This window comes from Gossypium hirsutum, chromosome D10, assembly GCF_007990345.1.
Source record: "Gossypium hirsutum isolate 1008001.06 chromosome D10, Gossypium_hirsutum_v2.1, whole genome shotgun sequence".
NCBI lineage: Eukaryota > Viridiplantae > Streptophyta > Magnoliopsida > Malvales > Malvaceae > Gossypium > Gossypium hirsutum.
Genome location: NC_053446.1, coordinates 30,071,027 through 30,215,205, shown reverse-complemented (window position 1 = coordinate 30,215,205; position 144,179 = coordinate 30,071,027). Strand labels below are relative to the sequence as shown.

General features: G+C 33.9%; 3 protein-coding genes across 7 annotated transcripts in view; 2 read left to right on the top strand and 1 right to left on the bottom strand.

Moving 5' to 3' along the window:
- LOC107914844 (non-lysosomal glucosylceramidase) overlaps positions 1-373 on the top strand; it is an 11,347-nt gene extending 10,974 nt beyond the window's left edge. For all 5 annotated transcript variants that reach the window (XM_016843888.2, XM_016843889.2, XM_041102322.1 and 2 more), the window contains one exon: positions 1-373. This exon is cut by the window's left edge and continues 147 nt beyond it. In XM_016843888.2, coding sequence (XP_016699377.1) covers positions 1-115 — 115 coding nt within the window. In that variant the 3' untranslated portion in view covers positions 116-373.
- Positions 374-49,608: 49,235 nt separating this feature from the next.
- Positions 49,609-57,767, top strand: LOC107914842 (glutathione reductase, chloroplastic). The gene is made up of 17 exons (XM_016843887.2): positions 49,609-49,727; positions 49,890-50,081; positions 50,968-51,032; positions 51,125-51,194; positions 51,818-51,889; positions 51,991-52,194; positions 52,954-53,027; positions 53,116-53,199; positions 53,552-53,639; positions 53,738-53,819; positions 54,623-54,696; positions 55,288-55,395; positions 55,540-55,604; positions 55,793-55,906; positions 56,618-56,717; positions 57,321-57,374; positions 57,461-57,767. Exons 2-17 carry the CDS (start codon positions 49,941-49,943, stop codon positions 57,554-57,556), a joined length of 1,491 nt encoding a protein of 496 aa, XP_016699376.1. The 5' UTR covers positions 49,609-49,727; positions 49,890-49,940; the 3' UTR covers positions 57,557-57,767.
- A 24,986-nt stretch (positions 57,768-82,753) lies between these two features.
- On the bottom strand, positions 82,754-86,302 carry LOC107914841 (protein disulfide isomerase pTAC5, chloroplastic). Its single transcript, XM_016843885.2, has 6 exons — positions 85,041-86,302; positions 84,698-84,793; positions 84,424-84,540; positions 83,481-83,727; positions 83,242-83,279; positions 82,754-83,095 (listed from the first exon to the last, which is right to left on the bottom strand). The coding sequence occupies exons 1-6, from the start codon at positions 85,719-85,721 to the stop codon at positions 83,000-83,002; spliced, it is 1,275 nt and encodes a 424-aa protein (XP_016699374.2). The 5' UTR covers positions 85,722-86,302; the 3' UTR covers positions 82,754-82,999.
- Between the last annotated feature and the right edge of the window lie 57,877 nt (positions 86,303-144,179).

Below are 144,179 nucleotides of genomic sequence, written 5' to 3'. Positions count from 1 at the left end.
CAGAATTGTGATTTCGCCGGCAACATTTTCATTGTCTCTTCCCGAAACACGAGTTAGAAAAATCGCAAATAAAACAGCGTGCTTCGGGAATTCTTCATTGCAATGTACATGCTGATCATCCTACTCATGTATGTAAAAAGAAGGAAAATGTTAAAGTTGTTTTTTGCTTGCTTTTAACCCGTTTCAGTAAAATTTGAAGCTGTACTGGCAGGTGAAGGAGAAGCTGTTTTAACTGCTCAGGGATATAACATGCAAAAAATGAATATAGTCATTCTTAGAGCAGATATTTTATCCGAATTCAGGGAGGGTTGTGTCGGATATATGGGATATATGTAATTTTTCATTATACTAATAGATTATATTATTGTATTTATGTTAATTAGTCCTAGGTTTTTATTTTAAGGACAATTAGTCTAGTTTTAATTGAGGTGCCTTTTCGTCCAAAAAAAAAACGAAATTCAGGTGCCTTGGCACCGTGTTTGTTTTAAATAATTAATTTAACATTAAAATATTTAACATTAAAATATTTAATATAAAAAATATTTAATAACATAAAATATTTATAGAATTTTTTATAGAATTTTATGTATTTTTAAAATATTTATAAAATATTTTTATAATTTTTTAATTAAATTTTATAGATTCTTATGTATGTATTTTTATAACTTTTTTTTTATTATTTTATGTATCTTTTAAATTATTTTTAAAATTTTTAATTTTTCACGCTTAAGAATCAAAACTAAATTGACTGAAAGTGTGAAGTTGTTGCTTAAATTTGTTTAAACATTTAGAATTGTGATAAAATTGGTAGGACTTGTAAATATTGAAGAGTTAAATTTGTTAAGGTAAAGTACAAAAATAGTCATTAAATTATTGACTCCATTCTATTTTGGTCACTTAGTTATTAATTTTTTCGATTTAGTTATTGAATTTTTCAAAATTAAATATTTCTCACCTCCCGTTAGTTGTAGTTAGATTTTTTTTTACGAAAAATTGACGTGAAATTTTCATTTAAATTTTTCACGTGGTTAGGTAATTTTTTCTTTATATTCTTTCCTTTCGCTGTTTATGCTTTCATTTTTTTTTCTTTCACCAATTTCTTCTTTTCTCACCAAACAAGACGCTACAATTAGGATATTGGCAAACCTAGAATCCGACCAGAAAACCAATACTGAAATTTGTAAGTACTGTTGTCCTCCTTTGACAAGTGATCTATAAGTATTGTTGTTAACCTGTTACTTCTCACCTAAACTTTAATAGGCAAAAAACAAAAGAAAAGTAAAATGTAGCATATTGAGTGTGACATTTTGGCTATGGAATATACTTCTCAACTTATCTACAAGTTTATGTGCCTTGTGTTAAAAAAAATGGAATGACTAAGACGTACTTGAATAAGTCCCACTTCTTGAAGCATTGTCATAGGTTGGATTGTTTCCATATTTAGGTGAATAGCAATTTAGAACAAGATTTTTGGGTTGTGCTAATATTGTGGTTTGTATCTCGCCTATCAATGAAATCACTTCGGGAAATTTGTTTAAGGAATCGAATCGAATCATGCCTATCTAATCTATTGGATCAAGGAAGTTGAATCAAATTTGAAGACTTAATTGTCAACAATCCTTTTTTACCTTTTTTGTTATTATTCTATTGTATTCAACAAGTTTAGTTGTTTGATAGGGATTGATATAGATCTTCATTATGTTAGCAAGTCTCGAGAAACTTTATATAATTGAGAGACTTGTATAGGTTTATGTACTGATTATTGAGAAAAGTTAATATGTTCAAGTTAGGAACATTATTTGTGAGAGTGTATTTGATTGTAAAAATCTAAGTATTATGGTTTTACAAGCTAAGTTTACACGGGTGAATTTAACAGTGAAAGTATCAATCTTCAATGGTACAAAAGTGAGGAAATTGTCACTAAGGTGTGATAGATTTAGGTTCACTTCTTGTAAGTGTTGAAGATAGTGGATATTTCTCATTGAGCTAAGTTTTACAGATGTAGGGAAATCAAATTGCATAAACAATTTTTGTGTCCCCTATTTTTGTTCATTGTTTCATAGTGCTTGAAGAAATGTCAACTTCCCCAATCACTTCTTATAGCACTTAGCTTGTTTATTAGCTGTTGCATTTAGATTAACATTTGGTATTAGAGCTTTCTACTTAATATAGCTAGTGGAGATTCCCAGTGTTGCTAAATTCAAGATATGGAAGGTTTATCTACATCATGTCCCCCAATGCTAGAGATTGACCATTATGCAAACTGGAAAGCACGCATGAAGCCATGGATAAAATCCATTAATGAGCATGCCTGACGAATTGTTCTTATTAGATGGGAGCCACCCATGATGGATATTGAGAATGTGAGAGTGGCTAAGCTTGTGGTATAGAGAGCCAATAAGAAGAAAAGGTTACCAATTCCAACTCCAAAGCTTTATACGTCATCTTCTGTGGAGTAGACTTGTAGGAATTCAAAAGGATTGATAAAAATACTATTTCCAAATTTGCTTACTATATTTTGGAGATTCCTCATGAACGTGCCTCCACTGTTAAACAATCAAATATGCAGATGCTAACCCCTGATTTTAAAACCTGAGAAAGCTAAAATCAGAGACTATAGGAGAGTTTTATGCAAAGCTTTGTGATCTTTCAAACCAGGTGTTTCAACTTGGAGAAGAATACTCTAATTACAAACTAGCCAAGATGAAGATAAGATCTCTTCCTAAGAGATACTTTATCAAGGCTACAACTATTGAGGAGGCCAAGGATCTTGGAAGGTTGGCTACTGTTGAACTCATTTGTAACATCCCAGTTCTGGTGAATTCAAGGTTATGGCGCGTAGTTTCAAAATATTCTGTATGGCGAAGTAGTATTCGCCCTAGTACTTCTTTTTGCGTATAGGATGAGTGTTCTAAGCAATGTTTAAGTTAATGATGGTTATGTGTCAGATTGCTAAGTTAATTGGAAAATAATAATAGGAAAGTAAAAAGGTAGTTATGGTATGAGTCCACGCCAAAGGTATAATGTGCACTTGTATGTCTGAGGCACTATTCAAGTCATGATACAAGGTAATTTAGTTAGGAGTCAAATGAATTGAGTAATTGGGTATTTAAAACATTGGATTTTCATTTATTTCATTCTCTGATTCTGTAAACCAATATGAAAGACAAGCTCTGAATTCAGGTGACATGTGTTGAGCTCTTATAGGTGAAATTGGGCTATCTATATATGTGTATGGGCTTAGAGATAGAGGGTTCTTCTTCTTCTTCCTTCTTTTAAAATACTGCTATCTGATTCTTTCTGGAACCAAAATCATTTCTTTCTCCTTTAAGTTGGAAGCTGTAATTCTAGATCCCATTAGTAATTACTACAGGTCTAGGTAAGTAATATGCTTCTGCATGTTGAACTTAAAAAGAGTAGTCTATAAAGAATATACGAGTAGTAGAATGAAAGTATGAGACTCTTTTTGGGGGTTGTCAGTGTTTGAGATGTAAATAATTGTTTTTGAATGAATCTTTGACGATATTCCTATGTTCTATTAGCAGTGGTTGTTGCAATTTCATGATGGATGTAGAGTCTGGAGTTCAAGCTGTTGTATGTGGGTGTCAAGTGAGTTCTAAGTTGATTTGCATGTATACTATTCATATCGAGAAAATACCTATAGGAAATTGATTGAACGATGAATCCAAAACTATGAAAAGTATAGTATGTATATTGGTAGTGAATCTGATAATTCAAGTATGTGATGATTAGTGTATGAGTACTGAAACATTGAAGTATGGTTGTATATGTATGTCTGGAATGTATGCTATGAGATGTATGTTCTATTGGGAGTATGTTAATGAATTAAAATGTGGGGCTTAGATTGTGTTAGTGCATGAAGAATCTATAAAGTGGGTTTGTGTTTAGTCATCGTGGTGGTATCTAACGAAGACCGTTGAGACAGAAAGCATGAACTCTGATAAGAAACTCTGAAGTAAAAGTCCATGGTCATGACACCGTCTTAAAAGGGACTAATGGATGGTGATTACCCAATGTGGTTCTTTGTGTGTCCCAGGACTATGATGGGCAAACGTCACGTAATGTGAGTTTAGACAAATCCATATCGTAAACACGACAACTAAGAACTGCCTTTGTGGCGTACTCTGAAAGAATTACCTTTGTGGTGTACTCTGAAAGTACTACCTTTGTGGTGTACTCTGAAAGAACTACCTTTGTGGCATACTCTAAAAGAATTGCATTGGTGGCGTACTCTAAAAGAACTGCCTTTGTGGTGTACTCTGAAAGAATTTCCTTTGTGGTGTACTCTGAAAGAATTGCCTTTGTGGTGTACTCTGAACGAACTGCCTTTGTGGCAAAATCTTAAAGGAATGCTTTGTGGTGTGATCTAAAAAAGGTGCCTTCGTTGTGTATTTTGGGGGATTTCCCATATGGCGGGTTTTGTATGAAATGATTTGGCGTGTTTAGTATGGCATTTAAGTATGATTAATGGAATTAAGTATTTATCTATTGGGTTCCAAGTAAGTACGAAATAAGTTAAGTAATGACTGACGGTAAAGATCTGAAGAGATATGGAAAGGTTTAGGGAATTTCAAGGTAAAGATGTCCTGAAAAAATGTTCAAATCTAAATGTTTGATGAAGGTTTCCACCACCTTTGTTGTACTCGTTCATGAATTTTGATTGTACGATTGATTTTAGGTTAAGTTGTAAATGAAATGCCTTTCTGGCTGCATTGGTCATTGTAATGGAATTTGAGTGGAGATATAAATATTAATATTGGAAGATATGACTGAAGAACTGGAGTCATTGATGGGAAACAAAAATGGGTTCAAGGTAAAGTATGATAAGTAGTGTTTACAAAAAAAATAGAACGTAAGGGGTATTCACCAGAAGCAACTTAGATGTCAAAGAACAGTAAAATAGACATCATGAATCATCAGCTATACTGTGTAGGTATAAACTAAGATAAATGGTGTATTTCTCACTAAGTTCTTATGAACTTATCTGTTTGTATATTGGTTGCAGGTCAGCATGCTGAGAGACTATGCCAAGAGGGACGATGCCGAGACTACGCCAAGGAAGTGGCATATCAGTTCATTATGCATGCAGAACAAGCTTGGTGGTGTATTAAAAATTAGTTGTACTACATAAAAGTCTATACTTAGGATAAATGTAATAGGTTATGTTATTACATGATAAATTTTGTAATTAAATTACTTTAATTATCTTTGTATATGTCATTGTCATTGTCATTGTCATTGCTGGAGCAACTATGAATGCAAAACATTAAAATCATAGGATAAATCAAGTTAACATAAACATTTCAGTTCATAAGCATGATATAAAACCTTTATCGGGACTTATACGAGCCTCCATACACTTTAAAATTACCTTGAGAACGAACAAGAACTATTTTAAAAGGAATCCAAAATACAAGGTCGATGTTGCTACGTGAGGGGGTTCCTCGTCACGATGTGACATACTAACTCGGCCTCGTTGCGGCAACAGGGTTCCACGTGATATACTATTTTGGTACCTAATGCTAAGACATCACATATTTCCATCACTTTTGCTTAAATTAGCTATATTTACTTGTACCAAACATACCAAAACATTTTCAAATGACCACATTCATCCTCACTACCAATTTCAACATTCAATCATTCATCAACATATCTTTTTCACTTACCAAAATCACCAATCAAACATAAACTATCTACTAGCATGATTCATACTATTCCATATCTCAAATACAATTTCATATGTTTATATCCACTCCAACCATTACCAAATCATACCAACTTCATCTAAGCAGTAACAAAATATGTCATACTTCATGTACTAATATTTACATACTTGGAATGACGAAAATGTGCAAGTGTTCACAATCGCAACAAGTAATAAAGTGATAAGTAAATGTCGAGTTATCGTACCCACAGGGACTGTAAAAAAGAATATTTATGAAATTATTGTTAAAAAACTTTGGTGATGGAAAATATTTTGGTTTAAAGATGATTAAAAACTAAGGGTTAAAAACTAAGTAAAAAAGAAATTTAAAAATCAAAAGGTTCTAATGCACGATTTCAAATAAGGTTTAATCAAGATGATATAATTGTATTGAATTAATTACATTGACTTAGAATTATTAAACTTGTGTTTATACTGCTACGAACAAATTCACGGCAACTCAGTAATTTGCTAACTACTGCTCATACATACTTATTAAATTAATCAATCTCTTGAACATTTTTCAATGTCAATCCAAGCGATTAATCAATCTTCACAAGCATATAAAAGATCAAGTGAGGTAATAGAGTATTTCTACATTGAAACAGTTTAATCACAATAATCTTGCAAGTTATGCAAGGCATATGTATCGCCAAAAACAATGTTAAATTAACTTCAGCTACCTTGAAGAATAAACATGCACTGATTAAGTATTGTGTCGATTTATTACTATTTAATATAATTTAATAATTTAATAATTAATTAGTTATCTAACAATTAATATTGCAAGAATAACTTAGGCATGATTTTACTTAATCAAGCATCTTACCGAGGCCTATAACAGCACAAACACAATTTCAATAATTCAAGCAGACAAAATACAATCAACCCAACTCAGATTAAATTCAAGCTAGATTGATTAAAATAATCATTTCAATAGCATAAATATTCATAAACATGTTTGTTAAAACAACAACGAAATTTAAAGAGATAGGGAACAAGAAGAAAATCTGGTGTTTCTCCGTGGTTTGACTGAATTCTCCGTTCTTCGTTGTCCTCAGCTATCAAGGTGGCTTATGAAAACTTTAATTTCTACTCGAAAATGACTGATGAAGACCTCTTTCCCAAGAGAAGAAATCGGCACTTGAATAAAAGGGAAAATGAGAAGGAAAAGTTGAGAGAAAGTGAGAGAGAAGAAGAGAGAATGAGAGTGTGAAGGATGAGTTGAATGATCAGCAAGGGGTGGCTTTTATAGCTGATTGTGACTGCTAAAAATAGCAAATTCCATCAGCCAAAGAGACCCCCCTTGGCTAGCCACACACATGGCAAATTTGAGAGATTCAACTTTGCTAAAAATAGCCTGGGGCAAATCCATAAAGTCACATTTTTTGGAGGGGTTTGAATGCAAGGTTGAAAGTTCTTCAAGGGATTATTTGCAAGCTTATTTAGTCAGCTAAAATGCTGATTTGGGTTAGCATATGAACGGTTCTAGGCAGCCCAATTGGTGGCTGGTTCGGTTCACTAGATTCGGTTAAACCAATGCGGTTCAACTGGACCCTTTTTTTCATAATTAATTAATAATAATTTATTTATCCCAAATTAAATTGGGAATAAATTAAAATTAATTATATTATGAATTATCACACATTTTTGGACCATCTTAGGCTGGAAATAAATTTGCCTCGACGCTTCAAATTTTTTCTCGGTTTCATTCTTTGAGCATTGTCTGTCAAGCCAATTTTTGCCCTTTGTGCGAATCTGTCGAAAATAGTCAAAATTAATCAAAATTAACTATAAAATTAATTAAAATTCATCATGTTCATATTTTTAACATAATTTAATTATTTTATAATATTTAATTATTTTTCGACAATAATTTAACCGAAATAGCATGATTTTAAGTTAAAAAGGGCATGTAAAAACACATAAATTTTCATGTTTCCAATACACATGTCAACTTCTATAACACCCCTTACCTAGTCTGGTCACCGCACCTGACCTATGTAATGCAATATTAGCCACCTAAGTGAATCTCCATTAACACCCAACCTATCCTCCAGCACACCACAATATAAAGCATGTAATATGGTTAAGTTTTCAATCTGCAGTGGTATGTCATATAGGTATTTATCATCAAAACCTATTAATCCAGCTCACGTACAAATAAGGGTCCACATAATAACTTAAGGGTTCACATATATATGTAAGTAAAATATGCATAAATTTAAGACAGCCCTATCTCACGAACTCACTTCGCAGGCTTTAAGGTACGCAGCTGCGGACCTACTTTGCTAGAAAAAACTTAACATTTTTCCATAAAAGCATATAAGAATATACTGATAGGAACTAATAGCATGCAAACTTTAAGTTTTTTCAAAACAATGCACCTTGCGAAGTGCAGCAGTTCATCTATCTAACATAGGGGTTTGAACTCCTGCATAGTTCGCACATTCAAAGTCTTTTAAAGAATAAGTTTTTTAAACAGGGTCGGTCTTGCAAGCTACCCTTAAGAGATAAGGTTATGCGAACTCGATTCGCAAGGTTTCTGTAACTCAAAAACTTTATGAGTTCGTAGATAGCAGTTCCCCAATCGCTAGGGTTCACACTTTAGCAAAGTTCAACCCTTGTCACTTCGCAACAACCTTGGCAAACTCTATAGTTTTTCAGTTTTAAAACATTCATGCTATTGCCTTTCGCATACTCAAGGTTTAAAAATTAGTGCTTAGTTGTGAACTCATCAATTAAGAAAAAATCAATCAAACTTGGATTGAAATCTTATACTTGAAATACAGAGGTGCTTAATAAGAAATATTGGTTCACAGATAAAAAAATAAGGACAACATAAGGAAACATAATGAAAATAACTAGTCCTAAGACAAGCAGCGAAGTCATCAAAAAGATATCTCTAAGCCCGAATAGAAACCCACATTACCTTTAATCTAAGGTGGCTTGCTCTATTTTTCTAGAGTTTATGCTTCTTGGAATACTCGCCACATCGTAGCTCACCTTGCAATCTAGTTATTTGCAATATTTAATAAAGAGTGTGCGAGTTATTGCGAACTTAGTGAACAAACAGGAAAGAATATCCACATTGTAGTACAAAACATAAGTTAAATAGAAGCATAGCCATGGTTACTAAACTACGAATAGGGTTCGCCATACTTACAGTCAGATATCTTAATAAGAACTTAGGATTTTAGAAACACAATCTTATCCACTTGTTTGTTCTTGATGGATAAGCGGATCTCCTTATAACGTCTCAGAATAACTTAATGAGTTATTAACATGTCTCATAAGTGTAGCATAAGGTTAAAAATTCTCCAACACACCAACATGTCCCATTAAATGGAGCCTAGCTCGGCATTCCCTTATCTCCCCATCCTATCGCAGGGCCTTAATGCCCAAAACATAAAACATAAAGGTGTGTACTCACAATCCTATAACATGCCATTATATCTGACAGATTTAGAAGGTTATTTTGTCAAAATATTTACTTAACACAGAGCTTGCAAATCACAATGAGCTCACAAAACATGAAATCATATAGAGCTTGCCATATAGAGCTCACATATCACTTGTTCATAAAAACATGTATTTAAATGTATTCATTAAATAGAGTTACAGAAAATACTTTCTCTCAGAACTTAGGTCAAAACCCTAAGCTCTTGATTAACATTATAGTTCGCACACATATGTGGTGATCCCTAAATACTCACCAATTTGTTGAAACTTAGGCAAGCTTCGCTTTTCCCTTGTCTTTGCTTGTAGACGGTTCTGTTGGGTCGCAATAGACACACATAAGTTACAAAAAACACATTCAAAATATACATATAAATATAAGTGAACCTAGGTTCACACATACTGTGCTTAGAAAACCTACTCTCCTATGCTACGAACCTTTTTGAACATCAACAGAGAAACAAAATCTTACCTTGATTTCTAAGAGCTAATTCTCGGGTTCTATGAAATTTCTAAATGGCAATGGGCTATTTATAGGCACTTAGTGCTTTATTTTTCTTAAGATACTCTAGTTGTAATAGAAGTAGGAAATAGTTACATACACGAATGGTGTTGTAGTCTAAGTTGACTTCCTAACTCAAGTATAACTATTCTTTTCACAAGTGGCTAAAATTGGCGAACCCAGTTTGCCAACCTACTGGCGTCTCAGCTTACTAGGCCGAAACCAATATTTGCAATTCGATAGGCCCACTAGTGACCTCTACTCGTCTAATTTGTAACACCCATAACCTGATCCGGTCGGTGGACCCGAGTTACGGAATGCTACAGTCATAAGCAGAATAGAACACATTCAAATCATATTAATTATCTCAACTAAACATAGAATACTTCATAAATGCATAATTATTGCTCAAATTTAACAAAAATCATCCAAAATTAGTCAATTCATTATGATTAACACATACATCATTTCCCAGATCATGTATGGGCTTATGTATGCTCCAATGCCATCCAAAATTTAATTAGGATTAATTTGCAACATTTTTAAAATTTCAGTTCAATTATAAATAAAAACAATTCAGAACTCAATTTAATCATCATAAATCAATAATCAATCATTATTCATAGCATATATGTGAAAACGAAACTTAAATCAGGTCCACGAGACCTTAAAAATAGTTTGGAAACAAATAAGGACTAATCTGAAACAAAATAAAAAAACATGAACAATTTCAAAATAGGGGTCACACGGCCATGTGGCCAGGCCATGTGATAGAGCCCAAGCCATATGGATCAAGAACATGGTTGTGTGGCCAAACCGTGTATAGTTCAAAGTTAGGGGTACACAGTCGTGTCTCCAGGCCATTTAACAGTCTAATGCCATGTGGAAAAACCTGCACCTAAAAATCAATAAGGCACATGGCCATGTAAGAAGGCCATGTGTGGCACACGACCGTGTGGTGGACCGTGTCCTAGGCCATGTGCAACCAAAATGACTTCAAAAACAAGTAATTTTGAATATCATTTCTTCGGTATCAAACCCAACCATTTCCACCTATTCAAAACACATTCAAACATGTCAAAAACATACTAAAAACATTCAACCTAAGTGCCTAATCAATGTACCCTCATTGGTACTGCAATTCAAACATTTAGAATCCAAATCACATACATCATTTCCCATTACACAAAACACGTATCTATCAAGTATTTCATAACCTTAAACCGCAATCAAAACCAAACATGGAAAGGTATGAATCTTACCACTTATATACATATGGTTAAAACATGCTAAAAAGGCCAAATAAACACAACCACAACATCACATAACAAAGCATGGAACAACATGTCTAATAACAAGTGAATTTGAACTCTTAGTACATGCCACTTTGAACTCTCACTCTTTTGTATCCCTATACGGATCAAATCGAAACCTGAATTGATTAATTTTATTTGAAAAAAATGATAAAGTTCATAACGAACTTAAAATCATTGTGTATATCAAAATGACTGGTATTATTATTACTGATCAGTAAAATTCACATTCAAAAAAAGGGAAATTTTTTTGGTTTTATGGTAAAAAATTCTTTCATCTCAATTATTTTTCAAGAAAAAAGAGAAGAAAACAGGGGGTCTGTTGAATTTCAAAACCTAAATCAAAGTAATCACAATTTATACCAAATCGATGAACGGAAAGTGTGAGCTCCGACTTGAACTTCCAACTGACATAAACTGCTGATAATATAAAAGAAAAACAACACAACGAATGTAAGCAATCTCTTCTTTGTAAGTTTTAAGCAAATATTTTCTTAGTAAGTTCATATTAAACTTAAACTTTAACTTTAACTTACCATAAAAGTTGTAACTTAAACATTTTTCTATTAAAATTCATAAGCATGGTCTTGCATTCATTATTAACCTATACGTATCACAAATCTCACAAGGTTAGTGAGTTCACATATACGAAACTTATAACTTTATCATATCATAAAACATATACAAGTAAACACATTTAATATACCATTCATTCAACATTTATTTATTTAACAATTCACATTTCCATTTAAGTGTTCATTTCAAATATCCCATCTTACATATCTATCCATATAAACATTTCATATAACACTTCATATAATTGTTTTCACATAACTGATTCATATAATTATTTCATTTATCAATTTGTATATAACCAATTCTTATAATCATTTCACAAAACCATTTCAAATAGCCATTTCAAAGTGTTAACCTTAACACAACATGATTCAATAATTCATATTCAATAAACAACTATATACGAATATTCAGAATTTATATTTTTGTCCATTTTAATGAAACAATTTAATACATCACAATCTTTGTTTTTCTTATGGAACTTTGTAAAAGAAGTCGATACAAAATTCTGGGAAACAAATGATGCTCATTTGAGCTAATCGTATTAAAAAATGTATGTGTCAAGTTACCCGTCTGGGTTAAACCAATGACAACACAAAGAAATAGTCTGGCCAAGGCTATATATATACACGCAAGGTTACCAACTCAGGCTAAACCTTTAAAATGACAACAGATTACCAGTCCAAGCTAAATCTTCGTCACATGTATATCCGACTCAGCAACAAATGCTGGAGCTCGGTCCAAAACAAGAATCATTCAGAAATCTCATGTGTGAGACTTTTACTTAATCCATCGGAATTATCACAAAATTCAATTTAATACCAAGTAGTCTAATTTTCATTTTAACAATATATATAATTAACCACAGTTAATAAATATTTGTAACTAAAAAAAGAAGAACAAACTTACCTAGAGAAAAATGGTTGCAACAACAAGGCCGATGACTAATCCGTTAATTTAGCTTTTCCACGATTCAAGCCCAATTGTTACATTTCTTGATCTAAATAATAGTTTTCATTCAATTAATCCATTAAAACATCTCAAATAATTAAACTTAAGCTTATAATCCTTTTTAATGTAAATTTACAAAATTACCCCTAAAATTTACACTTTTTTGTAATTTAGTCCCTAAACTCAAAATTTACAAATTAACCACATTTAATCAAAACTCATGTTAGCCAAATTCTATATAGTCCTTATTCATCCCACATTTATCACAATTTCAAAATAATTTCAAGAAGTTTTACTATTTTAACAATTTAATCCTTTAGCAATAACATTACTAAAAATCACTTTACAAAACAGTCCTATTTAAAATCTAAGCTTAATAATCTACCATTACACTTTGAAAATACTTTAAACTCATCAATGGCATAATCAAAAATATTTAATATTTTTACAAAATAGCCCCTGTGTAACACCCTCAACCTAGCCTGGACGTTATGGCCGAATCTGGCGGTGTCACATTGTAGTGTTTTTTGAAAAAATGAGTTGTCGTCAAAAACCTCTTATCTTTACCACCTCTTTACACTCTCTTATGCTTAATTCCAAGACGTGTCGATTAATTTCAACGTGATTCGTATTCAAAAGTTATTCTCTTTCAAAACGTTATTAATTTTCAAAACGTCACTTATTGAGGAAGCTTTTCAAAACAGTTTGCATGTTTGTGCGAATTTTGTTAAAATGTTTGATCCGTTTTGAAAACTCGATTATACCAACTACTAGCAGTTGTAAATCAAAAAATAAAAACCCCAAATTAAAAATAAAAATCCAAAGAGGCCATTATTCTAGTAAAATACCCCAAAATAAAATCAAAATTATAATTAAATACTAAGTCGAACTAAATGGTCGTGTGACCACCGCTGAGTCCTCCGTCACACCGATTCGCCTATGTCTGGGGATTACCTGTACAGTCAAATCAGAAGGGTGAGTTTACGAAAACTCAATGTGTAATCCCATATAAAGCAAACAGTCAGAAGGAAATCGCAATCTGGGCCTAAGCCCATTTCAGTACAATTTCAGTTTCAATTAGGGCCTTAGCCCATTAGAATACAAAAGCAATCATGCACTTGGGCCTTGGCCCATTACAGTATCAATATTCAGTACAACAGCAAATATACAATATCAAATCCTACCAAGCCAACCTCTACACTCCAACTCCGTCCAACCCTACACTCCATGTGAGGATATAATCAACCCACCCATCCCTATACTCCAAAAAGTACTGAATGCGGCACTAAACAGTAGTTCGCAGCAGAGTTGCCAGTAACTTAGGCTCAAGGCCTTTTAGTACACTTCCTCCGAACATTATAATTCGCCAACCCAATGTAATGCAATATATAGATATAACATGCTGTAACATAATATCATGCATGTAAACAGAGCATACATTATCAAATCATTGGGACATCATCAGGCTTAATCATATCAGTCATACCGTCATTCCAGTCAATTAGGGGTCTAGGTAAACTTACCGTCCCTACAGTAGGTTCACAATTGACTTGGGTGACCCGTGCAACCTTATCAGTCAATAGTGAAAATAGGCCCAACTTGGTCTTGGCCTCGTGATCCATTTTAGTATAACTCATACTAGATAACTATTCATATGTTTTTCCACTTTTTACTTATATAATCCTTCACAGCTGTCTACTTCAGTCATTGTTACTAAATTACTTGTATCATAAGCTACAGAATTCCGAATTAAGATCCGCAAATTTTCCCTAAAACTAGACTCACATATATTCTTACCATAAAGTTTTTAGAATTTTTGGTTTAGTCAGTAAGTACAGTTTGTTCTTTAAAGTTTCCCCTACTCTACTATCTGGTAGTTTTGACCTTTTTGTACTAAAAATTAATTATCTTCTCGTACAGATTTTGGATGTTCTTCTTGTTTGCATATATTGAAAATAGACTCATTCAGAATTTTAAAAATATAAATTATAACCCATAATTATTTTTATAAAATTTTTAATAATTGTCGAAAGTCAGGACAGGGGATTCCAAAATCATTCTGACCCTATCTCACTAAAATTCCATTATCTCATAATATGAAATTCTTTTGCTTACTTCGTTTCTTCTATAAGAAACTAGACTAAAATATATTTAAGCACATATTTTTTTCACCCTCTAACTTGATTCCCACAATTTATGGTGATTTTTATAAAATTATCCTACTACTGCTATCCAAACAGGAAGCAATATCAGCTTTTCGCCGAATCCCTTATTTTTGTGTTTCGGGTACACACCTGGTATCAATTGATGCTACAACAATCCTCGAGCACTCCAGAACCTATAATTGACCAATTCCACTCAATTTATCACTTAATCGATCGAACTAAAAGTAAATCCGAAATGAGAAATGCATCCCTTAAGCGAAAAAAAGCTTACCCCCAGCACCTCAAATAGTTGGTTACGCAATAGCACGATGAGACCCTGAATCCACGCGAGATGCTGCTACCAAACGTCACAAACCCCTGAATCAAAGTTGGAAAAATCTTAAGTTAAAGAGAGCAAAAACTCTACTTACCAGAACGTGCTACAAAAATTGACTCAACAGAACGAAGGTGTGGTAGCCAACAAAAGAGACGGAAACAGAAAGAATAATGGGAAGAAAAAATTCGGGTTTGACGACAGAAAAAACAAAAGATGAAGAAGAAAAGGAGAAGAGATGACATCAAAGAGGTGGGAAGTTTTAGGAAAATCAAAATTTTACAAAAAGGAAACGATAATGTTCAGAAAATCTGATAACCCCAAAATCCACTCCCTTAAATTCTCTCAACCAAACTCACACTACTCAGATTTCCAATACAACTCAAACTCTCCAATTGATGAGCAAATAAAAATATATTTTTCCTTACACTCATGCAGGGATTCAAACTCCTGACCCTCTGCCAACCAACACTCCCCTTAACCACCAGACCAGCAGACCCATTCTGGTAAGCACTTACAGACTTTTAATTAAAAGCCTACTAGCCAGAAATAGGGGTTAAGTTAGAAAAATACTAGAATTTTCCAAAGTTGGGGCTTAAACTCAAGACCTCCTAGACTCACCTAGAGCATTTAACCACAAATGCCAATACACAATTGTGTCACATTTTCACAATAACAAAAATAAGAATTTTGGGGAGTTACACCCTGGGTTAGATAGATCAAGCTCCTAAGATTCCAAAAACATAAAAATTACAAGAAACAGACTAAAAACAACTTACCAATTAGCAAGGTTAAGCTTGTCATGAGCGAGAACCCTTTCCCCCTTTGGTTTTCGGTTTTAATGAAAAAGATGACAGAATTCACATTTTCTTTCTTTTTTCCATGTTTTATTAAACATTAAAAGTGTCATATATTATTTATAAAATAAAATAAGAATTTTGGGGAGTTACACCCTGGGTTAGATAGATCAAGCTCCTAAGATTCCAAAAACATAAAAATTATAAGAAACAGACTAAAAACAACTTACCAATTAGCAAGGTTAAGCTTGTCATGAGCGAGAACCCTTTCCCCCTTTGGTTTTCGGTTCTAATGAAAAAGATGACAGAATTCACATTTTCTTTCCTTTTTCCATGTTTTATTAAACATTAAGCGTGTCATATATTATTTATAAAATAAAATAAATCATATTTTAACTAATAAACATTCCACCACCATCCATTACCATTAAGAATGGTATAATTACCATTTAAATCTCTTGACATAATTTCTTTATTTATTTTAGTTAATAAAAATCAATAAACATCAACTTTTACGTCTTTTATGATTTAGTCCTTTTTCTTTACTTAACAAATTAAACTTTTAAATTTCTGAACCAAATTTCAGTACACCTATATAATCGCTTCGTAAATATTTAATAAAAATATTTACAAGCTCGATTTACAAAAACGAGGTCTCCATACCTCATTTTCCAAAACCACTTGACTTTAGAGACAAACCACATGAACTTAACTATTCATTCAAATAACAAAAATTATTACACTAGAATTTCATATAATATTATAATTGACTCGTAAATATTACTATGTAATGCTTACAGACTCACTAATTGGATTTGTGGTCCGAAAACCACAGTTTTCGATGCCACTAAAAAATGGTCTATTACAAAATCTTCTGACGGATACCTGTTCGTCAAACCTATTGGTGAATATATGCTTGCCTATCTCTTTGGCAAACTCTCACTCACCTGACACTTTGGCAAACTCCTGCTCACCAGTCTTCAAACTCCTAGGCCCTATCTTGGGATGTTAGAACTTCCAAATCAACATTTTCAAGCATGAAAAAAATACTAAAAGACTTCCCTATGTACATTCCATATAACTAAAAAAGGAAGTTCACCAAGAATGTTGAGTTCGGGATTCTGAATGGATGCTGAAACTAACGTTCAATAATCTAAAAAGCACCTAACCTGCGTATAGGAAGCAAAACCGTACGATGGTTAATATAATTAAATCAATAAAACATGGAATGAAACCAATTACATACAATCTATTTTGATTTCAAATACCAATTAATGTATGCACATCTAAATCAACTCTCATCCAATTTATCATTATATACTATACATATCTTAAGATATATGCCAATTTCATTAATTAAATTATATATAAATTTTATTAATTAATCAAACTAAATGATTATTTCATACCCACATTTTAGTGCCAATGATATTCACAAATCTAATCAATTTTGCAACACATGAACATAATGCACTTCATTTCCAAGTGGAATCAATTCAATAACAATTTTTTCATATAGGCCCTCAAGATCGTACGCCAAATCACATGATCGTTCACATGCTATCGATATTTCTATATTGTAACTCATTTTTATAGTACCAATTCATAATACCAATTTAAATTATATACCAATTATCAGCTTTATCAATTATACTCCTACTAAATCGGCTCAGACTCAAACAGATACATGAATCTAACCAATCACATCAATTTGACACCTAGTGCCTCATCCGACCATTTCGAAGTAAATAAATTGCACCCAGCACTCATCAGTGTAACCAAAGCAAAAATATGCCTAGCACTTATCGACTCATAGTCAAACTAACCCTTACTCGATCTATCCTATGGCATCCAACTATATTTGGCTCTACCCGAACAATTAATAGGGTACGATTACTCAAATTCCAAATATAGCTCAATTTATATGTAACACAACATACTTCATCCCAATACGAAGTCAATTTTACTTTCACATCAAGATACGATATTTTTAAATCAATTCAATTTTGTCCATCTCAAATAAATAATCAAATTGTAGCAATTCAACTCAATTTATCAATTTCAGCTCACCTCAAAATCTTACCATGCAAAACAAAATTTATATGCAACAATTGAAGTGGTTCGAATTATAGAAACACAAACTAGAAACACCAAGCTATTCTTCGATGACTTTAGCTTTTCATTTCCTTCTCGAGGAATCCGGGTCGATGTTAGCTACGAGTTAACATAAACATACCACATCATCAGTATAAAACCAAATTCACAATCAATTGTCATTTATACAAAATTTGCATCTTATTCAATGTAGTCCCTAAAATTGGGACAACATAATTTTCAATTTATAGCTCCATATTGAAATCCAATTTCACTATGGTCCATTAGGGACCTCTTGTTTCTTATTTATACAACCAGTTTTACATTTTATTCATTTTAGTCTCTAATGTACAAAATCATCAATTAACTTCTCAATTTTGTCCTTTTTCACCTCTAAGATTAAAATCTACCAATTCAACACCTAAAACTTTAAATTGTCAACTATAGTAACTTTCAAAACTTTAATTGTTTTACAAATTGATACATGGGCCAGCTAAATCAAGCTCCCATGATCGCAAAAACTACAAAAAAATTACAAGAAAAAGACTAAATTACACTAACCAAATTGTTGAATAAAAGCTTGACTATTTTGGCTATGGTCTTTTTCCTCTTCAAACCCTTTCAATTTTGGTAGGGAAGATGATATCTTCTCTCTCTTCCAACTGATTTTAGTATATATACATATATTAACCTTTTAATTAAACTTTAATTAAATATAATTACCTTTAATTAATCTAATTAAGCTTAATTTCATCTAATTAATAATCGTCCACTACTAATGTTTATTTATGGTATATTTTCCTTTTTGAACATTAGGTTAACTGAAATTTAGGTCCTTGATCCTTTTACCAATTAAAACTATAGTGATAACCTTTTTCAATTTAGTAATTGGGCTCTAATTAATCACTAATTCGAAAAAAATACTTATCCATAATTCAATTCACCTATATAATAACTCCGTAGATATTTATTAAAACTATTTATAGGATCAATTTACAAAAACAGGTTCCTGAAACCTCATTTTTTGATACCACTAAATTTGAGTCAATACAATTTCCCCCTTAAGAAATTTCGTCCTCGAAATTTACCTAGAAAGAGGTGGGATATTGGGATATTATTGTTTCCTCAGGTACCCAAGTCGCTTCTTCCACACTATGGCTACGCCACAAAACTTTCAAAAGTGGAATCCGTTTATTCCTTAGGTCTTTTACTTCTTGAGCCAAAATTTCAACTAGTTCATTCTCAAAGATAAGTCAAGTTGAATTTTGATTTCATCCATCGGGAAAATATGAGATGGATTCGAACGGTATCTCCTAAGAACCGATACATGTAATACGTTATGTATCTTCTATAATTTTGTCGATAATGCTAGCTGATATGCCACTGGTCTAATCCTTTCCATGGTTTCGAAAGGTTCGATGAATCTAAGGCTCAACTTCCCTTTACGACCAAACCATAGTACTTTCTTCTATGGAGAAACCTTCAGGAATACCTTATCACTCACCAAGAACTTGATATCTCTCTGTTTCACATCAACATATGATTTCTACCTATCAAATGTTGCTTTCAGTCTATCCTTGATTAGTTTAACCATATTTTCAGTTTCCTAAATTAATTTTGACCCGACAATTTTCTTTCACTCAATTCTAACCAACAGATAGGTGTTCTACACCAATGGCCATATAATGCCTCATACAGAGCCATTTGAATACTTGACCAGAAACTATTATTATACACAAATTTGGCTACTGGTAACATTCCTAGCCTAATTCAAAATTGATAACACAAGCTCTCAACATATCTTCCAAAATTTGAATAACCCGTTCTAATTAACCATCAAACTGAGGATGAAAAGTCATGCTGAAATTCAATCTTGTACCTAAAGATTAATGCAACTACTTCGAAAATCTTGAAGTAAAACAAGCATCTCAATCAAATATAATCAACATAGGCACATCGTGCAACCTAACTATCTCACGAATGTAAACTTTAGCTAACTTTGAAAATGACTAATGAGTTCTAACTACTAGAAAATGGGGAGACTTCGTCAATTGATCAACTATCACCCAAATGATATTTCTTTTGTTTAGAGATAACAGTAGGCCAATCACAAAATCCATCATAATTTGCTCCTATTTCCATTCAGGAATCGAGATAGGCTGAAGCAATCTAGTTGGAACATGATGCTCTGTTTTTACCTACTGACAAGTTAGGCATTTGGCAACATATTTTACAATCTTCCTTTTCATACTGGACCACTAATACATTTCCCACAAATCATGATACATTTTCACACCACCAGAATGCATAGAAAAGGGACTATTGTGACGTTCGCGAAGTATCAACTCTTTCAAATTAGCCACACTAGGGGCACAAATTCAATTACGAAATATAAGGCAATCGTTATCACCAATATTAAAATTCTCAACAATACCTTGTTGAACCCGATTCTTTTTCTCAAACAACTTAGTATCGATAAGTTGTGCCTCTTTCATCTGATCAAACAACATCGGTTTGATTCTCAAGTCGGACAGTAAGCTATCATCATTGCTAATGCTGAGCTAGGCAAACATTTCCCTCAATTCCACCACTGCCTTGTGGCTCAACACGTTAGCTACAACATTAGCTTTTCCTCGGTGATAATCAATGACACAGTCGTAGTATTTCAATAGCTCAATCTAGCAACTCTATAAAAAAAACTTAGCTCCTTTTGAGATAAGAGGTATTTAAGACTCTTATGATCAGTATAGATATGACACTTTTCACCATATAATTAGTGCCTCTAGATCTTTAGAGCAAAAACCACTACAGCAAGCTCTAAATTATGCATCACATAGTTGTGTGCATGCATTTTTAGTTGTCGGGACGCATACACAATCACCTTGTCATCCTGCATCAAAACAAAACCCAATCCGCTCAACGAGGCATCACTATAAACCATAAAATCTTTCCCGAATTCAAACAAAGTCAAGATTGGTGCTTCAATCAACATCATTTTCAGCTTCTAAAAAATTTCCTAACATTTCTCATTCTAAATAAACAACACGTTCTTTTGTAGTAACTTCGTCATAGGCATACTATCTTACAAAATTCATTCAAGAATTTTTTGTAATAACCAACCAAACCTAGGAAACTCTGGAACTCTGACACATGTTTCGGTGCTTTCCACTGAAGGATAGCTTCAATAATTTTTTGGTCCAATTGAATTCCTTCAGCCGAAACAACATGTCCTAGAAATACTACCTTAGGTAACCAGAACACGCACTTACTGAGCTTCCCGTAAAGTTACTTCCCTCACAATACTTGCAATACAGTTTTGAGATGCCTCTCGTGCTCGACTTCTGATCTCGAATATATTAGGATATCATCGATGAATACCACTATGAATTGATACAGATAAGGTTGGAATAAGCATGATAAATCGTGAAAGATCAATTATCTATCTAAGCAAGGTCCCACAGACATAAGGAAACCAAATTATGTAAACATATTGATATGTTCATCTTTGTTCTAACAATTGTTTTTATAAAATTTTGTGGTTTTTAATCAATTATTTTTTATAAAATTTTATGTTTTTTAATTAATTTCCAATAATTATTATAATTTTTAATCAAATTTAATGATTTTTTATATTTTTATAATTCTAGAATAAATCTAGACAAACGGCTATCTAGATTCAAATAAACATGAACAACAATTTATCCAAATTCATTGCGTACTTATTTAAAAAATAATTTTAAGATGATTTTTTTTGCTGATGTGGCAATGCCACGCCAACAACTGACGAAGACATGGCACTACTGCATAAGAATTCAACAATGACAAAACACTACCACGTCATCAATCACAATGACATGGCACTATCACTTCAACAAACAATGCTAACATGGCATATGTTAATGGCCACATCAGCATTGTCATTAAATATTAACAGTTAACGTTAGTCAAAGGGCCTATTTGGTCAGTTTTGTTAGTCTAAAGGCCTAATTCGATACAAAATTTTCGGAGGGGCTTAAATGATTTTTTTAACAATCTTATTATAGGTTTTGATCATATCTACTCTTTTTGACACAATACCTAGAACTATTCATAGCCCCTCCCCAACCCACAAATAGGAGGATAATGTGCTTCAGTCGCAGACATAGATTTTTCACCTTGAAATGTGTGCGGCCTTAAGCGATTCTTTCCTTTCAAATGCGCCTAAGTCAGCCTACTCTTAAAATTGAGAATTCTATAGAACTCTCTAAGGCACCAAGGCAAATGGAAGAAACTCAAAAGAACTCGAAAGAATAGAAAAACAACAAAAAAGAGAAAGCACAACAGTTTAAATGAATGCTCTCAAGATTTCTATTACTCAAGAAGGAAGTGATTTAAAATGAGGGGGAGAGGCCTCTATTTATAGTTAAGCCTTCCCAAATTCAATGATACAAATTAAAGTACATCAATAGCTAAGATTAAAAGCAATCTACAAAATCAAATCTCTAAGATTTACAAAATCATAACTTCTAAGATTGCATATCATCTAAGATTACATGTCTTTAAAGATTACGTTCCATATTTGACATGCTTTGTAGATATGCCTTCAATCTCTCCACGCAACGGGGCAGTCAAGTTGGGCCAAATTACATCCTTTGAAAATGATGGATCACTCAAGTGTGTCATGGTTGCGGGCTCCTATGCACAATCCGTGACATTCTCCCCCACCTGTTCTAGCGACACCCTCGTGTGCCCTCCAAATTGAACTGGTCTATTCTGTCTTGGAACTGCCATAAGGCCTCGGTAGGTTCCCAACTTATTTCACTATCAGGAAGTCCCCTCCATCGTACTAAGTACTCATGCTTCGTTCGATAGTGCTTCCATCAGATCACACGGCCTACCATAATGCTTTCAACTTCACAATCATCAGAGACCTTTAACCCCATTAGTGCTCATTCGAAATTCCTTGATTTGTATCTACTGATCCTCATGGAATGGCTTAAGCATGCTCATATGAAACACTAGGTGGACCTTGAGCTTTTTTCGGCTGCTCAAGCTTGAAGGCAACATTCCTACTTTCTTCAAAACTTGAAAAGGTCTCTTATATCATCAACAATCCCCTTGTACAAGCCATTGAGCCACAAAATCAAGTGTAGTTTAGCAAGGACTAACTCACCAACCTCAAATTCCACATCCATTCGATTCTGATCTACCCACTTATTGTTACACTTACTTGTCTTGTGTAGGCAAGCTCTTGATAAATCAATTTACTATTGTCACTCCTTTGGAAAAGGATAAGCTATTGGATTTGGTCCTACATAACGAGTCGCAACAGTGTTGGGTGTGAGTGGATGTTGACCTATCAGTATCTCAAACGAACTTTGATTTGTGGCCCCACTTCACAACAAATTGTAAGAAAATTAGACCACGTCCAACAACTTTGGCCAATCCTTTTGAGTAACTTTCACATAGTGCCAAAGGTATGTCTCAAACAATCAATTCACTCGTTCAAATTGCCCATCAGTTTGTAGATGCATGCTAGTGGAAAAATTCAAGTCTAAGCCTATTAGTCTCAACAACTCCGTCTAGAACCAACCTGTGAATCGACCATCTCGATCACTGATGATAGACAATGACACTCCCCAATATTTCACCATATTTCTAAGGAACAAACGAGTTGCCTCCTCAACAGGGCACTCTTTGGTTGGTGGAATAAAAGTTTCATACTTGGAAAACCTATCCACTACAACAAAAATACTCACAACCTCATCAAATTTAGGCAAACCCACAATAAATTTCATGGATACACTTTCCCATGGGTATTCTGGAATGGGCAAGGGTTGTAACAAACTAGTAAGAGTCTTCAGCTATACTTTACCTTGTTGGCACACCAAACAAGTTTTCACATAAGTCTTCGCATCATCACCCATGTGAGGCCAGTAAAAATGATCCTCCAAGAGAGCCAAACTTTGATGCATAGTTGGATAGCCAACCCATCTTGAATCATGACATTCCTTCATGACTTCATTGTGCAAGTTCTGATATTGAGGCACATAAAGACGATGCTCTCGAGTGTATAACAATTCTCCCTCAAGCCAAAATCGCCTTGTTTTTACATCCTTGGCAAGCTCGATCAAATTTCGGCTGTGAGATCATGGGACAATCCCTCTCGAATGCACTCCAATAGAGAGCTATCAGGCTAGCTGATTGCTGCAAACTCTATCTTTTGGCTAAGCGCATTAGCCACAGTGTTGGCACTCCCCAACTTGTATTTTATGCTAAAATCAAACTCTGTTTGGAAAACCTACCAATGAGCTTACTTGGGAGACAACTTTTTTGGGGTTAGGGAATAATTATTTGCAACATTATCAATGAATACCACAAACCTAGAACCAAGCAAATAGTGCCTCTATATGCACAAAAAAATGCACCAAAATGGTCATCTCTTTTTCTTGGACCATATATCTCCACTCCCTCTTATTAAGCTTTCGACTCTCAAAAGCAATCAAGTACCCGTCTTGCATCAGTACTCCCCCAATCGCATAGTGTTGGAAAATTGGGTTTGGAAAACGCAGTGAAAAATAAATCTAGGGAAACTAGAGTTTTTATTTTTTTCCCCCAAAATAAGATCTTGGTTGTGATATCTAAAGTAATAAACAATTAATCAAAATTGTACCTTTTAGATTCATCTAGGACGAGCGCTTCAACCGAGTAGCCTTCTCCGCTATACTCAAGCTCACATCTATCGAGTGTGGGCTCGCTTTAAATAAAAAAATCACAAAAATTTCCAATGGGGTAATTTCGCAATTTCTCTAAACTTTTGGGTCAAGTTGTAAATCGAAAAAATATCTCTAGAAATTTTCTGCAATAATCAATTAGAGAATTTTCTCTCTACAACTTTCTCTTGAATTCAAGTATGTGTTTAAAATAATAACCCAAAGCTCTCTTCATATAGGGAGAGTTTAGAGAGTTCAACTATGATTAAACTTAATCACTTTAATATTAAATCTTATTAAAATAATAGAATACTTGTCTACAAGATAAATATGAAATTAAATTTAGTAATATTAAAATAAAACACTATTAAGATAACTATTAAATTAAATTTAATATTAAACTAGTAAAATGATATTTTTTGGAATAGTTAATCTAAAATCAAATTCTCTGGTAGAGTCCTAGTAGGAGTGAAACTCTTCCACTGTTTAACCACAGAAGACCAACCGTCGCCAGCCACCGGCACGCCATCGTCTCAACCGTCGACATCACCGTGTCCGGTTATGCAATTGTGACACTCTTATGACACCTCGAGCCAGTTCGACTACTGCCTCTTCAGTCTAGCCACCGGTTGGACTGTCGGCTCGGTTTCACATACCGACCCAATTCGACCAGTTTTTGGGTTTGGGTCTTCATTTTGGGCTCTTGAGCCCAATTTTCGATGTTAGATCTAATTTTCAAGTTCAATTACCCATTGGACCAATTGTCTAACTTGAAAATTAATTTCTAAAAATATCATATTAATTTGATTAATTTAATTTTACTTGATCAAAATTAATTTTTTCAAAAATCACTTAGATTTTTCGAAATATTTTTTTAAGAAAATTCTTTAAACAAATTCTCTAATTGATCAATTCTCACGACCACCTAATCTAATTCCACATCGAATAAATCGACCAATTAAATTATTTCCAAAGCTGTAGAATTTTCTTCATATTCAAATGCAGTCCAATTGAACTTTTGTTGAGCTAGCGGAAGGACCACTCAGACATATACAATTAGGCTCTAGTAATTGCAAGTATGTCCAGAAGCATCGTTTCGATAATTTGCAATTACTTAATCATGGTATGGAGTCTGTCCACAAGAAGTACCATGATTGAAAACTCATTATTCTATACTCTTTACGAAAGTAATTCATCCAACTGCTTTGTCCAATGACCTCGTCATGTGTGTGTTACCATCATATGGTATCTTTGATTCCTTTGAGCTAAATCCTTTCACTCAAATCCTTTCACTAAATACAATCCTATTTTATCTCATTGTCACCATGGTGTCTTCTTAATGATTAATGTGATCACTGTCAACAAATGACTATGATAAATTGCTCATTTGAGAATAAGCTACCCGTGGCCACGTTCCATATTTATCAATCCACAAAATGCCAATGAAAGGATATTAATAACTCTTTAATTGAACTATAAATTTCACTATTGTTAGTAAAGCCATGCCATACACAAGTCATGTACCCAACATACCAGCTACAAGCTCGACCATCTTTAGAGCTTAAGCCTCCACTTATATCAAAGCACATGAGTTGCATACACATGGTCAGTGATTAACTCAAGATTTAGGTAAATCACACCATGAACATCACAAGTGAATTTATTCACAAAAAAAGTGAATCTTAATTTTTTTTTAGGTCGTGTGCGCATTTAGGCCTTGGTAACGAAGTCTTGGATGGTTTCATTCAATCTTGCTCGAACTTGCTTGGCATTTCACCTTGTTACTAGGCCTTGAGGAAATTTGAGCTCATCACGTTCATGAGCTTGATGTTGGCCTTGAGACTCGCATAATTTCCCTCTTCTTAAAAAATATTCGTCCTCGAATCTGAAACATCAAAGGGAGATAAATCAGTAATATTAAAAGTAGAACTTACATTGTACTAACCGAACAGATCTATTTGATAGGCGTTGTCATTGATCCAATTGAGTACTTGGAAAGACCCATCTCTATTATGGCCTTTGAATTAGACCGAGCTACTCGTATTATTCCCCCTTCCTCACGAAGATTCGTCCCCGAATCTTTAGCTACACAAAAAGAAAAAGGATTAGAATAAATAACAATAAAATGAAAAAAATACTTACCTAAGCTTTCTTGTGCGCAAAAACTATCTCTAGGATCAAAGACATTACTTTGATCATTCAAATAAACTTCGATCAAGTATGTCTCTTTTAAAAACAAGGTATCAACACTAAACAAAGAAGTGTTAGGTACATGAGTCTTTAAGTAAAAAATAACCTATAACTTTCTTTTAATATGCATGGTCATCTATCAGAATTTCCAACGATGAGTCAAGAATTTCACATAATTATAAAAATTAAGAAATTTAATATTATTATGTAAAAATTCTGTAACGCCCCAAAATTTTAATTTTGGGTATTGTGAATGTGTGACACAAAATATCTATCTGCTTTAGTTGTTATGTGTTCTGGGTGTGTTTGGGAGGTCCCAAGTTCAAGCCAGGACTTGGGCAAATTTTGGTATTTTTATAAATAAGCCCTATCTTTGGTCAGTAGGCTTTTAAGTAAAAGTTGGCAAATAATTAACAGAATTGGCATGCTGGTCTAATGGATAATTGGAGTGTTGGTGTGAAGGAGGTCTTGTGTTCGAATCTTAGCATGGGCATTATTTTTGCTCATGTGTCCAGGAGAGTTTGAAATGGACTAAAAATCTGAGTAGTGGATTTAATGGGGAGTTTGATGGAGAGAAATAAGGGATTGGGGTGGTTATCAAATATTCTGTTCATTTTTTTCCTTTTTTTACATTCCCAAAAATTCCTCCACCCTCTTGTCGTTTTTCTCTTCATTTGTTCCGAATTTTTGCTCTCTTTCACCCTTCATCTTCTTATTTTTCTTTTCCCACTCTGCCTCGTGTCACTCCACGTTTGTCTTTGATTGTTCGGTAAGTTTTAGATAAGTGATTTGTCTCTATTTGTTAACTTTCTTCCTAAGTGTTTTGTCTATGCCAATTAGGGAAGGATTCAAGGGCTCGTAATCACCAATCGGAGTCTTAGTTTGTGTGGGAATTATTGTTCATCGGTTGAAGGTAAGGTTTAGTCGCTTATGGGTTAAAACCTTGATACGAGTTCGATTTGGGATCATGTTATTTGAGATTAAATTAGTTTTATTTGTTCAATTGTAGGCTTTGGAGTGCTCGAGGACTGTTTTAGCATCAAACAAACTAGGTGTGCACCCAAAATGCAGAAAATGAGCTTCAGGGAAAAGCTAAAATTGCTTGCTGTTTGGACAGCAGCAGTAGGCTAACTTTGAAAAATCACCATAAATTGTGGAAATAGAATTAGTGGATGAAAAAAATGTGGAATTAAATCGTATTAAGTATATTTTCTCATAGAAGAAACAATGTAAGTAATGGAATTGTAAATCTTTAGATATAATAAGTTTTGTGAGACAAGGTCAGAATGAATTCGGGTTCCTCTATTCTGACTTTGGAAAATCATCAACAATTGGAGAAAAAAATTAGGGGTTAAAATTTACATGTTTAAATTATTAATGAGTATATTTTCAATAGAAACAAATGGTAACATCATCCAAATTTTTTACTAAGATATAATTTATTTTTAGCAAAGAAAGGTCGAAGCTGTCAGACAGCAGAACAGGGGTAAGATTGAAGATTTTACTGTACTTATTGATTGAACCAAAAATTCTGAAAATTTTATGGTAGAATATTTTAGTCTAGTTTCAAAAACATCAAGCGAACATTAATTTGGAATTCTATAGCTCAAGATATAAATAATTTAGTAATAGTGACTCAAGTAGACAACTTTGAAGGAACATATAAGTAAATAGTGAAAACATATATGAATATTTAGCTAGCACGGGTTACATTAAAAATGGACCACGCGGCCAAAGCCAATTTGGGCCGAGTGGGCCACACGGGCGCGTGGGCCCACATGGGCGTGTGAGCCCACATAGGCGTGTGAGCCCATTTTCACTGAATTGATTGCTAAGGTTGCACGGGTCGCCCAAGTCAACTGTGAACCTACTGTAGGGTCGGTAAGCACCACTTAGACCCCTAATTGTACGATCTAACTATTTGATTTATATATGTGTTGAGCATGATGATAGTATGCTTGTATACTGAACTGGTTATATATACTGATGTCCTGAGATAGCATGGCATGACTTGTATGTTGCATTGCATGGGGTTGGGTTAATTATATTTGGAGGAAGTGTATTGAAAGGCTCTTAAACCTAACATACTGGTAGCTTAGCTTCAAATTACTGTTTTGTGCCGCATTCGATACTACTTGGAGTGTAGGGATGGGTGGGTTAATTTGATCCCCATATGGAGTGTAGCATTGGACGGAAATGGTGTGTAGAGGGTGGTTGGGTAGGATTTTGTTACTGAATACTGCATGACTGCTACTGATACTGTGATGGGCTAAGGCCCTACTGCACATTTGATATTGAACTGAGATGGTTTAAGGTCCAAACTATTACTGATACTGAAAAAGGGCTTAGGCCCAGGACTGTTTTAACTATGCACTGTGATTTGCTAATGTTTATTTTCTGTGGGATTACACACTGAGTTTTCATAAACTCACCCCTTTTTGTTTAAATGTGCACAGGTAATCCCCAGATCTAGATGGATCGGTGCGGTAGAGGACTCAATGGTGACCACGATTTTGGACTTTCATGGTTTTTAACCCATATTTATGATAATTGGTTTTATTTCTATTTGATTTTTACTGACTAAGTTTTTGGGTTGTAATTGGACTTTCGGACTTTGGTTTTGGATTTTACTTATCTTTACCTTATGGATTACAACTACTAGTAGTAGGAAACCTCAGTTTTCAAAAGAAACAAATGATTTTCCTAAATGTACGATTGTTTGATCTGTTTTAAAAGCTTCCACAAACGAATAACATTTTGAAACTATCGATTAAATGAGCAACACAATTTTGGAACTAATAAGATATTAATATAAGGAATTCAATGGAAATGGTTTTAACGCGTTGACACAGTTTTCAAACACCCTATCACGTGCAATCGCTAGATTCAGCCATAATGTCTAGGCTGGGTTTGGGGTGTTACAAATTAATTGTTAAAGGTCCAAATAGAAATTTTTTTTGCAAGAGAAAATATGTAAAATTCTTTCAAAAACTTATTTAATGCAACAAAATTACTATTTTTAACCTTTACAAATTAAGATAAACTCATAAAATCAGTTAAACTGTCAAACCAATGTTTAATGAAATTTGACCAACTAGAAAGCTTGTTGTAAGGAAATATTTTACAAACAAAATTAGTAGCATACTTATCAAAAACATTCGAGGTATGCCTTCTTAAATTAATTTCTATTGTTTCCTTACCTTTCTTACCTTGTAGCACTTGTGAAGAATTATTAATGTTCAACTTACCTCTCTCCCACAAGTGAAATTGCCTATCATTGGTAGAGTAATATAATTGAGAATCTATCAATGGATCTTTGAAGTCCTACAATAAAGAAACACCACTAAACAAATTTGAGTTAGGGTAAGTTAAAACATAATCATCCCACACTTTTGTATGGGTATTTTCTTTCTTTTCGTATTCTTTTTTCCTCATGATAACTCTCTCATTTTACCTCATATGTATTTTCATTCACCAAATTTGGACCATCAAGTAGACTTTTATCACTCAAGATCTCTTTTCTCTCTGTCTTTTCACATGATTTTTCCTCACTTCCCATATCCCCCTCACAAGTATTATGAATATTTAATTCAGTACAATACATCTGAGTAGGAGAACATGACGTTTCTATCTCATCTAACACCATATATTTGAGGAAAAATTTCTCACTATCATCTTTTTTCCGGCTCACAAAGTTTGTCATCACATATCTCTTTTCCACTAAAGTAAGAGTCAACAAAAGGTACAAAGTCATATTTACTTTCTTCTCTTGTTGGATATTTAATTGGACATTGGAAACCCTTATGATCTTTTGAACTACACAAATAACGTTGCACTAAAGGTGATAGCTCAATCTTATTCTCCCTATTTGGATATTTAATTGGACATCAAAAACCCTCATGATCTTTGGAACTACACCAATAACATTTCACAATAGCTGAGAGATCAATCGTACTCCTATTTTAGTTTGATCATCTCTCCTTGTTTAATAGTTCTTATATTTTCCTTTGCAACTTCCAATCATAGTATCATGAATCATTATGAAAGCCTGAAAAGAACACAACACTCAAGAAAAGAAAAATTAAACAAACCTCACTGTTATGGGTTCAGAAATAAAAATCAAATTCTCAATGAGGTAAGAATTAATATTGTGAGACCTTTAGGAGTATTTATGACAATCAATCAGAATGTTAAAGAATCTAGCTACCAAATATCCTAACGGCACTAGGAGTCCAAAAGTGGCTAGACACCAACAGTTTGTGTTGCACAGAGGAAGGAACATGCAACGTGCTTTAACCTACTAACACAAGAAACAATAAAGTGTTAGAATGTGCATAGGAATAAAAAAATAAAAAAAAATGAAAACTTAAGGCTAAGAGCCAATAAAAATTGTTGAAACACGAAAACACGAAAAATTACAAAGCAACTTGACAAACATAGTTCGAGGTGTTCTAAGTTTCCAAAAATCACAAAATTTAAACTAGAGCCTTCTCCAATAATATAGATCTAATCTGGAAAGTTTCAGCAAAAAATTCAACCCACAGAATATTTTTATTTTTCTTTTCTTTTCATATTTTCTTTTTTTTTGTACTTTTTTATCACTTTTTTTCGTGGGAAATATTTTTTATACTGTAATACAGTGCCAAGAATCTGTATATAAACTTTTAGATCAATTGAAAATTTTTTACCCACTCAAATATTTTTTTTTCAAAAAAATATTTGTGTAAAAATTGCTTATAGGCTATTTTGCGATGGAAATCAGTTTAGAAATCAACCATGAACAACCAAAACCCCCAAATTTTATATCAAATGATAAAGGATGATGTGGGTAAATGTGGAAGCGGATCGTAAAGTTTGTCGAAGTCGCGGATTTATCCTAGATCTCAAGACGAACATAAACTGAAATAAGAAACAACGAAAACAGATTAATTGTCACAAAGGACAATCAAACAAAATTGAAACAAAATCAAGATGAACCGACCGGTAAAGAGTCCAAAACAGAACGAATTAGGGTTTCTTGGATGGAAAGAAACCATCCTTTAACCTCAAGAAAATGCCCCTGTAATAGCCCTTTTAAGTGAAATCTGAACAGTGGTTTCGAGACCACAAATTTGAAGTCAAAAAATTTATTTTTTTTATTTTTTTATTTCCTATAGCATGATAGTAGTACCTTATAAAAATTTTATTAAGAAATTTTACCGTTTACATGCTAAATTTGATAAAAAGAAATAAATCACGTAAAGTGCAAAAGTTGAGTTCTAGTAGCTAAAGGTATTAAATAGCTATAGAACTTTAAATTTTAAGTACTTATATGGTAATTAGACCATAAATGTTGATAGTGGATGAACATGGTTTGACATTATTGAAATTTTGATTAATTTTTAAGGTTATTTTGGTAATCAGTAAATAAAGTTAAAGTTAAATAATAAAAAAGATAAAGCTATCATCTTTAACCTATTAGCAACTGAAATTAAGAGAGCATGGAAGCTTGAAGTTTCGAAAAAAACTAATTACTTTGCATTGTAAGTGATTTTTGTCCCCTTTTTGATGATTTCTATGTTTTCGTGATCGTTGTAGCTTAATCTAGCTAGCCCGGGGACTAATTTGTGAAACTATTAAACTATTATGGTTTTTTCATTAATGAATATGCATAATTTTTTATGGGTTATGGAATAAAATGGATAGTTGTTGTTAGATAAACAACTTTAATTAAGTGATTTTTGATGAAATTGTCGAATAGGGATTAAATTGAAAAATAGAAATTTTACATGGTGAAATTGTGAAATAAATGAAATATAGGGCTTTCTAGGGACCTAATTGATAATCAGCTATAGTTGGTTATGATGGAATGGTATGAATTTCCATTTTTATGAGCTACGGACTAAATTACAAATAAATTAAAAGTATAGGGACAAAATAGTAATTTTTCAAAATATGATTTTGGGTTAAATTGAATAAATTAAATATTGAATTGAGTTAAATTTATCCATATAGATCAAGACAGACCTTGTACGGCTTTAGATCGGGGCAAAGAGAAAGTCTTAGATTAATTGCTTCCGTATTTACGTATACTCATCGAGGTAAGTTCGTGTAACTAAACTGTGTTTATATGTTTTTAATTGAATTATACATGTGTTGTAAAATGTCATACATATATATCGATTTCATATCCAATGATGTACGACAATTACCGAGCCCCGTTTGAACCTTAGGAATGCGTAGGACACAAATGTTATGTCATTAGGGTTTACATAATTCGGGTGCTAGTCCTGAACGTCCTACTGATGGCTGAGGTCTGTCATGTGTTGTAGATACTCTACAGCTCATGTGAGCAGCATCATGCAGCTACGTTTCGACCCACAGCTCGTGTGAGCAGGCCCATTATCACAGCTCGTGTGAGCATTCTAATTTACAGCTTATGTGAGCATACATGTACAAAATTTGATGGATTATAGTTATATGAGTTAGCCACTATATGTGAGTTATCTCGGGTATCCCACGGTATTCTAAATTATTCAACGGGCACTACTATATGTGAGAATTCGATACGAATTAATATAGGGACATATGTGAATTACATTAAATTAGTACTACATGGCATATTGAGAATTGAAATGGATGATACATGTATATGAGATATAATTATATGTTGTATTCATTCTTGATTACATAGCCTATGTTATATGATCAAATGGCTAACATGTTTGGTGTACATGTTTAGGCTTTGGCTAAGTGTAGTTGGATTATGCCATGTTATCTTACCTATTATGTATTGAAATGGTAAGTTATGTTTTATGTTATACGAACTTACTAAGCTTATTTGATTACTATGTGTCATTTCCCGTGTCTTTTAGTGTATCGAAAGCTCGTTCTTATTGGAAACTTGTCAGAACTATAACACACTGTCCATCGGCTCATTTGGTACTTTCAGTTGTTTTGATTTAGGTTATAATGGCATGTATTTGTATTTTGGCTAATGTTGGCCTATATGTTTGATTGTTGAAATAGCCATTTGGTTTGGCTTATGTTATGGTATTTTGGTGTTCACTTGAATTTAGTTTTGGCATATAAATATCAGCCTTAATATGGTTGATGTTTGGTTTGATATGTTTGCATTATGGAAGATGAAGCTATAGTTTGAATATGCTTATATATATGGCTTGTAACTTGTTAGAAATGTTGTGAATTGGCACTTGCTTTGAATGGCTTATATGGTTATTGATACTAGTGGTTGAAAGGTATAGTTAGTACAATTTAGTATGTTTGATAAGTGAATTCAATGGTTTGAATTAATGCAAACTTGGTTAGAAGTTAATGGATTATTTTGGCCAAATTGAGTACATGGATATACATGTTTTTAATGTTGTCATTTGAGGTGTCTTTGGGCATATTGGTTGTATGTTAATATACCATATGTATATAGCTAGATTATGCATGATTTTGGTGCCTTTTTATGGCTTGTATATATGTGAAATTTTGGGTGTAGAAACATGCCAAATGGGTGAGAAAAATGGCTTGTAAAATGGCCTATTTTCGTCCACACGGGCGTGTTTCTCAACCGTGTGTGACACACGACCAAGCGACACGGCTGTGTGTCCCCTATAGCTTTCAAAGGGTTGCAAGTCAGGCTATTACATGGCCTAGCACACGACCTGGCACACGGGTGTGTGGCTTGGTCATGTGACCGAAGTCAGTGAGCTACACAAGCACAGACACAAGCTTTGTAACAACCCGACTTTAGTGAAATCGAAATAGCAGTTTCGGGACCACAAATCTAACATAGAAATAATTAGTTTTTTAACATTTTAAGGTCTATATCATGTTAGTAGTGTCATATAAAAATTTCGTTAAGAAATTTTATTGTTTGCATGCTTAATTTGATAAAAAGGACTAAATTACATAAGGTGTAAAATTTGAGTTCTATAAGTAAAAAGTGTCAAATTGCTATGAATTTTGAATGTGGGCAGCTTTAAATGGTAATTAGACCACTAACATTATTAGTGGACAAATATGGACACTTATATCATGGTTTTAAAAGTTATTACTTAAGGTTAAATATGTAAATTAGTAAATAAATGAAATTAAACTAAAATGAAGGACAATGTATCATCTTTCTAACTCATCTTCTACTGAAAATAAAGAAGGACAAACTCCATTGTTGTGCTCTTGAAGGTTCGGCCATAGTATCCTTGCATGTAAGTGAATTTGTCTCGTTTTTAATGATTTCTATGTTTTCAGAATCGTTGTAGCTTAATCTAGCTAGGCTAAGGACTAATTTGTAAAATTTTTGAATGTCTAAGGTTTTACAATGAATCCATTTTAGTTTTTTGTGATGTTTAATGGAAGAAAATGAATCCTTATTGTTAGATAAATAACTTTTGTTAAGTGAATTTTGATAAATTTGTCAATTAGGGGTTAAATTGAAAAATGTGAAATATTCATGGTGTAATTTGTAAATTAATGAAATGTGTGGGCTGCTATAAGCTTTTTTGATACTCGGCTAGGCTTGGGTAGGGATGAAATTGCATGAATTTCATTTTACGAGCCTAAGGATTAATTTGTAAAGAAACTAAAAGTATAGGGGCAAATTTGTAATTTTGGTAAAATATGAATTTGAGTTAAATTGAATAGAATGATTACTGAATTGAGCTGAATTTATTCATTTAGATCAAGATAAACCACGTACAGCTTTAGATCGAGGCAAAGAAAAAACTTCGGATTAATCGACTTCATTTTCTACGTTTATCGTCGAGGTAAGTTCGTACGTTTAAGTTTCGTTTTTATTTTATGAATTGAATGCTATTATTGTATAATATTAAATTTTGTGTTGACGTAAAAATCCAACGACGTGACCTCTATCATCAGCAAATGAAAAAGGATAGCTTCAGTTATCGATTATGAAAAGGGATGTTGACGACCGTCAACAATGAAAAGGGATGGTGACGACCATCGAAATATGAAAAGGGATGGATTCGGCTGTCGATTTATGAAAAGGGATAGCTTCAGGTATCAAATTATGAAAAGGGATGGTGACGACCATTGAGCAATGAAAAGGGATGGTGACTACCATCAAATTATGAAAGGGATAGCTTCGGCTGTCAAACTATAAAAAGGGATAACTTCGGTTATCGAATTATGAAAAGGGATGGGTCAACCATCGTATTAGAACCTCGTGTGAGCTTCAGTAAAAGCTTTCAATGTAAATTACATTAGTTTGATGAAAGGTAAGTAATGTGTGCCTTGTGAAAGTTAAGAGTATGAATGTACATATATATGTTTTTGAATTAGTTATTCTCATTTTGGAATAGGTTTCATGCTTTGTGGTTGTATATTGTATTGGCAAAGTTAGACTGTATTTGTTATGAACTTATTAAGCATGACATGCTTACTTTGTGTTATTTTTCTCTGTTTTGTAGTTGTCGGAAGCTCATTTGGGTTGGAAAGTTGTCGGAGTTCTATCACACTATCTATCAGCCCTTTCAATACTTTTGGATGTTTAATTTTGGTTATAATGACATCTATAGGTATTTTGGCTAATGTGGCCATGTGTTTTGGTTGTTGGAATAGCCATTTGGTTTGGCTTGTGACTTAGCATTTTGATGTTGATATGAGCTTAGTTTATGGCATGTAAATATTAAACATATGTTAGTTGATGTTTGGCTTAATATGTTTGAATTGTGATAGATAAATATGCAAATTGTATAAGCCTTATAACTTGTTGTGGTTGGGTATCTTGTTATGAAAGGTATATAAATGTCTAATAATGATAGTAAATGAATGGCATATTTTGTACCAATTGATAGGCTTTGGTAAGTTAATTTAATTGTTTGAATTGATGCAAGTTAAATTGAAAGTTAGTTAGTCATTTTGGCCAATTTGAATACATGGTTAATCATGTCTATATATTGACATTTGAGGTGCCTCAGGGCATATTGGTTGTATGATGTTATACCATATGTATATGACTTGTTTATGCTTGATTTTGGGGCATTAATAAGACATGTGCATATGTGCATTTTGGTTATAGGTACATGCTAGTTTGGGTGAGAAAAATGGCTTGTAAAATAGCCTATTTTCATCCACACGGGTAGAGACACGGGCGTGTGTCTCAACCATGTGTGACACACGGCCAGATGACACGGCCATGTATTCCCTGTAACTTTGAAAGGGTTGCAAGTCAGGCTGTTACACGGCCTAGTACACGGCCTGGCACACGGGTGTGTGAGGTTATTTCGAATGGTACACGGCCTGGCAGACGGGTGTGTGGCTTGGCCGTGTGACCTAAGTCAGTGAGTTACACAGGCACGGACATAGCCTGGGACACGGCCATGTGTCCCTACTTCGAATGCCCATACTGCTTGAGACACAGGCGTGTCTCTTGGCCGTGTGACCCCTACAGTTTGAAAATTTGCATCTTTTTTTGAAAAATTTTCTGAGTATCGATTTAGTACCAATTTGTTTCTAACATGTTATTAGGGCCTTGAGGGCTCGTTTAAGGGACACTATATATTATTTGAATTGGTTTTAATGTGTTTATTGATAGGATTTGGAAAGTTTGAAATTTATGTCCGTTTGTTTTGAAAACTCCAGTAATGCTCTGTAACCCTATTTCGGCAACGGATACAGGTTAGGGGTATTACAAGTTTGGACACGGTCGTGTGTCTCTATTTCAAATGCCCACACGGCCTAAGACACAGGCATGTCTCTTGGTGATGTGAGTCACACGACCGTGTGATCCCTGCAGTTTTGAAAATTTTCACTATTTTTTGAAAAATTTTATGAGTTTACGATTTAGTCTCGATTTTTTTCTAATATGTTTTTATGGCCTCAAGGGCTCGTATAAGGGACAACATGTATGATTTGGATTGGTTTTAATATGATTATCAATATTATTTGAAATGTCTATAAATTGTATTCGTTTGAAGTAAATTTTCTGGTAGTGCTCTGTAACCCTATTCCGGTGACGGATACGGGTTAGGGATGTTACAGCCCCAACTAGATCTGGAAAAACAAAACACAAATATATTTGTTAGAAGTGATTTTAAAGACAAAAGCAAACTATTTTGTACAAGAATGTTTGAAACAACAAGAAAAGATTAAAACTCGTAATTTTTGATGTCTTTCTTGATTAAAGAAGATACGCGAACGTCTTTCTTGAATCAACTTTAACCTAGAACGAAAATCAATAAAATCAGCAAGCCAAAACAACAAGAACTAACTTAAATCAGCAATAAACGATAAATTAAGGATAAAAAAGAGAAGATGACATCCTAAGAATCCTTGGAAATATTAAGAATCCACAACTCCTTTCAATGGCTCTAATTCCCCCTTCTAGAAAGAGATCTTGGCAAAGGAAAAGCTTGAAGATGATTCCCACAACCTAAAAGATTGTTAAAACAACTTCTAAAATAAACTCAATACCAATTCTTGAAGAAAAACTCAAAAAGAATTATTATTAACTTAAAAAAACATAAATCAATTGTATATCTATAATGGTGAACATCCATGCTACTTATAGGCCCCCAAAATAAGTTTTCCTAACCCTAATGAAATAACTAACATGACAACTCATCAAAAAAAAAGTTCTAAGTGTGGACTTTTAATGGGAATTTAGCCAAATGACTTATATGGGCTCCTTGGGATTCTTACATGATGATCCACCTATTAAAATAAAATTGGACCTATAGTTTAAATATTTTACAATTTGGGCCACTTTGATAATTTGGCCTGATATTCAATTAAATTACTTTTCAAACTTCAGGATGGGCTTGTAGACATCTTAATGGGCCATTTTTTCAAGAACTTGGTCTTGTGATCCGTTTGCTCTCGAAATTGGCTCGTTCAAGCTTGTGCATGAAATACAATACGCCTTGGCTGCAAGATTTGATTTTTTTGGACCAAGATTTCCAAGATTTCCAAGATTTCCAAGATTTCAAATCTTGATTTTCTTGATTCTTGAAATTGTCCGAAACAGAAAAATTGGACCAAGATTCGGTTTCTTGATTTTTTTGAAAACAAGAAAGTGAATCTTGATTTTCTTTTTCGATCGTGTGCGCATCTAGGGCCTTGGTAACGAAGTCTTGGATGGTCCCATTCAATGTTGCTCGAATTTGCTTGGCCTTTAACCTCATTATTGGGCCTTGAGAAAATTTGAGCTTATTACGTTCATGAGCTTGATTTTGGGCCACGAGACTCACATCACTTTTTTAGACAATCCCTTATGTCTTATCATGCTTAGCTTTTGGACCCTCACCATTGTGTTTTGCTTTGTCTTTGTCTCCCCCACCATTGCTCTTTGGTTTTGATTTGAGATTGGAAGACTCATGATTATCAGACTTTCTTCCCCTAAACTCATAGAATACTTCTGCCTCAACCATGGCTACAATAAGTTCAGTGATACATTGGCGGCGCAACTCTAGTTTTGCCCATATTTTCAATCCATCTTCAAACTAATAGAACTCGTCTTTTTATTCAAGTATGAGATCTGAAGCATCAACTCACTGAACTCCCAAACATATTCTCAAACAGTGCCTTATTGCGTAAACCGGCGTAACTTGGCCTGAGCCTCTTTCTCAACATACTGTGGGTAAAATTACTTCTTCAACTCTATTTGGAACTCCTCTTACGTTCCAATAGTCGTTCCACCACATTTCTTATCCGTGAACCTATGAAGCCACCATAAAAGAGCAACATCAGTAAAATAAATCGAAGCAGTGTTTACCTTGGTGGCATCATCCTTGATGTCCATCACTCAAAAGTATTGCTCCAATTCTTATAGGAAGTTGTCCACTTCTCTTGCAGACCTAACCCTTTAAACTTCTCTTTGAGATTAACCACCCAATTTTCCAAGTTCGATAGTATTTCCCTCGATTGACTAACCTTCCTAGCCCTCCCATGAGTCTTCATTGGATCATTTTGATTAACAACTTCCTTCGACATCTTGAATGGTGCCTTCACAATTCTAGCTTTGATACCAACTATCGTGAACTTAGATTTTTGGCCTTGCAATCGGTGCAGTCTTAAGTGATTTTTTCATTTCAAATGCGCCTAAGTTAGCCTACTCTCAAAATTGAGAATTCTATAGAACTCTCTAAAGCACCAAAGCAAACGGAAGTAACTCGAAAGAACTCGAAAGAATAGAAAAGCCACAAAAAAGAGAAAGCACAAGAGTTTGAATGAATGCTCTCAAGAATTTTATTACTCAAGAATGAAGTGATTTACAATGAGGGGAAGAGGCCTCTATTTATAGTTGAGCCTCCCCAAATTCAACGATACAGGTTAAAGTACATATTAAAGTACATCAACGACTAAGATTAAAAACAATCTACAAAATCAAATCTCTAAGATTTACAGAATCATATCTTCTAAGATTACATATCATCCAAGATTACATATCTTCGAAGATTACATTCCATATTTGCCATGCTTTGTAGATGAGCCTTCAATCTCTCCAAGCAATTGGTCAATTCGGTTGGGCCAAATGACCTCCTTTGAACATGATGAATCACTCAAGTGTGTCATGGTTGTGGGCTCCCATGCACAACCTATAACAATTCAGTACACTCGAATCCACGTCTTCCTATATTGATAACAATGCCTAAGTCAGTCGAGCTAAGACTCAATTGACGACTTAATTAATTTTTTTTGAAAAAATTTAAGAACTTATAATACCATTAAGCCTAATAGTAATATGAATTTGAATAATTTTAACTTGTATTTAATCAATTAATGCATCTAATTTTTTGCGAAATTCCAACCAATATGAATGGCAATTTCATAGAATCAAATGGTAACTTCTAAACCATGGCACATAAATTATTTACCAATTTTGCTCTCAAACCTTGGCTATAGTGTGTATGTATATGAGATAGAGGAAGCCTTTACTTCTTTCCCAAAACTTGGGATTAGAATATTTGTCAAGAGTTTACTTGCTTAAACTTTATTTAGGAAACAAATATAACACGTGTAAGTTAATTGGTAATCCAAGAGTTAACGTTTAGATTGTCCAACTATAAAAGTTCCCTTAATTGTTTAGGTAGTTTGTAATATAATATAAAGATAAATATTAACTATATACATAAATTTTAATTTAATGTATAATTTGATATATAAAATTTAATTTAATGTAATTATATATAATTTGCATTGTGGTTTATATGTATATATAAAATTTTATTTTAATTTAATTGCACATATTTTAATAAATAAATACGTTTATTTTTATATTGGATTAATATAATTGTTGGTGTATGCAATATATTAACATAAAATGATGTTGATTCGATAGTGTTGTTAGTGATTTGTAAAAATTGAACCAAACCAAAATTTCATGTATAAAATCACACAAATCAAAATTCATATATAACATTACATATTAGATCAAGATTAATGTATAATTTTAATATTTGCCCCTATAATATATATATATGATATTAGTTTAAATAATGGAAAATCAAATGTCATCACATATGTGGAAATTATGTTGTGCACTAGAAAAATAAGGGCATACCAAAATTTCTAAATTATACTTAAGAGTTTGTTTGGACAACATAGAGTAATTAGATGAAAGTGTAATTATTAGGGTAATAAATAAACTATCTTGTAATTACGAAGAATTATAATTTCCTAAACGTGTTTTGTTAATAAAGTGTAATTACATTGTAATTTCATATATCATGTTTAGCGGTATAAATTGTAATTATACACTGACATATTTTATATTTAAAAAATATTGATTACTATAAAAAATTATCATATTGATAATTTTTTTAAATGAGTAACAAAAATTCAAATAAAATCATCACATGTAATATGTTAGTCTAAGAATGTAGTCAATACTATGATACTGATAAAAATAATAAGAAAAATAAACATCCTATGCAATTTTATCTAATTGCTCTAACGTTCCATATTTGTTGGGTTATTCCCTCTATAACTTTTTATATATATTCATTATCATCATTTGATGGTCAGGGGCGAAGCCAGAACAATTTTTTAGGAGGGCGAATGAAATTTTAATTTTTTATAGTCTATATCTTTATAATTTTTAAAGGATTAAATCGAATTTTTATAATTTTAGGGGGGCCAAAGTACAATTTTACCTTTACTAATTTAAATTTTTTTTAAAAATTAGAGGGCCTAAATGACAATTTTTTATTTTAAGGGGGTCAGGGCCCATGCCAGCCTCCCTAGAATCGCCTCTGTTGATGGTTCTTTACTAAGTTCATCATCTAAATCTAAATATGTATCATTAAGATTATCAAGATCTCCTTCTTCCATGTGTTTTCAAAGTACGGATCATCCTAATTCCAACTAGGAATGAAGTTATGAAATATGCAACCTACTAGTACAATCCAACTTTGTTTTTTTATACTATACTCAAATGATGTTGTTATGAGAAATACTTTCTTTATATGTTCATATAAAGAACTTATATAAACTTTGATTATAAAAACTTATATAAACTTAATTTAGAAAAACACTTATGCTAAGTTATAACTAACTTATATCAAACCAAAATATGTAATTCTGATTGTAAAATATAAACTTAATTTAAAGAAATACTTATGTTAAGTTATAACTTTCTTTATAGTACGTAAGTTAACTTAAAAATAATATATAAACTTTATAAAAAAATATTTTATAAAGTGTCCAATGATATTTACAACATTTCTTATAAATTTTTAGTCATCACTTTAGAAACTTATTTTTTATAAATAAGTTATAGCAAAAATAATAACATAAATTTTTTTATAAATAAGTACATAGTATGAACACGTAAATAAATTATATTTTTTACCATAATTTTTTTTGTAAATAAATATATCATAACATTTTTATAATACATAGATTTTTTTTATAATATTCTTTTTGGTCATAAATTTAGAAATTTTCTAAGATTTAAATAATATAAGTATTTGTTATAACTTTATAAAATAAACATAAACTATTTTTTATAATATGATCTTTTATGATTTATAGTATAATTTTAATTTTTGTCATAACCATCCCAAAACACTCATACAAGTTAATACTTATAATATAATTTTTATCACTTAAACTTGTATAAAAAAATAATTTTTTAAAGCTAAAATCATGTATGAATGTTTAAAAAATCATGGGTAATTGAATTTAGTTGTAATTAATCACATAATTACTCTAATTCTCACCCTTTTCCCTAAGAATTGGAAAGTCTAATTGAATGTTCTAATTACACCAAATTTAGCGAACCTACCAATTATAATGGTAATCCAAACATGTCACTTTTGTGTAATTACAAATAATTACACTCAAATCCAATTATTAGGTAATTTTATAAACACTACCTAAATAATTTTTAACGCTATACCAATCAAAGGCAAATTTAATTGGAAAATTTCTTTTAAGTCTCTTTAGATTTTAAATTTTTTTATTTTGATATTATAATTAATATTTAAGAAAAATGACAAATTTGTATTTAGCCCCAAAAGTTTTTTAAAGTTTTTTTTTTAAAATTTGATTCCTTTTATAAATTTTTATAATAAATTTAATAATATTTTTAGTTTAATTTGATAAATGAAAACAAATTAGTATCTAAATATTAATTTGAGAAATATAAAATTTAATAATTAAAATATCTAAATATAAAAAATAAATATTAATTAAGTAAAATAGCTTAAATAATTGTATCATGTAATGCATATTAAGTATTTAACTAATTTTATTTTTTAAATTTTAATAATTAAAATTATCTCGAATTTAGAAATACATTATCAAAAGCTAAACCTACTTTAAACATATATATTTTATAAAACCATCCCTACTCCAGATCAGCAAATATTAAAGATCGTCTTTGAGTCAGATTGCGCCAGCATGGTAATAGAAACGGACGGGACATCACCATCTTTGGGCAGTGCGCGGACAAAGTTAGAATGATGTTGGGAAGCTTACTTCGGTTGAAGCTAAGTGGGCCACTAGGTGCTGCAACAAAACAGTTGATTTTATTTGTAATTTTGTTCTTGATAACAAATGTTCTTGGGATTTTGATGAGAATTATCCTAAGGAAATTCATAGCGATTAATTGAGATTTCGACCTGTTTAGGTCTTCTGATAAAAAAAAAAGCCTCTGGCTACCAAAATTTGTAGACTTAGACTCCCTTTGGATGCAAAATCAGATATGGTGAGATGGAATGTTGAGGGAATATTCTTTTTCATTGTAAACATTTGATGTTTGGATAAACAATGGTGAGGTGCAGTTGAAAATTTCAACTTCACTGCAGCCTCATTTTGGACCAGAGCTAAAAGCTCCAGTCTATACACAGTAGGCAGTCAACTTTTTTAGCAGACAAAAATACCTATATTTTTATTTATTATTTTACCATTTTATCCTTGAAAGTTAAAGCAATTTCTTTCCCAACCTTATTTGTTTTCAGATTTGGGAACTTCACAGACGTTTTGTTTTTCATTGAGGTTAGGTTCCCTCATTTCTATGCCAGAAATTTACTTCTCCTGACTTCCTCACCAAGAACAGAGATAAATCCTTTGAATCTAAGGTAAACCATCTAAATATTCTCCCAAGATTCAAACTTTTTCTATCTTTGCTTCTATCGTTCATTGATTTTAACTCAATGCTTCCACCAGTTGTTTGAATTATTGTTTTCTATTTAATGATTATCATGCCTAGATCTGATTTAAAAGTTTTATTTTTTTATCCCAACTGAAGAGCTGGAATTGTTCAGTTATCTATTGTATTGATTGGGTTCTTGTGATTTGCTGTGTTCTACTTGATTTTATTTCATCGTTTTTAATTTGAAAGCTAGGATCTTTGGGTGAATAAAGACTTGAATTTGAGCATTGAGCTTAGTTTTTAGATATGAAACAATATTGGGTTGCTTTGCTTTTCGTGAATGAATAGCTATGGGTGGTCTTGACTGTGAAGCAATTGGCTGCTCTCTACTTGAATACATTGTTTAAGCTTGAAAGTTAGGATTTTGGTGTAGGTGTTAATCGCTTTTTTCTTTTTAACTATTTAGTTATTTATTTTAAATAAAAGCAACAAAATTGGTTTGCTTAGGAATTTAGGAATTTTGCTACTGAAATTGAGCAGGAGTTTAGGAATTTTGGAAGAAAATAGTGTGAAACAAAATAGGTTTGATACTTGCGAAGCTCTCAATAACTCTAAACAAAAACTGATGTTTCGTCTAATTCATGTAAAAACATGGTGTCATTTACTAAGCTTGTTTCCACAACTGGAAACCATGTATTATAATTTCACCCGTGAAGCTTACATGTAAAATAAAAGATTCATGGTCTTTCTTGTCAAAATGATGAAAATGGGAATTGGCTCCATTGAATTTAACAAAACTATCAAACTTGTATATTGTTAGGGTTGCATTTCCTAAAAGCAATGGAATTTGTTGTTGACATGAATTCGGCAAAATTTCCAAAATTTAGGTTAAGAAGCTGGAATTACAGAGATGTGAGTAGAATTGGAGAGATGACATGTATTAATTGGGTCCATTTCTGAGAAAGGTGTATATCTTGGACATAATGTAGCATCAACAGATTCTCAAGTGAACTCCTCAGCTTTCATCTTAAATAAACAATTTTTGTATAAATCTTCAATTTATTAATGAGAAAATAGTTAAAGAAAAATGGGACTATACACACTAAAAATTGTATTCTTATGTGTCATTGTTTCTTTACTGTTAACTTTTTATTTGTGTCGATGCTTGCTGTTTGTTGCCAAGTGTTATTTTCCTGATTTGGATGAGTTTTCTGCTAGTTATCGATATAGTACTCTTCAATCTTTGCATGTACTCCCCAATTTAAAACTAGAGCTAAGCAGCTTATTGCTTATTTATCCTAATGTTTCTCCCTTTTTGATTTCGTTTCAAGCAGTACAACGATGGTTGTTCCTTGAATTTGTTAGTGATTCTTGTCTCTTCTTTATTTATCCTAATGTTTCCCCCTTTTTTTTAATGTTTGCAGCGACAAGAGCAACTATCTAAATCCATCCAAAAGCAAGAGGTAGTTTAATGTCTCTAAAAATGTCTTTATTCATTTAGTGTTCATCTTATGGCTTTCATCCATTCATGATGTATTATTCTTATTTTTTATGAAACTATATTATTATATCTAATTATATATTTATGGTTTTATGTCAGTTGACATTTAAAATCAAAATAATAATAATAGATGGTAAAGACAAAAAATTTTGTGGAGGGAGATAGTACCTTAGCAACAAAAGCTGTTTGGGATGATGAGCTAACGTTGATATTTTGTAAACTTAGCATGAATGAAGTCAATGTTGGTAATAGACCGACAACTCATCTAAACTCAAAAGGATAGGAAAATATGATTGCTCTTTTTCAAGCAAAAACACAAAAAAAATTATGGAAAACCTCAATTGAAAAATAAGTGGGATACATTAAAAAAGGAATGGAGGTTATGGAGGGAGTTGCTTAAGGAATCTAGGGGTATTGGATGGTGTCCATCTAAAAAGACGGTCGATGCTACCGAAGAATGGTGGGCTGAAAAAATACAGGTTAGTATTAACTTTATCACTATTTTAATGCATAAAGTTTATTAAAATTAATAATTTACAATTATAAAAATCTTAGTATAACATTTAACATTTAACATGTTATGTAGGAAAATCCTGATTTTGAAGGATTTAAGAAGAAAGGAATTGATCCACAATTGAATGAGTTAATGTGGCAAATGTTTGGTGGCATTGTAGCGACTGGAGAGAATGCATGGGCACCTTCATCTGGTGTTCTTCCAAGTGGGGTTCCTATAGGAGATGATACACCTAATGAGGGATTTGGTGATTCAGATGAACATAGTAATGAGAATGAATGTATTCCTCCTAATGAGGTACCATCAAACCCTTCTCATGAAACTCCTAATCGAAGAAAGCAAACACTTAGGGTTATACACGGTAAAGGAAAAAAATCAAGTTCAAGTAGGAAATCATCAATAAATACATTAACTACTCATATTGAGAAATTGTGTGAGAGTATGGCTAGTCCAAGGAAGTCAGTGAATGAAATTATTTTTCCTCACTCTCAATATACTATTTCAAATGTAATGGATGCTTTGTGTGCTTTGGGAGATGAAATTCCAAAAAAAGATGAACTGTACTATTTTGCCATCAAAATGTTCCAAATACCGGTGAAACGAGAAGTGTTTTTGAACTTAGATCCAGATGATAGGGTTTGGTGGCTTCGACGTGAGTATGCTGAACAAAATTCAATGGCATCATTTTCTTCCTTGGTAGTAACATCCTCATTTCCCTTCCAACTATACCATCAACCACCTCCACCATAAGCTCCTTAGAATTATTATTGTAATATAACTATACTACTTTTTTATATGTAAAACTAATGTATGATATTTTTTATGTTTGGCATTTTTATGCTACGCTTTTAATCAAGTTTCTGTGTTGTATACAATGTCACGAAATATTAATTTATTTTCATTTGATTACTTTTTCAGGTTATGGATGAATTTAACAATATGTATAATAGTTTTGATATGAATTATGATATCCCTAAATTAAGTGAATAAGCTTAACGAAGAATAGCTACAATTGTTACCCAAGTTGAGCACAACAATTATCATAAAGAGGAAGAATATGTGTTAAGCAGTGTATTGGTACACCATGAAACTTATTTTACTATGAAACCGCATATGGATTCAAATTATACAGGTCAAATGTGGGTGGACGAAGTATTAAATGGGCATGATGATCATTGCATGAATAGTTAGGATGCCAAAAAATATATTTCATAGCTTGTTGCATGGGAAAGTATCGGCGATGGAGAAGTTAGCATTATCATTGTACATTCTTAGAAATAGAGAATCAAATTCAAATGCAACAGAGCGATTTCAACGATCTGGGGAAACTGTTAGTTGAATTTTTACTGATATGTTACATATATTTGCTCGAATGGGAATAGACACGATTAAACCCACTAAAGGTCAATTCGAGGAAATACCGAACCATATTCGACATGATACAAGATATTGGCATCATTTTAAGGTAAAATTTACACAATTTTTATATTTTTAAAATATAAATTATTTCTAACTTTATCTTATTATTTATTTTAAAGGATTGTATTGGGACCATAGATGGAACACACATAAATTATCATTGTATATTCTTGGAAATAGAGAATCAAATTCAAATGCAACAAAGCGATTTCAACGATCTGGGGAAACTGTTAGTCAAATTTTTACTGATATGTTGCATATATTTGCTCGAATGGGAATAGACACGATTAAACCCACTGAAGGTCAACTCGAGGAAGTACCGAACCATATTCGACATGATACTAGATATTGGCATCACTTTAAGGTAAAATTTACACAATTTTTATATTTTTAAAATATAAATTATTTCTAACTTTTATCTCATTATTTATTTTAAAGGATTGTATTGGTGCCATAGATGAAACACATATAAAAGCATGCATTTCGCCTTCTTGTCAATTATCTTATATCGGATGGAAAGGTGAACCAACTCAAAATATTATGGCAGTTTGTGACTTCAACATGTGCTTTATTTTTTGCATTTCCTGGTTGAGAAGGAACAGCACATGATAGTAGAATTTTTTTGCAAGCACTTAGAAAACAAGAGTTAAAGTTTCCACACCCTCCACCAGGTTGAACTTTATTTTTTTTAATTAATTTTTACATAAAAAATATTAAAATTTTTAATTTATTTTTAAACTTGATATTATGTTTTACTTTTTTGTAGGAAAATATTGTCTTGTGGATTCAGGATATCTACAAATGTCAGGTTTTCTAGGTCCATATAGGGGGGAACGATATCATTTACCTTATTTTCGTTGAGGTAATTATCAAGTATCTGGAAAAAAAGAAATTTTTAATCATGCCCATTCTTCGTTACGCTCTGTGATTGAACGAACATTTGGAGTGTGGAAAAAAAAATGGCCAATATTAAGAGATATTCCAAGTTATTCATTCAACAAGCAAGTTTTAATAGTTATTGCAACAATAGTTTTGCATAATTACATTCGAAGACATGCTTAGTCAAATGATGAGGATTTTCGAGAATTTGAGAATATACCCGACATGCCAGTCTCTTTAAGCCAGTTTAACAGAGGTGAATCGAGTTCTTCTAACAGAGAAAGTGACTTTGAAATCGCGATGTTAAGAGAAACCATTGCAACTAGTTTAATGAATCCATATTTGTAAAAACATTTTGTATCATAACCTAATTTCTAGTAAAAATGAAACTTGTTATGTCTTATGTTACTATATTTTTTATTAAAAATCATCCGTTTAGATTCTTCAAAATTTGATCCAAGTATAATATTACTATTTGTGAAATATATTTAACATTGTTATAAAAAATATTTAACTATAAAAAATTAAAAATAATTATCATTTTATCTAATAAATAATTTAAATTAATTATATAATTCATTAAAATATTGGAAGATACATTTTAATATTTTATTAAATTAATTTATAAATTTACATATTTTAATAATTTTAAAAAAGTAAAATAATTTAAAAAAACTTCTATTATATATTAATTCTAACCGATGTTCTTAATAGTCATTTTTTTTTCTCACCTTACTGCTACAGTTATGTTTGAATCCAAAGACACACTCCACTATTGTTTCTAATCTCACAACTACAGTATTCAATCTCACTGTTACAGTAAGTAATCTCACCACCACCGCTATTTTTAACCTCACCGGAAGTAAACATATTGCACCAAATGCAGTAGCTGACTGTGCTACGTGTCAACTATCTGTCATTGGAAACATTAGTGCTTACGTATTAATAAAGGCCTGTCTTGACTTTGACTATCAAAAAGAATTTTATTTTTTTTAAAAAGGCTGCTATTCTTCACTATAGAGCCTTGCAAACGCCCAAATCAAATCCCAAATTCGTTGCTTTCCATTTATCGAGGAAAACTCAGTTCAGGTAAATTACCTTTTTTATTTCGAAACTCAACGCTTCAATCTTATTATATCTTGTGATTTTCTTGGAAGCCAAACCGAACGCTTCAATCTTATTATATCTTGTGATTTTCTTGGAAGCCAAACTGAGGCTGGCGCTTATTGATTTTTGTTGTTGTTGTTCCAGTCGTGGATTCAGTTTTTCTGTTTTTAACATAGTTAGTTGAAGCAAGCAATCATGGCAAGGAAGATGTTGGTTGATGGAGACTTAAACCAAACGAATAACGAGGGAGCTGAATATGATTTTGACTTGTTTGTCATCGGTGCTGGAAGCGGTGGTGTTCGCGCTGCCAGGTTCTCCGCTAACTATGGAGCAAAGGTGTGTGTTCCGATTTCCATGATCTCTTCATTTAAGCTAATAAATTAAACGAAATTGCACTTTGTTAATGTTTGGTTGGAGAAACATAGATTTTCTTTATATTTTAAGTGTGATCATCGATTTTGAATGGGATGGTTTGATTGTGTTCGGTTAATGAAGGTGAAGAGTATCACTTTTTAATGAGATTATATTCCTTAATTTAGCAACGGTGAAGAGACAATTTTTTTTAAGTGAGATTTTATTTCGGATTAGTGTTCTTACTGGATGCTAGCATTTGAAGGGAAACATGTAAATGAACTGCAAAAAAACAACGACCTCAGCCTGTGTTTAATTGCTTCTTGCCTAACAATTGAAATTGGGGGACAAAAACAATTAGGGTCTCATTCGTATATGTTATTTATTTTTATGGTGGGGTAGTGGGCTGGTGGCTTAATCAGATGTTTGAATTCTCTCTCTCTCTCTCTCTCTCTCTCTCTCTCTTATATATATTTATATAATTGTTTTTGCTAGCGACATAGGTTGTTTAATCTAAATGGTTTTTCTGTTATAGAAAATGAGAAATAGATTTTTTTTTGAGGAAAATTCAGTGCTATATACTGCTATATTAAGATACTCTTCTGGTTAACTCGTTGATTATTGTTCTGTTCTTTTTCTTCCTTCATTTAATTTTGATCGCTAAACTTATTGCACATTTCCTGTTTCTGCTGTGATGGAGTTGTTAGTCATTTCAGCTTTTCGCTCTTCTGCACCTTTGTTGTCTTGAAATTTATTTTGACTTTTTTATTACTACTTTCTATATTTTTCTTCTCAAATATTCATTTTTGTAGTTTAAAAATTCCATTTTTATTTATCTATCTATTATTTAAATCAATTTTCATGTTTGAAGGTTGGGATTTGTGAGCTCCCATTTCATCCAATCAGCTCAGAAGTCATTGGAGGGGTTGGTGGAACGTAAGTTACTTTTATAACTTGAAAATAGTTTTAATGCATTTCTTTATGCCGCTATGTTCGCTTATAATGCTGTCTCACTTTCTGATTCACAGGTGTGTTATTCGTGGCTGTGTTCCCAAAAAGATTTTGGTCTATGGAGCCACGTTTGGAGGTGAAATTGAGGTGAGACAGTAATCCTTATCAGAATCACATTCTATGGCAAATCTATGATTGAATGATTTTGTTATATGAAAGATCTCTTTGTGACTATCTTGGTACATCAAGAGATTTGCCTGTTAATTATACAAGATTCAAGAATGTAATACAATAATCTGTTCAGTAACTTCTTATATAATGGTTGGAACATATAAAGATTTTTGGATTCAGCTCTATTTTGAAGCATATAAGTTGACCCTTAGGCTAGAATTCTTTCAGGCTATGACCTCTCCAATTAGGAATAATATAACACTGTTGCACCAGCCATTGTGAAAATTCCATTCTTCATCTTGGTATTGCTCTACATTTATTTTTATTTTTTTAGAAAAAAGATGTGAGTGACAGTATATCAATCAGTTCTCGTGATGAAGTGTTTGTATTCATCATGAAAACCTTGTTACATTGTTGTTAATATTTCTGATTTAGATGTTTGGTAGGCCTGTTTTCCCCCTTTTGATGTTACATTTTTTTAAAGATGTTTTTTATGTTTTATTTTGACATGAAGCAATCTAAGGTTGCTAGTAAGCCAATTGGTTTCAGGGCTTGGTAAATGCATTCTCTCTCTCTCTCTCTCTCTCTTTTCAATTTAGGATGCTCGAAATTATGGATGGGAGGTGAATGAGAAACTTGATTTCAATTGGAAAAAGCTTCTACAGAAAAAGGTGCTTTGTAATATCTTTCTGTTCCAAATTTTCTTTACTTTTGTATTCTTTTTTTTCTTTAAATTTAATTTAATATTTTTGTTTACCCTTTGAACTTGTAGACTGATGAAATAAACAGGCTAAATGGAATTTACAAACGGTTATTGTCTAATGCTAGCGTTAAATTGTTGGAAGGGGAGGGAAAGATTGTAGGCCCGAATAAAGTTGAGGTGACACAACCAGATGGCACTAAATTGTCCTATTCAGCGAAGCATATACTGATTGCAACTGGCAGCAGGGCACATCGTCCTCCCATTCCTGGGCAGGTACATACACTGATTATCTTTTAGAATGACCAAAAAGTTGATTCAACACAATGAATTGAGTACTCTATATAACTATGATGATATATTATGATGAAATTAGCATTTTATTTGTTGCATCGAGTATTTGTACAAGCAAACCTTTTATAACTGCCCTACATGTGATACATGATTGAAAATTTATTTAATTGATCTAACTTTTTAGCTATATCTTTAGCTGGACCGCAGTTAATTGGTGTGCGCTGGTCATAATATATGCTACAGAAGCAACATTTGAACTTATGGGTGTAAAATGGTAGCTTAACAGATTTTGTTGATTTAGAATACTGGCATGTGGAGTGTGAAGGACTTTTTTTTCCTTTTATTTAATCAAAACCACCAATTTTATTTGCATATGCTGCTGGGCTGGATTCACAAGCCTGCAGATTTGGTTCAGTATACAAGCCGTGACATGCTCCTTGTGAGCAAGAATGAAGATTGTTTTCTTGTCATTATTTATGAGCTTAGTTTCTTGTTTTTCACAATCTTTCTATAGTTACTCAGTTGTACATAGTTTTCCACCAAACTATGGGTTAACCTCTTAGTTTCTAGTGGATGCTTCCTGCCCTTAATTGTTTAGTCTTGTTACTAGTGCAAGAAATATGACCAAATTTATTTTATAGAAAAATACAGTGGCTACTAGATTTTGTATGTTTTTGAGTGAGATATCACTGTTAACATTCTCCTTTTTGTTTCTTATTATCCCTCTTTTTGATGTTTTAGGAGTTGGCCATAACTTCTGATGAAGCGTTGAGTTTGGATGACTTACCTAAGCGTGCTGTTGTATTTGGAGGAGGGTATAGCATATCTTGTGATTCACTTGTTTGTACTTTTTATCTTCTTAGTTTGCTAATGCCTATAGATGATATGTACTCTTGTGCCCAGGTACATTGCTGTTGAGTTTGCATCAATATGGCGAGGCTTGGGTGCTACTGTGGATCTCTTTTACCGAAAGGAACTTCCTTTGAGGTTATTATTTAGTCTGGTTTTATACATTATTGCTGGATTTTTCTGGTATTGCATAAGAATTCCTATATGATCTAAGTTAATTTATGATATCTGAAATTTTCTGCTTCATACTTTGTATGTATCTCTGATGTTTGTTCTGGTGTTTAATTTGGAAATTTACATTATCCCAATCTGTTATTGGTATTTGGTTATTTTTCAAGTATTTAAAGATACTCATGAGAAGATTATCAGGCTGTTATCAAATAGGATGACATAGACTTTAGTGGTTGCTATCAAATAGGCTGTTATCAAAGAGGTCTGTGACCTAAACTAGGAGTCTAGGGATGACTAAATTTATGTGTCTATGCTACAGAGGATTTGATGATGAAATGAGGGCAGTGGTTGCAAGAAATCTGGAAGGAAGGGGAATAAAGTTGCACCCACAGACAAATTTGATGGAGGTACTCAATTGCCATTTTTTATTCAATTTGCATTTCTTTTATTATCCATCAATATCTTTTCTTTCTAATAATGTAGGTTCTAACATATGTGAATTCAGTTGGTTAAAACAGATAATGGCATAAAAGTTATTACAGATCATGGTGGTGAGTTGATAGCAGATGTTGTACTATTTGCCACAGGTGATTACAATTCCTTTCTAGATTCCAAGCAAATGGTCTCTCATTTCCATATTCTTGTCATTCTGTTTGTTCTGTATTGTTTCTCTCACCATATTTTATGGATCTCACTATTGACTTTAGGCTTGCATTTTATATTTCGTGGCTGAATGGCAATAGCCATTACACCGCTTAGTGCTTTGATATCCATGGTGCCTTTTGGTTGTTTCTAACCATTTGTGGGTTACCATCAGTTCTAATTCTATCAATACTTACCATCATTTAAAGAATAGTGTCAGCTTACTTGCTTTATTTATGCAATTTGTTACAAAATTGCCATTTAGTTCTCTGTCGTGTTTATATTCTCCATGATAATGTTTTGTGGTCATTTAACAGTTCTTTAATCTGGATGAGAAAACCTGCATACAATAACGATTTTTAAAAAAAATTCTGTTAGAGGCTACAAAATATAGATCTTGTCGTGTTTGTTATAATTATTACTCCTTGTAGGATTAGAAAAGTAACCATTACCACCTTGAACCTTATTATGCTGCTCTATTTATTTTATAATGGTTAGCCAAGTTTTGAATGACTTACTGTTGCACTCTTATTTGGAGGTCTTGGTTAACATTATTGAATGTTTTTTGATATCTGCATATGGTCTGCATTTGAAGTTCTGAACTTTGATTTACTTTAACAGCTTGATCTTACAGCCTGCTATGTCATTGAAAAGATACTCTTTTTCTTTAGAGCTATAATTTTTTTCATAAGTTTGATTGTGTGGTGATGTTTTCCTTCTCTCTCTCTCTCTTTTTAAATTATTACAGGCAGGTTACCAAATACAAAAAGGTTGAATTTGGAAGCTGTAGGTGTTGAAATTGATAAAACAGGAGCTGTGAAGGTTATTTTTATTTTTCCTATCATCTTTTATCCTTGTTTCTTATCATCAAACATTACTATTTTTATTTTTTATTTTATGAAATAAGTTGGCATCTGCTCACTGGACTGTCTACTGAAATGTCAACTTGCATGGCTGTGATTTCATTATGATTGATCTGAATAAACATGTGTTCTGATGTTTTGTTAATTTTTTATTTCCTGATTCTTTGGATAAATGATTGACTATTGCCAGATAGGATTTTCAATCTTATTCCCTATAAATGTTTGAGTAGTAGACCTGCCTGTGGAAAGAACTATGGTCTGGCTTACATCGTGTAAAGCTAAAATGGCCTTCTTTGAGTGGCATAGCCTATGGTGCATTTCTTTTTGTTTGTGCACTTCATTAGTTTTGTCCGTATGGCATGTCTTTGATGTAAATGAAGATGCCTTTCTATTCCCGAACATTTATCTTGAATCGTTTGTTGGATATTTAGTTGATTTAATTATGTTAACAGCTTTCTGTATTTTCTCCCACATTATATGAAATCCATTTTATGCATAACCTACTTGAATTTATGTTACAGCTCTGAGGTCTACCATCTTCATCTTGCAGGTGGATGAGTACTCGCGCACTAATATTCCCAGTATATGGGCTGTTGGTGATGTTACAAATCGAATGAACTTGACTCCAGTGGCCTTAATGGAGGGAACTTGTTTTGCCGTACATTTTCTATCTGAAGCCTTTTATTTTTCCTGTAGCAAACATGGTTTCTTTGTTTTTTGCTTCACTTAACACATATGGTTACATGTTAAGCTTAATTCTTTTCTTTCCTTTCCTTTTCTGGGGTTGGGGGAATGCTTGCAGACAACTGTTTTTGGTGGCGAATCTAGCAAACCAGACTACAGAAATATACCTTGTGCTGTGTTTAGGTAATATGATTTCCCTCTTACGACATGCTTTGAGGACTGTACAATTATTGTTGTTGAGTGCATCCTTTATTTTAGACAAATGCATATATTTTATCTTTGGATGTACATATACGCTCAATTCTAGTTCATTGTTATATGTTCCTTTTTGTTTCAGCAAAATAATTGCTTTTCCATTCACTTTTTTGCAGCATACCACCACTTTCAATTGTTGGTCTCAGTGAAGAGGAGGCAATTGAGCAAGTAAATGGTGATGTTCTGGTTTTCACATCAACCTTCAACCCAATGAAGAATACTGTATCCGGGTATCATACTGATTTGAGATGCTCATAGAAAATTAAAATAAACTTGTGCAGCTGTTTTTGTTCCTGTCACTTCTGCCTGGCTGCCCCTTCCTTTTTTCTGAAAGAGTTCATCCGTCACTTAGTTATATCACATGTCTTCATTTGCATCTTTCACGTTTGGACCTAGGTTATGCAGACTTGAGATTTGGTTTTAGACTTAGTGGCATCATGTCTTTTAGCAGTTTCTTATATATATAATTATTCAAGGATTAAGGCATCTGCCTGCAAAAATTTAAGGTGTCCAATATGGATTGTTTAGGGTAAATTGAAGATACTATGGAATGTGGTTGTGGACTATATAAATTAGCCAGCTAGCGTTTTGGGCATGAAGAAGATGATGGGAAGCGTTAATATTTAATATAATGTCAGTTAAACATCTAATATGGTCCGATATTCTAGATGTTATTATTTTATTATTGATTTGGGATGTGCTTGGGGTTATCCCATTCTGGCTTCTTCGGTAAGTGGCTTCCTGATCAGCTAATATAATTTTCAAAATTGTCTATTATCTCTAATATAATGTCAACTAAGCATCTAATATGATTCAAAATTCTAGATGTCAGAATTTCCATTTCCTTGTTCATTTGATCAGCAACCTCATACATAATTCTTGTACCTCTGAGTAATATTTTGCTTTCTTTGCAAATTATAATTTCTTGTTTTTGCTTCTAGACGGCAAGAAAAGACGATAATGAAGTTAGTTGTTGACGCGGAAACTGATAAAGTACTCGGGGCATCTATGTGTGGGCCAGATGCTCCTGAAATTATGCAGGTACTTTATTTGTTAGTTATTTTGATGTGCATGCTTGTGTTTGGTTAAATATCCTTGGGTTGGTAATTTAAATACAGATTATTATAAACAATATGAATGTAGTTGGTAATGTGGTCTGGTTTTGCAAGTGTATAGTGCAAATTCTCAAGAAATTTCATTGGATTTGAGCTACTGCAATTTCCTTTAAGAAGAAAATTTTCTTATCCATGAGTGATTTTGCTTCTTTTTCTTGATGGATAATTGAATCACTAAAGAGTATTGAAAGTCCTGATGACAACGGATTTCTTGTTCACTGCGGGCTTCTTAGGGACCTTGCACCTTGTATTAGAATTTAGATGCAATGTCCTAGGGTAACAGTTAATGCTCCATTCAGTTGTGTCAAAATATTATAAAAAATGGTAATGCGTGGATGTGGCCAATGTCCTTATCCATAGTTTTCCTTTGCATAAGCTGCATCTACGAATTAGATGAACTGTGGTCCATGTTGTAGGCCTTTATGTCTGGCAATAAGATGCATTAAGGAATAAGGTGAACTAAACTGCATGTTTTATATATCTTGATAATAATGTCTCTGATGTTGCTAATTTTGGCTTTCCATTTTAGGGCATTGCTGTTGCTCTAAAGTGTGGAGCGACTAAGGCACAATTTGACAGCACCGTAAGTTGAAGTTATCACTAGATGATTACTCTAATTTGCCAGTATCTCGTCTTACGGATCAACTCTCTTTCAACTCTGCCCTACAGGTCGGCATACATCCTTCCGCTGCTGAGGAGTTTGTAACAATGCACTCTGTTTCACGGCGGGTGACTGCACGGGGAAAAGCGAAGACAAATCTGTAGTGGATGTACAGCAAGGTAACTTTAGTGCTGGTAAACTGCAGTCGAATGCAACATTCACATGGTCGTATACATATTTCACAGGAAATGGTATTAGATGATCGTTGAATGCAACATCAACCATAAAGGACCTTCTACCGTATTTTGTCATATAATGTCATAATGTGACTTGCCTTTTACATGATTTTATATATTTATTTTGTATTTTATTAAATAGTAATTTTATTTATGTAATTGATATAGAATGATATTATTAATATAATTAAAAGGGTAAACTCCGCAAATTGTCACCAACTATAAAAAAAATTCATTTTAAACATTCAAAATAAAAAAATTTGCGATTTAAAATCTCACATTACATCATTTCAAAATTTACAAATAGTCTCAATTTGATCCTAATTTTAAAAAATTTAAAGAAATATATAAAAATAGAAAAATAATTTTAAAAAATGTAAGTAAATTTAAAAAATATATATGAAAATAAAAAATATTGTTGATAGTAAATAATAAGACCGTTTTACTAGAAAAGGCCTATCTCCTATTTTATTTACGAAAATGGGCTACTTTATTTATTATTTATCGGAATGGGTTAAAAATATAAAAACATGTCCACTTAGGAGCGTTTTAAGGGGAAATTTTAAAAAATGCATTCTTGAGGGAGTGTTTCTGTTATGTCAGCAAAAAACGCGCTGATGTGGACGCGCTTTGTTGACATGGCAAAAGCGCTCCATCAAGGACGCATTTTAGTTTGTGTTTTTTTAGGGTTAGGGCTTTTTGCATGTTTAGTGTCTAGGGTTTATGAATTTAAGGTTTTAGTGGTTTAAAGTTAGATTTTTGTTAAAATAATTTAGGAATTTATTTGTTTAGGGTTTAGAGATTTTATAAATAAATCAGGATTTAGAGATTTTAAACAATAAATCAAGGTTTAGGATTTTAGAAAAATTAATCAAATTAGGTTTAAGGTTTTTAAGAAAATTAATTAAATTAGGGTTTAGGTTTTTTTAAAAATAATTTTGTGTTTAGGTTTTAAGGTTTTTGTAAAAGGGTTTAAGGTTGAGTCTTGAAAAATTATATTTACAAGATGGTTTTGTTTTTTTTTTTACAGTAGTTTGAAAAAATAATAATGAGATGGTTTTGAAAAAATAGTGACAAAAACACTTCAAGCAGGATGCATTCTCAGCAAAAGCACTAAAAAAAAGCTCTCATGTGGATGTTCTTTTTTTATAATAGTTTCTGGAAAAATTAATTTTGAGAAGACAGTTTTGAAAAAATAATGTAAAAAACGCTTCAAGCAGGATGCACTGTCAGCAAAATTACTGAAAAAAGCTCCTACGTGGACGCTCTTTTTCTACAGTAGTTCTTGAAAAATAATTATGAGAAGATGGTTCTGAAAAGTTAATATAAAAAACGCTTCAAGCAGGATGCACCATTAGCAAAATTACTGAAAAAAGTTTCTACGTGGACGCTCTTTTTCTACAATAGTTCTTACTTACCCTTAAGTTATAAATGAGCTAAATTTCATTCTCATGTTGCATAAGTTACAGCAAGAAAAATTAGCAAGAAAAATTAGAGAAGTTTAGAAGAATAGAAATTGAAAATGAGTTAACGTATTAGTGCTGTTATTTACTATAATGGTGAGGTCTGTGACACCGAGAAATACATTTTTTTATCGGGGAACACAGCACTACTAGTTTTTAACCAGAACATAGATTTGACAGAATTTCGTAAAAGAATTAGGCGCAAAATCTTCGAAACAATGTCAATGAGAGTTTCATCTATTAAGTATCGATCTTGTGATTCGATTGATCCCGTAACATATGACATTTTATATCAAATGTGGTCGTAGCTTGGAAGCGATGGTGCAGACTTTTCTCGCTAGTGGATCACCCTATCTTGAGTTATATGTACAATTTTCATCGCCAAATGAAGCATTTACGACTTCAACATCTACTGCTGTTCGAAAGGAATACACAATCCCTGTCCGACGCTCCGTCAGTGGGAGGCAGAACACGAAAGCGTCCATGTTTGGTAGTAGTATGGAATATATAATCCCTGCGCGATACTCGGTTAGTGGATGGGACATACACCTCGGTGGGTCGATGTTCGATGCTGGAAATATGTATTGGAGAATGACATCAACTTCTAATGGTTAAAAATTCACATTTGATTGGGGACGTTACGAAACGTCCACAAAAAGGGATGATGTACTCCCTACGATGTCCACCGACGAGAGGACCTCATACATTGTAGATGATGGTAGGTTGGATGATGAGTCCAATATGGATCCACCTCGAGAGTCTGGCCCCGATGGTGCAGAAGTTGCATTATTTTTTGAACTGACGCCTGTTCCAACCAAACCTGAAGACGGTGAAGAGGGTTCAGATGAAGAATAAGAAGATCCGCGATTCACAGCGTACTCGTCTCCAGCCCACATGTATGATGTCGATCTATTGGCAGATGATGCGTTGGAGTTTCCAGATCTACCACATAGAAGGCATGACCATACAAGTTCGTAGTTGTATTCAGGTGAATTGGAAGTTGGTAAGGAGTTTTCTAGTAAGGATAGTTTTTTCGGTGTATTGAAACAATATAGCATCATGAACAGGATTAACTACCACGTGGTTAAATAGTTTTTTCGGTGTATTGAAACAATATAGCATCATGAACGGGATTAACTACCACGTGGTTAAATCCAAATCTAAGAAGTTCAAGGCCAAATGTGTAGTGTAAGACGGTACATGTTCATGAAAAATCACGGCTTCGGTTAGGAAAAAAATAGGGTTGTGAGAGATAAAAAAGTACAAAGGTCCACATACGTGTGTTGTCGGTACAGTATCACTGGGTGTTTAGGGTTTTTGAATAATACTGTTATTACTTAATATTGCATTATTTAACGTACTTCGTTGACAGTTGTTTCACAAAATCATCCCAAGATGGATTCAGATCTGATAGTTAGCTTAATATTACCGATGGTGAAGGCGGATCCCACTACTTCTGTGTCGGTCTTAATTGTCAATATTCGTAGCCAATTCAGGTACACGCCTTCTTACTACAAGACCTGGATAGCTAAGCAGAAGGCGTTGGAAAATATGTATAATGGGTGAGACGCTTCATATAATGAGGTGTGCCACTGGTGTAAGGTGCTAGAAAGGTACATCCTAAGTAGCATAAAGAACCTTGAAACAGGCCCTGCGTACTACAACGACCGCTTGCTCTATGGATGCCAAGTGTTCAAGCGTCTGTTCTAGAGCTTTAAGCAATGCCGAGACGCATTTGTGTACTACAAGTCATTGGTACAAATTGACGGTACTTTTATATTTGGTAAATATACCCATCGACTATTGCTAGCTGTGGCTTAGGATGGTGGTGGGAGAATCCTTCCATTTGCGTTTACAATAACATCGAGGGAGTCAAGTGATGACTAGGATTTCTTTCTTTCTAGGTTGAGGAGGAATGTTTGCTCCCAACCTGATATCTGCGTTATATCAGATCAGGGCACTAGAATACTAGCTGCAATTGAGCGAAAGGAAAGCCTATGAGATTGCACAGACCATTGGTATTGTCTAAGACACGTTGCGTCCAACTACTACGAGAAATATTGGTCTACCACTGAACGACGACAAATGACCAACATGGGTATTTAATCTCCACTAATATAATTTCGTTTGTATATTCAATTTATTTTGAATGGAAGAGTGGTATGTAATTATCGCTATCAACTTATATTGACAAGGTACGAGATCAATAAGGACCGTTTTCATAAGAAGTTGGTAATTTTGTGGCCACTTAACGATTAAGGCGTAGACTACCTCTGTAACATACCTTTCGAGCAGTGGATACAAGCATACGACGGTGGCTTACGATATGGTCATATAACTTCAAACTTGGTTGAATGCATAAATTCTATTCTAAAATAAACACATCATTTGCTTATAACCTTTTTTGTGCATGAGACATTTTCGTTTGGCGGCACTATTTCATAAGCAAGCAACAAGTTATAAAGGTCAAATGTAGGGAGGTCATGTATGGTGCCGGAAGGTATTGCAAGAAAGTAACAAGGCGAATGCGCGAGCCAACACTATGCACACAGTGTGTCACGATTGTGACAACCTATGGTTTTGTGTGACGGAGTTTGACAGACCGAATCAAGGTATTACTGGCGGGAAATATCGTGTACACCTGAGAAATAGGACTTGCGACTGTGGGAGGTTTGACGCACTTCGTTATCCATGCGCTCATGTAATTGCAGCTTGTCAGAATCTTCGTTTAGATCCCATAGCTATGTCGACGAAGTGTACAAAATAGAATACATGTACAACGTGTGGAGACACATATTCCCACCAGTCCCAAATGAATGTAAGTGGTCGTCTGTATCACTTACTCCATTGAAGTTGTTACCAGATAGAGAATTGTGTTGCAAACCAAAAGGTCGACCTCGATCGAGTAGAATACATAATAATATGGATATCCGGGAAAGAAAAAACCAATAGAAGTTGTGCAGATGGTGTAGAAACCCAGGTCATACAATTCGAACATGTCCAAATCAAAATAGTTCATAATTGCTTAAATGAAACAATGTTGCATTATTTCTATTGTCTTATTCAAAAGAACTTTTATTTTATTAAATTGGACAAAATATAAAAATAATTTACTATTAAAATATTCAAAACAACTTTTATTTTATTAAATGAAACAATATAAAAACAGTTTGTACAAATATATTAAAAAAATTAATTCATGTGCTAGTCGGAATCAGTGCCATATAGGGGTGGTTGACGGTTACGTGTTGAATTCCTTCTTGGTTCAGCTTCCAGCAGGGGTAGGGGTGTGCATAATTCGGGTAAAACCTAAAAAATTTGATTACTTGACCGAATTCGGTTAATCGGTCGGTCAACCGAATTTTTTCGATCGAGGGTCGGTTAATTTTTTTATGATTTTTCGGTTAACGGTTAATTCGGTTCGAAACCGGTCGGTTAACCGAATTTTTTCGGTTAACAGAAAAAATTAATAAATAAAATTATCCAACCCAACCCAATTACCAACCCAACCCAATAAAACTAAAACTAAAGTCTACCCAATTACCAACCCAATAAAAATAAAACTAAAGTCTAACTCTTAAGTATCTACCCAATTACACATTTTTTTTAGGTTTAATGCAAATGGAGATTTTTTGGAGAGAAGAAATGGATATAAATAGAGAATATTAAAGACTTACATTTCAGCTATGTGTTAATTTCAAAAATTATGTAATGTTTTTAATTATGTAGTGATTCAAAGGCTTATGTAATATTTTTAATTATGTAGTGATTCAATTCGAGTAATTCAGGTAATTTGGTTAATTCAGTTAATTCGGTTAATTTTTAACCAAAAATAAAAACCATACAATTTTCGATTAATTCGGTTAACCGACCTAATTAACCGAAAAAATTTTGGTTCGGTTAATTTTTAAAAAAAATTTCGGTCCGATTAACAGTTAAAAATTTTGAAAGGTTGGTTAAGTCGGTTATAGCTATTTCGGGTCGGTTAACCGAATGCACACCTCTAAGTAGGGGTTGTGGTTGTTCCGACGAGGGTTATGGTTGTTCTGGTTGTGGGTGTTGGGAAGATAACCCACCTTGATATAACACAGAATGCGGAGGTGTTTGCATCACCCACAACGGAGGTGTTTGAATCCCATAAGGCTATGGGGATTAGAAATGAGATGAGCTCTCCGACGGTGCCTCGTGCTATCCCTCTTGCGATAATAGCATATATATTATCAGTTGAGTCAGAGTCATCGGGAAAGGAGATGCACCGGCCATGCATTTTAACATGGCATAGGATTGGGAAAAGAAAACATATAAGGGTTAGGATACATATAAAGGCTAGGATATACACTTGGCATAATCTGAAGGGGCTGTAGCGTGGGCATCGTCGCTTGAGGCATTGGGCCCGGTGATTGTGTGGGCGCTATTGATGGGCCCACCCTATCATCCCTTCTTCTTAAATTTAAAGGGTCCCATCGTTCCCTTTCGACACGGATTTGTCGACGTCTCTACTCTTCCGAGAGCAAATATGACTTACCATGAATCCTAAACCATAGTATGTAATCTAGCGCGCACCTAATTCTGGAGCGATGATCGATTCGCGAGTAGGTATATGATCATACCGATTTTCCCTAATTTTGATATATTTCGAGAAGAATAGCGGCCAATGCATATTCAGTCGCTATAAGTCAATTTTGTGCTCTTCATCAAGCACCTCAAATGTCACGCGAATCGGTTGTTGGAATCTAAATTGTTGCAACACTTTATCCGTCTAGTGCATCTCGACAGTAGCGTAGTTGATCAATGGTGCCTTAACATGCTAGATGTTCAGATTTTGAAAGAATTCATCCAGAATTAATTACCGGATTCTTGTATGGTGTCTATTGAAACTATATGAACGTGATAAAAATATTAGTTATATACATAATACTAAATACTACATACGAAACGACTATGTTATGTATATATATTTCATTTAATACTTACATGCGCTTCCTGTTAGAGTATGCCCAAAGATCAATCATGAGATGGTTGTAATAACATACTTGATTTATCATGTTTATTAATATAAGACGTTACCATTATTATTTCAGTTTCTTTTCTGTGTGTATAAATAAACTGTTTTATAATAATGTCCTAAGAATAATATGATTATTCTTAAAAGATCCTTAGTCATGTATTATTGTTGGATAGGACAACGATAATGCATTAAGACTAACATGTAGTTACTGTGGGCTAGCCGAGAAGTAAGATGGGCCAACCAGTGTGGACTGATAGCTTGAGAAACGACTTACACCTTTAGGTTTCCTTTTGGTTCTCCCATTGGCTTGGGTTACGCCACCTTAGTTTATGGGCTATAACTATTGCATTTGTTTATTTCTTAATTCATGTATGATATGCTATGGATGTCTAAAGCATGCCAGATTTTAAACATGTTAAAATTTGATAATGATAAACCACATTAATTGATGAGATCAATTAAATGACTAAATGGACTACAGTAAACCATTATTGGTGAGATGGAACGATCTTAATAAAATCCCTCTATTAAAATATTAAGCAATATAGCCTTCCAATTTTGCCCTCGTTAAGGCCTCGATCAATACTATGTAGGTTTTGCTAAAGTGAAGTACTAGTATTTATCTTGGTTAAACGCGAAGAATAAACAAATGATATTTGCTGGTTAAAATTGGTTAATGACATAACTAGGTTATTCTAATAGGATTAGAAACCTAAAGGTAAGTTATTTGGATAAATCATAAGATGATTAGAACAAGAGTTAGAGTTGTTCACCAAACTTTAGGAGTTACATATGATGTAATTAGCAAGTGTTGCTTACCTAGATAACCATAACCTTGAGAGTAAAGCCAAAGCTGACTTAAGAGGAGGTGAAATATGGATCCTTAACCCACTTGAAACACTTTTAAATGAAGTCTTTCCGAAACTAATCTATGAGGGTATTAGTTTTGTAATAAAATAGTGGGAACATCATTTAATTAAGTCCTTTTAATGATTGATATAAATTTGATAAATTTTCACACGTATAATTTTATTGTTGTAGATATATTATGACTGCAAACACTAATACACTCTCATTGCGATCGGTCTTTGAGAATGACAAGTTGAATGGTTTAAATTTTCTTGACTGGTTTCGTAACTTGAGGATTGTCCTCAAACAAGAACGAAAATTATATGTCATTGAACAACTAGTTCCTAACGAACCACCCGCTAATACCTCGAGGGCTGATAGAGATGCTTACAAGAAGCATCTCGATGACATGGTAGACGTTGGATGTCTTATGCTTGCCACTATAAATCCTGAGCTTCAGAAGCAACATGAGGACATGGTTGCTTTATGAAATGATTGAGCATCTGAAAGAACTTTATCAAGGGCAAGCACGGCAAGAGAGATTCGATATCTCTAAAGCCCTATTCCAATGTAAGCTGGCTGAAGGAAGCCCAGTAGGACCTCATGTCCTTAAGATGATTGGCTATATTGAAAGCCTGTCTAAGATTGGGTTTCCATTGAGCAAAGAGTTGGCCACTGATGTTATTCTGCAATCGTTGCCGGATAACTACAACCAGTTTGTCCCCAATTTCAATATGAATGAAATTGATAAGACTCTGCCACAGTTGCTCAGTATGTTACGAACTGCTGAAGGCAACATGAAAAAGGTTGGACCCAAGCCTATACTAATGGCCCGTAATAATAAGGGTAAGGGAAAGGCCAAAGTTCATACAAAGCCCAAGGGAAAAGGTAGGCCCAAGCCTGGAAAAGTAAAGGCTGCATTGAAACCTAAAAGAGGGGTCGCTAAGGAAGGAAACTATTTTCATTGTGGTGTGACTGGACATTGGAAGCGGAACTTCCCTATCTATCTTGAGGAAGTCAAGAAGGCCAAAATAAGCGGAACGTCTGCTTTAGGTATTTATGTTATTGATATTAATTTATCAACTACTACTTCATGGGTATTAGATATTGGTTGTGGTTCTTACATTTGTACTTCTATACAAGGATTGCAAAGGAGTAGGACTTTGGCTAGAGGAGATGTGGACCTACGAGTTGGAAATGGAGCAAAAGTTGCTACATTAGCTGTGGGAACATATAATTTATCTTTGCCTAGTGGACTTGGTTTATGTTTAGAGGATTGTTATTATGTGCCCAGTTTGACTAAAAACATTATTTCAGTTTCTTGTTTAGACAAAATTGGTTTTGAGATAATTATTAAGAATAATTGTTATTTCTTTTATCTCAATAATGTTTTCTATGGTTCGGCACAATTGATTAATGACCTCTATATTTTAGATCAAATGAATCTCATCTACAACATAAATACTAAAAGATCAAAAATAAATGACTCAAATCAAACTTTTCTATGGCATTGTCGTTTGGGCCACATAAGTGACGAACGCGTATCCAAGCTCCATAAAGATGGTCTCTTGGATTTATTTGTTTTTGAACAATTTGAAGTATGTGAATCTTGCTTATTGTGAAAAATGACTAAGTCTCCTTTTACTGGTAAAAGTGAACGAGCTAGTGATTTATTGGGCCTAATACATTCTGATGTATGTGGGCCAATAAATATACAAGCTAGAGGTGGATTTCACTACTTCATCACTTTTACTGATGATTTCAGTAGATATGGGTATGTCTATCTCATGCGCCATAAGTCTGAATCCCTTGAAAAGTTCAAGGAATTCAAAAATGAAGTACAAAATCAACTAGGAAAAACTATCAAGACACTGCGATCTGATCGAGGTGGGGAGTATATGAGCTTAGAGTTTGATGATCTTTTTAAGCAATGTGAGATTGTCTCACAACTTACTCCTCCTAGTACTCCTCAAGGGAATGAAGTTTCTGAAAGAAGAAATCAAACTTTGTTAGACATGGTTCGATCCATGATGAGTCATGCTGATCTGCCGACTTCCTTTTGGGGACATGCACTTGAGACAGTTGCTTTCACACTAAATCGTGTTCCATCTAAATCGGTTCAAAAGACACCGTATGAGATGTGGACTGGGAAACGTCCTAGTATGTATTTTATGAAAATTTGGGGTTGCGAAGCTTATGTTAAACGTCAGACGTCTACTAAGCTTAAACCCAAATCTGAAAAATGTGTTTTTGTGGGGGTATCCAAAAGAAACCAAAGGATATTATTTCTTTAATCCCACTGAGAACAAAATACTTGTTGCTCGGACTGGTGTCTTCCTAGAGAGAGAATTTATTTCTAGAAAAGGAAGTAGGAAAAAGATTGAACTTGATAAAGTTTGAGAATCGCAAAATACCACTAAACCAGAGATAGAACCACAGCAAGTTCCACAAGGGATTGAGGAACAAGTAATTGCTATAGAAACACAACCACCGCGTAGATCTTTAAGAGAACGCCAAGCACCTGAGAGATATGGATTTCTCGTTACAACGCATGGTGACGTTCAACTGATAGATCAAGATGAGCCTAGGACTTATCAAAAAGCGGTGACGAGCCTAGACTTTGAGAAATGGCTTGAAGCCATGAGATCTGAGATGCATTCCATGTATGAAAACCAAGTATGGACTTTGATTGACCCACCCGAAGAGGTTAAGCCCATAGGGTGCAAGTGGGTTTTCAAAAAGAAAACCGACATGGATGGTAATGTACAAACATACAAGGGGCAATTAGTCGCTAAAGGTTTTTGCCAGGTTCATGGTGTTGACTATGATGAAACCTTTGCTCCTGTAGCTATGTTTAAATCCATCAGGATCTTGCTCGCTATAGCTGCATTTCATGACTATGAAATCTGGCAGATGGACGTCAAAACAGCTTTCCTTAATGGGAAACTTGAAGAGGATGTGTACATGACACAACCTGAAGGTTTTGTCAATCTAAAGGACGCTGGAAAGGTATGTAAGCTACAAAGATCCATTTATGGATTAAAGCAAGCTTCTCGAAGTTGGAATCTTTGTTTTAATGATGCAATCAAAGAGTTTGGTTTTATCAAAAATGAAGATGAGCCATGTGTTTACAAGAAAGTTAGTGAGAGCACGATAACATTCTTGGTACTGTATGTGGGTGACATACTTATCATAGGAAATAACATACCTACCTTGCAGTCTATTAAGACTTGGTTAGGAAGTTATTTTTCTATGAAGGACTTGGGCGAAGCCACTTACATCTTAGGAGTAAAGATCTATAGAGATAGATCAAGACGACTACTAGGTCTAAGCCAAAGTACATACATAGACAAAATACTGAAAAGGTTCAGTATGAAAGAATCTAAGAGAGGATTATTACCTATGAGACATGGTATTTCATTCTCGAAGGAAATGTGTCCTTCAACTCCACAAGAAAGAGAACGCATGAGTAAAATTCCATATGCTTCCGCTATTGGATCTATCATGTATGCCATGTTATGTACCCGTCCAGATGTCTCATATGCCTTAAGCATGACGAGCAGATACCAAGTAGATCCCGGTGAAGGTCACTAGACCACAGTCAAGAATATTCTTAAGTACTTGAGAAGAACTAAGGATACTTTCCTAATATATGGAGGTGAGGAAGAGTTAAGTGTAAAAGGTTACACTGATGCCAGCTTCCAAACTGATAAGGACGATTCTCGATCACAATCAGGTTTTGTATTTTGCCTTAATGGTGGTGCTGTGAGCTGGAAGAGTTTAAAGTAAAGTACAGTATTCGATCCTACAACAGAGGCCGAGTATATTGCAGCCAGTGAGGCAGCAAAAGAAGCGGTTTGGATCAAAAATTTCATTATTGAACTAGGGGTTGTGCCTAGCATATCAGATGCTATATAACTCCGATGTGATAACAATGGAGCCATTGCACAAGCTAAAGAACCTAGATCTCACCAGCGATCCAAACATATACTTAGGCGCTACCATCTTATTCGAGAGATTATCGATCGAGGGGATGTAGAGATATGCAGAGTACCTACAGATGATAACATTGCTGATCCCTTGACCAAGCCTCTGACACAGCAGAAGCATGATCGTCACACTAAGTCACTTGATATTAGATATATAAGTGATTGGTCTTAGTGCTAGTGGGAGATTGTTAGAGTATGCCCAAAGATCAATCATGAGATGGTTGTAATAACATACTTGATTTATCATGTTTATTAATATAAGACGTTACCATTATTATTTCAGTTTCTTTTCTGTGTGTATAAATAAATTGTTTTATAATAATGTCCTAAGAATAATATGATAATTCTTAAAAGATCCTTAGTCAAGTATTATTGTTGGATAAGACAACGATAATGCATTAAGACAAACATGTAGTTGATTGATGATAAAGAGTTGTCATTAATATGAAATGTTAGAATCGATGCATGAATATGTGTGTTAGAGAACAACATATTGGACTGACCCATTATGAGTATGTTTCTTGGATTATTATGTAATTGTCACGATATTACTCATAGTGATTAATATGTATATGATCCTCAGACTTGAGATTATCATAATCCCAACATCGTGAGTAGTATATTTTGATACAGTCAAACGTACACCGTAACTGGTTGTTCTATAAAGGCTGATGTTGGATATACCACAATCGATGTAAAGGGATATGGTTGGTCGATATAGAATAAGTCCCTCCTACATAATGGGAGTAATATCTTAGGCCACTTGATTAAGTGAGAGTAGAAATGTATGGTCATGCTCAAATAAGTTGATATGAGATGTCATACTTATTTGTATATCGTAGTCTGCTTAAGAAATCAAGGAACATGGAATGGACTATGCAAGTGTGACTATTCCATGACTTGTGTCCAATCCAGAGATAAAGGACTTAAGGATTATTGCATAAAAGGTTAATCATAAAAAGGTTATGTTGAATTATGATCTCTTGTGACTTAGGTAGCAATGATGCATTGCTAGATGTCACTCATTGTTTGTAACATTGGAATCGTTCTAGTATTACTGCTAATGTTACAGGAACCTACAGGGTCACACCCTATAGTTGAAATGAACGGAATAAACCATAGTTGGTATTGTTTTTGGGGGTCGCTTGAATTAAATTAATTATAGAATTAATTTAATTCGGTAATTAAATTTCCAACACATTATGTACAAGGTTGTTGTACGCACAATGAGGACATGAATTTGATTAGCATATGAATTCAAATAAATATATGGTTTACCGAAATTATATTATAATTAATGTAATTATAATTTTCTGTTTAAAATATTATTATATTTATTTAATTCCTAAAAACCCTAAAATAAAAAGATATATAAAAATCTCGTTTTTTTTTTGTTTTGTGTCTAGCAGCCGTCAAAGAAAAATCACTCTCAAAACTATTTTGGGGATTTCTGATTTCTTCCGTTCGTAGTCAACTGGGTGGATTACGTAGAGGTCGAGGTCTCGATAGATTGTAGCTTGGTTCGACCGTAGATCTGACTACACGTTGTTGAGACGTTGCTGTCTACTTAGAATAAACATTCGGTTAATTTCGTAACCTTTATCACCCCGATTCGTTCCTTACACATGGATCCTTGGTTAGGATCGCCGGATTTTTATTTTTCGCTGCGCCATAGGGGTGCCGGTGATCCAACACTTCCGACTGTTGGTCTATTAAAAGTTGTATATCTTCAAGAGCGGTAGGTATTCCAACATAACTCGCCGAATTGTTCCACCTAATTAAATAAATTTTTAGTATAAAATTATATTTTAAATCTATATAATAATTGTAAAATCTAATATAAAATTTACCTTGTTATGAGTGGGAATGTATATGGGTGGTTCACTCGAGAACATAAAAATGAAAAGCGAAACTGAGCCCATGATTTCAGTAGTGATAGACAATCTCTGATTTTGGCTTTATTTGGTTTCGTCGCCCCGCACATCTCCTGGTACAATGTTGCTAACATGACAGACCCCAACTAAGTTCGTCAGCTGCTCTAAAATCAATGAGTTTCAATAGCCACCTAAGATATACGAGGTTTCATGACAAGTCTGACATCAGATAACCTCCAATGATCTCAAAGATGTATGCTCGAGCATATCGTATTCTTTCTACTTCAGTCGAATCATCCCTCAACTCCGAGAATGTGTCTCTTAACCAGCCCATCTCGATTCGACCTCCGTAGATATTATCCAGAATCACACCCAAAAGATCGTAGCATATGACTCCCCAATCAACAGATTAAACAGACCCAGTGAGTACAAACCCATCGATCGACAATCTCAATTGTAACTGCACGTCTTCCAAAGTGATGGTACACTCCCCGCATAGAAGATGGAATGTGTGCGTCTTGGGTCTCCACCTCTCTATGAATGCGCTAATGAGTTTCGGGTCCAACTTGCACCTCGGCCTATATTGGCCACGTGCCAAAAACTCGCTTCCCTCAAGTAATTTCCTATCAACGGTGATGGAGGACTAGGCATATTACGAATATAAAATTGTAACACCCGATCTACTGACTGTTATAAAAAATTATACAATAAAAATTAATTAAAATTACATAAATGAAAAAAATTAAATAATATTCAAAAATTGAAATTAACCTTACAATTTTCATTTGTTCGATAGAAATAAATTTATGATCGAGACAAATTAATTCTCTAGCCATTGCTAACACGATCAAATATCTTAAAAATTATAAAAAAAAGTACTAATTTAGAGAAAAAAATAAAGGAAATAGTTAATTAAAGAGAGCTTTGAGAAATTTAGGGAGAAATTTGAGAGTTTTTTTAAGAATTTTGAAAGAAATGTTTGTGTGAAAAAATAGTGGGGGGTTTATAGTTTTTTTTTTGATCGTTGGATCCCCAACGGTCAAAATTTTAAATGATCATTGGGGGTCAAAAACATGGGCTAAAAAACGTATCCTTGAGGTAGCGCTTTTGCCATGTTAGCAAAGCGCGTCCACGTCAGCACATTTTTTGCTGACATGGCAAAAGCGCCCCCTCAAGGACGCGCTTTTCTAAAATTTTCTCTTAAAACGCTCTTACGTGAAAGTATTTTTATATTTTTGGCCCATTTTGATAAATAATAAATAAATTGGCCCATTTCTATAAATAAAGTAGGAAATGAGCCTTTCTTAGTAAAATAGTCAAATAATAGTACATAAATTTTTTTAAAAAATATAAAAAGAAATAAATATATATTTTTTAAAATATGATAATAAATTTGGACTTTATATTAATACTTATATGAATATAAAAAAAATAAAAATTCCTCCACTTCCGTTCCTCTCTAGGGGTGTGCATAATTCGGGTAAAATCGAAAAAATTCGGTTAACCGATCGAATTCAGTTAATCGGTCGGTTAACCGAATTTTTTCGATCGAAGGTCGGTTAATTTTTTTTTATGATTTTTCGGTTAACGGTTAATTCAGTTCGAAACCGGTCGGTTAACTGAATTTTTTCAGTTAACCGAAAAAATTAATAAATAAAATTATCCAACCCAACCCAATTACCCAACCCAATAAAACTAAAACTAAAGTCTACCCAATTATCCAACCCAATAAAACTAAAACTAAAGTCTACCCAATTACCAACCCAATAAAAATAAAACTAAAGTCAACTCTTAAGTATCTACCCAATTACATATTTTTTTTTTAGGTTTAATGCAAATGGAGATTTTTTGGAGAGAAGAAATAGATATAAATGGAGAATATTAAAGACTTACATTTCAGCTATGTGTTAATTTCAAGAATTATGTAATGTTTTTAATTATGTAGTGATTCAAAGACTTATGTAATATTTTTAATTATGTAGTGATTCAATTCGAGTAATTCGGGTAATTCGGTTAATTTGGTTAATTCAGTTAATTCGGTTAATTTTTAACCAAAAATAAAAACCATATAATTTTCGGTTAATTCGGTTAACCGACCTAATTAACTGAAAAAATTTCGGTTCGATTAATTTCTTTTAAAAAAATTTCGGTTCGATTAACGGTTAAAAAATTTAAAAAGTCGGTTAATTTGGTTATAACTATTTCGGGTCGGTTAACCGAATGCACACCCTTATTCCTCTCTCTCTTCCACAGAGCCTACTCTCCCCTCCCCTCATCCCACCACCGTATCGGGTCAGTGGATCGAATTTTCATTAAATGTGAAGGAGATGAAGTGATGATGGAAGAGTTTCAGCCGCAGATGATTCAAGACTCACCGCCCAAAGATGTGAAGAAATTTATTTATTGGCACCTGATGAGCCAAGAGGTACTTAGATCGAGGAGTTAAGTAACTCTGTATAGACGTTTTAGAGGTGTAAGGTTATTTGACTTCCAATTTTTTCCCCTTTAGGTGCTGAAGCAAAGAATATTTCACATCCAAATTCTGTTTTGTCTTCTAGCAATTCAACTGAAAGAGACGGGTATAAGGCACATTTCTCGGTGTTGTCATTGACTATGAGAACTGATGAAATTTTGACACAAATAATTACCATCATTGAGGGCTATGAGCGTCTACATGTACTTGCTTATTTGACAACGGTACTTGACCAGCTGTTCTCATATTTCCTTGTAGGTTGATCTTCGCATCCGAAGATGAAGAAAATAAAGACATAAAATTGTTTACACGACGGATGGTGGTGAAGGTCACAGGCCAATTTATCAATAAAAGTTTTTTTTTTAAAATTTATCGAAATAGACCCCGTATTTTATTATTTATCGGAATAGATTATTTTTCGGCAAATCACGTCCACGTCAGTGCGATGTCAGGGGACGTGCCAGGAAATCGTGGCCACATCAACGCACTTTGCTGACATGGCAACAAATCGCGTCCACTAGGGGGTGATTTGTTGCCACATCAGCAAAGCGTGCTGACGTGGCCGCGATTTTGTAAAAAATTATAAAAAATTAAACTTTTGTTGGTAAATTGGTCAGTACAAATAACAAAAACAATAGCAAAAATAACAACAAAAACAGTAGAAAAATAATAGCACCAAAATACTAGGAACAACAAGATAATTTTTATTAAAAAATAATTAATTTATTTGGGTCGGGCCCTAGCCAAAAACTTTACCCGAGGCTCGATCCATTTAGAAAACGGGCCTCATTTTTTATTCAAACACATTTTTCGAATTTATATTTTTATTCAATTCCTACTATTTTTTGAGCGGACCTTCAACCCAAGCTAGACAACCCGAGCCATGATCGGGTCAATAATCGGAAATTTGTTCAATTTGTACTTTCTTGTTGATCTTTTTACCTATTGTTTGAATGCTTTTCTTTTTTTTTCTTTTCCTTAAAAAGAATTCCTTTTTGCTATTAACCATCACCAATAGAAAATTTTTATCATCCGTTTTTAATCATTAATGTCATTATAATTAAAATTTATTTCATTATTTTTATTAATTGCTAATTTTGTAATTCTTATTTTTAAATCACTATGAATAATTATGAAAGAACTTTTTGACCCTTTAAAATTTTGAATCTATTTTTTTTTTAAATTTCTCTCAATTTATTTTTTTTAACTTTATCGTCAATATGCTTTAGTTTTCCTTTCCACCTTCTTTCGAAATATCTTATTTAATTATTTGCAATGCTTCCTCTCAACTCCAAAATTGAGAGGAAATTTAGAGGAAATTGAGAGGAAATTTGAGAGAGGATTAGTTTGTGGGTATTAGGGGAAACCGTGGCCACGCCAGCAAAGCGCTCAGACGTGGCTGCGATTTCCTGGTACGTCCCATGACATCTCTCTGGCGTGGACGCGATTTGCCGGAAAAGGCCCATTCCGGTAAATAATAAAATACCGGACTCATTTCGGTAATTTTAAAAAAATAGGCTTTTTTTGGTAAATTGTCCGAAGGTCACATACTTGCAAAAGCAAACGAAAGGCGGTGAAGGTCACAGAGGGAGAGGGAGGGACGGGGTGAGGGGAGGGGAGGAGAGGGGGAGAGAGGGACCGGGTGGAGAGGTTTTTATTTTATTTTATTCAATATTAATATGAATATTAATATAAAATTTAAATTTGTTATTATATTTTATGAAAAAATATTTATTTTTATATATTTTAAAATTTTATATATTATTATTTCTTGTCAACAATATTTTTTATTTTATATATTTAAAAAATTATTATATTTTTTGAAAATATTTATGTATTTTTAATTTTTTGAACTTTTTAAAATTAGAATCAAATTGAAATCATTTATAAATTTTGAGAGTTAATTTTTTAAAATTATTGCTAAATTGATATAACATGTAAAAGTTAAGAACCAAATTTATTATTATACTGACTTTTTTAATTGTCACGTCAGTTTATTGTTTTTGATTTAACAGGAGCGATTAAAATGATCAAATTATATGACATGAGTTTTTAAATTGTAATTTTTTTTATTTTGAGTGCTTAATATGAAAATTATTTATATATCTGTCGTTTACCCTAATAAAAATATATTAATTATTTTGATAATTAAAATATCAAACCATAACTAAATTCAAAACGAAATAGTGATGAAATTTCTTTTCTTTTAAAAAAATTAACTACAATTTGAATGAAAATAACTGAATGTTAATTATTTATTTTATAATGGTAGGTATTGTTTTTATATTATTGAAAGGATGAATCCAGAAATTGGTACTTAACTTATCTCAAGTTAGATATTAAGTTTTTTTTGTCACAAGTGATACTTAAATTATTATTTTTCTCAAATTAGTACCTTTGTTAGTCAAATTGTTATATCTATTTTAAAACAAGTTTAATCCATAAATTGACACTTAAACTATGTCTTCTTCTTTTTCCATTTTGGGACTTCAATATTTTTTTGTCGCAAGTGGTATCAAATTACTATTTTTGTCAAATTTGTACTAAATTGTTAAATTTTTTTTAAAAGATAACCAAATAAAAAATGACATGTCATAACGTTGCTTACATAAGGGTACGAGGGCCAAGTAAGCAAAGCTAGATATGGGGGGCCTAAATTAATGTAGAGTCGTCACTAACCAATTAGGGCTAGGTTGGTTAGCCACCTATCGTCTAAAAGTTTAGAATTAATACTACGAAAAATCCTAAAAGCCTAGACTCGATCTCATCACCAAATTTCGAGTTCAGGAGTACGGTTACATGTGAGGAAGGTTATAGCACCCCCACAACGCCTCTACGGGGATAGTCCTACGAGGTCTTACGAGCTAGGTTTTTTTTTATTTAAGCATATTAATGTTTTAATCTAGGCTAAAATCTTATGGAGATCTTAAATAAAAACTCTAAAGAAAATGTCTTCGGTTTACTTATAACTCGATTAATGTGTATTCACCAAACTTATCTAATTTGAAACTTAAATTAGAATTTTTTACTTTTAACGGGAACCCTAAAGGATGCCTAAATAATTTACCTTCAATTCTTAAAATTAATTTTATCTTAGAATTCTAAAAAAAAACCCTAGAAATTACCAATGAATTAAGAGAAATATTAAAATTCATCTACAACTTATTCGATATATTATTATTTTTTAAATATTTAATTAATAACGTTGAACCTATCAAGATCTTACGAAAGTATCCTATGCCGAGTTTGTGATTTATCGTACTTTAAAATTCTTGATCTAAGGTTTAAATTCGTCAAAATCCTAAAATAATATATCTTAAATAACATTTATTAGCATTCTTAAAAAGGTTTCTAAAATAAAATACTTAGAAAGACCTACTCATGATTTATAATTCACCTAAAAAATCTTTAATTTTAATCTTGAATAAAGTCCTAAAGAATATTTACATATTAATTTAATATTCTAATCCTATACGATATTTAAAATTAGTTTAAAACCCTAAAAAAATCTTACATATTATTTATAAATTTTGTAGGGTAAATGGTAGATAAGACCTTAAAGACTAACCTAAATCTGAATGTAAAAACCTTATGGTTTCATTAAAATGTAAAAACCTTATAGTTTCGTTAAAATATAACACCTACTTAACTAATTTCATGTCAACAATTATAGGATAGAAAAATGACCTAAGGTTCCCTCTTTTAAAATGAATAGTAATAATATAGGAAAATTAATTAAATTGGCTAAAATGAATGAAAAGTTAAAACTCTTTCAAAAATGACAATAATAAAAAAAGAAAACTTAAATAAATGAAATAAATAAGACATTGACATGACGATGATAATAATAACAACAAAACACCTTATTCATAATACAATAAAAGAATCAAAGTGACATAAATAAATAATATTAAAATGTATGTAAGGGGAATGTTTAAAAAAACATAAATATAAATGGACATGAAAATAAATAAAGACAAAATAAGAATAAATAAAAATTATACAAGTGTGAATAAATATAAAATATTAAAATAAAGTGCATAATTGACATTAAATATATAAGGTATAAATGCAAATGAAAGGGAAGATATAAGTGTAAATAATTTATTAAGGATGGAAACAAAATGACATAGCTTGATTTTGGGACTAAAAGATAAAAAATGTGGAAGACAGAGGATTGATGTAGCAATTAATCTGCTTTTAATTTTGAAAATTTGGATTAAATTGAATGTTTGAATAAACAAAAGGGTTACAGGTGTAAATAAGCCAGAGAGTGAGGGCGGTGCTGCAAAAAATTGGGTATTTTTTGTAAATTTAAAAAGTAAGGGGGTGAATAAATTACCCATTTTTGGCACTTATAAATGAAAAAAAAAAACTATTCATTCTTTTATTTTAACCTCATTTAAAAAAAAAAAAGAATCTCTTCCTCTTCCTCTTTCTCTTTCTCTTTCTCTTTCTATGTTGGCAATGGCTCCACCACCGGAGAGCCGAGAGCCCAACGGCTCTTCGACCTCCGGTGGTGGAGCCGTCGAGTACGGTGGCTGAATTTTTTTTTTTGCAAAATAAAAGTTTTCTTTAACAAAATCACTACTTTTCTTAAAAATCAAAACTTTATTTCAAAATAGTTGAAAAAGATCAAAACTTTGTTTTAAAAAATCTACACATTTTCTTTAAAATGACTAAAAAATAGATTTTTATTTAAAAAAATCTAAACTCTCTTTAAAAAAATACTATTTTTCTTAAAGATCAAAGTTTTTATTTTGAAATAGTTGAAAAAAAATTAAAACTTTGTTTTAAAATTTTAAACTTTCCTTTAAAATGACTAAAGAAAACATATTTTTATTTTTAAAATCTAAACTTTCTCTTTTTTAAAAAAAATAAAAATAAAAACTTTTCTCAAGATCAAACATTTTTCTTTTTAAAGAAACTTTTATTTTAGAAAGGGAAAAGAAAAAAAAGATATTTGAGGGCTCCTAGGGCCAGAGGACCGACAGCCCGGTGATGTCCCCTTCATCGGAGCCCAAAACCCGATCCCTCTTGACATGTCTATGGTAAAAAAAATATAGGCGAAAAGAAAAAAAAAGAAAATGCTTCTTGTTTTTTTTTTACCTTTTTTTAAGAACAAAAATATAAAAAGCCTCTTTTTTTTTCTCATTTCATTTTATGTATATATATTGTTTTTTAATCTTATTTATTTGTAAAAAAATGATAATAATGGTATTTAATAATAATAGTAGTAGTGATGATAATAATAATTTAGGCCATTGGCAGGCCTAAAAAGGAAAGAAGATAATAATAATAATAATAATAAATGTCTCAAATTGACTAAAATCGGGTAGGATTCGAACAGCCCAAGAGAGAATAAAAATTTAAATGGGCCTCCAATTGAGCTCAAACAAAATGGGTGTCTACATGACATGTGGCAAAAATATTATCAAATTTTTTATATATTTTTTATTTCTTCAAAACTAGACCGATGTTCGAACCAATCAAGCTACTAGTTCCTGGTTTGATCAGTTTGTTTTGTTCGATCAAATAAATTATATAAAAATTCATAAAAATAAAATATTTAAACAATAGAGATAATCAGTACAACTGATTTTTTTGTACTAATTTTTTAGCTTGGTTCAACCGGTCTATATTGGTTAGCTGGTCAATTAGTTCAACCTTTACCTCCGAACTAGTACCCCAATCAATTATTGGTCAAGCCAGTTTGATTGACTAGTTTAGTTTTGAAAACATCGATTTTGATCGACAAAATAACTTTTTCAATCCTGTAAGGTAGGTAGTTGGCATCTTGATTCAAGAAGGCAAATTTTGAGCATTGTTGGTATTGTCAGACATTATAAATGAAGAAAAAAAATAAAGAGAGAAATAATGTAAAAGAAAAAATAAAAGAATTAAATATATATATTAAGGTTACATGCTGTGGCGGTTTAATATTGGTTGGATTTGTTTTTAATGAATATAACATTTTGGTGTAAAATGAGTAACAAAAGAATAGTTTAGGAACCATTTATGACAAGAAAAAAGTTTAGGTACTAAGTCATGAGGTAAGCCCTTTTTAAAATCAAACAATTGGACTAATAGAGGTACCAATTCGAGAAAATAAAAATAGTTTAGATATAACTTATGACAAAAAAAAAGTTTAAGTATCAAAATAAATATATTTTTATATAGCTTAGATACCAATTTGGATAATAAGCCTTATTGAGTACCAATAAAAATGTAATTTAAATAACAACAAGAGTGTTTTCGAAAAAGCAAAAGTTATAGCGAGTATAATTTAACATGGATATTGATACGAGTCGCAAGGCCCAAAATCAGGCTCTTGAACATGATGGACTCAAATTTCCTCAAGGCCCAATAACGAAGTCAAAGGCCAAGCAAATTCAAGCAAGATTGAATGGGATCATCCAAGACTACATTACCAAGGCCCTAGATGTGCACACGATTGGAAGAAAATCAAGATTCACTTTCTTGTTTTCAAGAAAATCAAGAAACCGAATCTTAGTCCAATTTTGTTGTTTCAGACAATTTCAAGAATCAAGAAAATCAAGATTTCAAATCTTGGAAATCTTGGTCCAAGAAACAGAATCTTGTAGCCAAGACCCATTAGATTTCATGTACGAGCTTGAACAAGCCAATTTCGAGAGCAAACGGATCACAAGACTAAATTCTTGAAAAAATGACCCATTACGATGTCTACAAGCCCATCCTGAAGTTTGGAAACTAATTTAATTTAATATCAAGCCAAATTATCAAAGTGGCCTAAATTGTAAAATATTTAAACTATAGGTCCAATTTTATTTTAATAGGTGGATCATCATGTAAGAATTTAGCCCAAGGAGTCCATTTAATTCATTTAGTTGAATTCCCACTAAAAGTCCACAATTAGATTTTTTTTTATTTGATGAGTTGTCATGTTGGTTATTCCATTAGGGTTAGGAAAACTTATTTTGGGGCTTATAAGTAGCATGGACGCCTACCCTTATAGATGGACAATTGATTTTTGTTTTTTAAGTTAATAATAATTCTCTTTGAGTTTTTCTTCAAGAATTGCTCTTAAGTTTCATTTAGAAGTTGTTTTAACAATCTTTTAGTTTGTGGGTATCATTTTCAAGCTTTTTATTGCCAAGATCTCTTTCTTGGAAGGAGAATTAGAGTTATTGAAAGGAGTTGTGGATTCTTAATGTTTCTAAGGCTTCTTAGGACGTCATCTTCTCTTTTCTAGCCTTAATTTATTGTTTCTTGTTTATTTAATTTAATTCTTGCTATTTTGGCTTACTAATTTTATTGATTTTCGTTCTAGGTTAAAATTGCTTCAAGAGAGACGTTCTCCTATCTTGTTTCATCAAGAAACACTTCAAAATTAAGAGTTTTAATCTTTTTTTGTTGTTTCAAACATTCTTGCACAAAACAATTTGCTTTTGTCCATAAAATCACTTCTTACAAATCTGTTTTGTGTTTTGTTTCTTCAGATCTAGTTGGGGCATTTTCTTGAGGTTCAATAACAGTTTCTTTCCATCCAAGAAACCCTAATTCGTTCTTTATTGGACTCTTTAGCAACTGATTCATTTTTCTTTTGTTTTAATTTTGTTTATCTCTCATTTGTGACAACTAATCTATTTTCGTTGTTTTTCGTTTCAATTTACGTTCATCTAGAGATCTAGGTTAAATCCACAACTTAAACAAACTACGATCCTATTCCGCACGTGTGCCGTATCATTCTTTATAAGATACAGAGCATAGTTTTAGTTTTAATTTTGATATTCATTATTTAATAGTAAGAATAAAACATTATTCCTATGTCTATTTAGTAAACAATTTTTCGTTCGCTAAAAAGTTTTTTAAAATCCATACTTTATAGATTAGTTAAAATAGTGGTGAAAGCATCCCATTTGTTTTGAAGTTGTTTGGATTTCATTTATGAAAGGATTTCATTTAGATTAGTTAAAAAGTTGTTTGTCCCTTGAATTTATGTACAAGTATCTAGTTGGTATTAAATTTTTTTTTTTTGGATTTAGCTAGTACTTGAACTTAGATTCTTTCACCAGGTTTGTATTTCCGCATACCACTGTTAGTTTGTGCTGACTAACATAGTTTTGATAGTCAACCTAGTGATGACATGTGACAACCTCTTAGTGTGTTATATGATAAACATAATTAAAATTTTTTAAATATTTAAAAATATATAAAAAATATAATTTTTTTTCACATCAAGAATGAACCTGAAGAAATGATTATTTAAATATATCTAAATTTGGACAATTGAATTGTTCATTTTCATTCTTGATGTATTTTTTTGTAAGTTTATATTTTTTTTATTTTTTTAAAACATCAATTTTTAAGTTATTATTATTTTAAATATATAAATTACAAATTTATAAAAATATATACAATTATAAATAAATAAAAAGCCTATAATATTTTGAATAACATATAAATAATTATAATATATCTTATATAAATTATTAAAAAAATAAATTTAAAAATTAAAAATTTATAAAAAAAATAAATATATAAAATAAATAAAATATTATAAGTTTATAAGTTTATAAAAAAATATAAATATATAAAAGAACTAAAGAACACTTCTATAATGAATCTGGACATCTATCTAGATTCATTCTTGATGTAAATTTTTTTAATAATATTATTAATTTATATATTATTAATTTCACAATAATAATATAAATAACTTGATATTTTATAAAAGAAAAATATATAAACTTACTAATAAAATACATTTGAAATGTATCTAGATAATTATTTGTTTAGGTTTATTCTTAGTGTGAAAAAGATTATATTTTTTAATTAATTTATATATATTTTTTTATTTTTTAATTTAGATCCACCATGTGGTATATTAAAAGGCTGTGAATATTAGTTACAAAAATAAGATATAGATACTTAATTCAGTCAAAAATTAATTTAAATACCTAACTTAAACAAAAACAAAAGAAATAGTTTGAAAATCAACTGTTGAATTAAACCTAACCTAAATAAGAAAACCGCAATAATTAGATGGTTAACTTTTTATTTTAGCCACGGATGAAATTATATTCACTCCTAATTAAACCAATTACTGTTACCGTTACCGATCTAGTTTTCTTTTAATAGTGAACATTTTATTTTTCATAAGGATTATAAGTCATAATTGAGACAATCAAGCAATGGCTCACTTAATATAACATTATTGCTATATTTGGCAAAAGTGTTATTTTTTTAATATATGAGTTGACAATAAATTAATTTCAATTGATAATTTTTAATCACTTCTCTTTTTAATTTTAAGTTTAAATATATATTAACTATTATTTATTTTATGTCTAATAAATTAATTTTTTTCTCATGATTACATGAGTAACAAGGAGTCATATACTCAATAAATTGGGCTCAAGAGATGCATGTTGCACGTTGAAGTTCGGCCAGCAATAGGTAATTTGCAAGTGCACCAGATTGCAAGTAGCCGCAAAAGAAATTTCTTTCAAGAATAAGAAACAAAATACATTACACATCTAAAGCCCTATTTAGGAGCATAGAACAATGCATCTGCCTCCAAATTCAGCAGTAATCTTATGAGGTTTGCCAAAAACAAAGAAAGAATCTCATGCGTAATGGATTCTCTGAAACATCATGAATTATGGGTTTTTTTTTTTGTATAATTGGAGTTCCTTCCTCTAATGTTCTTGTATTTAATGAACATTACAACCTAAACCACTGCTCCTCCTTGGCATACTTCACAAGTTGTATACCCAAGGCCGTCACAGTATGGACAATTTGCTCCCTCGTCCACCCATTCTAAGAACTGCATCACAAAAACTGGTCAAATCATCAATGTGGCTAAGTAGATGTAAGTATTTTTGTCTTTTTGGATTTGGGGTATAGGGGCTTTGAACCATACTAGACCTCTTTAAACAAATCATGTACAGAACAAGCAAAATCCATTTTTACCTGTGGTTCAACATTAGGTTCACCTGTTCCATCACACTCTGCAGTAGAGAAATGTCAATGAGAGTAATAGTTAATTTAAGGTAACAAGTACTTGAATAACTTTGAAAATGGTCATGTTTGAGCAATATTGCAATTGCAGTATATTCATTCTAAATATCAAAGAACAGTGTCTTATTCTATCCGCAGACCAGGTCCTTCAAAGATTGAGGTTCAATTCAACTGTAGGAAATAATTATTACCTGCGCACATTAACCGGCCTTCTCCCCGACAAGCATGGCAGCTTGTTTTGGCATCTATGTTTTCACTCCCCGTAGCTTGTTTATCCTTACCAGTAAGCCTAGAAGGTTCTTCCCACCGGTTTTCTCCAAGCAGAAAAACTCGGTGTTGAGATACCTCAGCTTCTGTGAAACCTTCCTCTTTCACAACTTTCTGTTGCATCTCTGAGATTTCTGTCAAAGACGTTATTGCAGTTCCATTGGTCCCCTCCTACAAATAAGACGAAGTGCATGAAACCAACCATTTAATTGGCTGAAATCAAAATATAGCAGCATAGGGTTGTAAACGAACCGAACTTGAACGAACAAATCTATGTTCATGTTTGTTTGTCTATTTTTAAGCTTATTTGTGTTCAGTCCATGTTTGTTAAGAATTTCAAAATGTTTATTCGTGTTCGTTTATTTAAAATTATATGTGTTCATGTTCGTTCGTTTAAGTTAAACGAACATGTTCACAAACATTGTTAATGAACATATAATTGAACATGTTTACGGACAATATTCTTGAATAACTAATAAACAAACAATAAATAAACATATACATATACATATACATATACATATACATATACATATATATAATATCTAAAGATATATACTAACTTTTAGATATAAAATAGTCAATACAAATATTAATAATTATATTATAAATAAAATATAAGCACACAATCCATAATAATTTTATTATATATTAGTGGAACAACGTTTTATTATATATTAGTGGAACAATAAACAAGTTTAACGAACTCTAAAACCAATATAAACGAGTTTGCTCATAAGCACAAATAAACTAAACAAACTTTATTTAATAAAGAGATTAAAAATCTTGATCATGTATAAACTAACAAAAACTGAATTGTTCATGGAAGACCATGGAACTTAAGCCTTTTGCATGATATCAACATACCTTCTCCCAAATAGTTGCAATATTGCTTGAGCTAGAACTCTTGACTTCCTGTTCTTCGAACAACCTTTGAAGAAGTTCTGCCGTCATTATTCCATCTTCACGGGCACCTATTGTTGCCTGTCAGGAGGGATCATAAATCATTTGCTAATGAACATCATAGGAGAATCTCACGAGCGATTCATAACAGATCATTTTGTCCCCAGAATTGGTATCTCTGATAATAGTGGAAAACTCATGTCCATTGACAAAACACAATAGTGAAATTATGGCTTACTTGCCAAGTTTTCACAGCACGTTCAGTCCCGCTGGAGAAGCTGGAAAATTCAATGTCCTCCTCACCAGAGTAGAAACCCAGTTTTCCTAACGCTTCCTGTCATGATAAAAAGCCCTTAGGGAACAATTCAAGATCCATCATCCACTCAAATATCAATTAAGAATGCCAAAGAAGCGGGACGAGGTTGCCTCACTTCTACTCACTCTTATATGGATATAAAAATGGGTCTTGATTTGCATCCAGAATTGCCCACACTTTTTATTGAATAATTTTTTTCCTTTTAAAAATAAAGAAAATCATATACTCAAATAAAAGAAAAAACATAGGCTATGATTTAGCTGACCTGCATTTCTCGAACTTGCTCTCCTTCGCTGCCTACTCTCAACGTTTTCCTCTCTATCTTCTTTTCAACCTCTTTTGCCTTCTTTTCCAGAACCCTAACTCCTTCCTCTACAACCACCTCTTTCTCTTTTACTTCTTCGAAAACCATATCCCTCGCGCTTTCTCCGCTTTCCGCAATCCGATTCTTGTCTTTCAACACCTGAAGTAAAGCTCCGATACGGGATATTGTCTCCGTAACCGAAGCTCCATGAAAGGAATTCCGGTTTTCTAAGGCCTGGATTTGAAGCTTGAGTTGGGAGATTTCCCAAAGTAGCGATTCTTTCTCTTTAAGCCAGCGCTGCTCTTCTCTTAGCCAGCGTTGCTCTTCACGGAGCCATCGCTGTTCCTCGCGAAGCCACCGGGTTTCTTCGCGGTCGAAATTTGAGGAATTATGTGAAGAAGAAGAAGAAGAAGAAGAAGAAGGAGGAGAAGAGGAGGAGAAGCAGACGAAGAGATTGGAAGGGGAAGGAGAGAGGGAGGAGGGTTTGGAAGAAAAGGAATGAGAATGGGAGTGGAGAAAAGGAGGGTTGAAAGAGAGAGGAACTAAGGAAGTCATGTGAATTGCAAATTTGAAATACAGTCTAATTACTTCCTCGGGAAAGAAAAAAAACGGAAGTAGAAGAAAAGAAGAAAACTGATACATATATTTGTAGTTTGGTTACATTACAGGTTTTAAACCACACATTCCAAATTCACCGATAGACAGGTGGCCACTGGCGTGGCGGGAACATTCTTTTTTACTTTTATGGTTTTCGCACTTTGGCCTTTTTAGGAAAATAACCTTAAAAAATTAATTAATTAATAAAATAGGCTTTTTTTACGCTAATAATATAAAATGATATGCATACCCAATTATATACAAAAATGAGTTATTTGTGGGGTGAAAAGTGGTGTATATCAGGTTTTATACGGTTTTTATACGGTTTCAAGGTGAAAGGGGTGGTGCTAGGCTAGTAGACGGCACTAGTAAAGCCATATTGAAAGGCAACACTGCTGCCAAGCATCAGTCCCCTCCGTTTCTTACAATCTGTCAGCGTTGAGTTCTATCCTCTTCAAGCCACGAGAACAAAGAGAAAAAAGAGGGAGAGAGATTTGGGGGACCTTATAACCATGGTCCCCTTTGTAGAGAAGAAGAGTAGAAACGGTAAAAAAATAACAGCAGTAGTGGAGAAGAAGAGAGGGAGAAGAAGAGAGGGAGAAGAAAGAAAGAAAAAAGACAAAAGAGAAGAGAAGATAAGGTATTTTTTTTTTATTTAAATAGAAGGGATTATGATGAGGAATTGTTATAAATTATTTTGTTAGCATTGTGCACTTTGTTTATTGTGATTTTTATGTTGTTTTTAATTTATTTTAAAGATGTGGTTAGTAACTATTATAAATTATTTGTTTAGTTTAATATTTATTGTAATTTGTTAGGTTATAAATGTATTTTTTAATTTATTTTAAAGTTATTTTGTTAGTAATTTTTGTGATTAGGTTAATTATTTGTTTAGTTTAATGTTTATTGTGATTTGTTATGAATGTAATTATTTTTTTGTTTTTGATTTATTTGACAATTTTTTTGACTTATTGAGATGTTGATTAATTTTATTTTTATATATTTTTATAGGTTGTTTCAAAGAAACTAAACAGGTATATTTCAGTTTTATTTTTGGATTCTTATATTTTTTATGTTTAGATCATTTCGGTTTAATTTAATTAGATTATCATTATAAACTAACATAATTTTTTATGTAGGTAAAAATATGAGAATTTATGAGATTTTTTATTATAATTATATTATTATTGTACTATATTTATCATATTATTTACCGTATACTATTAATATGTTTTGATAATGATTGAAAATGGACCATTTAGAAATTAACTATCGAAATTTGTTATTTTCAACAAATTGTTAGGGTGTCTCCTTTTTGTATTTTAATATTGTTTCTCCTATTATTGAGAAAATAAGGCTTAAATCCAAATTATTTAACTATCGTACTGTGTTTTTTGCAACAAACTAAATGAGTTCTTTGATTGATAATGATGATCACATATCAAAAACTGTTAATGAGATGATAATAAATTTTTTATTTATTATTCATGTAATTTACGGAATTAAATTAGGTTATATTAACTATTTCGGTAATTTAATAGTGTCAGGGACTATACCGCGCATTGAGGGGTCATGTGAATGGTGTAGGCTATTTGTTGGATGAGTCCCTCATGCCATACTTGGAGTTAGCCGGATTCGGATCAGCGGCATTGATCCGGACGTTTGATTTGTGGTACGACTTAATACCCACTTTGGTCGAGCGATGGTGCTCGGAGACCCACACATTTCATTTGTTGTGTGGGGGAGTGCACCATCACTTTGTAGGATGTTGCACTACAACTCGGGCTCCCTATTGATAGGAGTGCGATCATGGGCGTAATGTAACAACCCAAACCCGGCCTAGACGTTATGGCTGAATCTGGCAATGTCACATGGAAAGGGATTTGAAGACAAGATTGTCGAGTTTAAAAACTGTTACAGTAAGTTAGATTTTATTTAATTCGAAAAAAATCTAGTTGATTTGCTTTAAAACTTGTCTCTTAGCGGAAGCTTTTGTAACCAATTAATTTAGGGAAAATCGTTTCAATTTACGAAAAACCTTAGTTTTTTTAGAAAAAATCGTATTTTGTGGGAGTTGCAGTCTTAAAAAAATCCATAAAAAACAGTATAAAGTCCAAAATTTAAAGCCAACCAGTCCATAGTCTAGAAGATACATCAAAAACCCCAAATAAGTAATAAATTATAGCCATTAACGGAAAATAATCTAAAATTTACGTGAGGCCACCGTCGAGTCCTCTGCTGCACCGACTCGTCAAGTCTGGGGATTACCTGTACAGATTAAACAGAGAAAGGGTGAGTTTTTGCAAACTCAGTGTGTAATCCCCCACAGAAAACATGCATATAGGTAATCAACAGAATTCAGTTAGATACAGTCTCAGAAATACATTAGGGTCTTGGCCCATATCAGATACAGAATGCAGATACAGTAAGTCAGAATCCTACCCACCAGCCTCTACACACTATCTCCGTCTAACCCTACACACCATGTGAGATTAAATCAACCCACCCATCCTTACACACCATGCTATACCAAAATGCGACACATAATCAGAAGGTTGTAGCTGAGTTGCCAGATAACAGGCTTAATAGCCTTTCAGACACTTCCTCCAAATATCATCAACCCACCCCGATGCAATGCAACATACAAAATATGTCATGCCATTATGCAATTAATAGTACATACATTCGGATATCATAATTCATGCTCGGTATAGAAATCAGACAGACATATCACACATATAGGGGTCTAAGTAAAGCTTACCGACCCTACAGTAGGTTCACAGTCGACTTGGGCGACCCATACAACCTTACAGAACTTTTCAGAAAAACGGGCTCACACGCCCATGTGGCCCACTCGGCCCAAATTGGCCTTGGCCACGTGATCCATTTTTAATGTATCCCATGCTAGTTAATCATTCATATATGTTTTCACTATTTACTTATATGTTCCTTCAAAGCTGTCTACTTGAGTTACTGTTACTAAATTATTTATATCTTGAGCTACAGAATTCCGAATTAAGATCCGCTTGATGTTTTTGAAACTAGACTCAAATATATTTCTACCATAAAATTTTCATAATTTTTGGTTTAGCAAATAAGTACAGTAAAATCTTCAAACTTACCCCTGTTCTGCTGTCTGACAGCTTCGTTCTTTCTTCGCTAAAAATTAATTATCTCTTAGTAAAAAATTTGGATAATGTTTCCATTTGTTTCTATTAAAAATAGACTCATTAATAATTTAAAAATGTAAATTTTAACTCCTAATTATTTTTCTCCAATTTTTGATGATTTTCCAAAGTTAGAACAGGGGAACCCGAATTCATTCTGATCTTGTCTCACAAAGTTTATTATACCTCACGATTTACAATTCCATTACTTACACCGTTTCTTCTATGAGAAACTAGACTCAATAAGATTTAATTCCATATTTTGTTCATCCTCTAATTCGATTTCCACAATTTATGGATATTTTTCAAAGTTAGCCTACTGCTGCTGTCCAAACAGCAAGCAATTTCGGCTTTTCACCGAATCCCTTTTTTTTTTCTCTTTTCGGGTACACACTTGGTTTTGTTTGATGTTAAAAGAGTCCCCGAGCACTCCAAAGCCTATAATAAAGATACTCAACATCAATTTAACATATTTACAAGCGAATTGACAACCAAGAACGAATAGAAACCCAACTTACCACCAACAATAACCCTCCGTTTAACTATTGTTAAGACGAGAACACTGAATTCACCAGTCTGAGCCTCCCCTTACGCCTAAATCGTAGAGAAAAACATTACCACTTCAGTCGTTAAGAGATTCATAACAGAAATAAAGAGAACACTTACCGAAACTAAACGAGCACTAACCGCATGCGAAAACGAAGGAAAATAAATGAATTAGGGAAAAATCATAAAGAAGAAAAAAAAGAGAAAGATAGAAAAACTTAGAGAATTTAGGCAAGAGGAGAGGGAGAAGAATAGACGGTAGATTTTTTTGGAAAAGAGAGTCAAAATTTGGTCATGGGGAAAAAAATAAAATAAAATCCTGATAACCCCCAAAATCCCTTAATTTTCTCCCCTAATTCCCACTACACATCCACTACTTAGAATCCCACTATTACACAACTCTATCCCGAAATCTGAGCAAAAAAAATAATACCCTTGCTTGAATAGTGATTTGAACACAAGACCTCCACTATAATAACACACCATTTAACCACCAAACCAGCAAACCCATTCTAATGTAATTTACCCAACAATCAAATAAAAGCCTACTAAACAAGAGTAAGGCCTAATTCATTCAAAATACCAAAATTTGCCTAAGCGAAGGCTTGAACTTGGGACCTCCCAAACACTCCTAGAACACATAACCACTAAAGCTGATAAATATTTGTGTCATATTTTCACAATAACAAAATTAGAAATTTTGGGGCGTTACACGTAAGTTCGATCTTTGAGCCAGTTGCCCTTTGCTATAACTTACTTGGACATTCGCCTAGTGAGGGGAAATTTACAGGTTAGAGGTTTTTATGGCTGAAGGCCAATTTTGAGCATTTACAGAGTATTGCCACTGAACGGGAGATGATGTATGCCGTTCGAGCATACATTATGCACATTATAGAGGGTGTACTCATGCTGGATGCAAACAACAACAAGGTCCACTTGATGTACTTGCCCCTATCATCTGATTTGCATGACATCTGCTCGTATAGTTGGGGGCCTGTAGTGCTAGCTATGTTGTATCGTGAACTTTGTTGGACGAAAAATCCTTTTGCAGTGGACATAGGCGGATGCCTTATATTGCTGCAGTCTTGGGCGCTTTACCGGGTGCTATTCTTGGCATCCGTTACTCACCAAGAATAAGTATTTCCACTCGTGAATAGGTGATAAAATTTTATCCATTATAGCAATTATTTGACATTTTTGTATAATGATATTATTCTAACAAGTTTTTTCGTAGATGAAGTACTAATTCAGGTATCGGGAGGTCATACACAGTTCCAATATACTGTCTGATGATTGACAATCATGCTGGAGAGGGGGTAAGTTATTCCAATATTCGTGATATTTTATTACCTTATCTTAATCGACCCACGTTAATATAACCATGTTATTAATTGTACAGTTCATATGGATGCCCTATTCTCACACAGAAATTGCGGCTGTTATTCCCTTATCAGCCCATATCCACTCAGATCTATGGTGCATTAACGCACCCATTATAAATTTCCAGACAGTGGAATGGTATCACGGGGGTCAAGTACTCTGGCAATTTGGTTGCATACAGTATATCTCGGCCCTGCCAGTATAGTTGGGGGACATCCACGGGATTAACAAGAGGAGGAAACATGGAAATAATTGGGCAGTAGTACTTCAAAAATATATTGCAGTGTGGAACAACAGCGTGGGGTGGATACCTCAGATGGATCATTATTTCGATTTGCAGCCCTCGTTACAGTACATATAGTAGTACTCTGAGATGGGGAAATCATATTTATTTGGTGGGTAGTCGGTGATAGTCCCCCTGCATATGACACGACTTGGGCAACCGTAATACATCCGAGCCAGACACAATGCCACATTTTTAGGATAGTTCTTATCATCTAAACTTAGGTTTGATGACTATTTGCTGGGCTTATCAGGGCACAGGTATCATTTAGAGTTTGATATCTTAAGCCCACTACCACAACAGTACTCCACACCTCTTGGCCCATTACCACCGCAATACTTCACTCCTCTCGGCCCAAGTTCATCGATGACGTTTGGGGCATATGATTTTTCTTCTATGTATAGCACACCCTCAGGTTCGGGTGAAGAGAACTTTGATCGTCGCAATCACCCGCAACGTGAACGCTGACCACCATAAAAATATAGCCCTAGGACCACACCATCAATTTTAGGGGTTTTTGCAATTTAAATAGTCAAGTTTTGTATTTATTTAATTGTAGTAAAATATAAATGAAAAAAATATAAACTTTGTAATTTTAAATGACATGTGCTGGAACAAACTTGGAATAAACTTTGTATTTATTTAATTCAGATTCACTGGAACAACTTTTTTAATTTAAATTAGATTCATTGCAACAAACTTGGAACAAACTTTGTTATAAATTAGATATAGTAGAGTACATTAGCTCAATTTCTACTTGATTGTGACGATTGTTTAGTATGGTAGGTTTGCTGTAGGTATTTACTCCAATTATGCCCAGCTAATCCACATACGCCACAAAGCTTCCCATTGGTTTTCTCCCTTTGCCAAGTTGGTGGTCATATGACCATAGCGAAACCCCTCATCGAAACTTTAAGCCCATTGCCACGGCTACATGGTACCCAACCACTGTCGAAAATGTGTGTTTGTTTCACCTTCCATGTCACTCTCAAGTCGAGTCATCCTTTGTCGGAAAAGGTGTGGCTCTAGCTCGTATGTTGTAGATGTATTAAGAAAAGATAAGTTACAGTCTTGAGTTAAAACATTAAAACATATATTGAAAAGATAGGTCATCCTTTACCCATTTTCATAACTTGTCTCTGCCAGTCTGCATTCTTATACTCTCGGTGGAAGTTAGCAGCGATGTGTCAGATGTAGTAAACGGATCTCCATGGTACACCGGAACGCCTAATGGTGGCAGTTACTCCTTTCCTTCTATCGAATATGATGCAAATATTATCGTTACTAACAACACACCTTTAACACCCTATACTCGACCTGGTTGCCAAGCCTAAATACGGGATGCCACATGTAACACCCCTAACCTATATCCATCACCAGAATAAGGTCACGAAGCATTACAATAAAAATGTAACTTTAAAACATATATCAACATGCATATCGTCCCTTAATCGAGCCCTCGAGGCCTTTGAAATGCTTTAGAAATGATTCGTGACTTAATCGAAAACATTTGGAACATTGAAGAAAAAGTGAGAAAAATTGAACTGCACGAGTCACATGGCAGTGTGGCTAGTTCATGTGACTCACACGGCTGAGACACACACCTGTGTCTCAGCCCATGTAACAATCGAATTAGGGACACACAACCGTGTCCCAGCCTGTGTCCGTGCCCGTGTAACTCTCTAAGTTGGGTCACACGGCCAAGCTACACGCCGATGTTCCAAGCCGTGTACTAGGTCGTGTAATTGCTTGACTTGTAACCTTTAAAACCTATAGGGGTCACACGGCTATGTGTCACACACGGCTAAGACACACGCCCGTGTGGACATGAAATTGGCCAAAATCAAGCCATTTCCATCACCCATTTCAAGCCTGTACCGACAAGCCATTTGCACCCTTGTTCAAAGCATCAAAACATACCAAAACATGCATGAAATGACCAATTCACTATACCATTATTCCATCCAACCAATATGCAATTTCAAGCATGTACCTACAAGCCATTTGCACCCTTTTTCAAAGCATCAAAACATACCTAAACATGCATGAAATGACCAATTCACTATACCATTATTCCATCCAATCAATATGCCATTTCAAGCATGTACCTATAAGCCATTTGCACCCTTGTTCAAAGCATCAAACCATACCAAAACATGCTTGAAATGACCAATTCACTATACCATTATTCCACACAACCAATATGCCAATAAGGCATTTCAATCACAATTTATCAAACATATCTAAACATATGCAAAATTGACCATATCTCATTCTTATTCAACTAGCTTATTTCTAACTCATAACATAACCTAACTTGACCACATTGCAAAGATACCATCACTTACCAACTTGGTCATTAAAACATGTATCAACTTAACCATATAACAGCCAACCACAAGGTATCAAAAGTACTAAAAGTACCACAATTTTAAAGCAACATTTACATGCCAAAATATCAACAAGCCATTAAACATAGGTCCACCTATACATGCCATTATAACATTGGGCAAAACATAAAAAAATATTGATATATTAGCTAGATAGTGTGATAGGTCTCCGACGAGTTTCTAAACCGATCGAGCTTCCGATAATCTATAAAACATAGGAAAGAAAACTACATAAGCATATAATGCTTAGTAAGTTTGTAAATCATGAATATAGCTTACCATTTTAATGCATAACCTTATAATTTAAACATGATTCAATCCAACATAAGCATGACACAAGCTTAAGCATAATCAACAACCTATGTTAGTACTTTAACATATAACTCAATAGAATTATCACATGGTAAGGTAGATTACATGAACATAGTGCCATTGAATTCATATTTTCCATAAACATAAATATGCATACATTGATCATTATCATTTCATACCTTTCCTTAAATTCATAACATAGTCTATTGGAACACTTACCATTCCTTCCCTTTTCATGCCCATTGAACCACTTAGAATACATCAGATATGCGGGAAAGCTCACACAAAGTGTGCTAAACATATGGTCAAAACCATTCATTTCCTTTTCCTTTACATGGGTCTGCTCACACAAGCTGATGATCGGAATGTAAGCTACACGATGTCGCTCACACAAGCTGACAAGTATCTGTAACAAATTCAGGACCTCAGCCATCGGTAGGACATTCAAGAGACTCGAAACATGGTAACCCTAATGACAAGTCATTGTATCTTATATATTCCTAAGGTTCAAATGAGACTCGATAATCATTGTAACGTCGTTGAATTTCCATCATTTATTTACATGATAAATAGCATAATAACACATATATTAAAATAACATTAAAATGTTATTTAAATATACGAACTTACCTCGATTACAAAGATGTCGAAATAAGATCAACTAATTCGAGGCTTTAGCTTTTCCTCGATCTAGATTCGTACGAGATTTATTTTGATCTAAATAAGCAAATTCAGACCATTTAATACTCATACTATTCAATTTAGTAAAAAATTCATACTTTTGCAAAATTACACTTTTCCCCTAATATTTTAACATATTTACAATTTAGTACTTAAGTTTGTAAATTGAAATTTATGCAATTTCATCCACATTTCATGCTAGCCGAATTACCTAAGGACTTACATCAACCCATACAAACCATCATTTCACAAGTTTATCATGATATTTTACTACTTTTACAAATAAATCCCTAAATGATAATTTCATCAAAAATTACTTTTCAAAACTTGTTTATTTAACAACAAGGACTCATAATATTTCATTAAATTTCAAGAATCATGCAAACATGTTCATGGAAAAACCCTAAACCTTTAAATTTTTTTGCAAATTAGTCCCTGGGCTAACTAGATTAAGCTATAATGACTTTAAAAACATAAAAATAATTAAAAATGGGACAAATTTCACTTACATGCAAGCTAAGAAAGTTGGTCGAATGCTTTAAACCCTAAAATGGTGTTCTTGGTCTTCAGAATCGGTGGAAAGAAGAAGATGAATGAAAAATGGGATTTTTTTTTGTTAAATTTTAGCCTTAATGACCTAACTACCGAAATAACCTTTAAAAACTTTAATAATTTCAGTAAAACTAATCCATGAATGTCCACTAACTATATAAATGGACTATTTAGTATCTAAGTCCTTTCACTTTAAAGTTTCATAACTATTTGATACCTTTAGCTACTAGAACTCTACTTTTGCATATTTTACGATTTAGTTTTTTTTTTACTTAATTAAGCATGCAAACCTCAAAATTTCTTAACAAAATTTTTATACAACCTTATTAATAAACCATAGACATAAAAATAATAAAAAAATAAATATTTACTCGTCAGATTTGTAGTCCCAAAACCACTATTCTGATTTTACTAAAAATGGGCTGTTACACCACACCACCGTCTCGTATCATGCACATCAAATAGGGAACTAGATCCGAGCAAACTGATATTCTTTTGTTAACCCGTATAAGTTTTAAGTCATCCAATTAGTTAATTAACATTGTTACATGCAAATAATTCATTAATCAATCTTACATATAGTCAGAATCATGCATAAGGGCTATTTAGCAAAACTTCATAAACTGCTTGTAGGTATCGGTACTGACATTTAGGTACCGATATTTTCTTTGAGTGGTATCAATACCAGTTGGAAAAACAATACAAAAGTAGCTTACTATTTTCATTCCAAAAATTCCAATTATAAAAAATTATCGGTACTTGTTATAAATTATTTATACTTTAGCCCCGAGTATTGATACTCGAGATAAGGTATCGATACCAAGTCTCTATTCTGTTTTCCTGTACATTTTAATTCACAAAGGTATCGATTTTCAAGCCAACTATTGATACCTCTACTACTGAAGGTAAAAATGCAGCATAGAAGAGCAAATAGTTCATTCCAAATAGTTCCTAAGCAACATGCATCAAGTAATTTGTTTATTTCATTGTGCTATGGCTTAATCTATTAGTCCAAAGTGTCTAATCATCCAAGAAAGAATCAGTATGCCAACATCAATGTTTAAAAATTCTGACATAAAATAACATGAAATTCTTATAAGCCAAATTAAAATGTTTAAAGATCAATAACCCAAAATAGTTTTACCACATTGCCTATTACCCTAATATGAATATAAATAATAATGCACCTGCGATAAATAACCAGTCTTCCTTAGATCACTCCCTTGGAACCACACCGCCCACACCGTGACGTCGCTAATCTGTATATGTTGAACTGAGTGGATGAGCTTCAACATGCTTAGTAAATGCAAGGAATTTCTACCACACAAACATAACATCATGCAACACAACCAATCATTTACTCACGTGTACCTTATTCTTAAGTCTAACATCATTTAGTATTACATCATGCACCGTCTAATAGTTCATTCTCACAACGCATACATACTCATTCAAGCATAGAACATATTCCACTCGATTATATAAAATATGATAAGATGACACTTGGATTATGAAACATAGGGTGAGCTCTATCATCACACATCAGATACACGGATCTCTGTTGCACCACATAGACTCATAGAGTCAAACATGTCCCAAAAGTGAAGCATTTAGCTAACACTCTCCTTATTTCCCCTCACATTTCCCGTTGAATAGAGCTTAGCTCACATTCCCTTATCCCTCCAAACATGTCCCAGGGCCTCAACGCCCAAAACTACTATACATATAAGTGAGTACTCACAATCCTATGGCATGCCAACTATATCCAATGGTTCCAAGATCACAAGACCAAAATATCCGAAAACAACACATATTACTTACTAATTATCTGTGCACTATCACTGCATATTATCATCTTTTGCAAAACACTAGCATAGCCATTTAACAAATATATTACAAATTTATTTTATGTATATAATTGCACTTTACACAATAATCACCACCATACTCACTTATCACGTTTCATGCACAATACGTAACCACAACATAATTATAGATTCAAGAAAACTTACGCTTGAAACTTAGAGTAGGGTTTTAGGCTACATCTAAATTCCTAAATAACACATGACTCATGTTTACAAGTAGCAATTCCATACACTCACCACCTTATGCTTTTGTCGAAAAGCTGAAAGTTCAACTAACTCTTCCCTAGCTCGTAGCAAGCTTTAACGAAATCGAAGCTTTGTACACAAAAATCATACAATAACCACAATCAAATAACAACCAAAAATTCACTCAAACCAAGTAAAACACAAGCTTTAAGCTAAGTTCCCATGTAACTTAAACTATTAACATAACAAAATTTAAATTTTAAATCTCGGTCTATACTCAATATTTTTGCCTAAAATTAGTTCCGTTCATTCAATTAATCATCCATGCCTAATTCGCAGCCTTTAAACTGGACAAATCTACTCAATTCATGGTATCAATATTTTTTGACATCTTTTAGGCAACTTTCAAAAATTCATTAAACCATGAGAAATCATTAATGAAACTTCAAGGTAAGTTTAAAAACCTTCTAATCATGCTAAAACAAGCTGAAAAACACTTTGAAACCATGTTTTTATGCAAAATCTCAAAATCCACCATTAATGGCTCAATTTTTGAATTTTATTTAAAACATGCGACTTGAGGGCTAATAATTCAGTTTTAAGGACTAGATATCATAAAAAACTCATAGGAGTTTGAAATGTTACCTTTGATAGAAGATTAGATGAGTTTTGACGTAATTTTGAAAAACCCACGTTTGGAGAAGATGATGAAATCTATAAAGCTTTGGGTGTTTTTCTTGAAGATTTATGATGGTAAATGACTTGGGAAAGATAAACAATCAAGGTATTGTGGTTTGGGAATAAAAAATTGATTTAAAACTCAAAGGGAATGGCAAGGGCGGCACAAGATTGAAAGGAGATGAAATAATCGTGAAAACTGTGGGTGGGGGTGACTTTTAGGTTCAATTTTAAAAACTAGTTAAATTGCTACATAAATGCTCACTATTTTGACCCTTTCACAAATAAGTCCCTTTTCTAAAATTAAAGACATTTAATACTCATTTTCAAAAATTGACTTAACTTTATGAAAACCATTGTTGAAAACATTATCAAGTACCAACCTTACGGAATTTTGAGCTCATCTAGGCCAAAATTCCTAAAATATCCCAAAAAACTCTGATGCCCTATTTTGGAGTGTGACAATACCTCCGCAGGTTCGTCAGGAGGAATTCCCATGATTCTATGTTCTCCTTGCCTACAATGAAAAATGCTATTGGGAGCACATTTTTGTTCCTGTCTTAACCAATCACAATAAGCATGATCTGCGTACATTTTCCATATAGTCAGGTCTCGTCTACCTACAAAAGCAGCTTGCAGTGGGGAAATGCTCGCACGCATTGATTAAACGTCTAGAACATCCGTTAGAAAATTCTTTTTCCCGATTGTAATTGGTCATCCGGGCCGTAATAAGGTCGTATCTGCAACTCAATGACAGTCCCTGACACGTACTCCCACATAGCGACTATCCACCCTTGTAGCTCATTGTACGATGCATTGATATCTCTGTACAATTGCTCTATTGCCATCTCTTTAGCTATCCGTGCTTTTTTGTATGATACTCAATACTGGAATCGTGCTTGTATTTCGACAATCAATACTAAAACTTTAATGGTCGACATGTCCTTCACCGTTGGCATGATGCATGTACAGATAGTTTTAGAATTAAGTTTTCAGTGGTCTTCTGTCATACGTGTTGAAGTACATGTGTGAGACCCAACAAATTTTTGTATCTCCCAAATCTACTACTTCTGGATAAATGCAACTTGTACCAACCAATTGTAGCCTTTTGTAAACCTCCAACACTCCCCAATATATAATGTCGGTTTAGACACAACAACTTGTAGTCCACTGACACATTCATGCTATACCGCTTAATGGAAAGTACACAATCTTCCTTACTTTCGAATTTTTGGCCCATGAACAACTCTTCAGGATCAGAATCTACAGCTAGCCTGTGAACAGGTAGTATATCAAAGTAGTTCGGGAACACGGTTGTGTGTGTTGCATTGGGGTCTATGAGTGATATGTGTGCCATTTTGTATTATAATATGTCAAGTTTGGTTTTCGATTGAAGACGCGTTAATGTTTCCATCGTCATTCATGCCTTCATCGTCAATATCATCCCGGACCTCGTTCACATTGGGATCACTATCACTATCAACCTCGTGATCAGAAGGATCACTACTATCATATTCATCATCATCATCATCATCAACCACATCAGTCTCGGGTGCAGCATTAAGATTGATTTCAATCTCGCATAAAATCGATTGACTATCAATGTACGATATTGGAACCACCATACACGGCTTTTGAGGTCCATGTTATTCACCTAATTGAGTGGGATCTTCAGTTGGCTCCACACCAGCTAACTCAACAAATAACTGAATTGGTGCATTTTGGTCACTCTGATTCCCATAATAAAGAGTGACCAATTTCTCCACGTCTTCATCATCTACAAGTTCCATCTTGGTGAATTTGATGGGATCTGTCGAAACTAGAAACTTGTAGAAAAATTTCAAGATTCTTCTCCTACAACGGTTAGCAATTTTTGCACTAATCCTTTCCTTCATATCATCAAATGAGAAATTTTTATTAAATCTTATTGCTATTTGTTGGCGTCATTCAAATATACATCCAACTGTTGTTGTCAAAATTACTCTATTGAAATAAACACATGCGAAAAACTGATTATCCATCTTCAATACTAAATTTATTAAAAAGGAAATAAAAATTCTTAATACAATTTTGAACAACAAAAAATTACTTAAATAAAAAATTTAATGTAAAAAAAGACCAACATTATATCAATATTCAAAACTTTTCATTCATAGGATAGTGATAATTAGATTAACTAAATGCAAGAGTGATCCTTAATGCAAGTTCTAATCTAAATGCAATTTACCTAAGCGTAAGAATGAAGGCTTTAGCAACAAAAACAATCAACATTAAATGGGCTAGGATAATTATATTAATTAAATCAGCTTACTTTCATCATGCTAACATGTTTGGAATTACTTTCACGGTAACTCGATCTCTTATGGGTTTGGAAACCAAATTAAGTCCTCTCAGATCTTTTACTTAGTTAAATATGCATGTTACTAATCATATTAGACTGAGGGTTTCCTAGCATTTATGCAAGGTCACAGGGACATTTACGTTTGCAATAGTTTAATTACATAAATATAAAAACCATGCAATATAATAGAGCTAACTAAAGATATTATGAACCTTAACTTAGTCGGTTTAATGACCTAAATTAAGCATTGCACTTTTCAATTATGCGTCTACTAGTTGTCGTCTGGTTAGGATCACTCAGCTAATTTGAGTGCATCCAATCACGTATGAATGAAATGTATCATGTTATTAATTGAAATCATAATCGACTGAGGCACAAATCATGTTAAGATGAATTAAATAAATCTCATTAACTTAATATAATTATCCCAACAAATAGGATTTGAAAATTCATAGTTGATTTTGAAAGAATAAAACTCAAAGAAAACATGTTAAAATACATAATCAATAGGAAAGAGTAGACTGCCGTGCCTTTCGGATCTAGTCTGACTGATTTTCTCCACTCTGCTTAGTTCAACAGCTTTTTGGATCTACTCTGATTGAAGCACTCCTCTGTTCTGATTGAAGCTTCTTTTGATAAGTTTTTAGAAGGTAGTTGACTAAAGAGTGCTTTTGACAAAGCTTTTGAGGCTAAAGGAGGGAGAGGGGATGGAAAGCTATGTAAGGTAAAAAGGGAAAAAGAATTGACAAAAAACTAGAGTGAGTGAGAGAGGAATGTTGAAAAATAAGGGATGATGGAAAAGTGAGGAATGACAAGGTATTTATAGGTGATGGAAAGGGTTTGAGTTAACTAAAAATAGGTTTAAATTTCCTTCCTTCCCTCTATCATGTGGCCAACAATGCTTCAAGGAAAAGAGATTACCAATTTTTTTCAATTTAAATTTGAATTTCAAGCTAAAAATAGCTATAGAGTCAACGGTTTCAACAGGGAAGTTGTTGGGTTGAATTCTGATTATTTTCCAACTGTAGGAACCTTCAATTAAATATTTGAAAACACATTTAGGGTAGCCAACATCACGTGCCAAAATTAGGCTATTAATTCCCCTTGTTGGATGATTTTTTCAGTGTAATAACTTAGCAGACATGTCCATCTTTTATCACCTTCTTTACTAGGTCAAGTTGTCAACCCCATGCACAAAATTGCATGGTCTTGCCATCCACATGGATAATTTGTGCATGAAAATATTTTATTTATTTAAATCATATCTCTAATGTACCTCCTACATAGTGAAAAGTGCATACATTAATAAGTCAACATGAATTAATACAAAATATGCATGAAAATCATGCAATTAAGCATAATTTCACATAGTTTCCAAATTCATGTCTAAAATTACTAATTAAGTAAAATTCACTTATTTCAATAATAATTACTTGAGATAAACATAGTAATTAAGCAAAAATATGGTAAAAACATATAGAAAATCCCTATATAATTTCAAGTTTACGCACCCCCAAACTTAAACCATTGCTCGTCTTGAGTAATGTTCATGCGTAGCATAATTTTTGCTAAGGCAATTTTGTAAAATGATAAAGCAACATCAATCTTTGCACATAATCTTGCTTCAATAAAATCATGCTAAAAAATATTTTTTATTCATAAGTAGCTCAAATACAAATACTATTTCCAAACTTTATACTAAGTACATCATAATGTCAACATGAATTATAGTTTGCATGCATTTTCAAAGTCATACATAACATTCACCAATCAATATGCTTTCCTTATCAACTAAACATAGCAATCCCAATGTTTAATTAGTGTCTTCAAATGTTGAACTCAGTAATTCCTCTCCACTAATGTAGTCGGTATAATCATCTAATCAATAGGTCTTTTATTAGGTTGTAATGGGGCTAGGCTAAAGGTAGGGATAAGGAGAAGTGATTTTTAGGTTCAAAACATCTTAACCCTAACTTTGTCTTAGAACCTTTAGCTTCACAACTTTCATACAAATGGGTTTCTAGAATACCCTCAAACTTATTTTAAACTTATGCTCCACTTTTATTTTTCTCAAACTTTGAGCAAACTTTGCTTTTTATTTTTGAGACTTTGAGCACTCCTTTATTTGCTCTTATTTTTCTGCATTTGGGCAAAATTTTCTTTACTTCTTTAGTCATTTTTCTCTCTCTTCTTTTTTAGCATGTGAAGAGCATGTACATCTTCCCATAATTTTCCTCAAAATTTAATCACTAGAACAAATTTTTTGTTAAGATAGGTGCAAAAGAATAGGATAAAAAATCAAATAGATGTTAATGTGGCTTATAATGTAGGCAATTTGCAATAAAAAGGTCATTAAGCTCAAAGTTAAGTTCCAAGGGTTAAATTTCATAAGGTCGGCTTGAAAGGCTCAAACGATCCAAAGAAAGTGTCCTTATATCATATTTGAGTCTTATACCTCCTTGGATTTTGCCTCAAGAAAGTTACTAAGTCAATTCTAAAGACTTAAACTTTTATACATGTCCATTTCTAAAGAAATCAAATTTTTATGGCAAATCCTACATGAAAATAAGATCATACAAGCATTCTATAACTCAAGAGAACAAACGAATAACTTAGATAAAATAAAAAATCATGCCTGTATTTGAACATAATTATGAAAAAAAATTACTCCTTAATATTCATTTAATTCAACATACTTAGGTAAAAAGATTGAAACATACTTTAAAATATATGCGAAATATACCTTACCCCATTTATAAAGAAACAATGTCCTTATTGCGAAAACAAAGTAATGAATGAAAACTGAACACCAGGTATGTTTGCAAAAAAAGAGAGGTGAGTTATAAAGACTGCTTAAGTACCAAGTCTTTCTCACAATCCAATCCTAGACATGTTCATTCCCATTACCACATCACTTTATTTTTTCTATTGAGAGGCATTGATTTTATTTTATTCATGCTTGCTAATTTATTATGCGAAAGCAGAATACTAACTAAGAAATAAAATAAACACCTAACAAGAAATAAAAACTAAAGAAAAAGAACTCCCCCTTTTTATTTATTTGACTTATCCTTATCGTTTTCCTCTTTTGATGTTTCATCCTTGCTTTCCTTATCATCTTCCTTCCATGAATCGAAGATATAATCTGGGAACTCAGGAACAAAACAGTTAGAGAGGCTTTTAAAAGTATTTCTTACAGAATCATCTCTAACTTTTGAATATTTCTAATAAACCTGTTGTTGGTTATGCATAAATTTCATCATAACCATCATAGTTGACAATTCTGATTTCTTCATACTGTTTGAAGAAGTGGGCATTGGATTAGTCAACTCTGGATCAATACTTGGTTCAACCGACTCATCGGCATTTGGCTCATCTCTTGGTTTAAAAGTTTTCGATTCCTCTATCGGTTCAGTCTCATTTGGTTCGTCCTCTAATTTTACCTCTTTCGTTTCAGTAACTGAGTTAGCTTTATTTTAAGACTTGTTTGATGACTCATCGATTTCTTGTTCTGTCGGCTCACTTAGTTCAATTAGGTTTAGTTCATGGAAAATCTCAACTAACCTTTCAAGATCATTGGCTGTGATGCAACCTTCAACTTATGAGCCATTCAGGTTTGCTGTTGTCTTAACTTGGGCCCTTAAGCAAAGTGAAGTTATCAATGATGGGAAATAAGCACTTCCAGTCTTTTTTCTAGTGTAATCATAGATCTCCTCAAGAATAATCTTACCAACATTGATGGAACTTTTTGTCGTAATTGCATACAACAAAAGTATTTGCTCTATCGAGATGGTGGAACTGTGTGAGATAAGTATGAAACTATATCGAACAAATTAAAACCATACCTTAGCCAATGAGTTTAAGTATTCCCTTCGGCAAGAATGACTACCATGCTTCCTTATAATCCATTGGGATGTCGAACTTGTCACAACATTAAGCACTTGTTGAAGAAAATCCCAATTTATGTTTTTCATCATGGCAAAATACTCATTTTCTTCAACATCAGGTAGGTTAAACAAATCATTAATGGGCTTAGAAGTTAGGGGTACCTTCTTCTTGTGAACAAGAACTTCAGTAGCATCTAGCTTAGTAAAATTTGCATAGAACTCTCAAACTAAATCCTCTTTCGGCAATGATCGTGCATCACAAAAATAATTCCAATTAAGGGCATCAATCGTCTTTCGGATTTGTAAAAGAACAACCATCTTATCATTGCTCTCCAAGTTGAAACCGTTTTCTGACATCATAGGTTGATTCTAGAAGATTGAATGAAACCTTTCTTTCACTTTTTCATCTTAAATCACAATGGGATTTTCGGTAGTGGTCTTGGAAGATCTAGACATCTTGCGAGATGTGGACATTTTTCCCAAAAATTAAGCAAAATTTCGGCAAAAGGAATGAAAAACAAATCGGCAAAGGTTGAGAGAAAGGTTTTGCAGTGGCGATTGCTTGGTGGTAGGGATGAGCTTGCTGTGGCGCGAAGCTTGCTACGATGATAGGATCCAACGATAGAAGGGTTGACCCAACAAAAGTTGTGTAGTGGCAATACTAGGGGCTTACGACAAGGAAGAAATTTGGGAAGAAATTTTGGGATTTAGGCTGACGACTAAGAGGGACAAGAATCAATGTGAAATAACTTGAAGGGTTGTAAAAATTATGAAGGTAGAGAGGGTTTTATATAGTGATGAATTAGGGCAATTTTGTAGCTAAAATTTAGCTAATTTAAGTGGCTTGGACGGCAAGGTAGTCTTGTAGCTAAAATTTTGCTAATTTTGAGTGGTTTGGGTGGCAATTAAGATGAAGGGTTGATATGGTGGCAAAAATTAGGGTTTTAGGGAACCCTATGGACGACAACATGGGTTAAATTTCTACTCTTTATTTTTTTCAGGCCTTGAGCATAAACTTTATTTAAAAATTGGACTGCTTAAAAATAAACAAACTTATTAATACTTGGGCCAGTTTGACCCCTTGATTAAAATAAATAAAACTAACATTAAAATAAAAAATAAAGATTAAAATCAAAATTATAGACAAAGATAAAAATGAGAAATAAAAATAAAACTAAGAAAATATTAAAATGAATTAGAAATTTTCTTCTTAAAAGATTACATTAAATTAATTCCCAAGAAAGGTTGGAGGGGTCACAATGGTCCTGCTTAAGTTACAATCTCCTTAGGTAGAATTAATTAAATGTACTAATTTAAGAAATGAATTTCTAACTTTTATTAAAACATAGGTTTATTAAAGATTAAAGGTCTCTTAATTTGAATGAGGTTTTAATTCGCTCAACTTCACCATCCCAATAGTGTTTGAGACGTTGACCTTTAAATTTAAACGTACCTCCATGATTGTCTTACAATTCTACAACTCCATATGGATAAACTTTGTAGATGGTATAAGGTCCTTTCTATCGGGATTTGAGCTTTCTAGGAAATAACCTTAGCCTCGAATTAAACAACAACACTTTCTGACCTTCTTTGAACTCATGAGGTTAAATACAATTGTCATGTCATTTCTTATATTTTTCATACACATATTGGGATTCTCGTATAAAATTAACCTCAATTCTTCCAACTCATCGAGTTGTAACATACTTCTCTCACCGGTTTGCTTAAGATCAACATTCAATTGCTTTAAATCCCAGTGAGCTTTATTCTCCAATTCGAGTGACAAATGACATGCCTTTCTGAAAACTAACCGATAGGGAGTCATCCCTAATGGTGTCTTAAAAGTAGCTCAATAGGCCCATTGTGCATCATCGAGCCTTCGAGACCAATCTGTTCTATTAGGGCGCACTACTCTTTCAAGTGTACCTTTGATTTCTCGATTCACCCTTTCAACTTAGCCATTCGTTTGTGGGTGATAGGCAGCAACAATCTTATGCTTTACATCGTACTTGTCAAGCAACCACTTAAGCCACTTATTTATAAAGTGAGATCCTTCACTGGAAATTATAGCTCTAGGAGTCCCAAACCGTGTCAATACATGCTTATGTAAGAATCACATGGCTACCTTAGCATCATTAGTTGGGCATGCCTCAGCTTTAACCCACTTAGATACGTAATCCACAGCTATAAAAATAAACTTATTGATATGTTTCCGGTTCTTTGGCATCTATCACGGTGTCTCACATATGCATAAAGATCCTTGAACAATGTAGGCCAAAAGAACCCAGCTTGTAAAATCTTTGCTGTAGTTCGTGAACCACCAAAGTGTCCCCCACTCGGAGATGAATGATAGTGAGAAAAAATCTCGTCAATCTCACTTCTAGCTACATATTTCCTGATTATGTTATCTTCACACTGTTTAAACAAAAATGGGTCCTCCCAAAAATATTATCGACTATCATGAAGGAAATTCTTTCTTTGTTGGTACGTCATTTCTCGAGGAATTATTCCACATGCTAAGTAATGGGAAAAATCAACAAACCAAGGTGTTTCATAGATTTGTCTTACCTCAAAGATATGCTCATCAGGAAAATTCTCATTAATTGGAATAAATGAAAAAGTTACCTCATTTTGTTCCAACCTTGACAGATGATCGACTACTTGATTTTCAACACATTTTCTGTCTTGGATCTCAAGGCCAAATTCTTGGAGCAAAAGCATTCATCGAATTAACCTTGGTTTAGCATCTTTGTTCGTGAGTATGCATTTAATGGAAGCATGGTCGGTAAACACTGTAACTTTGGTACCTATAAGATATAAATGTAACTTTTCTAAAGCAAAAACTATAGCAATAAGTTATGTTTCAGTTATCGTATAATTAACCTGGGCTCCTGTCAAAGTTTACTTGCATAGTAGACAGGGTGAAACACTTTGTTCCTCCATTGGCCCATCATAGCTCCAATAGTAAAATCACTTGCATCACACATTAACTCAAAAAGGCATGTTCCAATTAGCTGTGATAATTATTATGGCTGAAATTAACTGGTTTTTCAAAAGCTTCTAAACATGCTTTATTAAAATAACAAACAACATCTTTTTGTAAAAGCAAACATAAAGGTTTAGAAATTTTTGAAAAATCCTTATAAATCTATGATAAAAACCAGGATGGCCTAAGAAGCTTCAAACTCCATTCACACTAACTGGAGGTGGTAATCTCTCAATTACATCCACCTTTGCTTTCTCCAATTCAATCCCATTTTTGGAAATCTTATGTCCTAAGGAAATTCACTCCTTAACCATAAAATAACACTTCTCTCAATTAAGGACGAGATTAATCTCCACGCATCTTTTGAGTACCTTATCCAATTAGTCAAACAAATATCGTAAGTTTTACCAATTACAGAGGAATCATCCACGAAAACCTCAACATAATTTTCAACCATATCAATGAAAATTTCCATCATACATCGGTGAAGTATGGCAGGTGCAGTACATAAGCTAAAAGGCATTCGGCTAAAAGCAAATGTACCATACGGATAGGTAAAAGTTGTTTTATGTTGGTCTTCTGGGGTTACAACTATTTGATTGTATCCTGAATATCCATTTAAAAAGTAATAAAATTCGTTACCTGCCAGTCGATCTAGCATTTGATCTATAAAAGGTAAAGGAAAATGATCCTTAAGAGTGGCTTTGTTCAACTTTCTATAGTCAATATAGATTCTCTAACCCGTGACAATTCTCATCGGAATTAACTCGTTTTGTTCATTTTTGACAATCATGATGCCACCTTTCTTTGGTATGCATTTTACTAGACTTACCCAAGAACTATCTGAGATGGGGTAAATAATTCTCTCATCTAACCACTTAATTACCTCATTTCGAACCATATCTTTCATGATAGGGTTAACTCTCCTTTTCCCATCAATCTTACCTTTTTCTCCTTCCTCTAAAATAATTTTATGCATAGAAAAGGAAGGCTTATACATCGTATATCAACTATGGTCCAACTTATAACAACCCATTTTTAGTAAAATCGGAATAGTGATTTTAGGACCATAAATTTGATGAGTAAATTATTAATTTATTATTATTTTAATGTCTATGGAATGTTCGTAGGCTCGTATTAAATTTTTTTTAAGAAATTTGACGTTTCATCCTTAATTACGTAAAAAGGACTAAATCGTAAAAGATGCAAAATTAGAATTCTAGTAGCTAAAGGTATCAAATTGCTATGATATTTAAATTTGAGTGGACTTAAGTGATAATAATACCATTCATAAGGTTAGTGGAAAATATTGGACATGGTTTAACTGAATATTAAAGTAAATAACTAAGGTTAAAAATGTAAGTTAATAAATCAACTTAAAATTAAAACAAACAAAAGTATGGTATCATCTTCCTAAAAGATTTTATCCACCGAAAATAGGGAAAGAAGAATCCATATTCAAGCTTTGAAATTTTGGCAAGTTCAAGTCTTTGCATGATCAAGATAAATCTCAACCGGATCTAAATTGGAGAAAGGCGAAAATCACAGATTACCTCGACCATATTTCTACGCTTTAGTCGCCAAGGTAAGTAGTTTGGAATTAAATATGTAATTGAATTTCTACTTGTATTTCTTCATTATAGCTATGTAATTAAATGCTTATAGTTAATTATTCCCTGAATTGTACATACGTGCCCCTGTTTCTACTTCGGTACCCTAGAACTGTACATACGTGCCCCTGTTTACACTCCGATAATTTGGAAATCGAGTAATATATGAGTTGTATTCAATTTTTATTAGGTTAAATGATTTCTTATGTCTTTACTAAGATATATAAGCTTATTCATTTTTGTGATTGTTTTGTATATCATTGTTGCTAACATTTGGATGGATCAAACTTTTGGCTTACACTATCCATCGATGTTGGTAGTTCTTGTTTCTGTTAGGGTAGTGGCATATATATGTGGCTATATAGGTTGTTTTGGTACAATATGACAATATACTAAACTAAGTTGTTAGGTACTTTATCAAGATTGTAAATAGGTATCTTTTTGGTAAAATTTGAATGGTATGAAAGTGAACTCTTGTGGATTGTTTTGGCTTATGATTGAATTAAGTTGCTATGCTAGGAATGGATCAATGTTAACATGTTTTAGTTTTTGATGTTGGATATAATTGCGGTGTCTATGAAGGGCACATTGGTTGGTTGTTTTTAAGACATTAAAATAGTATGTTTAGGTTGGGTTACTTATGTTATCAATTATGGTATGTTTTAAGATGATCTAGAACTAGATGTGTATGTTTTAAATGTGGTAATGCATATGTTTAAATATGTTTGAATGGTGTCTTTTGAGGTGCCTTGTATGGCATATTGGTTGAATGGATATAGTCTTTTGAATTGGCCATTTCAAGCATATTTTGGTAAGGTTTTGAAGCTTTCAAGTTGTTTACAAAATGCTGTTAGGTGCAATTTTAGATTGGTGATGGAAATGGCTAGATTTTGGCCAATTTCATGTCCACGTTGCCTGAGACACAGGCATGTGACTCAGTCGTGTGTTGACACGGGCATGTGACTCAGCCATGTGTGACACATGGCCCTATGACACAACTGTGTGTCCCCTGTAGGTTTTAAAGTTTGCAAGTCAGGCAGTTACATGGTCTAGCACATGGCCTGGCACACGAGCTTGTGTGGCCATTTCGAGAGTGACACGGTCGGGCACACGGGATTTTGGTTTGGCCGTGTAACCCACCTTTGAAAGTTACTCCGGTACGAACATGGGCTAGGACACGACCGTGTGTCCCTATTTCAAATGTTACACGGCCTGAGACACGGGTGTGTGTCTCAACTGTGTGAGTCACACGGCCAGGCCACATGGCCATGTGACCTCTCCAATTCAAATTTTCTAAATTTTTCTTAAATGTTCTGAATATTTTAAATTTAGTCTCGAATTATTGCTATCATATTTTTAGGGCCTCGAAGGCTCAATTAAGAGACGATTGCATGTAAATGAATGACTTATGCTATGTTAATGAGAATTCGTGAGATGTATGTTTTAAAGTTACGTTTATTCGGTAATGCTCTGTAACCCTATTTTGGCGATGGATACGAGTTAGGGGTGTTACATTTAGTGGTATCAAAGCTATGGTTTAGATGGATCTAGGATTAACATAGTGGAGTAAATTTGAGTATATACGTGTTACATATACCCTGTGATAGTGTGATACTTTTGATCCATTCTAACATTGTATTTTCTTATAGATTCAAGATGTCAGTAGAATCGGATTGAACTATAGTTAATGAAGCTGAAAGTAATGTTCAAGCTTCGAATCCCGAAGCAAGTAATAGTGCATCTATTCCACAATCTGTTGGTGATGAGATGAAAAATGTATTTCTTGCAATGATGAACCAATGGTTCAACGAGTTCGAGCAAGCAAATCTTACAACTCCACCACCTCCACCCCCTATTGTGCCTCGTCTGGTGCCCCTAAATTCTCCAAACTGAGTATTGGAGGTATCTGTAGGAAAAATTTAGAAATGTGAAGCGAAAGAATTTAGAGGTATGGTTGACGATGATCCTTCAAAAGTCGAGTATTGGCTATTGAACAGAAATAGAGTTTTTTCAGTGTTGTTGTGCACCCTTAAAGATTGCTTGAGGTGTGCAATATCTTTACTGAAAGATGAGGCAATTTATGGTGGGATACTTTGAGCACGATGACATCGGATGATAGTGTTAGTTGGGACTTCTTTCAGAATGAATTCAAGAAGAAGTATGTTAGTCAGCCGTTCATTAATCGAAAAAATAAAGAGTTGAGTATGAACATAAATTTTTGCAGTAAAGTAAGTATGCTCGTAACATCATATCAAATGAGGACGAAATGTGTATTAGATTTGAAGATGGGTTGAATGACGATATCCGTATGACTGTAGCAGCATTAAAGTTACGGGTATTTGTAGAACTTTTAGAGCAGGCTGAGAAAGTTGAAGAAATTTGTAAAAGTAAACGACAGTCAAATTCAAGATTCAGAGACTATAACAAAAGGGGGTCATTCAAGCCCACTCGAACGTCTCTCTCAAAGAAATTTAGAAATGACACTAGTCGATCAGCTACTCCTTTAGAGTTTTTTGGCAGATAGAAACCGAGGAAAAACAATTTCTAGTCCGTTAATTCTCCAGCGGCTAGTGTTGGAAGTGTGAGAAATGTTAAGAGAACTGTTCTTGTGTGTGATTAATGCAATAAAAGAGATTTTGGTGAGTTTTGATCAAAATTGGGAGCTTTTTTCCATATCTGTCTGAAGAAGCAAAATGATTTCGAAAATCAATCAAACAAGCCTAAAGTAACTTCTCAAAGAGGTAGACGATCTGAAAGCACTAGAAATGTTACTTTCGGTCGAGGAAAGAACAACGAGATGAACGAAAATTTTGAAGCAAGAAAACCAGCCAGGGCCTATGCCATTCGAGCTCGAGAGGAAGCTATTACTCCAGATGTTATTGCGGGTACTTTTTCTCTCTTTGATATTAATGTATATGCATTGATTGATCCTGGATCAACTCATTTGTATATATGCACTACATTAGTAGAAAAAAATAAAATACCTGTTGAATTCATTGAATTTACTATTAAAGTTACATCAATTATGTAGAACATGTCCACTGAAAATTAGGGGTTACGATTTCCCCGCTAGTTTGATGTTGTTACCCTTTGATAAGTTTGATGTGATTTTGGGTATGGACTGGTTGACTTTGAATGATGCTATTGTGAATTGTAAAAGAAAACATATTTTATTGAAATGTCAAGATGGTAAATGGATCTGAATTGAGTCAGATAGATTGGACGGTACATCTAATATAATCTCAGCTATGACGGCACAGAAATATGTTAAAAATGACTGTGAAACATATCTCGCTTATATAGTTGATTCTAGGGTTTCAAAATTGAAATTAGAATCAGTTCCGGTTGTATGTAAGTTATCGAATGTGTTCCCAAAGGAATTACCAGGATTACCGCTGACCCGAAAGGTTGAGTTTGCTATTGAATTGGTGTTGGGAATGTCCCCGATATCGATAGCTCTGTACAGAATGGCACCTACAGGATTGAAAGAACTGAGAGAACATTTGCAAAAGTTGACAGATAAGGGCTTTGTTCGGCCCAGTTTTTCTCATTGGGGTGGTCTTGTGTTATTTGTTAAGAAAAAGGACAGATCTATGTGATTATGTATCGATTATCAACAACTCAACAAGATGACGATTAAGAACAAGTATCTATTGCCACGCATTGATGATCTGTTTGACTAGTTAAAAGGTGTGACAGTATTTTCAGAGATCGATCTTCGTTTTGGTTATTATCAATTGCGAGTTAAAGATTTGGATGTGCTAAAAACCGCGTTCAGAACCAGATACGAACATTATGAGTTTCTTGTGATGCCATTTGGTTTAACTAATGCACTTGCCGCATTTATGATTTTGCTGAAAAAAATATTCAGGCCGTATTTAGATAAAGTTGTAGTTGTGTTCATTGATGACATTCTAATCTATTCACTAGATGAGACAAAGCATGCCTAGCATTCGAAAACTGTTTTGCAAACTTTACGCAAAAAACAACTATTCATTAAGTTCAACAAATGTGAGTTCTGGCTTAGAGAAGTCAAATTTTTGGGACATTTAGTATCAACAGGTGGCATTAGAGTTGATCAAAGCAAAATTTTTGCGATTGTAGATTGGAAGTCTCTAAGAAATGTATATGAAGTTAGAAGTTTTTTGGGTTTAACCAGATATTACAAAAGATTCGTTAAGGGATTTTCGATGATTGCTACACCATTGATGAGATTCTTGTAAAAATATGTTAAGTTTGAATGGCTCAAGAAATGTCAGCAAAGCTTTAATCAGTTGAAAGCATTGTTAACCAAGGCACCTGTGCTAGTTTAGCCAGAGTTGGGTAAAAAAATTGTAATTTATAGTGATGCTTCGTTAAATGGTTTGGGTTGTGTTTTGATGCAAGAAGGTAAGGTGATAGTGTGTGCTTCTAGACAGTTGAAACCACACGAAAAGAATTATCAGACTCACGATTTAGAGCTTGCAGCTATTTTTTTTACTTTAAAATTTTGGTGACACCATTTGTATGGAGAAAAATGTCATGTCTTCATTGATCATAAAAGCCTAAAGTATTTGATGTCGCAAAAAGATTTGAATTTGATACAGCTCAGATGGCTCGAGCTACTGAAAGATTATGATTTGATCATTGACTATCATCCAGGAAAGGCTAATGTCATTTTTTATGCATTGAGTAGGAAATCTTTATTTGCTTTGTGAGCTTTGAACACAAGATTAACGTTGATTGATGATGGTTTGAATTTAGCTGAATTAAAAGCTCAACTGACGTTTCTACAATAGATTTGCGAAGCTTAGAAATGTGATAAGGTTTTGTTAGCGAAACGGAAACAGATTGAAACGACACCTGACTTAGATTTTTGTGTGAGTTCAGATGGCAGTTTGTATTTTAAAGGCAGAATTTGTGTTCTGAGAAAGTCTGATCTCATTCAGTAGATTTTATAGGAAGCTCATAATGGTAGCTTGTTGATTCATCTTGGTAGCAATAAAGGGTATGGCGATTTGAAACAAATGTACTGGTGGCTAGGTATAAAATGATAGATTTTAGAATTCGTGTTGAAATGTTTGGTTTGTCAACAGGTTAAAGTCAAACATCAGTTACCTTCTGGTTTACTACAACCTGTGATGATTCCAGAGTGGAAATGGGAGCGTATCATGATGGATTTCATATCGAGATTGCCTCTATCTCCAAGGAAGAAGGATGCCGTGTGGGTCATTTTTGATCATTTGACAAAATCTGCACAATTCATTCCAGTGCGGACGGATTTTTCACTAGAGAGATTAGTAGAGTTGTATGTTGCTAAGATTGTTAGATTTCACGGTGTACCACTTTCTATTATTTCTGACAGAGATCCACAGTTTACATCTCGATTCTAGAACAAGTTACACGAAGCTCTAGGTACTCGACTGCATTTTAGTACATCATTTCATCCGCAGACAGATTGTCAATCTGAGCGAGTAATTCAAATACTCGAAGATATGCTTCGATGCTGTGTTTTGGAGTTCGAAGGTAATTGGGAGAGATTTCTATCATTAGTTAAATTTGCATATAACAACAGTTATCTGTCAAGCATTAAAATGACACCTTACGGAGCTTTTTATGGTGAAAAGTGTTGAATTCCATTATACTGGACTGAGCTCAGTGAGAAAAAGTTATTCAGTGTTGATTTGATACGAGAAACTTAAGAAAAGATTAAAGTGATACAAGATAGTTTAAAAGTAGCTTCAGATCGACAAAAATCTTACGTGGATTTAGAAAGGAAAGATATTGAATTTGAAGTCGGCGACGAGGTATTTCTCAAAGTATCGCCTGGGAAGAAAGTTCTACAATTTGGCTGTAAAGGAAAGTTGAGTCCGCGATTTATCGGGCCGTACGAAATCACTGAAAGAATCAGACCAGTATCTTACATAGTAGCTTTGTCGTCAAACTTAGAAAAGATTCACAATGTATTTCATGTATTAATCAAATCCTTCACATGTGATTTCACCTATTGATGTCGAGATACTGTCTGACTTACAGTGAAGAATCGATCAGAATTTTAGCTCGAGAGGTTAAAGAGTTGAGAAATTAATATATAACTTTAGTGAAAGTTCTCTGGAAATGTCATGGAATAGAATAGGCTACCTGAGAATCGGAAGAAGCTATGAAATTTTAATACTCGAACCTCTTTTCTGTTAAGATTTTTGGGGACGGAATTTCCTTTAGGGGGAGAGTTGTAACAACTTGTTTTCAGTGAAATCGAAATTAGTGGTTTTGAGACCAGAAATCTAATGGGTAAATTATTATTTTTATTATTATTTTAATATCTATTGCTATGCTAGTAGACTTCTATTAAAATTTCGTTAAGAAATTTTGACATTCACATGCTTAATTACGTAAAAAGGACTAAATCGTAAAAGATGCAAAACTAGAGTTCTAGTAGCTAAAGGTATCAAATTGCTATGAAATTTAAATGTGAGTGGAATTAAATGGTAAAAATACCATTCATAAGGTTATTGGACAATATTGGACATGGTTTAACTAAATATTAAAGTAAATAACTAAGTTTAAAAATGTAAGTTAATAAATCAACTTAAAATTCAAACAAACAAAAGTGTGGTATCATCTTCCTAAAAGATTTTATCCACTGAATAATGAACAAAGAAGCCATATTCAAGCTTTGAAATTTAAAAAAGTTAAAGTATTTGCATGATCAAGATAAATCTCAACCGAATCTAATTCAGGGAAAGGCAAAAATCACAGATTAGCTCGATCATATTTCCACGCTTTAGTCGCAAGGTAAGTTCATAGTATTTCAATATGTAATTGAATTTCTACTTTTATTTCCACATTGTAGCTATGTAATTAATTGCTTATAGTTAATTATTCCCTGAATTGCATATACGTGCCCCTGTTTGTACTTTGGTACCTTTGAATTGCACACACGTACCCCTGTTTGAACTTTGGTACCTCTGAATTGCACATACGTGCCCCTGTTTGTAATTTAGTACCCCTAAATTGCACATACGTGCCCTTCTTGTACTTTGTACCCTTAAATTACACATATGTGCCCCTTTTTGAACTTCAGCAACCCTGAATTGCACATACGTGCCCTTGTTTGAACTTCGGTACCCTTAAATTGCACATAAGTGCCCCTATTTACTCTCTGATAATTTGGAAATCGAGTAATATATGATTTGTATTCAATTTTTGTTAGGTTAGATGATTTACTATTTTCTTACTAAGCTCTATAAGCTTATTCGTTTTTGTGATTGTTTTGTATATTATTGTTGCTGACATTTGGACGAATCAAACTTTCGGCTCACACTAACCATCGATGTTGGTAGTTCTTGTGTCTCTTAGGGTAGTGGCATGTATATGGCTATATAGGTTGTTTTGGTACAATATGACAATATACTAAACTAAGTTGTCAGGTAGTTTATCAAGATTGTAAATAGTTATCTTTTCGGTAAAATTTTAATGGTATGAAAGTGAACACTTGTGGGTTGTTTTGGCTTATGATTGAATTAAGTTGCTATACTAGGAATGGATCAATGTAAACATGTTTTAGTTTTTGATGTTTGATATATTTTTGGTGTCTATGAACGGCATATTGGTTGGTTGTTTTTAGGACATTAAAATGGTATGTTTAGGTTGGGTTACTTATGGCCTCAATTATGGTATGTTTTGAGATGATTTGGAACTAGATGTGTATGTTTTGAGGTGCCTTGTATGGCATATTAGTTGAATGGATTTAGTCTTTTGGATTGGCCATTTCAAGCATATTTTGGTAAGGTTTTGAAGCTTTCAAGTTGTTTACAAAATGTTAGGTGCATGTTTAGATTGGTGATGGAAATGGCCTGATTTTGGCCAATTTCATGTCCACAATGCCTGAGACACGGGCGTGTGACTCAGCTGTGTGTGACATTCAGCCATGTGAAATGACCATGTATCCCCTGTAGGTTTTAAGGTTAGCAATTCAGGTAGTTACACGGCCTAGCACACGGCTTGGCACAGGGGCATGTGTGGCCATTTCGAGAGTTACACGGCCGGGCACACGGGTGTGTGGCTTGGTTGGAGGACCCAACTTCGAAAGTTACACAGCCTGGGACATTGTGGTGTGTCCCTATTTTTAATGTTACACAGCATTAGACACGAGCGTGTGTCTCAGCCGTGTAACCCCTGTAGTTCAAATTTTTGAATTTTTTCTTAAATGTTTCGAATGTTTTCAATTCAGTCCCGAAATGTTTCTATCATGTTTCTAGGCCTCAAAGGCTGGATTAAGAGATGATATGCATGTTAATGAATTATTTATGCTATGTTTATGAGAATGTGTTAGATGTATGATTTAAAGTTACGTTTATTTGGTAATACTTCGTAACCCTATTCTAACGACGAATACGGGTTAAGGGTGTTAGACAACCAATTGCCTTTTTAGTTTTTTTTTAAGATAGCAATCAATTGCTCCTCTTAATGTTCTATTAGGTCTGCTGATATAATCATAGGCAAAGTGGAACTATCACCAAGATAAATGTATTTTAATTGACACAATAATACCTTTAGTTTGACTTTAGGTGGTTCCTAAATTGACAACTTGGGTTGTGTAAATTCCTGAACTACCAACTCTCGTGGTTCGAACCGCGGTTGTTGAATATAACTCCTTGGATTGGCTTCCATCAAAGCCAAACCTTCATTACCTTTTTTAATCTTCGAATGGTTCAGACCCTAAGGTGTTTTCCAATGGGTCTTCTTCAGAATTTCTTCCTATAGAAACTAAGTTTTCTACTTCCTGCATTACTGAACACTCTTCTATCGAATCAGGAAACTTCATTACTTTCAGAACATTAAACATTACCTTATCGTCTTGAACTCGCATGGTGTGTTCACCTTTTTGCACATCTATCAACGTTCTTCTTATGGCTAGGAAATGTCTCGTTAAGATAATCAAAACTTCTTTGTCTACTTCAAAATCCTAAACAATGAAATCCTCAGGAAAAATGAATTTATTGACTCTTACCAAAACATCCTCGATCTTTCCTTCGGGATATGCTAATGATTGATCTACAAGTTGAAGTGTTACGATAGTGGATCTTACTTCACCTACTCCCAACAGCTTGAAAATATATTTGGGCATCAAGTTAATGCTTGCTCTTAAGTCACACAAAGCTTTACCGCAATATGATTCACCAATATTGCAAGGTATCGTAAAGCTTCCAAGATCCTTCAGTTTCAAAGGTAGTTTTTTCTGTAAGAACACACTACACGCATTCGTCAAAGCAGCAGTCTCATACTCACTAAGTCGTTTCTTCTTGGACAAGATATTCTTCATAAACTTCACATAGTTGGGCATTTGCTCTAAAGCCTCCACCAGCGGAATGTTGATGTGTAATTGCTTTAAAACATCCAAGAACTTGTTGAATTCTACCTCTTGTTTCTGTTGAAGTCTTTGAGGATATGAAACTCTAGGTTGATATGGACAACTTTACTGAGGAGGTAAATCTACAGAAGAAAGTGTTAGCTTCTTGGAATTCACTAGTTTAAGGTTTACCTCATCAGATTTTTCAACCTCTAACTTTTCTGTTGTACAACCTTTTTTAGGTTCTAAAATCTTACCACTTCGTAATTCTACCACTTTGCAATGCTCTTTACCCAAATTTCTCAGATTTTCTGTGTCGTTTGGCAAGGATCCTTGTGGTACACTACGAAGCTCCATAGCTAACTGACCCATCTGGTTCTCCAAAATTTTCAGCATTGCTGCTTGACTTTGGATCAAGGCATCGTTTTTCACCATGTACTGTAACACCTTTAACCCGTATCCGTCACCAGAATAGGGTTATGGAGCATTACCAAAGTTTTCATTTCCAAAAGAACAAAAATTTTAAATATTTCAATTCATATCATTAATCCTATCAAAACCAAATCCATAACATGCATATCGTCTCTTATACGAGCCCTTGAGGCTCTAAAAACACATTAGAAACAAGTCTGGACTAAATTGGAAACATATAGAATTTTTTAGAAAATAATGAAAATTTTAAAAATTGTAGGGGTCACATGGCCAAGAGACACGCCCGTGTCCTAGGCTATGTACACATTCGAAGTAGGGACACACGGCCATGTCCCAGCCCGTGTCCATGCCCGTGTAACTCACTAACTTGGGTTATACAGCCAAGCCACACGCCTGTGTGCCAGGCCGTGTACCCTTCAAAATGACCTCACACGTCCATGTGCCAGGTCGTGTGCTAGGCAGTGTAACAACCTGACTTGCAACCCTTTGAAAGCTATAGAGGACACATGGCCGTGTCACCAGGCCGTGTCTTTGTCTGTGTGGACAAAAAATAGGTCATTTCCAAGCCATTTTTCTCACCTATTCATACATGTACCTACAATCTCTTTTACACAATTAAAGAAGCCATCAAAATTCATCAAAACCATGCATAAACAAGCTAATCAAATATGATACATTTACATACAACCAATATGACCAAAGGCACCTCAATGGCAACATTTAAACATATATAACCATGTGCATCTTTTAACCAAAAATTATCACTTTGATCACATACCAAATTTACCATTTAGCAAATAGCATCATAACTCATATATGCCAACTACATTTTCATACCAAAATGACTATATTCACTTCCATCATCTAAGCATCCATAAACTATAAATTTAACCATTATAAGGCCACATACACATAACAACCTATTCAACCATTTCAAACATTTAAAATAAGTAATTTAAACATGGCATAATCCAACCACAACTTGGCCAAAGCCTAAGCAAATACACTAAACATGTTAGCCATTTAATCATATAACGTAGGCAATATGATCATGGATGAGCACAACATTTAATCATGTATCATATGCATTTATCATCCATTTCACTCTTGATATACCGTGTATCATCATTTTAATGAAATTCACATATGTCCATGTCTTAGTTCGTATCGAACTCTTACCATTTCCTTTCCGAATAATGCCCGTTGAACCATTTAGAATACCATTGGATACCTGGGATAGCTCACACATAGTGTGCTACATCATATAACTATAATCCATCAATTATTGTACATGTATGCTCACACGAGTTGTAAATCAGAATGCTCACACGAGCTATGAATTCGAATGCTCACACGAGTTGGGAAAATTGGCCTGCTCACATGAGCTGTGGGTCTGAACGTAGCTACACGATGCTACTCACACGAGTTGTGGAGTATCCGCAACACATGCCGGACCTCAGCCATCGGTAGGACGTTTAAGACCAGCACCCGAATCATGTAAACCTTAATGACATGTCATTTATATCCTACGAATTCCTAAGGTTCAAACGGGGCTCGGTAGTCAACGTAACATCGTTGGATATGTGATCAGCATATATATATGGTAACTCGCAATAAACGTATAATTCAATTAAAAACATATAAACACAATTTAATTACATGAACTTACCTCGACGATTAATTGTAGATACGGAGGCAACTAATCTGAAACTTTATATTTGCCTTGATCTAAAGCTGTACGAGGTTTGTCTTAATCTAAACGGTTAAATTCAGCTTAATTCAGTATTTAATTTATTCAATTTAACCCAAATTTATATTTTAGAAAAATTATAATTTTACCCCTATACTTTTGATTTCTTTTCGATTTAGTCCCTAGCTCATAAAAATAAAAATTCATGCAATTTTCCTATACCCCATTATAGCCAAATATCATATAAGTCTCTAGCAAGCCCTATATTTCCTTTATTTCACAATTTCACCATGTAAAATTTTCTATTTTTTAATTTAATCATTATTTGACAATTTCACCAAAAAATCTCTTAACAAAAGTTGTTTATCTATTAACAACTAACCATTTTATTCCATAAATCATCAAAACTCATACACAATCATTCATGAAAAAATGTAATATTTTAACAGTTTCAGAAATTAGTCCCCGGGCTAGCTAGATTAATCTACAACGATCTTGAAAACATATAAATCATTAAAAATGGGACTAAAATACATACCATGCACACAAATACACCATTGCTGAACCTTGCAAGCTCCCACGGCTTCTTTTTCTTTGAAATTTCAGTGGTGTTTAGTTTAGGAAGATGATACCTTAATTTTTGTTTTATTTAATATATCATTATTTACCAATTTACTAGTATAACCTTTTTAAAACATTAAAATTTCAATAATACCAAGTCATCACATTCCACTATCAACATGAATGGTCTAATTACCACATAAGGACTCATACTTTAATGTTCCATAGCTATTTAATACCTTTAGCTACTAGAACACAACTTTTGCACTTTATGAAATTTATTCCTTTTATCAAATCAAGCATGCAAATGGTAAAATTTCTTAACAAAGTTTTTATATGAAAATACTATGATGCTGTAGGCAATAAAATAATAAAATAAATATTTTGATGTCAGATTTGTGGTTCCGAAACTATTGTTCCGATTTTACTAAAAATGAGCTATTACATGTACACCCTCAACAAGTTCTCCAAACAATTTGATGATTTAGTTTGAGGTGGTTTTGGGGCTTGTTGGTTAAACCCTTGGGTTTGGTTGGGTCTATGCTGCATTTGATTGTTGTTCAACCCATTTCCTTGATTACTCGAAGAAAAGTTCAGATGGTTCTGCCATGATGGATTGTAGAAATTGGACTGTAGTCATTTTCCATTTTTGTTTTGATATTGGTTCCTTACATAGTATACTAATTCAGGATTTGAATTGTTGAAATGTTGACCATCCCCATAATATACACAGGAAACTACATTATATTGACTTGGTGACTGAATTGCAAAATTATTCAAACCATTAGTTGTAAATTATTTTAACATAGAGAAAATAGAAGATACCTGAGCAGAGAGTGAAGTCATTGGATCACTTCATGCATTCCGACTACTCATCTTCCTAAAACTGCTCTGCTTGTCAGTCATTGGTAGTTATTGCTTATGATCCTTTCGATGATCTCATAAGCCTCGTTATAAGACTTCGACAAAATTGCACCATTTGCAGAAGCATTCACCATTAATCTTGTATGTGCATTGAAAAATTTCACATTCAATTTAGTCTAACACACTTTTTGGCAAAATTACCATTTTTCCCCTATACTTTTAATTCTTTAGAATTTAGTCCCTAGGCTTGAAAAATTTAAATTCATTCAATTTTATCCCTACCGAAGCCTAGCCAAATTATAGACATACTAATAGCAGCCCATATTTTTCATAAATTCACAAATTTAACACATAATCTTTTTTATTTTTCATCTTAGTCCCTATTTGACAATTTCACTAAAAAATCATTTACAAAAGTTGTTTATCTAACAACAACCATTCATTTTCTACCATAAAACTTCAAAAATCAAGCATACTCATCAATGGCAAAACCCTAATAGTTTAACAGTTTTACAAATTAGTCTTTGGGCTAGCTAGATTAAGCTACAACGGTCCCAGAAACATATAAGTCATTAAAAATGAGACAAAAATCGTACCTAATTGGACAATAAAAGCTTGGCCGAAAAAAAAGCACAAAAATGGCTCTCTTCTTCTTCACATTTGATTGAAAAAATAAGGAAAGATGAAAGCTTTTTAATTTGTTTTAACTTATTATATCATTATTAACCAAATTACAAAATTAACCTTTATAAACATTATTTATTTCACTAAATGCCAAGCCATTGTCATCCACTAACATATCAATGATCTAATTACTATGTAAGGACTTCAACTTTAAAGTTATATAGCTATTTAATACCTTTAGCTATTAGAACTCAACTTTTGTACTTCACATGATTTAGTCCTTTTTATCAAATTGAGCATGAAAATAGTAGAATTTCTTAACGAAATTTTTATACGGTATTCCTATCATACTGTAGACCATAAAATAATAATAAAATGATTTTTTTGACCTCACATTTGTGGTCTAAAAACCACTATTCTGATTTCACTAAAAACGAGCTGTTACAAAAGTAAGAAATATATTGAGGAAGAATTCCCAAATGAACAGTTGCTTAATGCCAAGGCATTACCTTGGTACACCGATATAGTAAACTTCTTAGTAAGTGGTCTAATGCCACCTGACTTCGATGCTCAAGGAAAAGGAAAATTTATTCACGATGCCAAACAATACTATGGAGATGAACCATTTCTATTCAAGCATTGTACAGATCAAATAATTTGGAAGTGTGTCCCTAATGACGAGATGCATACTGTCTTACAATATTGACACTTAGCCCCATATAGATGACATTTTTTAGGGATTAAAACATCTACCAAGGTACTCCAGTTAGGATTCTATTGGCCAAGTTCATTTAAAGATGCTCATGAATTCTATAAGTTGTGTGACTGTCGTCAGAGAATAGGAAATGTGTTTAGGAGATAGGAAATACCCTTGCAAAGTATATTAGAGATTGAATTGTTTGATTTATGGGGAATAGACATTATGGGTCCATTTCCACCATCTGTGGGCAAGCTATACATACTTTTGGCAGTAGACTATGTTTCAAAATGGGTAGAAGTAGTAGCCTTAGCTTCTAATAATGCTAAGTCGGTATTGAAATTTTTGCATAAGAAAATTTTCACACGATTTGGTACACCGAAAGCCATTATCAATGATGAGGGATCCCATTTTGATTGCAAATTGATGGCCAATGACTTGCACAGGTATGGAGTGAAACGTAGAATTGCCATGGCATATCACCCTCAAACAAATGGCCAAGCTGAAATCTCTAATAGAGAAATTAAACAAATCTGGAAAAAGTGGTGAATCCATCTCGAAATGATTAGTCTACTAGATTGGATGAAGCTCTATGGGCATATCGAACTACATTTAAAACACCATTAAGGATGTCACCTTTTAAACTTACTTACGGTAAGCCATGTCATTTGCCTGTTGAACTTGAGCATAAAGCATTTTGGGCGATTAAGAAGCTGAACATGGACAAGGCTGCTGCTGGCAGCAAGAGATTGCTAGAATTCAATGAAATGGAAGAGTTTTGAACACAAGCATATGAGAATATTTGTTTGTATAAGGAAAAGACCAAGCGATGGCATGACGCCAGAATTTTACCAAGGCAATTTAAACCTAGACAATAGGTATTATTGTTTAATTCTAGGCTCAAATTATTTCCTGGTAAGTTAAAATCTTGATGGTCAAGACCTTTTGAAGTAATTCAAGTATATCCGTATGGTGTTGTTGTTCTTAAAGACCTAAGAACAGGGGCTACATTAAGGGTTAATAAACAACGCTTGAAGCATTACTGGGGTACTCCTATAGAGCACTACAAGCCAAGCATTAGCCTTGGTGATGTTTGAATTTTTGTTTTAGTTAATAAGTAGTTTTTCTGTTTTATTTCCCATTATTATTTTTATTTTTATTCTCTTTATTTTTAATACAATTTCGTTTCTATTTTTTATTATTATGAAGATGAGCAGGATTTGTTAGTCTATGCAGAGCAGTAGAATGCTGTGACATTACAAAAAAATGTTATACCATGACAAACTGAATGATGAGGTGTTAATAAAGTTGACCTGTTAGAAATTCCAAAGGAAAGATTTTTAGGCAGTGCATTTAGTGAAATTTGGGAAACCCAAAGTATGAGGTCCATAATATAGGGTTTCATTATTTCATTTCCCTCCAAAAGTCTTGTTAGTTTTTAACCTTTCATCTACGTCATAACCCTTCTCCCTCACGTTTACCATTTCTTAAAAACTGTCATCATTATCCCTTTTTATTTTCTCCACTGGTTCACATTTCCCACCTCTCACAAAGTTCACATTTTTACAGTTCTCTCGTCTTCGAACTTTCTGTTTTTTTACTCCATTATTATTTTTTGTTTCCCTAACCTTTTCTGCATGGTGAGTGTAATGAGTACTTCTAAAGCAGCAGAATCTTCACATGTTGGTGCCCCACAACCAAAGACATTCTTCAATACTACCGCAGCCAGAAGGTATTCCACTGATATTCTAAAGCAGCCATTTTGTTTTGAATAGAGATTTTTGCTAAAGGATGAACCCAACATGGGGTATAATGAATCAGTATCCTCAATTGTGTAAAAGCAAAACTGCAGTAGATTTGGTCTACACCCAGGGGATGTTTTGGGCAAAGTGGTGAGAGAGTTTTATGCTCATGTAAATTCCCTAGATCATCCCTTCATTTATGTGCAAGGTAAATCTGTGCCATTTGAAGAAGACAATATTTTGAATTTACATGAACATTTTGAATTTGTCGAAAATATTACACTAGAGGGCCTGGCAAGAGTATTAGAGGATTTATGCTTTGAAGGAACACAATGGATTATTTCAAGCCAGGAGTGTTACACGATTGAAAAAGTTGCATTAAAACCAATTGGGAATGTGTGGTACCACTTTTTAAGGAGTTGTCTTATGCCGCCTATACATAACACGACTATTTCAGAAGAAAGAATGTTGTTGTTGAATTCTATTCTACAAGGAAGATAGATAAATGTAGGGAAGATTATCTTCCAAGAATTCCATAGGTGTGCTGATAAGAATGCCAGAAGTTTGAATTTTTCTTTCCTTATTTCTACCTATGTAAGACGACAATTGTGCCTTTTGATGATGCTAAAGCGTTACCCCCAATAAGGGTGGGATAAAGCAAACAATTTTTACCAAGCTACGAGGAATTGAGTTTACCACTGCATTCTAGCACAGTCAAGCTTCTCCTACCATACGTATTCCTACAGCAACATCTTTCACCTCTCATGACCAGAAAATCTTGACTTCTCTAAAACAGTTAGCATAGAAGTTGTCTCTATTTGAGGTGCAGTAATACCAGATGATGGAAGAGTTGGAACAAAGCAATGAAGACCAGGCTAGGTGCTAGTTATATGTGAAAGATAGGGATTTGGCATTTAGAAGATCACTTCAGAAAATTTTTTGGAGACCTATGCCAAAATTTCCTTCTTTTGCAACCATTTTCCTTTCGTCTACAGAGTGTGGAAAAGAGCTAGTTCCACCCGCTACCAGAACTGACCCCGTGACTACTGGAGTCACTACAGATAAATGAAAATTTGTTGAGGAGGAATTAGAAAATTTAGCCTCTACCGACCAAGAGAAGGAAGTAGAAGAAGGAAAGGAAGAAATAAGTGTTCCTGCCACTGCACTAGCAACTGCCACTGAAAAAGGTAAAACTCCTGAACCAACTTCTTCACTTATCTCCATGGTTGTACAGGATAAAGCAATCAATCAATTGATTGATGAACTAACAGAGACCTACAAAGAAGGTCAGGAGGTTGACCTAAGGAAAAGGAAGATGCGATACGAAGTAAGTGCTCACAAGTCCACAAGAAAAAATTGAATGAAGTACCAACGTTCCAATCCAAGGAGGTTAAGTGTTGTTTTTTGTTCATGCATTGCATAATTTTTTCTCCTCGTTTGTGTGCATATTCAAACTTGTTATATATTATTCATAATTTTACATGCATTGAGGACAATCCATCCCTTAGGTTTGGGGGTAAATTGTATATCTAGGTTGCATTTTGCATGTTTATTTTGGTATATAGGATATTTTTCCATGGCATAATAACTATTGAAATACTTCTTTTTCTCTAAGAAGTACAATTTTTCTTTATGATGTTCGATGACGAGCTTAAAAATTTTTTCAATATACCTAGAACAGGTAACAATGGATTGGGTGAAGTTAGCTTAGGCTAAGGTGCTTGGAAATTGATTTCTAAAAATGGGATGTCCTATACTCTGTGTTTTTTTTATTTTTCAAAATATAGTAATTATATTTTTAATGCCCTTTGGGAGTTTTTATATGAAACATTGGTACATTGCGACGACATTTTGTTTAAATAAATATGCACTCTAATGTTTGGAGTTGCTAAGTAGGTCAGCACCACTTTGTTTGCTCCATCGTGCAGTTGATTAGAAAGGAGGACCTAAGTACGAGTGTGTGGTATAACTTTAATGGGAATTCCACTGTAGCAAAGGACTGAGTAGCTAAGGAGGTAGTTTTATGCTCCATCCATTTTTTTAATTAAAAGCCTTAGCTTCATGAGTGACTTTTTGTTTAAATTTTGACATGATTGAGTACTCGGCAATCGTTGTATGCTCCATCGTGATTGTCAGGTCAAAGAATTTTGTGACATGCTAAATCCCCTAATAATAATTTACTTTACTATTAAAATATATATAAATATATGAAGAATAACATATTTTGTTATGGACTTAAAGTAAGTGACTTCTGTTTCGGTAACAAATGGACTAAGTACATAAAAAGATATTTCCTATAGGACGAAATAGAGAATACTTGGGTACTTAGGAAAATTTGTTTTTAGGGAGAAATTTTTGCACTTCCTTTGCTGAACAAACCTTTGACAATTGAATCAGTTTTAGGAAGAGAGCAGATTGCTAAGAATGGAGGTATAAATTGTTTTCTAAATAGCTAGGCGATACGAGAAAGTATATTTTGCCAAGGCAAGATGGGTGCATTCATGCATTTAGATGCATTTTGCTCGAGGACAAGCAATAACTTAGGTTTGGGGATGTGATAACTCTTTAAAAGAGATATTGTATGCCTTCAGACCTAGATTGTAACACCCCGAACCCGAGACCGACACCGGAATCGAACACGAGGTGTTAACAGACTTTAAACCCCTTAAAACAATTTCCCAGACACTGCCAATCTGCGTACTAGTCGCTTTAAAAATCATATCTTGAGTTTCACAACTCGAAAATCAGTTTTGTGATTTTTCCCTGAAAATAGACTCATATTCACATCTACATATTTTTTTCTAGAATTTTTGGCCGGGCCAATTAGTATAGTTTATTAGTCAAAGTCTCCCATGTTACAGGGATCGACTACACTGACCTTTACGCATTACGACCTGGATATCTCCCTGCACAGAGCTTCAATACTGATGCCGTTTGTTTCTATAGAAACTAGACTCAGAGAGGAATATATACATATATGGTATGACTCCTAATTATCTCTGGTTAATTTATAGTGAATTTCCAAAGTCGGAACAGGGAATCCAGAAACCGTTCTGACCCTGTCTCACGAGAACCTGAATATCTCTTAACATACTGTCCGTATGATTGTTTCGTTACTTTCCTATGAAATTAGACTCATCAAGGTTTGTTTACATAATTTATTCACTATTTAATTCCCTTCCTACTATTTTTAGTGATTTTTCAAATCTACATCACTGCTGCTGTCAGCATCTGCCTTTAAGGTAAACTTTACCTATTTCATGGTTTCCATGATTCAACTTGCCCTTTTTGCATAAATAGCACAATTTATGATAGTGATTAACCATTCCTATGGCTAATCCTTTGTCAAGCATATCCACACCGAATGATTATAACATTATACTCAAACACATATAAGCCATTTTCGCATGGCTATCCAAAATTATACAAGTCCAAAGGGTCCACGACCCACAACAAACGGGTAGTCCTATACATGCCATTTCGAAGTTCAACCAAAATTGTACCAAAAGGGGGCTTTGATAGTGTGGGTGACTTTGACCTCAAGATCCCGAGTCCGATAGCTGGAGAACCAAATCTATAAAACAGAGGAGCAATGAAACGGAGTAAGCAATTTATGCTTAGTAAGTTTTGAGCAATGAATTCCAGCACAACAAAAGTATAGCATTCATATAGCTAAACGGATAATTTCATATGCACAAATTTACGATATCGTACTTGCTTCACATTATCAACCCTTATGTACATACACAAAAGATCAACTCAGCCAAAGGCCGGTAGCTCGTTTATCAACTGAGCGAATACTTATTTGTAAGGGCTCAACTAAATTCAAGCACATACGAAACATACCTCAATGTTGGGATGTTTCGAGAGTATTAACTGGAATTTTACAGCAAGTTCATTCATTCCCAAATCACGTACCTTCGGAATTTAACCGGATATAGCTCCTCGTTCAAATGCCTTCGGGACATAGCCCGGTTATAGTAATTCGCACAAATGCCTTCGGGACTTAACCCGGATTTAGTAACTCGCACAAATGCCTTCGGGCTTAGCCCGGAATTAGTATCTCGCACAAATGCCTTCGGGCTTAGCCCGGAATTAGTATCTCGCACAAATGCCTTCGGGCTTAGCCTGGAATTAGTATCTCGCACAAATGCCTTCGGATCTTAGTCCGGATATTGTCACTTAGCACAAGCCTTCGGGACTTAGCCCGGACATCATTCAAATAACCATGCACATTTAACAATAAATCATGGCCCATTCGTATTTCATTTTCGTTAGCAAAACTCAAACACAAGACATTTATCATTCTTGCAAATTCGGCTCAATAGCCACACAAAGAGCATGATTTTAATTTGCTTAAAACATGATCTAATCACATCATAATTTAAGCTCTCTTACTCAAGAACTTACCTCGGATGTCGTCGAACGATTCCGATGGCTATTCAACCACTTTTTCCTTCCCTTTATCGGATTTATTTCCCCTTTGCTCTTGAGCTTAATTAAACAAATAAATTGATTTAATCATTTGAGCATCGAAAAGAGGAACATAAGGCACTTAGCCCATATTTATACATTAGACTTTAAAGTCACATACATGTGAAATCATGCATCAACTCAACATATTAACCCACACTCCCCTTTAGCCGATTGTCCTAACCAAGATATAGGCATCAATATGTTTGCCTCTAACCGAATTCATGCAACGCCAATCCATCTCATGTGGCCGAATATGCATGTCTAATTTGAGGCCAAATTATATTCTTAGTACCACATATAAATGACATACATTTTACTAACTAATGCATTACATATTATAACTCAATATGCATCCATCATTTAGTCCATAACTAAACCACCACCATATATAAACATATACTTTGGGGTGATATATATTTGTATCATACCAATACATCATGTGCATATATATATATATATATATACAAGAGCCAAATCACAAGGCTAATTATAGCCATCTCATATATTTTCATCCCATACCCGAATGTACAAGTACATTATAATAGCTTCCAACTTAATTCATCATAAATTTCCCCCTTTGCTCTCTTTTTTTTTCTTCATGGCCGAATGCTCCTTCTACTCCTTCTACCTTCACAAAGCATGAATTTCATCATCCAACTTACAAGCTTACAATCTCATGAAGTTTAACCTCATGGAACCTATCAAACTCTCACTCATTAGCTTCTATCATAAACCTCCAACAACACCCAATAAACATATACTTTGGGGGTCTATGGTAGAACCAAGAAAGGAACTCATAGATATCAAGATGTAAGCAACTACCATTATTCATCTAAGTTTAGCATGAAACACAATCATCACCCTTATTAATCTTTTATAGCCGAAAACCATACTCACCCCCAAAATCGAAATTTCAACATGGTTTACAAAAATCACTTGATAACTCACTCAATATCAACTAAAATTTCAAAAGCTAGTACAAACTTCCTTACCTTAATAGTGACCTAAGATAACCGATTGCTTCACTCCCTTCTTCTTCCTTTCAATTCGGCCAAGAAGAACCAAAGAACACAACTTGTTTTTCTTTCTTCCTTAGAACATTCGGCCAAGGGGAAATGAAGAAAGATGGACATTTTTTTTTCTTTGTTTTCTTTCTTACTTTCACGGCAATGGGGAGGGGAAGAAACAATTACACACATCCTTTCCTTTTTCCATTTCTTTATTCCCCATACTTCTTATTATATTTTATCCTACATACCTCAGTAGGCCAACATGTTCCCAACATGTTTCCACCCATAGCATGGCCGGCCACTACTTATTAGGGGGGAATTTGACATGCAAGTCCCCCCTTTTTCCACATGCACTAATAGGTCCTTACGCATTGACCTATCACATTTTAAAATTTTCTCACATAAGTCCTATTGACTTAATTCACATGCAATCGACTAAATCGAAGCTTGAAATTTTCACACATTCATAATTACATATTCTAGATAATAAATATCACATTCAAACATTTCGGTGACTCAGTTTAACGGTCCCGAAACCACTTCCCGACTAGGGTCAATTTTGGGCTGTCACAACTCTCCCCCACTTAAGAAATTTTCGTCCCCGAAAATCTTACCGGTAAATAGGTTTGGGTATCGTTCTTTCATCGAGCTCTCGGTTTCCCAAGTAGCTTCCTCGATCCCGTGTTTGAGCCATAACACCTTCACTAACGGAACCCTTTTGTTCCGCAACTCATATCGGCTTGAATTTCAACTTCTGATGGGCTAATTATGTACGATGGATCAGATCGATAGCGTCGAAGCATCGAAACATGAAAGACGTCGTGAATCTTTTCAAGCTCAGGGGGCAAAATCAATCTATACGCAACCGGACCAACTTGTTCGGAGATTTCGTACGGCCCAATGAATCTCGGGTTCAACTTGCCCTTATGGCCAAACCTGAGTACCTTTTTCCAAGGCGAAACTTTAAGGAACACTTTATCTCCCACCTGATATTCAATGTCCTTTCGTTTCAAATCCGCATACGATTTTTGACGATCTGTGGCTGCTTTCAGACTTTCACGGATTACCTTTACTTTCTGTTCGGCATCCTTAATCAAATCAACTCCGAAAATTTTACTTTCACCGAGCTCGGTCCAAAACAATGGTGTACGACATTTACGACCGTACAAAGCCTCGTAAGGTGCCATCTTAATACTTGATTGAAAACTATTGTTGTAAGCGAATTCAATCAAAGGTAAATACCGTTCCCATGAACTACTGAACTCGAGGATGCAACATCTCAACATATCCTCAAGTATCTGAATTATCCGCTCGGATTGACCATCGGTTTGGGGGTGAAAAGCAGTGCTTAAATGCAGCTTGATACCCAAAGCTTCTTGCAATTTTTTTCCAAAATCGTGAGGTGAATCTCGGATCTCTATCCGACACGATAGAAATAGGTACCCCGTGTAATCTCACGGGGATAAGGTGAGCCGACTTAGCCAGTCTATCAACAACAACCCAAATCGCATCCTTCTTACTTGTTGACCATGGCAGTCCGGACACAGAGTCCATTGTGACTCGATCCCATTTCCACTCGGGTATCATGATCGGCTGAAGTAATCCTGAAGGCACTTGATGTTCCGCTTTCAATTGTTGACATATTAAACATCTCGAAACAAAGTCGGAGATGTCTCGTTTCATACCATGCCACCTAAAACCAACGTTTCAAATCGTTGTACATTTTCGTACTCCCCGGGTGAATTGACATTCGGCTACAATGGGCTTCGTTCAGAATCATCGAAATGAGTTTCGAATTCCTTGGAACACACAAACGACTTCTGAACCTCAAACAATCATCATCATCAATTTAAAACTCCGATTCCTTGTTCGGAGCACACTCAGCCCGTTTTGCAACCAATTCATCATCAACTTTCTGGGCTTCACGAATTTGATGAATCAATAATGGTTTGGCTTTTAATTCAGCTATTAACACACTGTCGGGTAGAACAGACAAGTGCACATTCATCGCTCGTAAAGCAAACAATAATTTCCGGCTTAAGGCGTCCGCAACCATATTAGCCTTTCCCGGGTGGTAATCAATGACAAGCTCGTAATCTTTCAACAACTCAAGCCAACGTCTTTGTCGCAGATTTAAGTCTCTTTGAGTCATCAAATTTTTGAGACTTTTGTGATCCGAAAATACATGGCACTTCTCACCAAATAAGTAATGTCGCCATATTTTTAAAGCAAATATGATGGCAGCTAGTTCAAGATCATGGGTCGGATAATTTTTCTCATGTGGCTTTAACTGTCTCGACGCATAGGCCACCACTCGACCTTCTTGCATCAATACGCAACCCAACCCAAGTAGGGATGCGTCACTATAAATGACAAACTCTTTGCCTGATTCGGGTTGCACTAAAATTGGAGCTTCAGTCAAATAAGTTTTTAGTTGATCAAAACTTTTCTGACATTTCTCCGTCCATTCGAACTTAACACCCTTTTGAAGTAGCTTCGTCATTGGTGTGGCTATCATCGAGAAACCTTTGACAAATCGTCGGTAATAACCGGCGAGTCCCAGGAAGCTCCGAACTTTGGTAATATTTCTTGGAGGCTTCCAGTTAAGTATGGCTGAAATTTTGCTCGGGTCAGCTCGAATACCCGATGCGGATACCACATGACCCAAGAAGCTAACCTCTCTTAACCAGAACTCACACTTACTGAACTTAGCATATAACTGCTTATCCCGCAAAATTTGCAACACTAGCCTCAGATGCTCAGCATGTTCGGTCTCATCTCTTGAATAGACCAAGATGTCATCAATGAACACAACTACGAACCGATCCAAATATGGTCTGAAGATCCGATTCATCAAATCCATAAATACCGCAGGGGCATTTGTGAGCCCAAACGGCATCACTAAGAACTCGTAGTGACCATATCCCGTTCTGAAAGCAGTTTTGGGTATGTCCGAATCTCGAATTCGCAACTGATAATAGCCCGATCTCAAATCTATTTTTGAGAACATTGAGGCTCCCTTCAGTTGGTCGAACAAATCATCGATACGCGGTAACGGATATTTGTTCTTTATCGTCACTTTATTCAGTTGACTATAGTCAATGCACAACCTCATGGTTCCGTCCTTCTTTTTCACGAACAATACTGGTGCACCCCAAGGTGAGAAACTTGGTCGAGCAAAACCTCTATCCGTCAATTCTTGCAACTGAGCTTTCAACTCTTTTAACTCGGTTGGTGCCATACGATACGGAGCTATCGAAATCGGCGTAGTCCCAGGTACAAGCTCAATACCAAACTCTACCTCCTGAACAGGTGGTAAACCCGGTAATCCTTCAGGAAAAACATCCGGGTATTCACAAACCATCGGCACAGATTCGGGTTTCTTGTCTAATTCTTTATCATCCAGTACATACGCAAGGTATGCTTCGCACCCTTTTCTTACATATTTCTGGGCCAACATTGCTGATATTACAGCTGGCATCCCCTCCAAGTCCGTAGACTCAACTCGGATTACTTCGTTATTTGCGCACCTCAAATCAATAGTCTTGCTTTTGCAATTCACAACCGCATCATGCGCGGTCAACCAATCCAAACCAAGAATAACATCAAATTCATCAAACGGCAAAAGCATCAAGTCCGCCGGAAAACAGGAACCTCGAATTTCTAGGGGACATTTCTTACACACTTTGTCGACAAGCACGTAACGACCCAAGGGATTTGACACCCGAATTACGAACTCAGTAGACTCAATAGGTAAAGTCTTACTGGATGCTAAGGTTTCACATATGTAAGAATGAGTAGAACCGGGGTCAATCAAAGCAATTACATTAGTATCAAAGAGAGTAAAAGTACCGGTAATAACATCAGACGAAGAAGCATCCTCGCGGGCACATATAGCATAAGCTCTCGCAGGCGCACGAGCCTCGGATCTGGTCGTAGCATCTCTAGATCCTCTCTGACCACCACCAGCATTGCCCGTATTTCCAGATGGTCTACCTCGAGCAGTGGTAGCACCCGGTTTCCCACTCTGATTTTTATTCTGTTCAGACAACCTCGGGCAATCTTTAATAAAGTGGTCAACTGATCCGCACTTGTAACAGGAGTGGTCAGGGAATCTACAACTCCCCGAATGCCATTTACCGCAATATCGACATTTCGTTCTGTCTCGACGTTCATTCCCAACACTGGCGACCGAAGTGCCTCGTGTACCCACAGGGGGTCGATCACGATCTCGTCTAAAAAGGCCCGAAGTGCCTCTCGACCAGCCCACATCATCTCGAAATTTCTTCGATGCCTGTTGAAGAGACTTTCCCGAAGATCTTTTACGAAACTCTCCAGTTCCCTCATCAACTTTTTGTTTTTCTTTTCTAAGCTCTTCGGCTTTACAAGCTCGCTCGACAAGTACTACGAACTCTCGTATTTCAAGAACGCCAACGAACATTTTTATATCTTCATTCAGCCCATCCTCGAAGCGTTTACACATGATAGCCTCGGACAAAACACATTCCCGAGCGTATTTGCTAAGTCTAACAAATTTTCGCACGTAATCAGTAACCGACATGGAACCTTGCTTAAGCTCAAGAAATTCCTTCCATTTTTTATCAACAAATCTCTGACTGATATACTTTTTCTGAAACTCAGTTTGGAAAAACTCCCAAGTTACTTGCTCTCGGGGCACAACAGAAGTCAGAGTACTCCACCAATAGTAGGCAGAATCACGTAGCAAGGAGATAGTACACTTTAGGCATTCATCGGGTGTACAAGATAGCTCATCGAGTACCCGGATAGTGTTGTCCAACCAAAATTCAGCTTGCTCGGCATCGTCGCTATCCGTAGCCTTAAATTCAGTAGCCCCATGTTTTCAGATTCTGTCAACTGGGGGCTTATTTGACCTTATTTGGTCAGTTACCGGAGGTATTGTAGGTGCGGGGGTGGTATTAGTCGGGAATGGAGGTTGTGGAACAGCCGTATTAGTTCGAATGTATTGGTTGAACCAATCATTCATCACGCTATAGAAAGCTTGTCTAGCTTCATCATTCGGGTTACTAGCATTAGGTTGAGAGTCTGCCGGCGCTGTCCCTTGTGCGGGAGCAGGCGCTACACTCTCAAGATCATCAGCTACCTCTTGGTTGGGATCGGGATCCATTACTATAAATAAACACATTTACAGTTGTCAGAAATCACCACACTATCAAGTAATCACATAAAATGGCATGTATAGCTAGACCCAACGCATTACGGTAGTCCTAGAATCGACTAAACCGTAGCTCTGATACCAATCAAATGTAACACCCCGAACCCGAGACCGACACCGGAATCGAACACGAGGTGTTAACAGACTTTAAACCCCTTAAAAAAATTTCCCAGACACTGCCAATCTGCGTACTAGTCGCTTTAAAAATCATATCTTGAGTTTCACAACTCGAAAATCAGTTTTGTGATTTTTACCTGAAAATAGACTCATATGCCCATCTACATATTTTTTTTCTAGAATTTTTAGTCGGGCCAATTAGTACAGTTTATTAGTCAAAGTCTCCCATGTTACAGGGATCGACTACACTGACCTTTGCGCATTACGACCTGGATATCTCCCTGCACAGAGCTTCAATACTGATGCCGTTTGTTTCTATAGAAACTAGACTCAGAGAGGAATCTATACATATATGGTATGACTCCTAATTATCTCTGGTTAATTTATAGTGAATTTCCAAAGTCGGAACAGGGAATCCAGAAACCGTTCTGGCCCTGTCTCACGAGAACCTGAATATCTCTTAACATACTGTCCGTATGATTGTTTCGTTACTTTCCTATGAAATTAGATTCATCAAGGTTTGTTTACATAATTTATTCACTATTTAATTCCCTTCCTACTATTTTTAGTGATTTTCCAAATCTACATCACTGCTGCTGTCAGCATCTGCCTTTAAGGTAAACTTTACCTATTTCATGGTTTCCATGATTCAACTAGCCCTTTTTGCATAAATAGCACAATTTATGATAGTGATTAACCATTCCTATGGCTAATCCTTTGTCAAGCATATCCACACCGAATGATTATAACATTATACTCAAACACATATAAGCCATTTTCGCATGGCTATCCAAAATTATACAAGTCCAAAGGGTCCACGACCCACAACAAACGGGTAGTCCTATACATGCCATTTCGAAGTTCAACCAAAATTGTACCAAAAGGGGGCTTTGATAGTGTGGGCGACTTTGACCTCAAGATCTCGAGTCCGATAGCTGGAGAACCAAATCTATAAAACAGAGGAGCAATGAAACGGAGTAAGCAATTTATGCTTAGTAAGTTTTGAGCAATGAATTCCAGCACAACAAAAGTATAGCATTAATATAGCTAAACGGATAATTTCATATGCACAAATTTACGATATCGTACTTGCTTCACATTATCAACCCTTATGTACATACACAAAAGATCAACTCAGCCAAAGGCCGGTAGCTCGTTTATCAACTGAGCGAATACTTATTTGTAAGGGCTCAACTAAATTCAAGCACATACGAAACATACCTCAATGTTGGGATGTTTCGAGAGTATTAACTGGAATTTTACAGCAAGTTCATTCATTCCCAAATCACGTACCTTCGGAATTTAACCGGATATAGCTCCTCGTTCAAATGCCTTCGGGACATAGCCCGGTTATAGTAATTCGCACAAATGCCTTCGGGACTTAACCCGGATTTAGTAACTCGCACAAATGCCTTCGGGCTTAGCCCGGAATTAGTATCTCGCACAAATGCCTTCGGGCTTAGCCCGGAATTAGTATCTCGCACAAATGCCTTCGGGCTTAGCCTGGAATTAGTATCTCGCACAAATGCCTTCGGATCTTAGTCCGGATATTGTCACTTAGCACAAGCCTTCGGGACTTAGCCCGGACATCATTCAAATAACCATGCACATTTAACAATAAATCATGGCCCATTCGTATTTCATTTTCGTTAGCAAAACTCAAACACAAGACATTTATCATTCTTGCAAATTCGGCTCAATAGCCACACAAAGAGCATGATTTTAATTTGCTTAAAACATGATCTAATCACATCATAATTTAAGCTCTCTTACTCAAGAACTTACCTCGGATGTCGTCGAACGATTCCGATGGCTATTCGACCACTTTTTCCTTCCCTTTATCGGATTTATTTCCCCTTTGCTCTTGAGCTTAATTAAACAAATAAATTGATTTAATCATTTGAGCATCGAAAAGAGGAACATAAGGCACTTAGCCCATATTTATACATTAGACTTTAAAGTCACATACATGTGAAATCATGCATCAACTCAACATATTAACCCACACTCCCCTTTAGCCGATTGTCCTAACCAAGATATAGGCATCAATATGTTTGCCTCTAACCGAATTCATGCAACGCCAATCCATCTCATGTGGCCGAATATGCATGTCTACTTTGAGGCCAAATTATATTCTTAGTACCACATATAAATGACATACATTTTACTAACTAATGCATTACATATTATAACTCAATATGCATCCATCATTTAGTCCATAACTAAACCACCACCATATATAAACATATACTTTGGGGTGATATATATTTGTATCATACCAATACATCATGTGCATATATATATATATATACAAGAGCCAAATCACAAGGCTAATTATAGCCATCTCATATATTTTCATCCCATACCCGAATGTACAAGTACATTATAATAGCTTCCAACTTAATTCATCATAAATTTCCCCCTTTGCTCTCTTTTTTTTTCTTCATGGCCGAATGCTCCTTCTACTCCTTTTACCTTCACAAAGCATGAATTTCATCATCCAACTTACAAGCTTACAATCTCATGAAGTTTAACCTCATGGTACCTATCAAACTCTCACTCATTAGCTTCTATCATAAACCTCCAACAACACCCAATAAACATATACTTTGGGGGTCTATGGTAGAACCAAGAAAGGAACTCATAGATATCAAGATGTAAGCAACTACCATTATTCATCTAAGTTTAGCATGAAACACAATCATCACCCTTATTAATCTTTTATAGCCGAAAACCATACTCATCCCCAAAATCAAAATTTCAACATGGTTTACAAAAATCACTTGATAACTCACTCAATATCAACTAAAATTTCAAAAGCTAGTACAAACTTCCTTACCTTAATAGTGACCTAAGATGACCGATTGCTTCACTCCCTTCTTCTTCCTTTCAATTCGGCCAAGAAGAACCAAAGAACACAACTTGTTTTTCTTTCTTCCTTAGAACATTCGGCCAAGGGGAAATGAAGAAAGATGGACATTTTTTTTCTTTGTTTTCTTTCTTACTTTCACGGCAATGGGGAAGGGAAGAAACAATTACACACATCCTTTCCTTTTTCCATTTCTTTATTCCCCATACTTCTTATTATATTTTATCCTACATACCTCACTAGGCCAACATGTTCCCAACATGTTTCCACCCATAGCATGGCCGGCCACTACTTATTAGGGGGGGAATTTGACATGCAAGTCCCCCCTTTTTCCACATGCACTAATAGGTCCTTACGCATTGACCTATCACATTTTAAAATTTTCTCACATAAGTCCTATTGACTTAATTCACATGCAATCGACTAAATCGAAGCTTGAAATTTTCACACATTCATAATTACATATTCTAGACAATAAATATCATATTCAAACATTTCGGTGACTCAGTTTAACGGTCTCGAAACCACTTCCCGACTAGGGTCAATTTTGGGCTGTCACATAGATAATTGTTTGTACTTAAGTACATTTTGTTGCATTTTAGGACATCTTGGTTAGCATTTTTAATATTGCATTAGGACATGGCTTGTGTTGTAATTCAGTGTTTTTAATCGCTTGTGGTGGAGTTTTTTTTGTTGATGTGGCAGGAACAAGTTTGGAACGAGGAAATAAATGAGTGAAGTTTTGTCAGGGAAAAATACAGATAGTTTGTCAGCACGAATGCCGTGGCAATACCGGGAAAACCAAGTCAACATTTTTCGCACTACAGTTCAAGTACAAATTCAAACATGTACGAGATAGACCCCCTAAAAGAGGAGAAGATGATCATGAGATGTTAGCCAACCCTAGCCTAATCTATCTATAAAAACTGATGAAGAGGATCTCACAAACAACGAAGAAAAAGTGAGAGAAATCCTTAGGCGTGAAAAAGGGTTGGGCAGTGCAAAAGACAGGAAGTTGAAGGCAGTCCTTCTTAGCCATCATAGGATGTTGTGCTGCTGAAGTGTGGATTGGGCAAGCGAAAGCTGCTTCCCGAAGTTCTTTTGTTATTTCCTTTGGAAGATTGAATTGTAATAGTTGAACGGAATGTCAGATAATATTTTTTTTTGAATTTTAATTCCCAGCCCATGAGCTAAATCTTATAGGGTTGGGATTACTTTCGATAAAATCTTAATTGTTTTTATGAATGCCATATGTACTTTACTATTTCATTTGATTGTTCTTATTTCTTAATTAAAATGCAACAATCACTAGACATAAAAGGTTGTTTGCAAGATATAAACCGATTCTAATTTTGAAAGGGTTGGATTGGTTGGATTAAAATTAAATGAAATGCGCAAGTATTCAATCGACACTTGTAGTCAACTCTAGACATAGAGTCACGATCATATAGAAGTAACCCATTCAAGATATCTAAAAAGCCTATAGACACGGGCAAGGTAACTTGAGGTTTTGCTCTCGCAAGAGGCAGGCCATTTTAGAACTTTTCTGTGCAGTAAAGTAGATACAATTTTACCAAGGCATTATTGATAGCAAGGGTTGATTCTAGGTAATCCCAACCTTCCGAATCAACATCACTCTATCCTTATTCTTTGTCAGAGTATCTTTTTCACAACATATTTACTTTCTTATTTCTTTCTCTATATTCTATCCAGATAATCACTCTCATTATTGTTGTTACATTTCTGATTTCAATTTTGCTATAGCATTTCCAGTTATTCATTAATTCCACATATTACATACATCATCGCTCCACTAATTACCACTCCATATTTATCATTGACTTTGCCATAGCATTAATCGCACTTTATTATAATAACTTGACCAATTTTGTGCCTCAATCCAATCCTCATAGTAATGATACTCACTCATCACTTTATTACTTGAACCGACATATATACTTGCACAATCGCATATCATTTCACATGCGCCAATAATCAATAATTTAAAATTTTCCACTATCATACCAAATTTACAGTAAACACAATCAACCTATATACATGTTGCTAACTAATCACTTGTATTGTTAAAATCTCAAGCACACATTTAGACAAGAAAATTTAAGATAAATAAAAGGTAAAAATAAAAATCAAAGAATAAATTTCCTATGCTACCCCAACACTTTAGATAGCACATTGTCCCTAATGTACAGCCTTGTAATATATAAGAAAGAAGTTACCCGTTTGATTGTGAAGTTTTTGTAACATTAAGTTGGGTTTCTCCTTGTTCGTTAAAACTCTTAGTTGTAATGCTCTCTTACTGTAGGTTTCCTGCATGGAAAACTTATGACCAATATATATATGCTAATGTTAACCTACTCCTAATCTAAAAAAAACCATCCAAATTAATTGTTTACAGTCTTCTAAAATAATAATAAAAATAAAGTTTAATCATCAAACTAAGGTGGTTGCCACCCATCCATTGGAGCTTTCCCTTTATCTAAAACATGAGCTCATGATGATCCTTTGCCCGATGAGTGGACTTATCACGTTGGGCTTCGAATGACTAGCCCTTTGTGCAAAGATCTTTGCGGTTAGAATGTCACCCTGTAATCATCATCATCCGGGAAATCTTGCTCCATATCTCCCTCCTCTCCTTCTCCTTCTTCTTCTTCCTCTTCATTCTCTTCCTCGTCATCCTCATCTCTTTATCTTCCTCACTTCCTTTATCCTCGGATCATTGGAGGAACTATATCGGGCCATATTTTTTTGAAGGAAAATTTGGTACTCTCATACCATTTTGCCTTGCAAATTCTTGTCCTATAGGTCCCATCTCTTGTATCCACCATATAATCCATTCTAGGTTTGGGACATCCATATTTTCTTTCCAGCGGTACCGGGACATCCATCTTTTCTTTCTCTGAAGCTTTGTATATTGCGTGTATATTGAGTCCCCAATTAAGCTCTTGGTTAGCTTTAAGAATTGCTTGATTATTTTCATTGGAACTTTGACCTTTTTGCATAGGGCTGTCACTAAGTGAGGGAAGAAATGTAACATGCCAAACCTAACTTGATAATTGGATCCAAGTATGATGTGTCACAATTTAAATCAGACTATTTTAAGCAAATCATACAATGGAAGCTTTATAATTTTTTTTAGGAAGTTATAAGTATAAAATGTATGATAGCTATTATTTTTGGAAAGGTTTAAATGTAAAACATTGGAAATTCAAAATAATATTCAAACCATTTGGCGTATAAGTTCAATTAAATAAACTTCATTGAACGGGATATAATAATTCAAATCCGAGCATTGAAATTTGATAAGGTTCTCATAAAAACAACGTCTCTTCAAAATAGTAGTTTGTTATACATATCATTTTCAAAAGTACAAGTACACGCCACCCCTAAGAAGTCATATATGATACAGGACAAAATAGACAACTCACAATAGCAACAGTTCTCTGGCGTAATACCTTCAACAGAAAGCCTTCCTTTAGTTAGCAAGCTTGACAAAGAAAATATAACAAAATAAGTTCATACGAACTTAATGAGTTCCAAAACATAATGAGAATTCATATACATCATTACTTAGAATAATACAAAACCTTTCATATAGGTTTACACAGGATAATCATAATACGCCCACTGACATTCACATAACACAAACAGACTTAATACACCAACTTATATAACATGTGGGTGGATATTGTACGACAACTTAACATGACTTAGACAACCCATGTTCATGTCATCCATGTACCCAGAATTTAGATTTAGAAGTAGGTCATATAGTCTCATTCTTATATATACTCCCCCTTATTGATTTTATTCAAAATAATATGCTTATCATGATCTTCCAGTTCAGTGTGCAATATAGCTACCCTACGGGAGGCATCACAAACATATCTCTCCTTGTCCATCACCACAAATCATATCTCACATATCACAAACTGTCGGTACTGGTTGGAGCATGAAAGATTGTGTTTACTTCATAACGCAGATAGACTAAACTCAAAATAATTACACTGGAGACCATTACCCATATATATACCATTCATACAGTATTGAGAAAGGTTACTTACCTAACACAATCTATATAGTAATGAAATTTACAACAGACGAAAGTAAGAAAGAACTCACCAAAAACTCTAGTACAAATCTACATAGCAAGTCCTTTGCCTTTATCGCTAGGACCTTCGTTAACTTCTTTAGCTAAAAGAAAGATATTATACATATCAGATCATCAATCCATCAAAACCTATCAAGCATGCAAGAATCGATAACACATGATCCAGAATCAGGAAGTTTCCTTCCTCATAAACAATTCTAACATCTATGCATGCAGTACGATAAACACATAAATGAATTCAATAATAACCTAAGGGTTCATCAGTAATTACCAGTAAGTTGGTACTAATGTAGGTGATAGTTAAACAACATTGTGAACTTTCTTTTCGATGAAGTTATTCTAAACTAAGGTTTTTCAAAGATTTTCAAAGAAATTCAAGAGAGAAGAAAAAAGACGTAAAGGTGATTCAAAAAGACTACTGCTATCCTTTTATACTTACGCAATAGAAAAAAGGATTAGTGGGAAGATTAGATAATTCCACTAACACTCTTGATTCCCATGATTCAGTGCACTTAACAAGTTTTAGGCCTTATCATCTATAGTAGCCTAGTTCAGTTTTAACTAAATCTCAACTAAATCTTAACATGATTAACCAAACCATCATGCACTAAAATAAAAAAAATAAATCTAAAAAACTGCAAACTTAACGAGTTCACCCAAAGCATCTAAGGTGGGAGGATACCTAACAGAAGAGTCTGCCAAACCCTAGAGCTCTCCAAAACTAAGAGTTTGCCAAATGGCAAATCACTTAGAATACTCTATTTAGCCAGGACAATTACTTTACTTACTCAAATCTATTCTTATTTTACCATCTATTCGCCAAACAGTAACCAAATATGGAGACTCTGTTGGGTGGGCTATTACAAGAAAATTCCTAGTTTTTGGCTACTAATGCATTTTTCATATTTTCGTAGATCCATGTCCCTATACAAACATGTTTCTCCTGCAGAATAGCATACAACAACAAAGATAGAAAAGTATTTATGTTAGGCACATCTAAGGTAGGTGCAATCTGGGTGCATAGAAATTCCATCCACATCTTTGCGATAGGAAACATGATTTCCTAATTAAATGAAGTGGGGACATTATTGCCAAGGCGGTGTTTCCATTCACCTCTTCATTCGGTTAAGTAATTTACAATTTTATCCATATTTGTGTCCTTAAAATATGTCAAATCAATATTTTTAATAAAATCAGAATAATAGTACGACGCATTTATAATATTCACAAATTTCTTTTGGGGTAACGAACACCTTTTTTCCCCTAACTGTTAACAGTTTTCCAAAAGGCAACATAAGGCCTCCTAGATTCTTGATTCTTAAATGAGGCATAAAATCTTGGATCACGAGTATAAAAATAGGGCCTTTTGGGGTTACACAGAAGCGTTACCACCTATGATATCAGACTAATGCCCAAATTTCCATACATAAATGCATTGATGGCTCGAAACCCTTGTAATTTGAGAAAATATTTTTTGACGTTTGGGTTTAGAAAATTAGTGGGGTTTACGTTCATGCTCTTTCCTCATTAGTTATTCTAGATTTCCTAGGAGGCATATTTCTAATAGCTTTCAACTAGATGAACTAAAGTAAACAAGCAATGTAACAATAACACGAACATGAACCCTTAACCTTGTCACTCTGATTTCTTCTTCCTTCGTTTGCTTCTAGTTGGGAATACTTGTTGCTCTGAAGACTTGGTTTGTAATGTACCAACAAAAGTATTGTAAAGAAGGAAGATGAAAGAAGAATGATTTTGAAAAGAAATGAGAAATAATAGGTTTGATAATTAGAGGAGAAGAGAAAATTTTAGGTTTTTGATGTTTAAAACTTAAAATTAACCCTAATGATATGTTTTAGGTTATATAAAAGTGGTGAAATTAAGGTTAAAACTGGGAAAAATT

Bases quoted from the DNA above. Each gene is read 5' to 3' on its own strand.
- LOC107914842 (XM_016843887.2), top strand. From the start codon at position 49,941: ATGGCAAGGAAGATGTTGGTTGATGGAGACTTAAACCAAACGAATAAC. The intron at 55,605-55,792 runs GTAATATGATTT...ACTTTTTTGCAG, and splicing joins ATACCTTGTGCTGTGTTTAG to CATACCACCACTTTCAATTG. The intron at 55,907-56,617 runs GTATCATACTGA...TTTTGCTTCTAG, and splicing joins ATGAAGAATACTGTATCCGG to ACGGCAAGAAAAGACGATAA.
- LOC107914841 (XM_016843885.2), bottom strand. From the start codon at position 85,721: ATGTATCAGTTTTCTTCTTTTCTTCTACTTCCGTTTTTTTTCTTTCCC. The intron at 84,541-84,697 runs GTAAGCCATAAT...CCCTCCTGACAG, and splicing joins GTGCTGTGAAAACTTGGCAA to GCAACAATAGGTGCCCGTGA. The intron at 83,728-84,423 runs GTATGTTGATAT...TCTTATTTGTAG, and splicing joins TTGCAACTATTTGGGAGAAG to GAGGGGACCAATGGAACTGC.